Source organism: Carassius auratus, chromosome 3 (assembly GCF_003368295.1).
Source record: "Carassius auratus strain Wakin chromosome 3, ASM336829v1, whole genome shotgun sequence".
NCBI lineage: Eukaryota > Metazoa > Chordata > Actinopteri > Cypriniformes > Cyprinidae > Carassius > Carassius auratus.
In genome coordinates, this window is record NC_039245.1 from 29460729 (window position 1) to 29578299 (window position 117571).

The 117571-nt window shown below is 38.7% G+C and overlaps 4 protein-coding genes across 7 annotated transcripts in view; 1 reads left to right on the top strand and 3 right to left on the bottom strand.

Annotated features, from left to right (window-relative positions):
* LOC113053594 (low affinity immunoglobulin gamma Fc region receptor III-like) overlaps positions 1 to 16611 on the bottom strand; it is an 18855-nt gene extending 2244 nt beyond the window's left edge. The window contains exons 1-4 of the mRNA XM_026218731.1: positions 16561 to 16611; positions 15472 to 15507; positions 2180 to 2314; positions 1640 to 1810 (exon numbers count right to left, since the gene is read on the bottom strand). Of these exons, the coding sequence (XP_026074516.1) occupies positions 1640 to 1810; positions 2180 to 2314; positions 15472 to 15507; positions 16561 to 16591 (373 nt within the window). The 5' untranslated portion in view covers positions 16592 to 16611. The remainder of the gene's footprint in view (positions 1 to 1639; positions 1811 to 2179; positions 2315 to 15471; positions 15508 to 16560) is intronic.
* A 12029-nt stretch (positions 16612 to 28640) lies between these two features.
* On the bottom strand, positions 28641 to 44687 carry LOC113053571 (sialoadhesin-like). Of its 4 annotated transcripts, XM_026218708.1 has the most exons (11): positions 44445 to 44687; positions 43736 to 43771; positions 40763 to 41023; positions 39596 to 39868; positions 39394 to 39525; positions 38820 to 38993; positions 38441 to 38740; positions 31229 to 31498; positions 31042 to 31155; positions 30604 to 30648; positions 28641 to 30503 (listed from the first exon to the last, which is right to left on the bottom strand). In XM_026218708.1, the coding sequence occupies exons 1-10, from the start codon at positions 44473 to 44475 to the stop codon at positions 30638 to 30640; spliced, it is 1602 nt and encodes a 533-aa protein (XP_026074493.1). In that variant the 5' UTR covers positions 44476 to 44687; the 3' UTR covers positions 28641 to 30503; positions 30604 to 30637. The 4 variants fall into 4 exon arrangements, with proteins under 4 accessions (XP_026074493.1, XP_026074500.1, XP_026074484.1 ...); XM_026218715.1 differs by lacking the exons at positions 28641 to 30503; positions 30604 to 30648 and having other exon boundaries at positions 31010 to 31155; positions 38441 to 38722; XM_026218699.1 differs by lacking the exons at positions 28641 to 30503; positions 30604 to 30648 and having other exon boundaries at positions 31010 to 31155.
* Positions 44688 to 56123: 11436 nt separating this feature from the next.
* On the top strand, positions 56124 to 62908 carry LOC113054557 (uncharacterized). The gene is made up of 4 exons (XM_026220189.1): positions 56124 to 56423; positions 56688 to 57135; positions 57225 to 62243; positions 62396 to 62908. Exons 1-3 carry the CDS (start codon positions 56124 to 56126, stop codon positions 61637 to 61639), a joined length of 5163 nt encoding a protein of 1720 aa, XP_026075974.1. The 3' UTR covers positions 61640 to 62243; positions 62396 to 62908.
* A 5631-nt stretch (positions 62909 to 68539) lies between these two features.
* Positions 68540 to 97632, bottom strand: LOC113054565 (Fc receptor-like protein 5). The gene is made up of 20 exons (XM_026220201.1): positions 97335 to 97632; positions 96016 to 96288; positions 95799 to 95933; positions 93230 to 93400; positions 92860 to 93141; positions 92414 to 92656; positions 91573 to 91843; positions 91072 to 91340; positions 90855 to 90989; positions 89669 to 89839; positions 80339 to 80620; positions 79890 to 80132; positions 74953 to 75087; positions 71524 to 71694; positions 71153 to 71434; positions 70721 to 70963; positions 70517 to 70642; positions 69986 to 70090; positions 69240 to 69326; positions 68540 to 68792 (listed from the first exon to the last, which is right to left on the bottom strand). The coding sequence occupies exons 1-20, from the start codon at positions 97630 to 97632 to the stop codon at positions 68716 to 68718; spliced, it is 3999 nt and encodes a 1332-aa protein (XP_026075986.1). The 3' UTR covers positions 68540 to 68715.
* Between the last annotated feature and the right edge of the window lie 19939 nt (positions 97633 to 117571).

The following is a 117571-nucleotide window of genomic DNA, read 5'->3' on the forward strand; positions in this document are numbered from 1 at the left end:
ACTTCAGGATTATGTTAAGATATGGCTTCTTTTTTTACCTAGATTTAGCCGGCAACAGAGAATATGGATTGTATTTACCGACATTGTTTTCTGGAAGTATTTCTCAGCCCATGTTGTGATTTCCATTACAGTAGTATTCCTGTATGTGATGCAGTGCCGTCTAAGGGCCCAAAGATCACGTGCATCCAGTATGGTTTTCTGACCTTGTCCCTTACGCACATTGTTCCAGATTCTATGAATCTTTGGATGATAATATGCACTGTAGATGATGATAACTTCAAACTCTTTGCAATTTTTCTCTGAGAAACTACTTTCTGATATTGCTCCACTATTTTTTGCGCATCATTGGGGGAATTGGTGATCCTCTTTCCATCTTGACTTCTGAGAGAAACTGCCACTCTGAGAATATACCCAATCATGTTGCCAATTGACCTAATGGTCTCTATAATACACTAGTTTGCTAGTTTCAGTCTGGCGCTGTACGCATTTTCCCATCCTGCACCACATTGTTTAATTAGCAAATGCATTTGAGCTCATTTTTGTGCCCATGGTCTAAAAAAGAGGTGTGTTCAGGTGCATTGAAGGCACAATTCTAAGGAGCTGAAAATAGACTGCGGCATAGACCAATTCAAACCTGGTCTTAAGTCTGGCACAATGTTAGAGCGTACACGCTGCTTATTAAACACAGGGATGCGCAACAGCACACAAACATGTCAAATATTAAAAATTAAAAGGATTGCAATGCATAAGAATTTTTTGTAGGCTAATTAAATATAAATAAATAAATATGTCACAATGGATAGTCATTGCATGTATCATAATTAAGCTATCTATTTGCTGGCACATGAGCAGCTACGTTTCATCTCGGAGACGCGTTTTGTCTTCGCGCTTGCCAAATTCCGCAGTGTAAATAGAAAATCTGTCATAGCACGAGTGCAACTGGCTCTTAAAGGGAATGGATGATGAGACTCTGATTGGTTTATTGCACATTACGTAAAAAAAAAAAAAAAACACAAAATCGGGGCCAATAGGGACCAATAAGTTGCAAATTGGTCCCCAAGCTGTTCCTTATATGTACATGTAACTTTTCCAGCCTCTTATTGCTACCTGTCCCAACTTTTTTGGAATGTGTAGCTCTCATGAAATCCATGTCCATATTTCCAAATTTCTAAATGTCTCACTTTCAACATTTGATAAGTCATCTATATTCTACAGTGAATAAAATATAAGTTTATGAGATTTGTAAATTATTCCATTCCTTTTTTTTACTCACAATTTGAATCGGGTTTGTATCTTAAATTGTATTCAGAAAACGAAAACAAAACTTTTACAGGTTTGAAATGACACGGGAAATTTTGGGGTGGAGTAACCCTTTAATGATAATAGCAGTAACATTTGTGTTCCATACAGAGTCATGCTTCAGTTTTGATTGACTATTTCCTCTATTACGAACTGGAGAGGAATTTTGAAATTTTGAAACTGTGTGATTTCATCATACATCATAGTCTTCAAAATACCAAGAAAATGCTGATTTCTCTTTATATGACTCTAGATGCAACATTCATTGTATCATACAACACACTCTCATACATTCTTGTGTCAGTTCTGTCTCATTCAAACTGATCCTGTTCAAACTCACCAGTGACCCATACTGGCTGTGTGTTGCTGTAAGTTGTGTTATATGCTGGTTTTCTTCTCTCTGCTCTGCACACATAAACTCCTGTGTGTTTTAGAGCAGCAGAACTGACAGTGTAGTTTCCTCCAGCTCCTCTGCTGCTGTCTGAGAGCAGCTGAAAATTATATCTGTTGTCTACAAAACATGAGAATTCATGTAGATTTCACATTAAGGAGCTTTTGCTTTTTGCTTTTACAATTATACATTGTGCTTTTTGGGGTAATTCAGTGTATTCAGTTTAACTGTAACAAGGCCAGATCAAAGCTCAGGAATTAATGGTCACTAGTACATGCACAACAAACCAATTAATAAAACCAATTAATCAAAATCAAAACGAGCTTTATTGCCAGGTATTCACATACAAGGAATTTATTATCATTATAGAATCTTCCGCAGTGGAGTAAAATAACAGCTACAGAACAAAAACACAGATAATAAAAGAATAATAATTATACCACATTAATTTAGTTGTTTCCACATGAAGCACATTATACTGTATCTTACCTGATGAAACATTTAGAGTGTACCAGCTGAATGTCCAGCCTGTAGAGTTGCCGTAAACTTCACAGATCAGAGTCACTGGATCTCCTTCAGCCAACCACTTCTGTGGAGAAACACCTAAAACTGTCTGGACTCTATCTGAAATAGAGAAATCAAACATTTAATAACGTAAAGAGTGTGTCAGTGAACAATGAACTCTGTGGCATCACATGTTGGTTTAGGAATATCTGTCAGTATAAAATCATGATAGTAGCATAAGTTGTGAAAATATTTCAGCAGAAGGTTTTATTCTCTCATTTGTAAACATGGTGTACGAGCCGTTTAATTTGTTAATGTCTATATACTGTAGTGATACTTGCTGGCTAAAGAATGTTAGTCATATGAAATATTGTTTAAATATGGCGTCCTTAGTGAATGAAGTAATGGACTCATTGAACTTTGGTAGACGCCAGCAGATTTAAATCATTGTTTACAATAAGTTTGTTTTGGCTAACGGTATTATACTAATTGTTTCTTTTTAGTTATTAACTCTTTTAATGCGAATAATCTAAACCATCCTATCATACCAACTCATCATTGGAGCATTATTGAATTCACTGTAACGTGTCTAGACGAAGTGAAATATGGAAATCACATTTGGGCAAGGCTCCAGACTGTGACCAAATGGTCACCTTTTGCAGCAATTTATTCTACAAGTGCGACAAATTCTTTTGAGCAGTTGCACTGGCGTGACCATCGCGTTGCACAACTCATGAGCTCTGCCATTTCTGTTGCATTTGAGAACGGCAAACTAAATGAAAACGATTAAGCGAAACTAAACCGCACTATGTTTCAGCAGCTGGACCGTTTATCAGTTCGGACCGCAACGTCCACAAACTTGTCCGAGCTCAGAACAGCTTTACTCGGGAGCCAACGTTGATTTCGAGACAGTGTTACTGCAAAATGCAATGGGGCTGCGAGATTCAATGATAAGGTTACTGCGAGATTCAGTGAGAATCATTGAAATTCTACACAGAAATCTCTGTTATAAACAGCACTGACATACTGTACGTCAGGAATCCAGAAGTGGTAACGCTGACTGGAACCATGGTGTTGTGGTAGAAATGGTCAAATGCATTATATCATTCATTTCAGGGTTAGTACAACCTTTTGAGAGATAAATTCAAGCACTTTTCAATGACTTCCAAGCATTTCACACTATTTCCAGCACTTTTAAACTCTAAGATGATCCAGTTTTAATGTTATTTTTAATGGGATGAACAAAATATACTTTGTGAAAAACACACACATTTGTGTAAAATTGTAAAAATACATCAAACCACAACTATAAACAGTGGACAGCAGCAGAGGAACACTTATTGGCTTATTAATCATTAATTTCTATTTTTTCTCTATAGGCTATTTTGAAATTATAAAATCCCTATTATTTTACACTTTTTTGTGTATGAAGTAAGAAAAGTAACCAACTTTTCTTCAATTTGCTTCTAAATCACACATAATCACTCAAGTTGGTCAGTTCCAAATGCTAGAAAAATAATGGTAAATTTAATAAGAGTGGAATATGGTAACAGTACATATATTTTCTGTATATAAAAGTTACATTTTGCACCTGTTAATGTTGTTAATAAAAGTACATTTTGTATGCATCTTAACTGAGGCTTAGTGCTTTAAATCTGTATAAAAAAGAAAAAAAAAAGAAAATGAAAAAAATGAAAAATGAAATACTATTAGTAGTTGGACTTATTAATGCAAAACAATAGCAATTTTTTGATTAAATTATCTTTATTTTGAATACCCCCACACCACCCACAGGCAAGTCAAGTCAAGTAACCTTTATTTATATTGCGCTTTAAACAAAATACATTGTGTCAAAGCAACCGATACTCCATCGGTGACAGAATGGAGAAAAAAACCTTGGGAGAAACGAGGCTCAGTTGGGGGGCCAGTTCTCCTCTGACCAGACGAAACCAGTAGTTAAATTCCAGGCTGCAGCAAAGTCAGAGTCAGAAAGTGTTTCCAGTTCCAGTTTACCTAATTAATGCAGCCTAAAAATCCTTCAACGGATTTGGACAGCGCTACCAAATCTGCTCCTGGCGCCACCATCTGTGGAACTTAGTGGTGCTGGTACAACTGCTCTCAAATTATGAAAATGTATTTAACACTTAAAATCAATTAAAGAAAAGCTAATAAATAAATACATAAATAAAATAAAAAATAAAATCAAGATTATGAATTTTTTTCCCACAAAAAAAAAGAAAAAAAAACTGATGTTGTTCCTTATTTTTGGCCTGTTTTCTAAAGCAATAATTTACATCAATCTACATCAATAATTGTAGTCAAGAACACCAAAACTGAGACCAGAACTAGAGACCAACTAGTTAATACTGCGCAATTATAAACAGGCACCAGGAAAACACGTCATTCACTTCTTCGTCTGAAGCTTGCGTCTGAAGCATGGCAGGGAGTTAAAGGACGCAGTGTCTCATTCCCTACTCAGGGAACCATGGTTACATTTGTAATCGGAGGCGTTCCCGTTCAATGGAATGATACACTGCATCCTCTAGGGGGCGCTATGGGGAACCTTATAGCCACGCTGCCATGCTGAGGCGAGTGCAGGCCAGAATCATGGTGAACACTAAGTACCAACTCTACCATTTCCATGGGAGTTGCCCCTGGGACGTTTAGATGGCTGTCTGTGACAGTACCCTTTACGGCCAAAGGCCTAAGCTACACACCCAACTTAATTGTTAATTGTAGAGCTGAAGGCTTGGAATCAAGAAAGATTCCTTTAAAAGGGATATAGCTAAGAACCTAGCATTTTATACAAAGTCTTGCCTGTCACACAGGGACTTACCGCTAGCTTTTGCATAAGCTTGCTGAAAGAGCTGTCTCAACAGATCTCTAGTAGCAATACCCTGTTTAGATAGGTATCCAAGGATACATAGGTGGAGTGGCGCCCAAGATAAACAGGGCTTTTAACAACTCAAGACGTTATGTTTGAGAGTCATCAAATCGATCTGTGGAAATAATACTGGAGCCCTCTGGGGAAAAAAACAGAGAACTCATTCTCATATGAGAGGAGAACTCTGAGCTCAGAGTAGGGCACTCATAGGCGACCCTTCTTGGACAAAGGGAGCGCTGCTAAACTACAATGAGAATCACCCAAATAGCCTCTACAACCTTCCCTATTGAAGGAAGCGATGCTAGAAGTGTATAAACAAATACACACTGGCTGAATGGAGCCCAAGGAACCAAGGTCTAACCAGAGTTACGAAGCAGAGCGCGTAACCCTTACCATACAGGATTTCAGAAAGTGTGCAGAGTCTTACGTGCACACTGAACACTTAGGTGGATTTTAGAAAGTGCACAGAGCTTAGCTTGTGTGCCTAAAGCTTCCGAAAGCATTGCAGAGGTGCTGAACCTCACGGGAGAGGCAACCTCAAATTTTACAAACCTCTGGGGACGGGAGCATCACCTGAGGCAGCATATACAAGAAGACTTCTGTAACTGCCACCTCCACTTCCCGCTGGATGGGACAGCACAACTAAGCAGCCAGGACATCCATGAAATTCCCTGCAGTACTGTGCCAGGCCTGATGATCAAAGAGGCTCCCGCAAAAGCCTGTGATCTCAGCTACCGGAACATGAAGCCAGATGGCTGGTGCTGGCGAGTGTTTAGTAAACACTGTAGGTAAAAGCAGAAGTTAAAAATCACTAAAGGGAATGCGTAGTTACCTCAGTATTGCTTTGATTCAGAAGAGAACACTGCCTCGTCTGGATAACATCCCTTAGGTTTTGCTTACCTCCCCATGACCCACGATTCCTCTTACCCCTGCCCACAGGTGGGGGAGAAGTGCGAGTCACTACACTAGTCTTTTGTGCCTGTCTTTGATCCTCAGATCGAGACAGGCAAGGACCCCTATGTTGTTTGGGCTCAGACCTGCACCTTCGTGGAACGAAGGATCTGAAAGCAGCGTAATGAGCCTTCGTCTCCCTGAACCTCTCGATCACTGACTCAACGGAAATACAGAAAAGTTCAGAAGGCGAAAACTGAGCATCGAGAAGATAGGCTTTTCTTTCCTTGCCAGGTTCATCCACAGATGTCTCTCTGCCACCACCATGTGCCACCATAGTCCTGCCCATGGTTGAGGCAGCCTGCTTGGTAGCATGGTAGAGATCTGTGGTGCGGCGGCGCTGAACCTCGGGAAGCAGATGGCTGCCTTTTTTCCTTTTTTTCCTCGGAAAGAGAGACGAACAAGAACAGATCTTTTTAATTGGAAAAAAAAAAAAACGTTCACAATGCACGCAGATTGCCTCCTCAAAGACATCGCATTCATGCTCTTCACCCAAACAAATGACGCAAAGATTGTGTGTCACCGGGTTTCAAATAACGCCAACATGGATGCACACATTGTCTAAACGCTTGCTAGTAGTCGCCATGATATACAGAGAAAGATCGCTCTTACTGGTTCAGATGCACGCTTCAAACAGAACAGTCAGTCAAGACGAAGAAGAGATTGACGTGTTATCCTGGTGCCTGTTTATAGTTGCGCAGGTACTAACGCAGAGGCTCTCGCCTGCCAACAAGTTTGTGTTTTTTTCAATTTACTGTATGCTTCAGTTACGAGTCACAACAAGGTGTTCCCCATAGCGCCCCCTTTGAGGACGCAGTTTGAAGTTCCCTTGAAAGGGAACTAATTTTGAATCAAGAAATACAGTAATAATAAGACTATTCTGAACTGTTACCAGTCAAATTAGATCACAAGAAACAGAATTCATTGTTGCACTGCAGGGGTGGCACAGAAGCTGAAAAAATATAATGGAAAAATAAAATGAATATGAATTTCTAACTAAAACCACTAGTAGGCTATAGGTGGTGGCAAATCATTTAATGAGTAAGTCACAGAATAATTTATTCAACCAATATGTTCAAACCAGCTGATACATTCAGTAATAAATCCCTACTGTGTGTTGCTTAGAAACATACAGCAATTCTGAAATGGATTTGTTTGGAATTTATTTATTTTATTAAATTGTGTCTGAAATGTTATTCACTTATTATTAACTTGTTTGTTGAAGGTTTGTATAAAGTTGCAGTCATGCTCATATTCACAAAAAAGCTTGTGATTTTGCTTAATTTTATGTTATAATATTACAAATTATTATTATTTTTAGATTATTTTATTTAGTTTCTCAGAAAAGAAGAATTCATATATTTATTTTATATGTTAAAGTAAATATATATTAATGATGTGTAGATAACTGTATTGGCAAACCAGATATTTAGTTTTTTTGTATTATTTATTAATTAGTCTTATTTAAGTCCCACAAAAACCCTGATAAATCTTATAAGTGCATTTTAATTTCATAGACAATTAGATAAATGCAGCTGCAAGCAATTACAGGAACAAGTGAGGTCAAAATTTGTTCAGCATAATGCAAAGAGTAAAGGGAGATCAAAGTCTTTTGCAACTAAACCATGCTAGGAATAGTTCAAAACCACATCCTTTAGGTCAGCAGCACAGAGCTCAACCCACCATGACACATCAGGAATGGCAGCAGTCAGACAGAGACATCATTCAACAAAGTGTTTTGCAGGTACAACAGTTTGATAAAATTCTAAATGTCTAAGTAGAGATAAAAAAATAAAAAAATAAAAAAATAATAATTATAAAAAATTCTGACCAAGAGGTAGTGAAACTAAAATATATTTTACAATGCCTCATAATCAATATTACAGAAATTGAAAATATCTTAATTTTGAGATGAAGAGAAGGATCTTGTTTTTAGTCCAGGTTCAAAGTTATCAGCAAACACATGTTTGGTGCTTAACCCCTAAATATCTGAACACTTTTTAACCACTTTGAGGAGAAGCACTTAAAACTGCTCTTTGGGATCTTAAATTAAACCCCTTATGTGGTGTTCATTTGGAGGATACGCTCGTGCTATTTGGCATCTCCAGAGACCCCAGACAACAAATGGGACGATAATAATTTTTTAAAACAAAAATGTAATTTTACTCAGTTTATTGATGTTTTTTTATATACATTTGTGCATTTTTGGAAATTTTGCAATAAATAAAAATATGTGAAACAAGTGTTCACAAGTGTTGAAATTTTGTTCTCTGTAGCTGATGGGGGGTGTGGTCACTTGTATCTTATGAAATCATTTGGACATTGTGCAAGGAATAGTACTTGCTACACTCAAATAACACATAAACATAATACACATAAACAAATGTACACGATGGTACAAATAATGTTTCTCAAAGAACAGTTTTGTACCTTATCAATAACTGTAACTTTGAAAGTACAGTAAAGACCTCTGATGATATTGTTTGGTACCTTTCAAGGTACAACTGAAATTAAGGTGTATAAAAGATCTTAATTTCAAAGTTAAAATTTAGGTGAAAAATAAGTTTTCATGCATGACTGGTATGGAAGCATATGGGTAGCAATATTCAATTTGGGATGTAATATGCAAAATGACAATGCAAAATGTAAAATGACAATGCATTTCTGTATTTACATTTACATTTTCCAATACATTCGTGCAACGTTTGGAGCAAAATGAATTTGCCATTTCATACACCAGTTTTAACATGTAAAATGGATACTAATTTTAATGCTTTATAAGTTGCAAAATGAAAATGAAAATGTATTACAGAATTGATTAGATATGTCTAACATGGGGGGGGGGGTGCCCCTGGCCACCACGTAGACCCGCCCCTGTCAACAAGTTGAAAATGTTTCAGCTACTCAAAGAAAAATGAATAGCTTAAATTAGTTCATGGAGCTATGCGCAAAATAGATTTAGCCATTTGTATAATGTTACATTTTTTTAAAAATGCAATGAATTTATTTCGTGTTAAATGATCACAACTACATGTACAATATGGTGTTTGCTCAAAACTGCCCAATGTAACTCTTAAATATCTATTAGGCATCGCAACACAAGACTTGGCGGGCTGAAGTCATAGCAGCCGTTAACATAATTTTCAAACAGTGGAGAGCAGGAAGCACAGTGCCCCTTCTAAGTAGTGCTGAAAAATAATCTCTAGCTAAACTGCAACTGCTGCACCCGTGGTACGCCAGCAAAGTTTCTTGATTATTACGCCAGAATGAGAGTATAGTTCCCGAGCCACATCGGCCTACAAAATCACAAGTTTTCATTTTCCGTCAGTCTTAGTACACGATGTAAATACAGAAGAGTCGAGTTTTAAATAGGAAATATACTGTATCAAAACTCTTTGGTCATTTTTAAGGGAAATGATAACAGTCTAATCTGATTCAATAGTCTATGATAAAATACAGCTAAAGTGCTACCGCCAGACCCAGAAATTGTGTAAATTGATAAAAAATTAGTAAAACTCAACTGTTAACTCTAGGGGATTTGGAAAATTAAAACAATTTTTTTCAAAATTAGTGGCATGTTCCTTTAAGAGAGGCTCAACTCGAATTATCAGAAAAAGAGAGGAGGAAATTCAAAGGTGTGTTTTATGCCTTCATTTAACCGAATCAAAAATGTATAACACCATGTTTACATCGGACTTGATAGTTATCGCGCCACAGCAGCTAAAGTCGGTCTATGCTTGACGCGACAAAGCGACCATTAAAAATCATTTGAACTTTGTGTCAGTACATCATAAGTACAACAAATATTGTAAATAATATAATAAATTGGGGGTTATATTTCAGTAATGTACATTATATACATATCCCAAGGCTTGAAGGTTTCAAAGAATGCAAAAATTACTTTTCTAAGGTGTATGAACACAGTTGTGTGGCCGCAGTGTGTGAAAAAAACAAACAGAAAAACAACAGCCTATAATTGTAAAAATCCAATCACTCATTGTTTTGTTATCCCAGAAATCATAAACACTCTCTACAAAAGCAGTTCCAGACTATGTTGTAGCTGCTGGAGGTACGTCAGCTTCAAAGAGCCATTAAAAGTGTTGTGTGTGGGGATGCACCAACAAACACAGGAGTCTCCATAGACTGCTGAGGACATGGTTGTTAAATTTCATTTTCGAATAAATTATCCTGAAAAAATAAATAAATAAATAAATATTGGAAAAGTCCTATACTTTGTGCTAAGATTTTATAGTAGACTGGCCCACAAACGAGGGTCAGTTCATTGCTGGAGTAATGCAATGATTGCTTCTGAAAGAGGGATTGATACCAATGCTTTGTGCGAAAACTGTCCAGACTCCAGACAAAGTAAGCATCATACAGTCCATCACAATTTGTTTTCCAAAAGAGCTTTTTGACTCTCCGTAAGGCAAATGTTGCTAAAGCTTCCATTGTCACTGCCTGTTTTCACTAATGCAGCCTTCACGTGCTACCAGAATGATCGTGAAGGAATGTGGTAGTAAAAAACTGCGTAAAAATTGAGTGAGGTCAGTAACATGGTCACCACCAGTTAAACCATAACAACGGTATGCTTGCGAGCATGAGCTCTTGAAGCTCCACACTCGTCTGAGAAAGGAGCAGGGTTGACATGTTTTCTCAACAAAACCCTCCCAATCTTTGCTAAAAACTAACCCATAACTAGCCCAATCGCATTTTGAGATGGGCTTCCCGGTAAAAATTGCATGCCGGGGGTAAATTTCACGTTATTGGGGTCGATTTAACCTGCAGACAACCTACAGCAACAGTGTTAAAGTAGCCCAACACTGGATGGGAATTGGGAGCATCAGCTCATTTTAATTTAAAGGACACACACACACACACATGCACAAAAAAAGGGTTTATTATTATTGAGCTGCTGCACAACTGTCAAATATGTCTAGTCTAATGTTCACAAAAATATCGCAATAGAGACAAATTGAATTGCATGTTCTGTGTGATATGCCTATTGTTCGGTCTCTGTTTTTAAAATAAGTGATTACCTGATTCTGCTCTATCTCCAAGTCATTTACAGGTTGTTCATTTTATAGAGAACTCTGAAACTCAGCAAATGTGTCTTTAACTTTCAGATCACAGAGGTGATGCAAAACCTGTCAGTGCTGGTCTCAGAGAAAGCTCATATTTTCTGAGAAATCGTGTAATAGTAACATTTACACTTATAATACAACAACCCTGCGTCCTAAGCTGTGAGGCAAGTGTTAGTACAAAATGAATAAAATTTAAATTTCCTACTAAAATTTAAATGAATAGATACTAACATAGTCTTCTATGCTCTGCAACAGAATACATCTGAGATTTAACTTACTGAATGTTTCATGAGCTTTATACTAAAGAAACAAGTCATTCACATTATATATTATAGAATCACATAGTGTAATATTGTCATTACATATGCGAATTTTGCATTTATACACAGGTGAATATTGTGTCTACTGTTGGGGAGGATGCTATTTCATGCCCATGAGAAGACTTTGCAGGACCAGAAGAAGACAACCAGTAAGTATCTTTAACTGATGTCTATACAATTGCAGATAACTGTTAAAGGGTTAGTTCATCACAAAATCAAAATTGTCATCATCACCCATATTCCATCCCAAACCCCTAAGACTTCCATTTATCTTCAAAACACAAATGAAGATGTTTTATTGAAAATTAGAGATTTATATTCCTCCATTGACAGTCCACACAACTACTACTTTGATTCTTCAAAAATGTCATGAAAATATTGTAAAACAAATCCATGTGAACTGAAAAGTTTAGTCCAGATTTTCTGAAGAACTATAATTTTATATGATGAACAGATTGAATTTATGCTTTTATTCACATGTAAACATGAATCAGTACACACATTAGATACGATAAACAAAATACTTGGGAAAAATTAAAGAGGTTCATTTTTGTGTTAAACATCAATTTTGAGCTTCCACAAGAACAAATGAAGTTTGTTCTCATGTGTCAAGTAAGGCTGAGCGTCTGTTTGTTCAGTGTTTATATGTGAATAAAAGACTAAGTTCACTTTGTTCATCATATAATGTTTCCAGGTTTCCTTAAAGGGTAAGTTCACCCTAAAATGAAAATTTCATTAATTACTCACCCTCATGTTGTTTCACACTCATAAGACCTTAGTTTGTCTTCATAAAGATATTTTTGATTAAATCCAAAAACTTTCTGTCCTTCCACTGGTAGCAACGCAACTTACACATTTCAAGGTCGAGGACTGTAACAAATGCATCAGAGTGATAAATTTCACTCACTTCTGTGGTTTAACCTCAGTTTTATGAAGCGATGTCAGAGCTTTGTTTATGTATCATTATTTACCTTTCAAAATAATTTATCCAAAGTGCATTCATGTGACAGCATAATTTCTTGTGTAAACACAACATGAATCTATTGTGGTGCTTTTGTGAAGGTACTTGCAGATCACTGTTTCTTTGTCAGTTTGTTTTGTTTTGTCTTGTTTTGACTTGTTTTGTTTTGTGCAAACGTAGCATTCACATAACTTCATAAATCTGAGGTTCAACCACCTCTGGATTCACATGGATTACTTTAATAAAGGTCTTTATGGTTCTGGGCCTTGAATATGTAAGTTGCATGGCTGTTTATGGAGGGACAGAAAGCTCTCAGATTTCATCAAAAATATCTTGCAGTGAATCTTTGTGGTATGCATGTTTTATCTTGAGACTTTGCTTGTTCTGAAAGGTTGGAATGGATAATGTATGTCTTTATAGTTGCTAAATGTCTTTTTAGATGTAGATTTTTTATGTTGCTTTGGTTTTACATCTGTGATATTCAGGGAGAAGGTTAACAACTGTCACATTCGAACAGGTGTTACATGCTAAGAATATTTATACTCTGATACTCTGTTAATTTTTCAAGTATTTAGTGTAATCTGGAAAAATGCATTTCGCAAGGAAATATTTTACTGTTCAATCACTTATGTGTATTTGATATGTACAGTACAGACCAAAAGTTTGGACACACCTTCTCATTCAAAGAGTTTTCTTAATTTTCATGACTATGAAAATTGTAGATTCACACTGAAGGTATCAAAACTATGAATGTACACATGTGGAATTATATATGGAATTATATAAATAACAAAAAAGTGTGAAATAACTGAAAATATGTCATATTCTAGGTTCTTCAAAGTAGACACCTTTTGCTTTGATTACTGCTGTGCACACTCATGGCATTCTCTTGATGAGCTTCAAGAGGTAGTCACCTGAAATGGTCTTCAAACAGTCTTGAAGGAGTCCACCGAGAGATGCTTAGCACTTGTTGGCCCTTTTGCCTTCTGTCTGCGGTCCAGCTCACCCCTAAACCATCTCGATTGGGTTCAGGTCCAGTGACTGTGGAGGCCAGGTCATCTGGCGCAGCACCCCATCACTCTCCTTCTTGGTCAAATAGCCCTTGATGCCTTCAGTGTGACTCTACAATTTTCATAGTCATGAAAATAAAGAAAACTCTTTGATTGAGAAGGTGTGTCCAAACTTGTGGTCTGTACTGTATTTTCAGTTACTGATATTAAAATATTTTGGTTTCAGTTGTTGAATGTGCATGTTATTCATAAGGAAAATGGCCTTTAATAGTTTTGAAGGAACGTGTTTGCCACATGCAGTTTAGGTGATGAAGGTACATTATTGTACCAACAAGTTTAAAAAATGAAAAGGTATATTTTGGTTCCCCATGGTACAAATCAAATTGTAATGGTATACATTTGTTACTTTATATTAAGGTACAATTCCAACATGATCTCATGAGAATACGTGTGTATTTTTACGTTAAATTTGGTTCTTCCACACGTACATTTACTTACATTTTCATGCACATAAAAATGTACAACTTATTTGTAACTTATTTGTGACGTATTTATAGCAGTAAAACGTACAAATACTTACATGTTAGCAGCTAAAAAAACTTTTATATGAATTCCCATGTATTAATATTAAAATCGTGGCTTTAATGATTTAAATCTGTTGTATTTAATTGTCATATCAATAAATGTTTTTATTGAATTTATTGAAAGCAGTTTACTCATCTACTTAATAGGAAATACAATTTCTGTGCATGCTGCAAACCATAGATACAAAAAATCACAGCATAAAATTACAAATAATATCCATTTTATTTGTTTGCTGTACTCCATATCTTTAGAATCCAGATGTTTGCAAGGAACATATTCATATCAATCGATTAATCTTCATTCTCAGCAACAGCGTCCGTCACAGTCAAAGCCCGCACTCGTTATGATTCGAATTTGAAAATAGAGCCAGTGCGCCACATGAACGTTACGACATGGTTTACGTACTGACATCGAACTCTCATTGGTTCTCACATGTTTTGTCACAGATTGGGACATGTCGTGTTTCAGTTGATAGACATTTGAAATCAGTACTGCGCCAAGTGCGCCTTCACGGAGAGAAGACAGATTCATAATTTCACGGATTAATAAATTAAATTCTGCTCTGTACCCTATAAAAACTATTACCTCCAGAGAGGACTGCGACTGGAACTCATTATCATTTGAACAACTTTTGGTACCACTTTTGATATTTTTTCGCAAAAAATAAATGATTAACATGATGTTTGTTTGTCTGTTAACAGTAACGTTATGTAGTTTTAAGAAATGGTTATGGGTAGGTTTAGGGGTAGGTGTAAGATTAACGTTAGTGGCTCAAAATAACGCTTTAATGTTATATTTTTACTAAAATTGTGTTTTATTATGTTTTATTCTTTTAACATTCTGTATAAAATGGGTAGGTTTAGGTTCGGGTGAGGTAACGTTATAGGGATCTTACATTTATCAAAAAAAAATTATAAAAAGGGAAAATATACATAAATATATATATATATATATATATATATATATATATATATATATATATATATATATATATATATATATAAATGAATCAGATAAGCATTGAAAAGCAGCTTCATGAGCAAATTTCTATGGATAACTGACCGGCCAGAGAACACGTTCTATCTGTACATATTTGAGGTTGTTTTTACGTAAATTTAGATACGTATCGAACCTGTAATTACGTCCAGATAATATGTAAATGACACTGTAAATACGTAAAGGCACATACGTATTGGACAGTTTTAATTTAAGTCTAAATATCTACGTTTTGATTGTGAGATCAGGCTGACAATTCTGTACCCTTAAAATATATTGCCCCAGTTACAAAGGTTTGTAACTTTTTTGGTACAAAATTGTACCTTTTTTTTCTGAGAGTGTATGCATTTTCTCACTGCTAATGGTCATTTATAAAACTCGTTTAATAAGGTGTGTAAATATTCAAAATGTTTATTTTCTCATCTGGTTTGTAACTGTTAGTGAGACCTTACCCATTTGTTATGAAATGTATAAGTCAAATTCACTCACCTTCAGTGTGTCCAGAGTGAATGTGTGAAATCAACACTAAAACAGAAAGAGAAAAAATAAAACTCATTACAGTTTGAAAATGGAGCTAACCAATTTTCCTTTATGCTTTACACATAAAAGTTTAAAGGAATACCATAATTTTAATCTCAAATGTTTCTCAGTTTGTTTTTCTAGATGTATTGGCATCTGAATTTAGTATTTCTTCAAAAATTGTATTGGCATCTGAATTTTGAAGTATTTCTTCAAAAACCTTCCAGAGTCTGAAAACAGTGACCGTTATGAGTAGTAACTCATATTAAGATGTTGTGGGACTACATGCGTGTTTGTTCAGATAAACACTGAAACATTTGTTTGATGTCTTATAGATTTCATCATCAGCAGAGAGAACTTGAACTTGTTTAGGGAACTTGAAGCAAACAGTCAGATAAAGATATACTTTTACTAACTGTGTACTAGTGAAAATCTACTACGGCACCAGGGACAGAGAACTGTAAAACAAACTAACAGAACTGATTCAGCAAACACCATTAAACAGCACAAACCTGAATGACTGAACAAACACACATCACAACAGATAACATTTCTCTTTCACAAACAGCACTAACTTTCTCTTCCTATCTAAAACTCATCTTTCACTCATAACATGGAGCTGGATTTGAAACTCAGAGCAACAAGAAAAGACATAAATCAAGGAATACTAAAACACTTGATCATGTAGTTGTGATGTGACATACGGTATGGATGTGACATATGGTGACCCATACTCAGAATTCATGCTCTGCATGTAACCCATCCAAAGTGCACACACACACACCATGAACACACACCCGGAGCAGTGGGCAGACATTTACGCTGCAGCGCCCAGTGCCTTGCTCAAGGTCACCTCAATAACTGCATTGAAGGTGGATAGAGAGCTGCACATTCCTTCCCTAACCTACAATTCCTGCCGGCCCAAGTTTCGAACTCACAACCTTTGGATTACGAGTCCAAATCTCTAACCATTAGGCCACAATTTCCCTTGTATTATATTTACATAATATAATAGCAATTACCATCCACTAAAATACACAGAAATAAAATAATACTCACAGAGCACGAGAGGAAGTTTACTGAGCTTCATACTGACTGAATTATGACAGACGGTTAAAGACACAGAAAGTGTTAAAGCCTCAAGACTTCCTGAAACCTGCAGTCAGATCTTTAGAAACATCATGACAGATTAAAGACATACAAATGTAACTCATGTGTTACAGAAAATATTTTGATAATCTTGTAACATGTTTACAGAAAATTTCACACTAATATACAGGTTTTCTAGACAAATGTTATCATGAATATTTTTTTTATCAAGCTTATATTACATTATGAATTTGTCTCCTTGACTTCTTTAGTTGCAGTCTGCTGGATTGCAGTCCTATTATTAATTCCCTCAAGGTCATAAGTGTTTAATTGTCATCTTCACAGATCACATATGGTAAAAAAAAACAAAAAAAAAAACAAAAAAAAAACACATGGAAATCTGTGAGGACCTGTAGGCTCTAAACAACAGCAGCAGCAGCACAGAAAAAGCAAACACAGAAATTGCAATACAACATAATAACAGTACTATTCTAATATCTTAATGATTTTTGTCATAAAATAAATATTGATAATTTTGACCCATACAATGCATTGTTGGCTATTGCTACAAATATACACATGCAACTTATGACTGATTTTGTGGTCCAGGGTTACATATTTTTCAACACTCATGATGAATGTCATTATCTGAACCACACAGTTGTCAGCATTTTCTGCTCATCATTTGCACAAAGTTGAGCTTTTTTCAACTTTGTGCTCTCTCTCAACACTTTCTCTGTTCTATTGTCACTATTGTTAACTATGGAATGATGTTCTGGACATTATTCAAAAGGAATTGCAAATTGTATTTGCTATTGCGTTTTCAATTTGTGGACATAAAATGTGATATAATCCAAATATAAATTCAAATCGCACATTACCGTTTGCATTTTCGTTTAAGCGAATCCACAGTGTCTGCCAACTTTAAAATGGAATTGCAAAGTCCATTTGCAATTGTGTTTTCCATATCTTATGAGCTATGAGCCTCTCATATTTAAATAGCAATATTAATTACCACATTTGCCTTTCCCTCTCTCTGCACTGTGCATGTAAACTGCCAAAACTCAAATGGAATCGCAATTCCTCTTGCATTTGAATTTCCGACGTCTGCACGGAAACCTGTCAATCAAGTGACAGGGGTGGGGCCATTTTATTGGGTGTGTTTGCATTGGGAAGTGATGTCACTCAAAGTCGACGGTAATAAACAATTATTAATAGACGATTTCGCAGAATGTTTTGAAAAATGGAAGTAACTTGTGAAATTGTGGAGGACATTTTCACACTCGCACAGCAACTTGACGACAGTTCATAAGGTACAGATTTCCTTTTACTCAGAAGCCATTTGGTTTTGGACAGGTTAAATGTGTTTGTGGCCTTGACTAACAAAATCATTAGTAATTTGCATTTGCGTTTGGATTATGTCACATTGTATGCGTCCACAAATTGAAAACGCAATTGCAAATACAATGTATACTTTTGTATACAATGTATACAATTGCAAATACAATTTGCAATTCCTTTTGAATAATGTCCGGAATATCATTCCATGGTTAACACTGTAAACACTATGTAAACACTGTCTAATCTATGTTTTTTTAGGACAGTGTCAATATTCCAATAAAGGTAGGAGAAAATTATTTTGATTTCCTTGGAAGAAAAAGTATACATTCTTATTGCCATTCAGTGTTGGCTGTAGATTGCTGTAATCTCTTACAATCATAATGCATACTCAAGATATGTGTCCATTTAAGGTGCCCAAATATGTCCACTGATTTGAATTTAGCAGCTGATGCTGTGCCGCCCTGAATATGTTGATAATGAAAAAGATGCATTGGGATCAGCATTCATAGACATTTTTAATTCTACGAGCTAAAACTGTAAATACTACTCCTTGTTACAAGTACAGTAGAACCATCACTTCTACCACAAAAGACTGCTTTGTAAGTAATCTTCCAGATTTATCTCAATTCTTTAGCACATCCAAAAAATCTCAGAACAACTTGATGTTTTAACAGAAACTATGGACTCTCTCCTTCCTATCATTTAAGATACGGTTGCTCTTTTAAACTTAAGGATGATTAGGGAAAGCGGTCTGATACTGTGGTATAATGAGCATACTCACACCTTTAAGAAAGCAGGCCGGAAAATTGCCTTTATTGTTGTTTGTTTATTGTAACGTGTCCTTGAGCTCTGGAAAGGCGCTATATAAATAAAACTTTTTATTATTATTATTATTATTAAAATGGAGCGCAGCTGGAGGAAAACATAACTAGAGGTATTTTGTATTGCTTGGTGGGAAAGAACCCTATCCTACAGAAAGGCACTAAAAACTGCTAGATCTGATTACTTTTCTTCTCTTTTAAAAGAAAACAAACTATAGATCCCCAAATGAAAAGTTCCACTCATTCTCTACTTTAGGACAGGAAGAATTGTATAAACTTGTTAAACATTTTGGAATGGACAGTCACTGTGTTTTCAGGCCTCAGAAAGGCATTTTATTTTAAATAAACCAAAAACTTGAATATTAAAGAAGTCATATGATGTTGGTAAAAAAACAAAAAAAACAAAAAAAACATTATTTTCCACATACTGTACATTATTGTTTCTCCTCATAGGGGATCAACTCCCAGGGAGGCACCATCCCAGTTGCTCAAAAAAAAAAAAAAAAAAAAAAAAAAAAACATGCACCACTATTCCCCCACCCATGCTCGCGACTGCTCGCTCCTCATGTTTTCATTGAATGCTCATAATTGATGTATGGACATCTATGGCTACAAGACATCTGTCACAGTGTCTGGTCTGTGTTTTCCTGGGTGTCCACTAGTGGTCTCACTTCCCCATAGAGTCACCCCACTGCAGGCACTACATTTCCCACAAGCCTTTGTCTGATTCATCACTGTTAATTGCACACCTGTTAATTGCACTCAGCTGTCCCCACTTTCATCATTTTCACCTGTCCATATATACCTGAGGCGTTTCTCAATGTCAAGGATACTTCCTTGGCAGGACTGATCCTTCCAAGTCACTTCCTTCAGAGGCTAGGCGAGACTCCTCTTTAGCATTCGGAGAACACGTAAATGGAACCACCTAGCAAGTGCACATAATTGCGTCATTACGTCAGTGAAAAGGTCTGTTTAAATGGTATCGTTAAATTACTTTGGACAACTTAACTAATTATTTATAAAAGAAATGCAGATGAAGCAACCAAGTTAATATTTGTTAAATGACAGGTCCGGTTCAGTTAACCATTTGTATTTCTATAATTTAAAATTTCAATATGGTAGTAATTTGTACTAGCATTTAAACATTAAACTTTACTTATATTTACTACAGTTATAACAAGTGTTTGGCAATGTAAATAAAAACTTTTAACACTCCGACTCCGCTAACTTTTGACATTTTTGAATTTTAGAACAAGATAGCAAAGCTGTGCGAGTGCGCGCATGGGATTGTGGGTGATTTGAGAGCGCGAAGAGCGCGAAGGATACACATGCATCCTTTCCTGTGTATGGGATATTTTTCGAACGAAGGACTCAGTCCTTGGTTGAAATTCCGAGGATCCTCGACATTGGAACAGTCCTTCAACAGATGTCGATGACATAGCATCCTCGAAATAATGGCTTCCGAGGATCCTTCCTTGACATTGAGAAACACCTACGGTCTGTTTCTATCTGTTTCTATGGAGTCCTTGGTTTATGTCACCCTGCTTTCTTGTGTTCCCTAGTGTTTTTCGTGTTTCTTGTTTTTGGACTGCTTTTGTTAATATTACCCTTACAAAAATAAACCATGGTTTTCTCATAGTAAAACTGCTTGATTTTATTTTGCATGATTTCAGAATACTTAAGACTACAACATAAATTAGACAACTGTATTAATAAAGTCATAACCATAGGTAACTGTCAAGAGGAACAAATGCCATTTTTAAATAATATTATTTATTTATTTACTTTTATATTTTATTAAAGTTCTATTTTGACCCCTATTGTGGGTGTTTTATATATATACATATATATATATATATATAGGAAGGGGGCACAACAATTCAGTCCTGCTTAGGGCACCTATTTAGCCAGCAGTGGCCCCGCAGAAGATGATCACATTGAAGTTTCTTCCTCTTCGACAGAAGTAACTGTTAAATAAACACACACACACACACAAAATCTTCTCAGTATTTACTTAATGGGTATGCATGTTTTTGTTGGGTCATTTAAATATGACTTCTAATAAATCAGTCAGATGTTTCACCTCTCATCCTGCAGCATTTGAAAATCAGCACGACTGTCACTAGCAGATATGGACAAACTGCCAGAACAGAACTGAGTGTGTGGAGGACCGAGATCTGAGATTCTGAATGAAACACTGAAAAACAGACACACAAGCACTTTATCATGTACTATATCTGAAAGAGAGCATAAGAAGAAATAAATCAGCTCACAGTTTCTATTGACTCTCACCTCTGACTGAGATCCAGCTCTTGTGTTTGCAGTAGTAGAAACCCTCATGTGACTTTGAGACAGTAGAGATGATCATCTGTGTAGTTTTATTCTGGATGAGTGATCCATCTTTATAGAAATCAGCTCTGAGGTTTGGTGGAGTTGAATGTTGATATAAACAGCGTAGAGTCAGAGTATCTCCTTCAGTTACAGGATGAACAGGACTCTCCAGCATCACACCAGCTACAGAAACAGAAGAAATGTGTGCTGATTGCAAATAGTAAGAATAATTCAACAGTGCTGTGACTACAATAAAAATAAGTTAATTATTTTCTCCTGACAGAACTACATTTTTATACACTGCCCATTGGTGTCCAGATGGAATTTAGGTGTGTTGTTATATGGTTGTTATGGTATTATGGGTGTTTCCTAGGGGATAACAAGGTAGTTGCTTACCGGCCCAAGTCAAATACAGACCAATTCTTTATCTTGGTCCCTAAATATGGGGGATCCTCCTTTTATGTAGAACAATCCCCTAGCACTCAGTAAAAGTGTGATCTAGTTAATTTAATTGAATTGTATTTAACACTTCCCTTGATATGTAAACTGCCAGTGAAATGATTAAATACATATGCACAGACTCACAGTGTACAGTGATATTAACAGGATGATATTTCTCTCCAGATTCAGACTGACACCAGTACACTCCAGTGTCTGATGTGTTGGTGGAGTTGATTGTACAGGTAGATCCTGTTTGTGATCCCCACACTGATGATGAACAATCTTCCATCTGTTTACTGTATCTTCTCACTCTCCATCTATCAGAGTTACTCTGGGTGTGTTAAGGCCAGTTGGAGCTAAACTTTTCTGGACATTGGCCCTTCCAGGATCTAGTTTGGAGTTTTTACTTTGCACATGCTTTTTGATCATTACAAATAATCATGTAAAATTATTTTCTTAGAATAGGAGATACAGTATGCTGTCTCTCGCATTACATACATTATGCGTAGTTATGTATGTAGTCTTGAAGAGGACCCTTTTTTCTCTCATTTGGACTCGGCCTTGACTTGGACTCGAACCTCTTTGGACTCGGTCTTGACTAGTCCTGGACTTGGACTTGACAAAGCTGGACTTGACTACAGCTCTACCACTGCCTCCTTTCATTTTTAATTTAAACATAATGATAGCCGCATAAATATACTTAGTTCAGGGAAATGTGTATATATACAACCATTACAATGAAACAAAATTTTATATCAATTGCCTCTATTTATTTTCATTTTAACATATAAATATATTGAATAAAGTCCAAAGATTACCGGTTACCCAAAATGAATTATATTTTATGTTTAACCACTAAAGAGACATCAGAGCCAGTGAAAAAAATCAGAAGGACTAGTCAAGGTGAGACTGCTCTCGGTGGATATGTGATCACTGAGCTCCCGCTGACCGTGTGGAGCTGATCACGGCATGTCACCATATTCTAATTTGTTGAAATCGTAAAGTGGTGGGTTTTTGTTTAATGTGAGCAATATTCATCACAATTAAAAGAACCGTAGACGTAATCTGTCTATGTGCACTGAATTTATTTAACAGACAAGTTTCACAATTTGAATTGAATTACTGAAATAAATTAACTTTAATTTAATTTAATTTACAGGCACTAATTTATTGTGATGATGCACCTGTTTATTCATATTCAAAATATGTCAGTAGGTTAGTTGTGTATCGATACAGTATTTATGTGAAGCATTCATATAGTCTGTATTTTTTAGCTTATGAATAGGTAAACATTTATATATAGTATTTAGTATAATATAGTATATTTATAGTCAAAACCTATCATTAGGTTTGTTGTGTATAGGTTGATACTGTTTTACTTCATTGTTATGTGTTATGTCTGTATTTATGTAGCACTGTGGTCCTGAGGCACGACATTTCGTTCCACTGTATGTCCCCACATGTAGCAGAACGACAATAAAGCTCAACTTGAACTTGATCATTATAGCGTGGCTGTGTACACACACTGCCAACACACATTTCAGTTCAAACTACTTTTAAAAGTGCATGTATCACCTGATGACCCCTTTCATTTTAATTACTTTGAATAATTTAATTATATTTGTGCACACATACCAGACATTAGGAGTGTGACGAGATCTCTTGGCGAGAACATGGCGCAGACTTTTCAGATATATTTGCATTACACTGGCTCCTTCACCAGAAGTGGTATGTAAGATATTTTATGTTCACATGTGCAAGTAGCCGCATGATAACAAGAAAAATTACAGTAGACTTTATCCAGTCAGAAAAATACAGAACATGGAATGTCACAGAATTTGTCAAATTCTGAATGAATTAATCAAAAGTAGGTCATTAGACTTAAATAAAACCACGATACAGACTAGTATCTGTTAATATGAAGCAATAAAAGTCAATTTAAATATGATTTCTGCATGTTCTTCTATCTTCCTGTCTCTATTAATAAATGGTGCAGACATGCGGTTTCAGCATCTGCTGTCTCACTAAAGGAGGACATAAACACATGATCATCTCCAGAACTGCTCTGAGTCACTTCATGAGCATTTTACCATTTGATTGAGTAAAACTAGCATCATATCTCAAAACCAGAACTGTAAAGGTATTCACGGTAACCCAACAAAAAAGTCTGGTTTGATTTGAGGACATTGTACATCCTAATGAAAAATAGTTATAGGCACATAGCTGCTTTAATTACTGCTACTAATACTAAAATAAAAAAAAAAACACTATTTTTAAGGAATAATCACACAACATTTCTTCCATGTTTGAATATTAATAGTAAATCCACTTTGTTTGCAAAAAAATAAAGTTTGCTTAATTTTCAATAATTAAAAGATAAATGAAAAAATAATAATAATGTTTTATAGCTTCACTGTATAACCTGAAATTTTTAAGTACACAAAAATTTTTGAGGAAAACAAATCTGTATTTTGATAAGTTAGGCTACTATATTTTAATGTATTATCTTAAATATGAACACACTGATGTAGCATCTGCTTAGAATAATCATTTGGGCTTTATGTTTTAGGGATTCCTTTAGCCTTTTGACATTTGCATATAAATTACAGACTATGGCCCCATATTATACATTTATATGAGTGCTTAATGGCAAGGTTTACCCCCATTATCTAGAAGAGCTTGAGCAGACCTTCTTTTGGGTCTGTCCCCATCCAACTTCAAACACATTCTGAGATAACTAGATGTCCCTCGATGCCAGACACCAAAAATCACATTTTCACAAAACACAACACACACACACACACATACACACACACACACTTATTCATTTAGACTATATATATATATATATATATATATATATATATATATATATATATATATATATATATTTATATATATATATTAATCTCTTTCCTATCTTCAGAAGGACCACATGAAAATATCCAGCTTCCTTCTAATAAGAATTCATCAAGAATGTCCATTGCAAGTACTGTTTACAACTATTAAGATGCGTGTTTAAGTCTGAGCCCCTTTTTAAGGTGAATTTTGATTCTTGAATGATTCTCATTAGGTTGTGGTTAATTTATGTTAAATACTGCCATTATTTTGCTCTTCCATCCATTTTCTTTACTTTCCTTCATTCTGTATATATAAATTGGTGTTTTGCTTGGTTTAGTTATATGCTAGCTATAGGTTCATTTATTAAATCTCTTATATTCACAATCGATTTGTCTCTGTGTGCTGCCGACAAACCCAAAGTCACTGAATGTTTGCTATCTTGTTACATGCTAACCTTCTACTAGTTAGTACACAAGTAGAGCAGTTATTCTTCCTTGGCCATGCAGGAAAATAACCTTTTCTAAAATTTATTAATGGTTTTGTTATTCTGCTCGGTGGACGGACAGATCAAATAATTGTAATATCCATTCTGCTACAGTTAATTCTAAAATCTTATCTAAATATTCATCATTATAATTAATCATAAATATTCACTTTTGGAGCTAATTTGCTACACTGGTTTGTAGTTCAAACAGTTTAACTGTTTTACTGCACGTTCTTATTTTTCTTGTTCTTTCCCTACAGAGGCTAATGAACTGGAAGTCTTGCACATTGACAGAAAATGGCTTACTTCCACGCTGAAAAAATAATATATATTCTTTTTTTTTTTTTTTTTATTAAATGGCTGATCGTTTTGTTAGTTAACACTCTTATTCCTTCCTCGTCTGGTACCATATAGAGGCCTTTGAAGCTGCTTTGACACTGCAACTGTTTGGTAACTGTTGAAATCCATTATATGGACAAAAATCATAATTTCTTTTTGACTGAAGAAATAAAGAGATGAACATACTGGATGACGGGGATGAGTAACTTTTTAGGACATTTTAATTTTAAAGTGAACTACAGTACTCCTAGGTTTGAAATGTTGCATAAATTACAGTTTGCCTGAAATGTTTGTATTGAATCATTTTGCATTCTACCTATGAAACAAATGCACTAGATGTAAGGTTTTTTGAAGGCGGGCCACTGGAAACTTTTTAGCTGTTTAGGATCAATTTTCATAACAATGAATTTTATATATGGTAATGAAATATTTAGAGTTTTGATATTTCGAATTTGGTCATTGCGCTACTTTGGTCACTGCAGTACTTTTACCACCAACCAACCACACCCAGACACATCATGATAACTCACATCGGGTAATAGAGTCATTACTAGTGAGTATCCATGATCTTCTTTAGAATACTGATCCAAATAAAGGATTTATTAACACTTGAGTCATTACTAGGGGGTTTACCCTAATCTTCTCTTTTGAATTAGTCATATATTATTCATAATCCACATTAATTATACAGTAGTTCTCCGGAATATATGAAAAATGAGCTACCACTTTCAACTGAGCGCTATACTTTTCTTGTTAGTTAATAATAGTTTCTAGAATGTTAATTGTACTTTAGTTATTTGTTCCTGTGTAGTTATTCATTAACGATGGAACAGTATTCTAAAGTGTTACCACTAATGTTAATGTCTAAATATAGCAACAGAGACAATAAATATAAACAAATCTTTGTAACCAATTCAACACCATTTCAAAACACAAAACTGAATGACTCTACAATCATCTACAACACAACAGAGTGCATTACACAAAGTACTAACTGCACACTTCTCTCAAACTCATCTTTCACTCATATATGACAAACTAGAGCTGGACTTTAAATTCTGACATCAGTAAGAAAAAAAAGGAAAATAAAATTAAGGAACACTTATTCACATGATCCTATTCAGAAAATAATAGCAATTATCATCCAGTGAAATACACAAAAATAAAATAACACTCACAAAGCACGAGAGGAAGTTGACTGAGCTCCATACTGACTGAATGATGACAGACGGTTAAAGACACAGAAAGTGTTAAAGCCTCAAGACTTCCTGAAACCTGCAGTCAGATCTTTAGGAACATCAAGACAGATTAAATACATGCAAATGTACCTCATGTGTTACAGAAATTCTTTTGATAATGTTGATAATCATGTGAACTTTGAAACCCCCATCCCCCCAAAAAAAGTCACACTAACATGTAGGTTTTATACAGAAATGTTGCAAGGAAAACCCACCATTTTGTGTCTGTTTTGCTCCTCATGTGCCTTCCATGCATATATTTGGTCCTTCCTGATCCCATTGTGTTAAGTGCATTCCAGGTGTTTCCTATATTGTTTCATTGATCCCAGGTGTGTAAATAGTGTTCCCTGTTTTCAGTTCTTGGTCAGCTGTTGTACATGTCATTTGTGTCTCTGAGAATTCCACATGTATGAGTTAAATTCTATGTCAAAGAATGTTCCTGTGTATATGTTCCTGTGTATATGTCTATGTTCCTGTGTATATTGTGACAGTTATACGTTTTTTATTATCATTTTCACCGATCTCATGATGTGAAAAAAAAAAAAAACATTGAAATCTGAAGGCTAACAGCTGAAAAACAGCAGCAGCAGCACAGCAAAGACAAACACAAACACAAAATGGTAACAACAAAACAATAGTACATGTGCAGTTCTGTACACAACATGTTGTGCAGTGTATTTCTTTTTTATTTTTTGTCCAATTTAAGAACCATTTAATTGACTTTTTATTAAAAAAAAATTGTAATGACTTTTAGAGCCATATATATATATATATATATATATATATATATATATATATATATATATATATATATATATATATATATATATATATGCTATTTAAAAGTAATATATTTGAAATATATGTCACGTTTGAAAGCAAGATTTTTTGCATTTAATACTATCCCCAACTGGGAGAGGTCGCTGGTTTCCAGCCGCTCCCCAAATTAATTCCAGTGTTTTTGTACAGTCTAACAGTAGGACGGTGCACTCTAATGTAAACATTCACTAACATTAGCAAATCATACATGAAAAACTCTCCATGAAAAACGCAATACATGAAATTGCATAGACATGAACAGCCATAAATCACTTAAAGGGGGGGTGAAATGCTATTTCATGCATACTGAGTTTTTTACACTGTTAAAGAGTTGGATTCCCATGCTAAACATGGACAAAGTTTCAAAAATTAAGTTGTATGTTTGAAGGAGTATTTCTGTTCCAAAAATACTCCTTCTGGTTTGTCACAAGTTTCGGAAAGTTTTTTTCGAGTATGGCTCTGTGTGACGTTAGATGGAGTGGAATTTCCTTATATGGGTGCTAAGGGCGCGTCTGCTGGAAGAGCCATAGAGCGCGCGCTCCCGTATAGCAGAGCAGAGAGAGGCTGTGCACAGACAATCACTCATCACAGCGAGAGCGTCGCGAAATGTCACAAAAGGAGTGTGTTTTTGGTTGCCAGGGCAAGACAACCCTGCACAGATTACCAAAAGAGAAACAGCATTAAGGGACCAGTGGATGGAGTTTATTTTTTACAGAGCATCAACGGAGTTGTGCAAGTGTTTGTGTTTGTTCCCCTGCATTTCGAAGATGCTTGTTTTACAAACAAGGCCCAGGTTGACGCTGGATTTGCACATCGTTTATTTCTTAAGGATAATGCAATCCCAACAAAAAAGGGTCACGATCGTGTGTTGGAACCGCAGGCGGTGAGTAAAACTGCTTCAAATATCTCTGTGTTATTAACTTAGCTATTGGCGCGTAAGCACATCAAGTAAACAACATGCGATGTTGTCATCAAACTGCACTTTCCACATGTACAGCTTGAAAAAAAAAAAAAAAAAAAGACGACAAAGTGGAACTTAGTCATTTTCCAAAACCGCTAAGCAAATATATACAGTTTCAGTACATACCACATAGAAAAGGCTTTGCTGATGCTGCTCTTGCTAAATTTCAGCCTCTGGATCTGTGTCACAGCTTCCAGACGCGCTCAACACAAAATCCTACTGGCGCTCGTGATTCTTTAGCTCCGCCCACACGTCACGCCTCTAGGCGCTCGTGTTTTTCCGGGAAAAATTGGTACAGACTATCTTTCTCTTATGAATATAATAAAACTAAAGACTTTTTGGAGTTATGAAGGATGCAGTACTACTCTATAGGTACTCAAGATTAACAAGATATTGAGTGAAAACGAGCATTTCACCCCCCCCCCCCTTTAATTAGGTGGAGGTGTTACTTGTATCTCCTGTGAAAAGGGGGTTCCGTTTGATGTCATTGAAAGGGAGTTTCCCGATGTTGCTGATTGGCTGGAAGTTCAGTAGTCGCTGAAGTGACGTCTTGGGAAGCCCGTGGTTGGGTGTTGGCTGACGATGTGGAGTTGTGCGGGCTGGTTGAATTTGAATGAGCACTCAAGGTCACACTCATTAGAACATAACTCAGAACACAAAACTCTCAACGAAAAAAAAAAAGAAACTAAAGTAAAAGAACAGAAGTAAAACTTGATGAGTTGCACAGTTGCTTTTAAAACTAAGGGAGTGGGATCTCATAATTCTACCCAAAAACACTGCCATAAATAAAGAATGGTATCAAAACTTTCTACAAGAGCGATGACTTCTAATGATCCAAAAGCAGTTTGGTGATGATTTGTACATTTTCCAGCTTAAAGGAGCTCCATGTCAAAAAACAAGAGTGATAAAGAAGTGGCTCAAAGATAACTACATTGAAATTTTAGATCCGTTGCCAGGCAACTCCCCTGATCTCAATCCCATAAAGAACCTGTGGTCAGTCCTCAAAAGGCGGGTGGACAAGCAGAAGCCAACAAATTGTGATCGATTCAGAGAACTTTATGGCCATCAGTCAGGATTTGGCCTAGAAACTAATTTCCAGCTTGCCATGGTGAATTACAGAGGTTATGAAGATTGACTGAAGCAAACAAATTTCAAAATTTGTCACTGCCAAAACATTTGGCCATGACTAGACATTTTGACAGTAAATCCCGATTCATTATAGTGAGAAGTAATTATTCTTTGGCTCTTACGGTGACACTGCAAGTTTTAACAAAGTATCAGCTCCAGATATGTTTTTTTTTAAGAAAAGGCGACTTTTCTTTATTAAAAACAAATACAATAAAAATACATTTGCTTACAAATCATGTTATGTTTATGTGGTTATAATGTGTTTTAATATTACAGTAGAACACTATCATCAGCTACTTTTCTCCACATGTTTTGGGAATGTCCAATTGTTGTCAAACTGTGGACACATTAATTCTGTTTTATCCTTTTAACTACAAACTGATTACACGTCTAATCCATGTTTATGTCTTTTTTATGCCATGTTCATGGTTTTCCAGTGGCAAAGAAGACAATAATACAAAAATGGTTTACTCCACAGTACTCACGTCTGCGCAAAAACATTTTAGATCCACAGCCTCCTTGTGAAGGTACAACAGCACAAGTGAAAAAAAGGCTAAACCTAATATTATCAATGCATGGCAATATATTTCTTACAAAAAAATTTGACTATATAAAGGAATGAACAGAAGCTTTTTTTATTATTATTGATATTTCTGTTGCTCCCACTTCCCTGTTTGAATTGTTTGAATGGATGTTGTTGTTTTAATTAAAGACAATAAAAAAGTTGAGTACTGTACTTGTGATGCTAAAGCTCAGTGTAGTTCAGGAATGGGAAGAGGGGTTTTATCCATATTACCAATATTGTATTGGTCAAAAATAACAAAAACCAAATGGGTTAAACCCAGTGTAAATCTGTTAATCTTTGATGAAACTTGCCAGACATTATAACTTTCTAATAATCCTGAAGACCTTGATTAGTTTGTTCAGGTGGGTTTGTTAAACAGTTTAACATGCATGTTTCTGGTTAAAGTCAGTATTAAATTAAAAAAAAAGACCCTTGTTCTTAGCCTTTTCTAAAGTTTAACCACATAAAACAGTCAGTTCATCATGGATAAAATCCAGTGAGAAGGAAATCAATGGAGGTCAAGTGGGATGGTAATTCTGGTTCATGTTGACTTTGACAACCATGAGATGCCAAAAAGTTATTCATCATGAATCAGGAGTGACTTCTGTATTTGACACACACACACACACATGGAGCGATCAGAAAGGGAGTTCATTTCTGCATTTAAATGCAGTAATTATCAAAACTGAAGATGATTTTCTCACCGTCACAACTGATTACACTAAAGCTTCTTCATCTTCAAGATGTACCTGTTAAATACACAAAACACACACACACACACACACACACACACACACACAAAACGACATTTTCAGTATTTGCTTATTGCCAAGCATGTTTTGTCTGTCTTCATTAATTGTTTTCATGGACTATTATCGTATTTCAACTAGATTTACTGAAAAAAAAAAAAAAAAAAATATGTGTCAGTGAGAGAAGTTGTGTATTTTAGGAATAAGATAGACATGAAGAGATAGAGCCAATGCAATATTAATAACACATTGTTCCTGAAGCAACTTTACAAAGAACAAACCCTCAGTAAGTAAGCCACATAATATTATATGATAATACTGACTCATTTGTTTAAATATAATGATTATTGAAATATAATAATTATCTTCTAATAAATCAGTCAGATGTTTCACCTCTCATTCTGTAGCATTTGAAAATCAGCACAACTGTTACTAGCAGATATGGACAAACTGCCAGAACAGAACTGAGTGTGTGGAGGACCGAGATCTGAGATTCTGAAGGAGACACTGAAACACAGACACACAAGCACTTTATCATGTACTATACCTGAACGAGAGCATAAAAAATAAATCAGCTCACATATACAGCAGCATTCATTTGAGACTCCTCTAACTGAGATCCAGCTCTTGGGTGACTCTCCTCTCTCTGAGTGTTTGCAGTAGTAGAAACCCTCATGTGACTTTGAGACAGTAGAGATGATCATCTCTGTAGTTTGATTCTGGATGAGTGATCCATCTTTATAGAAATCAGCTCTGAGGTTTTGTAGAGTTGAATGTTGATATAAACAGCGTAGAGTCAGAGTATCTCCTTCAGTCAAAGGATGAACAGGACTCTCCAGAATCACAAAAACTAGAAAAGAAAACAAACAAACACACATACATATACATATACATATACATATACATATACATATATAACAAACACACACACAGGTGCATCTGAAATTAGAATGTCATGGAAGATATCAATATTTCAGTAATTCAACTCAAATTATGAAATGTGTGTAATAAATAAATTCAATGAATACAGACTGAAGTAGTTTAAGTCTTAAGGTTCTTTAAATTGTCACTTCCTGTTTGTTGTTGGCACCTGTACTGTGTTTGAGCTCCATCACTATATTCTTTTTATCGACTATTTTTATCTTAAAAAAAAAATTTTATACACCATCATTTCCGTTTATATAACGTGTGAATATATCCTCTATTTTATTGTACAACAAAAACAATCAGAGCGCCTCGTTATCACTAGTTTTATTTTGAGCTCCTGGGTCCGCTATTAGCTTATAGACCGTTAGCATCAGCGGCGTGGTTGCTGCTAACTGCGCTTACATTGCTAATACTCTATTCACACACATTACCACTGCTGTACTCACTGTTACTTGCTTTAATGGCAGATGAATGTCTACCTTTCTTTGCAGGCAAGGACATGTTCGAGCTGCATTGGGTGCGACCTGGAGGTGAGGCAGGCCCAGCTGAGAGAGCCGAGAGTCACGCTGGAATCATCCCAGGCTGACGCTCACAAGTCCGGGGTAAGTATACAGCGTTCTGTTAACAGTCCCACTTCGTCTACTACATGTGTTTCTCTGCACAGGCCCGATGCACCCAGGACGCGATCTTCCCAGATGTCCTTCACTCTCGGCGCTGGGACACCATGGACCCTGGGTGCATCCACAGCGGAGGACGTGAGCCAGGCCCTGGGTGACGACTTCTCCCCCTCCGTTCTTCGAGATCTCCACACGGAACCACTTCGCTGCCCTCCGCGAGACAGGACGCGACGCTGTGATCATCGGAGACTCCATCGTCCGACACGTCCGTGCTACGTTAGCTGAAGGTAAAGCGCACACTCATTGTTTCCCTGGTGCTCATGTTCTTGATGTTTTTGCGCAGATACCCACGATCCTGAAGGCCGACGAGAGCCCCAGAGCGGTCGTGCTTCACGCTGGGGTTAACGAAAACATGCTGCAGCAGACAGAGACGCTGAAGAGGGACTTCAGCAGCCTGATCGAGACGGTTCACAGCACGACTCCCGCGGAGACGATCATCGTGTCAGGACCACTGCCCACGTATCGACGAGGACACGAAAAGTTCAGTAGACTTTTTGCTTTAAATGAATGGTTGTTGTCACGGTGTAAAGAACAGAAACTGCTATTTGTTAATAACTGGAATCTTTTCTGGGAGCATCCTAGGCTGTTTCGCGCTGATGGCTTGCACCCCAGCAGAGTCGGAGTGGAGCTGCTCTCTGACAACATCTCCAGGACACTTCGCTCCATGTGACTAGTAAGACAATTCTCAAATAACTATTATAATGAATTTTGTTCCACCCGCTTAAATGATAAAAGTACTTGTGCTGTACAATCTATTAAGACGGTGTCTGTTCCCCGAATAGTGAGGTCAAAATATAAATTGAATGTAGGATCTAGAAAAAATCTTATCGTGATTAAACCAGAAACATGTAAAGTAAATGAACAAAAACAATCTTTAAAGTTTGGGCTCATAAATATTAGATCACTCACACCCAAAACAGTTATTGTAAATGAAATGATCACAGATAATAGTTTTGATGTACTCGGCTTCACTGAAACCTGGCTAAAACCAAATGATTATTTTGGTCTAAATGAGTAAACTCCAACAAACTACTGTTATAAGTATGAGCCCCGTCAGACTGGTCGTGGCAGAGGTGTTGCAACAATATACAGTGATATTCTCAATGTTACCCAGAAAATGGGATACAAGTTTAACTCATTCGAAATACTTCTGCTCAATGTTACTCTGTCAAACATGCAAAATAAATCTAATGTATCTCTTGCTCTGGCTACTGTGTACAGTATATATCAGGGTGCGTACTGGACAGAGGACTCAGATGCAGAGTAAAGAAAAGGAGAATCTTTGTTCTCACCACAAAACACAAAATAACATAAACAATAATGAAATGCTCTGGCGCACACAGAGATCTCCGAGCTGGCCAGCACAGTGCGGACCACTCGCGCTGCCGGATCTCTGAATTACGGATCCTTTGACAAAAGAACAGAAGATGAGACTGATACTGAGAATCATGCAAAAGATGGGCAAAGACAAAACAATCTACTCACGACCACAGACAAAAAAGCAGAGACATATAAGGGAGTGGGGGAACGAGTGACAGGTGGGGAAGAATCAGCTCTTGATCTGCACAACCCCGCCACGATCAGCGCTGATTGCCCAGACCACCAGACGCTAATCATGGGAGATTTTAATATTCACATTGATAATACAAATGATGCATTAGGACTTGTGTTTACTGACCTAATAAACTCTTTTGGAGTCAAGCAAAATGTCACCGGGCCCACTCATCGTTTTAATCATTCACTTGATTTAATTATATTGCATGGAATCGATCTTACTGCTATAGATATCGTACCTCAATGTGATGATATTACAGACAATTTCCTTGTATCGTGCATGCTGCATATCACTGATATTAACTATATGTCTCAGCATTACCGTCTGGGCAGAACTATTGTTCCAGTCACCAAAGACAGATTCGCAAATAACCTGCCTGATCTATCTCAACTGCTATTTGTACCCAAAAATATACATGAATTATACAAAATGACTGACAACATGGGCACTATTTTTTCTAATACATTAGAAGCTGTTGCACCCATCAAATTGAAAAAGGTTAGAGAAAAACGTACTGTGCCATGGTATAACAGTAATACTCGCTCTCTCAAGAAAGTAACTCGTAGTCTTGAATGCGAATGGAGAAAAACTAACTCGGAAGTTTTTAGAATTGCATGGAAAAACAGTATGTCCAGCTATAGACAGGCTCTAAAAACTGCTATGGCAGAGCATATCCACAAACTCATAGAAAATAACCAAAACAATCCAAGGTTTTTATTTAGCACAATGGCTAAATTAACTAATTTCCAGACGCCAGCTGATTTAAATATTCCACCAACGTTAAATAGTAATGACTTTATGAATTTCTTCACTGATAAAATAGATAACATTAGAAATACAATGCGAATGTAGATTCTACAGCGTCTAACACTTCAGTTTCATCCATCGCACCCAAAAATAAACTGCAGTGCTTTACAAATATAGGACAGGAAGAGCTAAATAAACTTTTCACTGTATCTAAACCAACAACATGTTTATTAGATCCTGTACCCACTAAATTACTGAAAGAGTTGTTACCTGTAGCCGAAGAACCACTTCTCAATATTATTAACTCATCGTTATCTTTAGGTCACGTCTTAAAACCATTCAAGCTGGTGGTTATTAAAGGGTGCCATCTGTAATGTTTGGCAAAAAAAAAACAAGTCATAGTCCACATTCCATACCAGATGGGGGCAGTATGCCTCAATAAAGTGAATTGGTCTACTCTAGAGTAACAAACGAGAAACGGCATAGTCTCTATGCTCCGCCCCTACTTTCACAACAACACTACAGCCATAGCCGAAGCCTAACTGTGCGTTCACACCGCCGGCATCTAGAGCATCAAAAATCGCTCTTGTCGCTCTGCTCACGACGCTGCAGAAAGATTTGTGAACGCTCAGACGCTCTAACGTAGATCAAATACTTATTTTGTATTTAAAGCGGCCGCAAAGCAAACAAGCTTGTTGATCTCGTGCAGACTAACCACAAGGAGTTATAAGTTAACCTCATTAAATATTGTTGTGGACGAAATATTAGGATCCTTTACTTAAAAAGAACAATCTCAGACACCTTGGTCCACGTATCACTTATTAATTTATTTTTTATGTCCCTGTACGCAAACAGGGACACTTCATAGATTAATACAAACGCTAAACAGCAATAATCAACCTGTCCTTTATTCTGCTTGGGAACTAATGTGCCAACTCTCAAGCATTCACCGTGAGACACACGCAATTGACTCTTTTCACACGCTTTCATGCCACACATCAATTTTTTCACGCACAGAAAAACCACGAAGCAAAGAGGACACGGAGACCAACAGACTAGACAGAGCAGGTTAGTTATGATATAATAAAATGGGTAACGTTAAGTTATAGCTAGCTAATTATCAAACGCAGCTACGGTTAGCCATCGCTAACATTAATACGTTTATCGAACAGCCTTCGATACATTTCTATGTTATAACTTCCTGAAAACAAATACACAAACATATAAAACAAACTTCTAGCGAAATACTAACAGCATCTAACTTACCAATCCAAAAGAAATGTTGCAAGTTCGGAGTCGAACCTCATTTCTTTCCGGTCCATCAGTTGTCTCCAGCGATTAAAAGCAGTGCCGATGTTTACTCTGGTTCGGCTCCTTTTCTTATCGGATTTGATTTGTGATTCCGAGCGCGGTTGTTTCCCTGTAGCGGGTGGCGCTCTCTTCCCTGAACTGAAATGAAGTACTGGGCTGTACTTTTCACATGATTGACATCAGGTTCAGGCACGCCCAGAAGCCGTGCAAGCTATTTGTGTATTGCAGGTTGGCTGGTGGTTATGCTGCCCGCATACCGCCTTCCATGGCCGAAACTGGTAGTACGACACCTGTCGGGCCGGGGCTAGTAATGCTAATGAAGGTTGATATCTCCGCAGCACTATAACTTGACATTTTTTTTATGACATCATCGCCCTTATTTCTTCTCATTCTTTTGATGCGTGTAGGACATGTTATGGATATTTTTACCTCAATTTTTGTATATGGCACCTTTAAGCCTCTTATTAAGAAACCAAAACTAGATCCTAGTGAACTGGAAAATTATAGGCCTATTTCAAATCTTCCATTTATGTCAAAATTTTTTGAAAAAGTTGTGTCTGCTCAATTGAGCACCTTCCTGCACAAAAATGATCTGTATGAAGAATTTCAGTCAGGTTTCAGGCCCGACCATAGCACAGAAACTGCACTTAAAATTTAAAATGACCTGCTTCTTGCGTCAGATAAAGGTTGATTCTCATTTCTAGTTTTACTTTATCTTAGTGCTGCGTTTGACACCATAGATCATAACATACTCATAGATCGATTACAAAACTATACAGGTATTCGAGGGCAGGCACTAAGATGGTTTAGATCCTACCTGTCCGATCACTATCATTTTGTTTACTTAAATGGGGAGTCATCGCATTTATCATCAGTAAAATATGGAGTGCCACAATGATCCGTCCTAGGTCCCCTTATATTTTCAATAAACATGTTGCCCCTTGGTAATATTATTAGAAAATACGTAATTAGCTTCCACTGTTACGCTGATGATTCTCAGCTCTATATTTCAACGAGACCCGATGAAACCTCTAAATGATCAAAGCTAACAGAGTGTGTTAAAAATGTAAAAGATTGGATGAGCAATAATTTTCTCCAATTAAATTCGGATAAGACAGAGATATTAATTATTGGACCAAAAAACACTCCACAGAATCTTGTAGATTACAATCTGCAACTAGACGGATGTACTGTTACTTCTTCTAGAGTCAAAATCTGGGTGTTATATTAGACAGTAACTTTTCTTTTGAAAATCATATTTCCCATGTTACAAAAGCTGCATTCTTCCATCTTAGAAACATTGCCAAGCTACGAAACATGTTGTCTGTTTCTGATGCAGAAAAGCTAGTTCATGCATTCATGACCTCTAGACTGGACTATTGAAATGCACTTCTAGGTCATCATCTGGCTGACTACGACTTGTAAAAAATTTACTACAAATCCTGTCATACGTGCACAAACTGACAATCACCACTTATAAGCTATAACTAAATATTGTAGAAACATAAATTTCTGTAAAGTTGCTTTGTAACGATTTGAATTGTAAAAAGCACTAAACAAATAAACTTGAATTGAATTGAATTGATGATTTTGGCTCATAATTAACAAAAACCCACCATCTCAACAAATTAGAATAATGGTGACATGCCAATCAGCTAATCAACTCAAAACACCTGCAAAAATTCCTGAGCCTTCAAAAGTCTCTCAGTTTGGTTCACTAGGCTACAAAATCATGGGGAAGACTGCTGATCGGACAATTGTCAAGAATACAATCATTGACACCATTCACAATGAGGATAAGCCACAAATATTATTTGCCAAATAAGCTGGCTGTTCACAGAGTGCTGTATCCAAGCATGTTAACAGAAAGTTGAGTGGAAGGAAAAAGTGTGGAAGGAAAAAATGCACAACCAAATGAGTGAACCACAGCCTTATGAAGGATTGTCAAGCAAAATTGATTCAAGAATTTGAGTGAACTTCACAAGGAATGGACTGAGGCTGGTGTCAAGGCATCAAGAGCTACCACACACAGACATGTTGAGGAATTTGTAACTCGTGTAAAGACGCTCCTCAACCACAGACAACGTCAGAGGCGTCTTACCTGGGCTAAGGAGAATAAGAACTGGACTGTTGCCCTTAAGTGGTCCAAAGTCCTCTTTTCAGATGAGAGCAAGTTTTGTATTTCATTTGGAAACCAAGGTCCTAGAGTCTGGAGGATGGGTGGAGAAGCTCACAGCCCAAGTTTCTTGAAGTCCAGTGTAAAGTTTCCACAGTCTGTGAATATTTGGGGTGGAATTTCATCTGCTGGTGTTGGTCCATTGTGTTTTTTGAAAACCAAATTCACTGCACCTATTCACCAGGTAGTTTTGGAGCAATTAATAAATGAACTTCCATGGCATTCTAATTTATTGAGATGAACATGTATGGACCTGATGGACCTGTAGCGGTGGGTCCTTGGATTCAAAATGGTTGAAGAATCCTGATCTAATATTTCTTGATTGTGTTTTATCAACTTGCTTTATGAATTGATTGTAAACTGCCAGTAAAGTGAATAAATACAGAAACAGAGACTCACAGTGTACAGTGATATTAACAGGATGACTGTTCTCTCCAGATTCAGACTGACACCAGTACAATCCAGTGTCTGATGTGATGGTGGATCTGATTGTACAGGTAGATCCTGACTGTGATCCCCACACTGATGATGAACAATCTTGCAGCCCCCAACTCTCTGTGTATCTTCTCACTCTCCATCTTTCAGAATTACTCTGGTCCTCACAGCTCAGAGAGAGAGAGACAGATGTGAAGTGTTGAGTTCTGCTGGGACTGATGATCAGAGAGACTCGAGGAGAACAACCTGAGGAAGAAGTTACAGCTACAATGTTTCAGATTTGTGCATGAAATTTCTCTTTACTTAATCTGATCCAAGATTTTAAGATTCTGTTTGAACTCACCAGTGACCCATACTGGCTGTGTGTTGCTGTAGGTTGTATAATAAGCTGGTTTTATTCTCTCTGCTCTGCACACATAAACTCCTGTGTGTTTTAGAGCAGCAGAACTGACTGTGTAGTTTCCTCCAGCTCCTCTGCTGCTGTCTGAGAGCATCTGATAATTATGACTGCTGTAGTCTGCATGAAGTGAGAATATCACCATAAACACATCTTCCTGATCCCTTTAAATATAAGCTTAAAATATGGTCTCCTAACCCAGTGTAATATGCAGAGATGACTATATGCAAGCCATTAATAGGTCAATTTTTCAGAAAAATAAATTATACTGATTCTATCAAAATATTGCTCCATTTGTGCAGACCAGTGAGACACAGTATTGTTGGCTAACTATTCGTTTAGGATGGGAAACTTGTTTGATAATTTCCCCCTTGACCTTTTGTTTGTTTGCTTTTAAAGACTTGTGGCACTTAAATGACACTTCATGAACCCAACGTAATACTGTTGACTGAGTCACATTAAATAACATTTTTGACATTAAGTATTAATAATATTAACAAATAAAGCACATTCGTCTCACCAGATGAAATGGTTACAGTGTACCAGGTAAATGTCCAGTCTGCAGAAAAGTTGTTAACCTCACAGATCAGAGTTACTGGATCTCCTTCAGTCAACCACTTTTGTGGAGAAACACTTAAAACTGCTCTGAGTTCTGGAATTGTGAAATAGCTTATTAATAACATGTCAAATGAGTGTGTATATTAAGATATGTTCAAACTCACCTGATACTGTCAGCGTAACAGCATCACTGTATTGTGATCTGCGTGATCCTCCTCTCTCTGCTCCATAACAGAAGTATTGACCAGCATCAGACTCAGTAACAGGACTGAATGTGTGTTCCTGTAGTTCACTGAAAACACTGACTGAACCGTTTTTATACCAGCTGTACTGCCAGCTAGTGATTCCTTCCGAATATGTGTCACATCTGAGAGTCACCGTTTCTCTTCTGAATACATGTTGAGCAGGTTCAATGGTCAATTTGGCTTTTGGTCTTTCTGTATAATGACAAAAAATTAACAACAATATGATAGGAGAACATTTAAAAAATGTAAAATAAATATACATAGCATTCACATTCTTCTCGGATGATCTCATTTCCGGAGCTGTACTTCCCTTACTCTAAGGCTAATACATTTATTTCACGATCTTGGTGATTATGTACAAGCATTTTTTATATGCCAATATTATATCAGCCAATTTTTACTTTTACTCCACTACATTTTCAAATTAAAATTTATACTTTTAAAATGTATACTTTATACTTTTACTCATTTATACATTTCCCCAAAGCATATTCGTTACTAACTATGAAATAGTCAGAAGAACACTAACTGCAAGCAAACAGGTTTGATAAATCAGTGGTCTGGAATCTGCAAGTTAGACTCTTTAAAACACCTTTGCTCACGTGCAAACAAGTGCGCACACAAATGTGGGTTATTTCATTTTCAACTCAATTTGAGGCTGGGGTGCGCGATATACAGTATACTGTATATGTGATAATATGGTAAGTGTTGTAATGATGTGCAATCTGACATGATCAAATAGGCTTTATCACTAAATTACACACATATTGCATTTAAGTGGCACTGAAATTAGGCACCGAAATCTGCATTCTGATTTTGTTACTGATGTTGACAAAATTTAGGCTAGTCAAATAGTTCCATGTATTTTGAATTTCAGCAATATCAACTGCTGGCATTAGGACTGTCATTCACCTTTATGATACTTTGTGTACGCGAGTGGAAGCCCACAGATGATGTAAGGCTGTACGGTGCTGTCTGCTTTAATGAATCATTAGCTAATGATTTGTAAAGATATCAGTATGTGATGATTTTACATGTTGAGGCAGATGACAAATGTTGAACTCAGAGAAAAGGAAAAATACTTGCCATATATAGTCACAGTTACTGGTTCACTGTAATTTGTGTATTGTCCCACTCTTCGTGCTCTGCACCTGTACTCTCCTCCATCAGAGACTTTCACTGAATCAATTTTTTTAGTTGAAGCTTCAGTCAATTCACTTCTTGTGTCTTTTATCCAGAGAAACTCCCAACCAACCAAAGTTTGACCCAGTTCACATCTCAGAGTAACCGAGTCTCCAGTGAACACTGAACTCTGTGGCTCAACAGTCACAGTTGGTTTGGAAAAATCTGTCAGTATAAAATCATTATCAGCATGAGTTGTTAAAGTTTTTCAAAAGGTCTCATCCTCTCACTATTGTTAGCGCATCTTGATTTCACAAACAATGTAAGAAATACAGCTGCTAGAAGCAATTACATAGACAAGTTAGGTCAATATTCATTCAGACTCAGGAGTATAATGCATGGAGTTAGAAAAGTTGCAAAGACCATCCTTGGTAGGGTTCAAACCTACAACCTTTTGTACCTGTGAGGCAATGGATCTTCGCAGGTCCAATGTCAGGGGAAAAATGAGTTCACAAACACACACACACACACACAAAATATCATTTGTGACCTAATGGTTCGATCCTCATGTCTGGTAAGAATTGTCAGAAGTGAATTACCAGTGCTCTTTTCCACCCTCAATGTTGAGGCCATTGAGCAAGGCACCGACCCCCTTATGAATATGCCATAAAAGTGAATTATACAATAAATGAATAAGATGAATAATTGTAAGCTTTATTCAGCTAAGCTAATGTAATGTTCTAGTTACACTTAATGTTGACATTTTCCAGGTTACAGGTTACATCATTTATAGTATATTGTAAAAAATAACCAATACAATTCTATTGTGCTTTTTCCTTCACATTAACAGTAGTTAATGTGAAGAATAGTTAACATTCTATTTATTAAAACCAAGTATACATCCCAGCAATCTCAACTATCAGCATTTTAAAGGCAAGGCAAGGTAAGTTTATTTATATAGCACATTTCGTACAAAATGGTAATTCAAAGTGCTTTACATTAAAGAAAGTAAAATAATAATGAAAAAAAAAAATAACAAGAATAAAACAAGAAATTTTAAAACTTTTATAATTATTAAAATATTTACTTATTTAAAATGAATTTAAAACAGTTAGAAAGGTATTTTACATAAAAAAAAAAACAGTGAAAATATAGTGCAATCAGTTCGGACATTGCACAGTGCTCATTCAATAAATGCACAGCTAAACAGATGGGTTTTGAGTCTAGATTTAAATCTGACTAGTGTTTTAGCACATCTGATCTCTTCTGGAAGCTGATTCCAACTGCGGGCAGCATAGTAACTACAGGCGGACTCCCCTTGTTTTGTGTGAACCCTTGGCATTTCTAACTGACTCGATCCTAATTATCTGAGTCCTCTGTTATGTTTATATTCAGTGAGCATATCTGCCATATATTTTGGTCCTAGGTCATTTAGTGACTTACATAAGAGTAAAAGTACTTTAAAATCAATCCTAAATGTAACTGGAAGCCAGTGTATAGGACCTGAGGACCAGTGTTGGGTATAGTTACTTTGGAAAGTAGTTAGTTAGGTTACAACGTTACCATCAATTAAAAGTAATCAGTTATGATACAGCGTTACCTATTCATAAAAGTAACGCGTTAGAGTACTCATGCGTTACCAAAAATTAAAAGCAGTTTGCAGCGGCTCACATATGACAGACACAGCCCCCGGCCCCTTTAAATGCACCTAGAAGTCGTGGCTTCCGACAATGAATAACGTCAGTCATCCGACTAAATTAACACTGCAGGATAACAATAACAGGAAAGACAGTCAGCAATCGGCTATTCCACATGGCGTTTTATTTATTTATTATCACAGAACATATTATTAATCAAAATTCGCACCTAACGTAACCAAGTATGCTTACTTGTAAACACAACCTTAAACAGGCTTTTAAAAATTAAAACCATTTAGAAATGATGAACAACCAGCCAGCCAATGATCTAACAGAAATTAACAGCTGCCTGTCAAACAAAAATGATAAACCGAATTAAATCCTTCACTGCCACACAGGCAAATGACAAATCGCTTAATAGGCGAACTAATTATTATTAAAGTGTCACTCACAGTCACAAGCCTAAATTCGCTTTAACACAGTCCTCTTACATTTACTCTTCAAAGTAGTGATTAAAACGTAGCGTTAAATTTGAGGTAGAATTTTTGGCGACAGAAGCTTTTCACCAAAGCAGAGTGTGCATTTTACCGTTATGTTCTTTTCTTTTTCGTTGACAAATTGAAAATAATGTGCGTACTTCCATAAACCAAACGCTGTCCTCTCTGCTATCTTGCCGGGAGTTCGAAAAAAAAAAAAACCCACACACGCGCACACAGGGTCAGGCGCAGGGCACAGACGCATCACAGCCATTGACTTCACGATCACAGAGCTTCGGCTCCGCTGATACTGTACATCCGCAGTTGGCACAGTAGACCTAGGACTACTGTCTGACAAAAAGCAGGCTGCAGTCGGGATTTTCCTTTCCTTAAAATAACGGATTACTTTTTTTAAAAAAATAACGAAGTTACTGATTACTTACACACGAAACTAACGCGTTAAGTTACACATTTCAGGAAAAAAGTAATTAGAGTACCCACAACACTGCTGAGGACTGGGGTGATATGCTCAGATTTTCTGGTTCTAGTCAGAATCCTGGCAGCAGCGTTTTTTTACAAATATTTAAAAATAATAAGGATGCAACAAAGATTAATTGCAAACGTGTTGTGAAACTTCATAGTTCAGTAAACTGCAGGTGTCATGATGTTCACAAACACAGTGATGTACCTTTATTTACACCATGCCCTTTACTCATCAAAAAAAATAGGCAATTTTTTTTTCAATATAATAATTCAATAAAAAAAGAAAAAATCCTCTCAGATTAGTGTACACTCATAATGTGAATATGATGAAATATACTCACCTTCAGTGTGTCCGAAATTAATGTTTGAAATCAGCACTAAAAAGTGAAGTGAAATAAACATTATACTGTTACCATGGAGCTGATAATGTGCATTTTAGATTAGCCATATTATAAAATATATTTATTACTATATAAAGATTATTATTTCTTTGTTTATCAAACAAACTTGAGCGCATGATCTGGTTTTGTTAAATATGATTGAGCTGATTATAAAGAATAATTCATATAATAATAATTCATAATAATTAATGTTATATTTTATGCATATATGCATGTCTCATTAAACTATTTTTAAGATTTTTATTTATTTATTTGAAGCTAACAGTCTGATCACACGCAGAAGAATAAAACCAAACTTAATGTCACTATGCTTAATGTCCAGATACTTGAAACTTAATGTCAAGTATCTGGTGAATATCTACTTAGATCAGACTCTATGCTAAACAAAACATTTTAACTGGTTCAAACACACACACACACACATACACACACTACAAAACACCAACCTGAACTAAAACACACTGATCTACAACTCAGACTACATTTCACAAACAGCACTAACTGCCCACTTATTCTTAAGCTCATCTTTGAAACTCTGAGCAGCATAAAAAAAAAATAAAAAAAAAATAAAAATCCACAAACAATAAATCACTTAAGATTCTTCTTAATATAATAACAATTACATACATATCCAGAGGAAAATACTCACAGAGCACAAGAGTAAGTTGACTGAGCTCCATACTGACTGAATAATGACAGACGGTTGAAGACACAGAGTTTTAAAGCCTCAAGACTTCCTGAAACCTATATAGACATACTAAAAACCCAAATAAACCATCAGTTTGAAATACCAAATTCTGGGGCAATTCTCTATTTCAATAACGGTATTAGTTATTATTTATTTTCTTTCAAGAAAGGTGAGCAGGGGATAAATATTGGCTGCAGAGTGTGAAAAAGAGGCAACACCCCTACTCAACATTATGCCTTCATAAAATCCGGATGCTTTGATCTCATCCAATCATAATGCATATTCAACATATATGTCCATTTAAGGAGCCTAATTATAACATTCAGGTGCGTTTCTAAGAAGCTAGGACATCTAAAAAGCTGTCATAATTTTATTTTATTTTTTTGTTTCTTTCAACACTTGTCTTGCACTTAGATATCCTGTTAGGTCTCATATATCTCATGACAAACTTATGCACATCAATTAGACATTCAATAAAGAAAGAAAACTCCTTAATAGAGTAAAGCAAATAAAACTTACTAATAATGAATAAAAAAAAAAATATATATATTTTTTTTTTCTCCTTCCTAGTATACTAACATATTACAATGTTTATAAAAGTGTTTTATTGTTTTATCAATGCCAAAGTGAACTTGTTGGCTGACTATCTGTGCTAGTGTTACAGAGTATAAAGTGTTTTGGTAGTCTTAGTACATTTTGAATGTGAAGTCTACTGTTGTGCAGAATTGAAAGTTGGTAAGGAAAACAGTGTAAAGAGTTCTGAAAAGTAACCCACGTATTGGTCTGTCTTTTATTGTCATTTGCAACATATACTTGTATACTAGGCACTGACATTTGTGAGGTAAGCTCTGAAGAACAAAGATACCAAATTAGCAAAAGCACAATGCAACACAACAGTGCAATGTGCAACATGATGTCTTTTTATGTCAGTACCTGCTGAACAGGGTTGAGGCTAGGGATACAGTTAAAAACGGAAGCGGACAATAAATATAATTTTCTACCTTTTATATTGTGTTTTATTAACCTTTACACCTACCCCAACCCTAAACCTACCCTTTACAATCATGCAAAATTATGCTATACTATAAAGAATAATGTAAACAGCCAGATATGACAAAATAAACCTAGATGGTTCAAAAGTCTTCTGCTAGGAAAAAAACTGTCCTAGCTTTCAACAATATTTAATCCTGTTAAGTCTTGTGAAACAATTTTCCTTACAATCAACAACCTAGACGTAAGATGGCATGTGTGTTTGTATAACTAGAAAAAGTGCAGTGTCATAGTGAGATATGAAAGTTAGCATTACGTCATTTGTTGATATTGGTTCAGTTTAATTCATTTAATTTAATATTAATTTAATTTGATATATTTTATGTAGTAAATCCATAAGTTGATAAACATTATTTTTTGAATATGTGAAGAACATACTGATTTGTTTTATATTTTTGGTATTCAATATGTAAAAAAAGATGAATAAAATAAATAAACAAAAAAAAAAATTCTGACATTTTCGAACCTCTGAAATTGTGCACAAGGGTTAATTTAGTGCAGTCAATATGTTTGTTGACTGCATACTCATTTCAAATTCCAATGTTCAGGGATTTTATGATTTTAATATACAATAAAATGTTACATTTATTCCCACTTTCTAATTTCTATTATTGCAACACACAAAACCATAACTAAATCTATCATTATTTTTCACAACTCTTTTCACACATATGCAGTATTTGACACCATACGTTCAACTTCAGTAGCATTCAAAAACCATTATTAAATAACCACAGCCCACAGTTCTTACCATGTGAACTCTAGTATGCAACATTATCACACAGCAGTCAGAAAAACAGGATGTGTAAAAATAAGCACGTGTGAACTGGCTGTACAAGAGATGCATGTCAAGAGTTGTTTAAACATTTTATCAGCACACTTACTGTAATCATTGTGTGAAGAGTAGAAAGTCTTTAAAAGCTGACCTGCAAAACCTGAATGACATAATAATAATTATAATAATACATTTTATTTGTAATGCGCCTTTCTTAATATTCAAAGTGCTACAACATGTGCAAATAAAAAACAAGTCAAACAAAATTACAATATCATAAATAAAATAATAGTAATAGTCATAAACTAAAAGCTTCAGTAAATAGGTACATATTAAGAAGTTTCTTAAAACAATCCAGGGAAACAGCTTTCCTAATAAACACAAGTAATGCATTTCAAAATTTAGGCGTGTTCTAGGAAAATGCAGATGTTTATATATGGTCCATAAAGCAAAAGAGTAAATAAACATTTTTAGGCCTAGTCCACATGTACATTTTTATAATCCAAATCTTTCCTCCTTCTTTAAGAAAGAAAGAAAGAAAGAAAGAAAGAAAGAAAAACACATGAAAATGCAAAAACAAGCTATGAAGCACTGTCAAGAGTCAAACCAACAAGTGTCGATATAACCCTAACCATAAAGCCATGTTGTCCAATCATAGACTCGCTTCGTGTAAACAAAGGAGATAGAAGCGCACAATCTGACATCAAACAAAGGAGATAATAGCACACACTCCGCCGTCACAAGACAAAATCTCCAGTTTCATCAGCTACACGACAACACTGCAACCAAAATTTCTGAAAATCTTCGCCCTGCCAGAAGTTTTCAAAAAGGTTTGGTTTCAGTGACCTAGGGCCTGTTCCATGAAGCCAGATTGGCTGGATAGCCAGCACATATATATATATATATATATATATATATATATATATATATATTTTTTTTTTTTTTTTTTTTTTTTTACATATATACACTCTACAAACTTAGGATCAAAGCCTGAATTGACAAAGAAAGCTGATGATTAGCATCATGGTACAAACAAAGCTGGATTGGAGTTGGGAATTGAGTTGACAAAAAGTTTGGTTTTGTCAACTCAAAACTAATCCTGGAACTCTGGATTTGTTCAGCTACCATCATGGTATAGGTCCCTGGGGCCCGTTCTTCATATGTTGCTAGTTTGCTAGATTTGATTATTGACAATTTGGCATGCTCTTGGATTATTTTGTTTTCTAAGATTATCCTGGATTTATTGTCATAGCAACAGGTCCATAAACTTAACCCTGGTCAGGAACAGGCTTTTTTTAATGTAAACAGGATTATATTGCATCTTTTAAAGTATAATTTATATTTAAAATCTATCCCAGCCACTGGTATTTTATGCTTCCTCCATCGCTGTCATGTGGCAGCCCCTCTGCTTACCCTCAACCCACCATCACTGCGGTGCGAGCTCCGCGGGACTGCCATCCTCCAATGCCGCTGTAGTTGGAGTCTCCCTCACCTAGGCCTCTTGCCTCTGAGGCCTGGACTCCGCCTTGGGCTGTTGACCCGTCGGCTCCACCATGGCTCCCAGCTCCATCCTCTCCACAGTGGCCCGGTAGTCCACAAGCTCTGCCTGGCTCCCTCCTCCCTCCGGCTCCGCCTTCGTCTGGCGTTGACTATCCTACACCTCAGGACTCTACTCCTCTGGCTTTGCCTCATCCCTCCATCCTTCTGGCTTTGTGAGGCTCCTTCATCCCCTCAGCTCCACCTCAGTCCTCTGTCACTCTGCCTCCACCGTGGCCTTCCAGATCCTCCGTGTCGTTCCCCAGAGCAATCAGTTCTGCCTAGGACCTCCATATTCTCTTCGTCACCCTGGCTCTTAGGCTTTCCCCCTATGCCTTGGGCTCCTCCTCCACCTGCTCCGCTGCTGTAGTTCTGCCCCCTGGAGTTGGTGGCCATTCTTCTTCCATGTCTCCTCACAATGTTGGCTCCATCTTGGGTCGTTATGGCTGTGGCCTGGGTCCTGCTGGACTCCTCCTGCTCCAGATCCCTCCTGTCTCCTCCCTGGCTCCTCCCTCCATCGTCTCCTCCCTGCCTCCTTCCTCCGTGGTTGCTGTCTGCTGGCCCACTCCCGGGAATCCGTCTTCTATCGGAACCTTCTCCAAAGTTTCCACCCATTCTACCTCCCCTCTGTTGTTTTTACGGTGCGAGGACGCACCTACCGGGAGGGGGGAGTAATGTCACACTCCTGGACTCTTTATGTGTGATTTTGCCCCTGTGACCCAGTTTCTATCTCCCGTGTTGGGTTTAATAAGTTCCCAGGTGTGTCTAATTTTCCCTCCTCATGTGTTTCATGTCCCTGTTAGATTAGTTATTCCATGCACCTGTGTTTCCCCAATTATGCTGTCTTTTATAAGCCTTGTCCTTTTAGTTCAGTTTGGTTGGGTCTACAAACCACATACATGTGTCTTCCTCAGTGTTCCATGTTGGATATACCCTGTGTTGGATTAATAAAGTCTTATTTCAGTTATCCTAGGCTCTGTGTTCCTTTACGGCAGCTTAATGTAACAAATGCAGCATAAACTCTACAGGCAGTGGGCTTTCAGGAGCAGGATTGGACACTAAACTGTCCAATGTCCCTCATATTCCTTTCTATTACAGCATTTTCTGCTAATTTGAATCTTTTCCAACAGTGACTATATGTTTTTGAGATCCATATTTACACACTGAGGATAATTCAGGGACATACAAACTATTACAAAGACTGTAAATATTCACGGGTGCTCAAGAAGGAAACACACTTGATGTAATGTACTTTTTTTGTTTGTTTGTTTTTAATACAAGGAACTTCACATCAAAGGGAATCTTGGAGACAAAAGCCCTATTTGCATGGAATTAGTATTACCTGGTGAGCTCTAGTCATTTTTAATAATTGCAAAGGTTGTGTGTGATATTAACTCAAAACACCTGCAAAGGCCTTTAAATGGTCTCTCAGTCCAGTTCTGTAGGCTACACAATCATGGGGAAGACTGCTGACTTGACAGTTTTCCAAAAGACGACCACTGACACCTTCCACAAGGAGGGCAAGACACATAAGGTAATTGAATGAATATAATATAAAAGTTCCACTTTTTGAATGGAATTATTGAAATAAACTTTTTGATGATATTCTAATTATATGACCAGCACTTGTATAATCGTTTTGAGGTTTTTGTTTCTTGATCACCTTTTTATCCATCTTTTGTGAAAAATGGAGGCAAAGTGTTTTGATAGTATTTTGGATGCTGGGTCCTATCACTATACACCATACTACTATACAATTTCCACTTTCATAAAAAGAAAGCTGAAAACCATCAGAAAATTGAAAAACAAGAATAATTAGATGGAGATGGATGACATAGAGGATGTGTTAAAGAACAATCTTAATTCTGTTTATGATATATAATGTTACGCAAAGCCTTGACATCATATCCAGGAGTTAAGCCTGTAAATTCGAGTAAAATCACAGGCTTTGCTTATCCCTTGTGAATGCGCCACACAGAATTCGGTGGGGGTTGGGGGGGGGGGGGGGTTATAAATCACATGAGGGAACAGGGAACTAAAACTAAGATTTAACTACTGAGAGAGAATGAGGAACTGAACAAGGAACAGGTGGTACTTCACCTCTGAAAGAACTGGAATTCTAAGCAAAACTTGAAAAAGGAACTAAACAAAGCAAATACATGCTTGAAGTGAGAATCTATCTTGTGCACCTCTGACATATGCAAATTCTAATTTTATCTACATTTTCTACAATGAAAAAAAATAAAAATAAAAAAATAAATTGAACATATTACTAGTACAACAAAAATTTCATTTCAAAAGAAACAATTTTCTCAAACAACTAGTCTGATACTAATCTGACCAGCTCTCCCTTCAATACTACTGGCTAATATCAGTCTCTTGATAACAAAATGTACCATCTCAGACTCCGAATGACCTCCAGGATAAAAAAAAAAAAAAAAAAAAAAAAAAAACCTGCTGTGTGCTTATCTTTAAGGAAACATGGCTACAGAGCAACATGCCCAACACAGCCATTCAGCTACAGGTGTGAACATTGTTCTGTTCGGACAGGATCACTGAGACCTCTGGTTAAGGGTGAGGTGGTGGTCTCTGTTTATATAAACAATGACTGGTGTGTTAATACTGAGGCAATCGCTATCCTCTATCCTGCTCTCCACAGATAGAGTTTTTGATGGTGATATTCCTGCAATTATAGCATAATAGCAGTGTATATCCCTCCCAGCACTTACGCTAGTACCAATGCTAACGAGCCATTGCACTAGCTTCACAACACCATCAGTGAGCAACAAATGGACCACCCAGATGGCCTTTTCATTATTGCCAGGGATTTCAACCATGTGAACTTGAAAACTGTTGTAGCAAAGTTTTACCAACATGCCAACTTTGACACAAGAGGAGACAATATGCTGGATTTATTTTACACAAATGTCCGTGACTCACACAAAGCCATCTCCCGGCCCCACCTGGGACTATTTGACCACTTCTGCGTGCTGCTCATCCCAGCATAAAGGCCACTTCTAAAATGCTCCAGGCTAGTAAACAGGACCATCAAAGTCTGGACAGAATTAGCAACTTCAGCCCTACATGACTGTTTTGAGATCACAGACTGGAACATGTTCATGAAAGCTTCCACCTATGACCTGCACATCTGTTTGGATTAATATACAATCTCTGTGACTAAATACATAGAGAAGTGCATTGAGGATGTCACTGTTGAAAATCCATAATTTTCCGTGCCAACCAGAAGCCTAACAGCTGAGGTCTATGCCCTGCTCAGACAGAGGGATGCTGCCTTCAAACTGGGAGAGGAAGAGGTCAGCAAGAGCTTTACAAAGCCATCAGGAAAGCAAAACTCCAGTATGCACTGAAAGTGAACAACTACTTCTCTGATACTAAGACTTCCAGATGCATAGTCCCTAACAGACTATAAAATCAAACCACATGTCAACAACAGTGACACCCACCTCACTGACTTGTTAAATTATGTATATGCATGGTTTGAAGCTCTGAATTACACACAGGCACTTAAATCCATGCCCACTCCCGAGGAGCAGGTGCTCAGCCTGGCTTCAGTTGACATAAGGACACTATCTAGAGTGAAGCCATGGAAAGCTGCAAGCCCAGACAACATTCCAGGAAGAGTACTCAAGGACTGTGCTGACCTGCTGGCAAATGTCTTCACTGAGATCTTCAACATCTCCCTGACTCAGGCTGTCTTCCCTGTATGCTTCAAAGAGACCAACATCTTCCCATTGCCTAAGAAGTAAACGGTGACATGTCTCACTGATTATCGCCCTGTACCAATGATGAAGTAAAAAAAAACACTCCTCTTTGCCTTCTTCACTAGAGCCTGTACAATTTGCATATTGCCTCAACTGCTCTACAGATGATGCCTACACTTCAATTCAATTCAATTCAAGTTTATTTGTATAGCGCTTTTTACAAAACAAATCGTTACAAAGCAACTTTACAGAAAATTATGTTTCTACAATATTTAGTAGTAGCTAGTAGTTTGTGCACATTTGACAGGATTTTAGAAAAACTAAAAAATAATAATAATACAAGACGTAGTCAGCTAGACGATGAACTATCAATATTATTAATTAAGTTATTATATGATTAAGTCACACATTTAGGAATAATTGTTAGTTCTGTTTGTTGATTCAGGGTTAGCATCATCTGAGGTCCTCTGAGGGTCAGCATCATCTCTTCTCAGGTGTTCTGGATCCAGACTGGAGCTTGTGTAAATCCTAGTTACCACGGGATGTAAATCCCGTGGCGAAACATAGAAACAAAATACAGACATCATTAGCATAGCTGCTGATCCAACAAAGTAAAATTAGTTTAACCCAAGCTAATGAATAAAAATGCACCTTTGATCAGATGCAACTACACTCACAATTAAAAAGATACATTATTTGAATGCTTGGCGAAAGAGATGTGTTTTTAATCTAGATTTAAACAGAGAGAGTGTGTCTGAACCCCGAACATTATCAGGAAGGCTATTCCAGAGTTTGGGAGCCAAATGTGAGAAGGCTCTACCTCCTTTAGTGGACTTTGCTATCCTAGGAACTACCAAAAGTCCAGCGTTTTGTGACCTTAGGGTGCGTGATGGGTTGTAACGTGGTAGAAGGCTAGTTAGGTACGCAGGAGCTAAACCATTTAGGGCCTTATAGGTAAGTAATGATAATTTGTAACTGATACGGAACTTAATAGGTAGCCAGTGCAGAGACTGTAAAATTGGGGTAATATGATCATATTTTCTTGACCTCGTAACAGGGCCGCGGGAAGTAATTTTGAACAGGGGGTGCTGTGATTTTTTTTTTTTTTTTTTTTTTTTTTTTTTTGACAAAAAACCTATGAGCCTATAGGCCTATTTAAAATACATTTTAAAAATAAATACATTGAGATTTACTACTTTATTGTCATATACACTTCAGTGCACAGCCAGCCAGGGTCTGAAACACACAGACATCAGTTCTCAGATGTGCGCAATGCGTTATTAATCTGAAGCAGAATGAGAAATAATAGTTTAATAATCGAAAGAAAACGAAATAATTACTTTCATTACAATTTCAGATAGCCTATACATACATGCAACTTATTTAGATACAACAAATAATATTACAACAAAATATAATATTAATCAAACTTCACAATAACGCTAAAACAATGCAATCGATTTGGTCAGCTGGCTTGAGTCACTGCACGTTTATGTCACACGCAACTCTATTAACTCCAAAATCTTTTTACGCACACCACAAGGAAATAATCTCTGACTATTTAAGCAATTTGTTTATTGAACAGTTCTCCACATCCATTACGCAAAGAACACACGCACAGTATAAAGCTTTTTGTCTCCATCTCCAACCTTTTTACACAAACAAAAAGGAAATAATCTCAGACTATTTAAACGTTATTTAACAGTTCTCCACAACCATTACGCAAAGAACACACGAACGAAATAATACTCTCCATCTCCATCCCCACCACCTTACAAAAATACTATAGTGTACTACTTACAATTGCTTCGCTAGTCAAAGCTGATCCCACACTTGTTGCCAAAAAAATAAATGTTACAAGCACGGCAGCACCATGCTCTTACCTGAGCTACATGCAGGCGGGGTGCCCTGGTTACAGGTGTACAAATGTCGAGGTGCGCTGTATTATATAAAGATGGATGTATTCTGCATGGAACGAGCGGGAAACCTCGTTACTCGGCGACCAAACCTGCCTGCCTGACGTTGACAACGTAACTTCCGAACCCGTGTTGATTAGGCCTCAAAATATGAAATTAAAATCCAAAATATATACGTAATAGCCTACGTGTGTCAAAATCATTTTCTAAAATATTCATAAGGAATTTATAAATTGTGCAAAATATTTTAATAGGCCTACATTTTTTTTTCTCCCTCTCGTCACTAGGGGGTGCTGCAGCACCCCCAGCACCCCCACTTCCCGCGGCCATGCCTCGTAAGGACTCTCGCTGCTGCATTTTGGACGACCTGTAGCTTGTTTATTGAAGAAGCAGGACAACCACCTAGAAGTGCATTACAATAGTCCAGTCTAGAGGTCATGAATGCATGAACTAGCTTTTCTGCATCAGAAACAGATAACATGTTTCGTAGCTTGGCAATGTTTCTAAGATGGAAGAATGCAATTTTTGTAACATTGGAAATATGATTTTCAAAAGACAAATTGCTGTCTAATATAACACCCAGATTTCTGACTGTAGAGGAAGTTACAGTACATCCGTCTAGTTGCAGATTGTAATCTACAAGATTCTGTGTAGTGTTTTTTGGTCCAATAATTAATATCTCCGTCTTATCCGAATTTAATTGGAGAAAATTCTTTGTCATCCAATCTTTTACATTTTTAACACAATCTGTTAGCTTAGATAATTGGGAAGTTTCATCTGGTCTCGTTGATATATATAGCTGAGTATCATCAGCATAACAGTGGAAGCTAATTCCGTATTTTCTAATAATATTACCAAGGGGCAACATGTATATTGAAAATAGAAGGGGACCTAGGACGGATCCTTGTGGCACTCCATATTTTACTGATGATAAATGAGATGACTCCCCATTTAAGTAAACAAAATGGTAGCGATCGGACAGGTAGGATCTAAACCATCTTAGAGCCTGCCCTTGAATACCTGTATAGTTTTGTAATCGATCTATGAGTATGTGTAACCAGGTCAAAAGTTACAAAAGTTATCACTGGACTGATTAGTAAAAGCTTGATGTTAAGGGACTCAGCATGTATCACACTGTAGCATGTTCCATCCAATACACTAGCCCTTTAAGAAATGTGAATGTGTGACGTTCTGGAAGTGTCGCGAGATTCGCCTGTAAACAGCGCGTTTTCATAACGTGTTTTGAATGGTGCTCATGCGGTGGAGCGTCGAAGCCATAAAACTCTGTGTTATTATCAATATAATGAGAGAGATGCACATATAGTGACTGGAAAGCCTTCTTTAATATTTTGTTCATGCGGATGGCTGTGTATTGTGCTGAGTGACCGCGATTTCTGTCGAGACACGTACCCATGTGACGAAATCAGATCGACAATAGATCTCGAAGCGTAAGTGTTGAACTATCATCAATGCCAGTTTATTATTGAGATAATTTTGTTGTGCATGATGTGATTTGAACATTAAGTGATTAGTGGTCATCCTTGGTCGATTATAGAGGGGAGAAGAGAGCTCTGTAGGCCTTCTGTTTCCTCAGGTTGAGTGTGAAGCAACAGAGTGAGTGTTATTAATTAATCCATTCTAAAAATTGTTTAATACTCATGCATATGTGTGTTTTTTTGTAACCAGTAGATTGTTACAGTTGTTCTGGTGTCGTGTTTTCCAAATGTTAAGAACCAGTGTTGTATTGTGTCTATTACTGTCCACAGAGGGGAAATTTAGTTCATCATTGGCTGTGAAAGCGTGTACAATGCTATGGTGATGCTATGATGATGAACAGTAAGTCTGAATTATTTGACGTTTAAAGTGTACAAGTGTTAATTTACTGTGATTTGAGATTGAGTGAATATTAGCCAGTGTAATGTATTAATGTTACTGGGAAATGTGGCTTCTAATTTCATTTTTATGCATGTTATGTTACATAAGCAGCCTTATTTGATCTTCTATGCATGCTGACAAATCTTGTAACACTCTGTGTATTTGTTTTTCAGTATAAGAGTCCACTATCGTTGTCTATGTTGGTTATATTCATGTAATTGACCTGTTAATGTGGTGACTGAGAACAAAGAGACAAGAGAGTTTGATGTAAAGAAAAAAATAACATCTTTATTGATTTCAACCACTGTAACAAGCCTTACTGTGTAACACCCTTAAGATTTGCATAATTAACGCTGCACTGTTAAGTGCAGTCTGGAATAAACGATCCTCTTAAAAAAAATTAATTCCTGTGTCCGGTGTAGTCACTAACACACCGGGCCACAGAGAATTTTGGTACCAGGAGTGGGGTTCCATTGCTAATTTTGGGGTGACAGTCAGGTGGATAAGGAGACACATAGACAACGGTAGTGGTGAAGAGGGGTCGAGTTAGCGGTGCCAAGGAGGTTGACGACGTGAAGTGGGACGTGCCTGGAGAGCCTGCGGTGAAGCACGGGACCAGCTTTCAGGAACGCAGGAGGGTGTTCACTTCGACGCTGAGATCGTTGACGAAGGCGACCGCAGAAAATAGCCCCTTCAGGTTAATCCGCTGTGACTGTGACTGTGTTTTGTGACTGTGTGCCATTCGAGGTAGAGACATTGTAAGAGCATGGACCAGGACGATGATGTGCCAGCGGCTCAGGCTGGAGCCAGCCGTGATTTGGACAATGCTGAGGCTGTGGGTCATGATGATCTAGGTAATCCAGTGGCAGAATTGCAGTCACAAATTTTGGAGCTAGGTCGAAGACACGACCAAGTCATGTCAACCCTTGCTAATATGAGTAATGTTGCCACTAGATCTTATGTTTACATTCCAAGGGAACGTCAACTTATGCCATTCAGTGGTGATCATGTTAAAGATGGTCAGTCTGTAGATGAGTTCATTGATGAGGTTGAACGTGTAATTCGGGTAAGGGGTTTGAACGTTGATGACCAAGTTGATTTCATACTTTCACATTTAAGAGGTTCAGCCTTAGATGAAGTTAAGCTGTGTATGGGTGGGGAGACCAAGCAACCCAGTGATCTGTTTTCATATTTGCGGGGGGCATTTAGAGAGAAACGTACTACACCACAGTTGTTACATGCTTTTTATGCACGCAGACAGCTAGAGGGAGAAGACTTCCGTGACTTTTCCCATGCTCTCTCTCAGCTTCTTAATTCTGCTCTCCAACAGTCCCATTACGCTGTGTCTGATTCCCAGCTGGCTTTAAGAGATCAGTTCATCGAAGGCATAAGAGATGCGACTCTGCGTAGAGAGCTGCGCAAGCTGGTCAGAGAAAAGCCTCAGTCCACCCTGTTTGATGTCCGTGAAGAGGCCATGATGTGGGTTGTGGAGGACAGACCCCGTGGTGCTAATGTGGCCAGGAGTCGAAATATCGTGAGTACATGTTCTGGGGAGATGTCAGAACATTTAAATCCCGCCAGTGCTGCACAAAGTGACATGGCTTCAGCTTTGCAAGAGGTAGTAAAAGTTATCACGCAGCAGGGTAAAGCTATTGGAGAACTCACTAATGCAGTTCGTGAACTTGCTGTACAAAAGGGTGGTCCCAGTGGTAGCCAGAGTGGAAAGCCAAAGTTCAAGCCCAAGTATACAGATGACGGCCAACCCATCTGTTTAAGATGTGAAGGGGTGGGACATGTAGCTAGGCAGTGTCCTGTACCACGTAGTTCCAAAGACCAGTCCACTGCCACCACAAGTTCTGCGTTACAGGGAAACGGGGTCCCTCCGTTGCTGTGAGCCGAGCAATGCGGGGAAAACCAGAAGGCTCGAGATGTAGCAAGTTAACAAAAGAACGGTTCTTAGAGCGTGCAGTTGGCAAGTGCCCTGAAGTTGATATTCACATTGATGGTGTTTCAGTTAGATGTCTTCTGGACACGGGAAGTAATGTGAGTACCCTAACAGAAAGCTTCTTCAGAGAAAACCTCCACGGAGAAGACAAGGACCTTCACTGCACCTCTAAGTGGCTAAGAATAACTGCAGCGAACAAGCTACCCCTGCCGTACCTGGGGTATGTTGAATTGGACATCCAAGTGATGGGGCTTACTATACCTGAGTGTGGGTTTCTGATAGTCCGTGATGGGGATTCTTCAGAGCCAGATTTAACTCCCCCTGGTATCATTGGCATGAATATCACCCAGAGATGCAGAGAGTTAGCACTGACTGAGTTTGACACCACTTTAGGAGGAAAGCTGGAGTCCGTGTGGAGGGAAGCCTTCACTCGCGTACAGGAAGTTGAACTAGGAAAAACTATGTCAACAGCCAGAGTTGGTGGTAAGGGCAAAGTCCATGTACCAGCATCCTCTGTAGCCACAGTTTATGCCAGAGTAAACAAGAAAGCCACTGACACCAATGCTTGGCTGTTGCTGGAACCAGGAACCACCCCATTACCAGGTGGCTTGATCCCTATGCCCACCTTAGTGTCATCCAGAAGTCGAGTGTTTCCAGTTCAAGTGGTCAACTTCTCCCAAGAAGATGTTTGGCTGCCCCCTAAAGTTCGGCTTGGGATACTTACCCTCTGTCAGTGTATTGAGAGTGACGCCTGTGAGGCGAGATTCCAGCGCATCTCTGCCGAACATAGAGAAGTGGGAATTGATCAGAAAGATAAAGCAGAGTCTGATGCTGACCTGAGTAACCTGTTAAGTAGACTGCATATGGGAGGTAATCCAGAAGAGCAAGCAATGCTCGGTGCATTAATTTTGAAGTATGCAGATGTGTTTGCTGTCCATGATGAGGACCTGGGATATACAGACCGAGTGAAGCATGAAATCCACTTGACAGATGATACTCCAGTAGCTCAGCCATATCGCAGGATACCACCGACCCAGTTTGAAGAGGTCAAAGAGCATATCTCAGGTTTACTCCGGAAGGGTGTCATCCAGGAAAGCTCGAGTTCCTATGCTTCACCCATTGTTCTGGTGCGCAAGGCTGATGGAAGTCTCAGGCTGTGCGTGGATTATAGGAAACTAAACTCCAAAACCAACCGTGATGCTTTTCCATTGCCGCGCATCGATGAGAGCTTGGATGCACTGGGCGGAGCACAAGTTTTCTCGACAATAGACCTTGCTAGCGGTTACCATCAAGTTGCAGTCCATGAAAAGGACAGACATAAGACAGCCTTCACCACGCCGTTTGGCCTCTATGAATACCATCGGATGCCTTTCGGGCTATGCAATGCGCCCGCCACGTTCCAGCGGCTCATGCAGGCCGTAATGAGTGACTTTGTGTTCCAAATTGTGCTTATCTACTTGGATGACTTGTTGGTGTACTCGTCCACCTTTCACGAACATCTTGTGCGACTTGAAACTGTGTTTAGAAGGTTGAAGGAAACTGGGCTGAAGATTAAAATAGAGAAGTGTCATTTCCTGCAGCCGGAAGTGAGATTCCTGGGCCATCAAGTTTCATCCCAAGGCGTGAGTACAGACCCTGATAAGATAAGTGCAGTTCGGGAGTGGCCAGTCCCCGGCACTCTCAAGGAACTCAGATCGTTCTTGGGGTTTTGTAGCTATTACAGGAGATTCATCGAAAGTTTCTCCCAGATAGCCGGGCCGTTGCATGATGTAGTGAATGCGTGCCTTAGGGAGACAAGTCACGTCAAGGCAGCTCAACTGTATAAGAGTTCCTGGACTTCTCAGTGTCAGACGGCATTCGAACGTCTCAAAGACAAGCTTACCAGTGCACCAACGCTGGGGTATGCTGATTTCACTCTTCCCTTTGTGATTGAGACTGATGCGAGCAACCTTGGGTTAGGAGCAGTCTTGTACCAGCATCAAAAGGGTAAGAAGACAGTCATCGCTTATGCCAGTAGGAGGTTGAGAGGGGCTGAGAGAAATGATAAAAACTACAGCAGCATGAAGCTGGAACTGTTAGCTCTTAAGTGGTCGGTCACTGAAAAGTTCCGAAGTTATCTGCTGGGGTCCAAATTCACCATCATAACGGACAACAACCCCCTCTGCCACCTCGGGACTGCCAAGTTGGGAGCCATTGAACAACGCTGGGCTGCTCAACTCGCTGTGTTTGATTTCGATGTCAAGTACCGCCCTGGACGATGCAACACTGCTGCTGACGCCCTTTCCAGGATACCAGGATCCGATGAACCAGACTTTGAAAGTGAAGATGCAGAGTATGATGGCTGTGTGGCAATCTGTAACTCCCTCAGGACAGGAACAGCTCTGGGACCAGACCTCGTAGCAGTAGGAGTTGAGGGTGGCAAAGTCTGGCAGTTAAAGGCATCTTTGGCAGGAGAAGAGGATGTTGGGTGTGAGAATACCCCCACTTTGCCAGGATATTCAAAGTCAGAACTTCGTCAGTTTCAGGAGTCTGATCCAACTCTCAGTGTGTTCAAGAAGTTCTGGAGCCGTCAAAGGAAACCTACCAAGCAAGAGAAGTTAGGTTTGTCCAGGTCTGTGCGTTCTTTGCTGAAACAATGGCCAAAGATCAGAGAGAAGGATGGTCTCTTATACCGTGTTATCGATGACGTCCACACTGGAGAATGTCACCAGATGTTGTTACCCACCTGTCTGATAGAACAAGTCCTGAAGAACGTTCACGATCAGATGGGCCATCAGGGTATAGAGAGGACATTAGCCCTGGTGAGACAGAGATGTTTCTGGGGAGGAATGTATGAGGAGGTGGAAAGGTGGGTGAAGCGATGTCAGCGCTGCGTGTTAGCAAAGATGCCGCAACCCAAGATCAAGGCGCCTTGGGCTTCATTCTTGGCTTCCCGGCCACTGGAGGTTGTAGCAGTCGACTTTACAATCCTGGAACCAGCCACGGATGGGCGAGAAAATGTTCTAGTGGTGACTGATGTGTTCACAAAGTTCAGTCAAGCATTTCCCACACGGGACCAAAAGGCTGAGACCACTGCCAAAATGCTCCTCAGAGAATGGTTCCTGAAATATGGAGTGCCGCAGCGTCTGCATTCTGATCAGGGCAGAAATTTTGAAAGCGCTGTGATTGCGGAACTCTGCAAGTTGTACGGAGTTAAGAAAACTCGGACGACACCACATCACCCCCAGGGCAATCCTCAATGTGAGAGGTTCAATAGAACCCTTCATGACCTTCTGAAGTCTCTCCCACCCGAAAAGAAGCGCAAGTGGCCAGAACATTTATCAGAGCTGGTCTATGCATATAATGTGACACCACACTCATCCACAGGGTACTCACCGTACTATCTGTTATTTGGGGTTCAGCCGCATCTGCCAGTTGATGCTCTGTTGGGCCAAGAGCCTATAATGGATGACAAACTTGACTGGTTAAAAGTACACCAGGAACGTCTCCGAGATGCCCATGTTCGAGCAAAGGAATATGCAGAAAGGAAGGCTGTGGAAAGAGCAATTCAGCATGAGGAGAAAGTATATTGCCCCACGGTAGAGATTGGACAACATGTGTACCTGCGACACCGACCACCAGGAAGAAACAAAATTCAGGATGCATGGTCTTCCACCGTTTACAGAGTGGTAGAGGTTCAGGGGACCACATACACTGTGGAGTCTGTCGAAGGGGATATGGTAAAAAGAGTGCACAGATCCAACCTCAGGCCCTGCAATAGTCCAGTCCCAGTGCCCATTCCAAGGCGTCGGAAGTCCCCTGTGCTGGAGGTACCTACCTCACCTGCAGAGTCAGAAATCCCCTCATTGGAGACAGAGTGCGTTCTGGTGGAGGAAGTTCTGTGTCCTGGGGAGAAACTGACGTTAGTCTCAACTTCGGAGTCTGCAAAACAGCCCGTTCCTCAGCTCGGGGACTATCTCAATGATCAGGAAGAGGAATCTGGTATGAGCGGTGACTGGTCAGGACCAGCGAGTCATGAGACACATGATGATAACCTGGAAGTGACGCCAGTATTTCGGGAGCCAGAAACCGAAAGTGTCCGCTTACCTGCTGAGAAGCCAGCGATGAGACCGGTGCCTACCCCTAGAAAGAAAAGAGAAGAGTGTGTTAAGCCAGAAGTGCCTTATCCTGCTGTGCGTAAAACACCTAGAACAACTGCAGGAGTGCATAGTAACCCAAACCGATTACCCAAGTCTACATGTAATGCAGTGTCTTTTAGTCCTGATGTGCTCTCCCAGGTGCTAGCTGGCATGGTCCTCTATACCACAGGGAAGCTTCAAGGGGGACAAGATGATTAGGGTTGGTAGTCACCGGGGACGTCGACTATCAGCAGGGGAGAGTGTAACCAGGTCAAAAGTTACAAAAGTTATCACTGGACTGATTAGTAAAAGCTTGATGTTAAGGGACTCAGCATGTATCACACTGTAGCATGTTCCATCCAATACACTAGCCCTTTAAGAAATGTGAATGTGTGACGTTCTGGAAGTGTCGCGAGATTCGCCTGTAAACAGCGCGTTTTCATAACGTGTTTTGAATGGTGCTCATGCGGTGGAGCGTCGAAGCCATAAAACTCTGTGTTATTATCAATATAATGAGAGAGATGCACATATAGTGACTGGAAAGCCTTCTTTAATATTTTGTTCATGCGGATGGCTGTGTATTGTGCTGAGTGACCGCGATTTCTGTCGAGACACGTACCCATGTGACGAAATCAGATCGACAATAGATCTCGAAGCGTAAGTGTTGAACTATCATCAATGCCAGTTTATTATTGAGATAATTTTGTTGTGCATGATGTGATTTGAACATTAAGTGATTAGTGGTCATCCTTGGTCGATTATAGAGGGGAGAAGAGAGCTCTGTAGGCCTTCTGTTTCCTCAGGTTGAGTGTGAAGCAACAGAGTGAGTGTTATTAATTAATCCATTCTAAAAATTGTTTAATACTCATGCATATGTGTGTTTTTTTGTAACCAGTAGATTGTTACAGTTGTTCTGGTGTCGTGTTTTCCAAATGTTAAGAACCAGTGTTGTATTGTGTCTATTACTGTCCACAGAGGGGAAATTTAGTTCATCATTGGCTGTGAAAGCGTGTACAATGCTATGGTGATGCTATGATGATGAACAGTAAGTCTGAATTATTTGACGTTTAAAGTGTACAAGTGTTAATTTACTGTGATTTGAGATTGAGTGAATATTAGCCAGTGTAATGTATTAATGTTACTGGGAAATGTGGCTTCTAATTTCATTTTTATGCATGTTATGTTACATAAGCAGCCTTATTTGATCTTCTATGCATGCTGACAAATCTTGTAACACTCTGTGTATTTGTTTTTCAGTATAAGAGTCCACTATCGTTGTCTATGTTGGTTATATTCATGTAATTGACCTGTTAATGTGGTGACTGAGAACAAAGAGACAAGAGAGTTTGATGTAAAGAAAAAAATAACATCTTTATTGATTTCAACCACTGTAACAAGCCTTACTGTGTAACACCCTTAAGATTTGCATAATTAACGCTGCACTGTTAAGTGCAGTCTGGAATAAACGATCCCCTTAAAAAAAATTAATTCCTGTGTCCGGTGTAGTCACTAACACACCGGGCCACATATGTCATGATCTATGGTGTCGAACGCAGCACTAAGATCAAGTAAAACTAGAAATGAGATGCAGCCTTGGTCTGACGCAAGGAGCAGGTCATTTGTAATTTTAACAAGTGCAGTTTCTGTGCTATGGTGGGGCCTAAAACCTGACTGAAATTCTTCATACAGATCATTTTTATGCAGGAAGGTGCTCAATTGAGCAGACACAACTTTTTCTAAAATTTTAGACATAAATGGAAGATTTGAAATAGGCCTATAATTTGCCAGTACACTAGGATCTAGTTTTGGTTTCTTAATAAGAGGCTTGATAACCGCCAGCTTGAATGGTTTTGGGACGTGTCCTAAAGATAACGACGAGTTAATGATATTGAGAAGCGGTTCTTCGGCTACAGGTAACAACTCTTTCAGTAATTTAGTGGGTACAGGATCTAATAAACATGTTGTTGGTTTAGATACAGTGATAAGTTTATTTAGCTCCTCCTGTCCTATGGTTGTAAAGCACTGCAGTTTATGTTTGGGTGCGATGGATGAAACTGAAGTGTTAGATGCTGTAGAATCTACATTCGCTATTGTATTTCTAATGTTATCTATTTTATCAGTGAAGAAATTCATAAAGTCATTACTATTTAACGTTGGTGGAATATTTGAATCAGGTGGCATCTGGTAATTTGTTAACTTAGCCACTGTGTTAAATAAAAACCTTGGATTGTTTTGGTTATTTTCAATGAGTTTGTGTATATGCTCTGCCCTAGCAGTTTTTAGAGCCTGTCTATAGCTGGACATACTGTTTTTCCATGCAATTCTAAAAACTTCTAAGTTAGTTTTTCTCCATTTGCGTTCAAGACTACGAGTTACTTTCTTGAGAGAGTGAGTATTACTGTTATACCATGGTACAGTACGTTTTTCTCTAACTTTTTTCAATTTGATTGGGGCAACAGCTTCTAATGTATTAGAGAAAATAGTGCCCATGTTGTCAGTAATTTTGTCTAATTCATGTGTATTTTTGGGTACAAATAGCAGTTGAGATAGATCAGGCAGGTTATTTGCGAATCTGTCTTTGGTGGCTGGAACAATAGTTCTGCCCAGACGGTATCGCTGCGACATATAGTTAATATCAGTTATACGCAGCATGCACGATACAAGGAAATGGTCTGTAATATCATCACTTTGAGGTACAATATCTATAGCAGTAAGATCGATTCCATGCGATATAATTAAATCTAGTGTATGATTAAAACGATGAGTGGGCCCGGTGACATTTTGCTTGACTCCAAAGGAGTTTATTAGGTCAGTAAACGCAAGTCCTAATGTATCATTTGTATTATCAACGTGAATATTAAAATCTCCCATGATTAGCGCCTTATCAACTGTAACTAGAAGGTCTGAGAGGAAATCTGCAAATTCTTTTAGGAATTCTGTATACGGCCCTGGTGGTCTATACACAGTAGCCAGAGCAAGAGATACATTAGATTTCTTTTGCATGTCTGACAGAGTAACATTTAGCATTAGTATTTCAAAAGAGTTAAACCTGTATCCTGTTTTCTGGGTAACATTGAGAATATCACTATATATTGTTGCAACACCCCCGCCACGACCAGTCTGACGGGGCTCATGCTTATAACAGTAGTTTGGTGGAGTAGACTCATTTAGACCAAAATAATCATTTGGTTTTAGCCAGGTTTCAGTCAAGCAGAGTAAATCAAAACTATTATCTGTGATCATTTCATTTACAATAACTGCTTTTGGTGTGAGTGATCTAATATTTATGAGCCCAAACTTTAAAAATTGTTTTTGTTCATTTACTTTACATTTTTCTGGTTTAATTACGATAAGATTTTTTCTAGATCCTACATTATATTTATATTTATATTTTGACCTCACTATTCTGGGAACAGACACAGTCTTAATAGGTTTTACAGCACAAGTACTTTTATCATTTAAGCGGGTGGAACAAAACTCATCATAATGGTTATCTGAGAATTGACTTACTAGTCACATGGAGCGAAGTGTCCTGGAGATGTTGTCAGAGAGAAGCTCCGCGCACTGTATGAGAGTGTCCTGGTCAGCTGCATCACTGTATGGTTTGGAAACTGCAGCAGCAAACCCTGAAGCACATAGTGAGGACAGCTGAGAGGATCATAGGGGTCTCCCTCCCCTCGATCCAGGACATCTTTCAGGCAAGCTGTATACGCAGAAACTGATTATCCTTTTTGACTGTCTTCTTTCAGCATGCCTGTTGCACCACGCTGGAGCTCCTCCTTTCTCCTTTATTCAAGAGCTGCTGATGTACACAAGTCCTCACTCATCATTTTAAACAAACAGCGCCCATGCATACAGTACATACAAGGAAGTTCACACTCCAGACAGCCCTGAACATGCTGAGAACCATTTGCCAGGTAATAGTAAATTATATAATGTTAATTTTCTTGCACACAAATACTTCAGCTTAATAAGACCTCAGTACACTGTCAGGAGTCAAAGCTATTGATTTGGTCTCATCTGTATTTATTTTATTTATTTTTTTACTCTCAAGAACTTGCAACCACAGATGTGCAGTAAATGAATTGACAAGGACAATAGTTAGTAAAAAAAAAAGTCACCTATATCTTGGATGGACTGAGGGTTGGAATACAGTACATTTTCATTCTTGTGTGGACTATGAGCTAAATATACTGTCCCTTTCAGTTTTCAGATGAAAAGATGCTGCCATTCCTTGGACCAACTACAATGTTTAGAAAACAGAAAATTAATTTGTAATTTACTGTCAGGAGATCGTAGTTATGTTTAGTTTCAATTCAGTTCATTTTAATTTAACCCTGAAACACAACACAATGTAATGTGCAATTCAAAAAACAGGAAAAACACCAATGAAACAGTACATTTCATTGGTCTCTATTTGTATGGACTTTATTTGTTATTATTTTTTTTTATTTTTTGGGAGTGTGTGTATTTTTTATATATATATATATATATATATATATATATATATATATATATATATATATATATATATATATATATATATATATATATATATATATATATATATATATACAATCAGATTCAGATCAGCATCCCTAATATCAAGTACTGATAAATCTGTTGCCATCAAATGCTCAGTATTACAAAGATATTAAAGCATTGATGATCCTGGTCATTTCCCAGCCCTTCTCAACCTAAACTCATCAGCACCCTTAGATTGAAAGTTTATCTTCCAGGCATTTATATAACCTGAGTATTTGCCACATCACTAGATCAAGCACCTGAAAATACATAAATTAATAAAAAAAAACATATTTAAATGTTTAATATACAGTATTTGATTTAATTCTTAGATCCTTTATCTTGTATATTTATCAAATCTCCTCAAAACTAAATTATGTGGAGAGAATAAAATTAATGAGACACTTTTTAAATTCCTCTTAACCCTCGGTTATCGTCATTTGCCAAACATGACCGATCGCAGGCTGCGCAGAACAAATAACTTATGACATTAAAGTATGGGAAATGCTATTCAAAAGCTTAAAGAGTCGTCTGCTCTCTGATCACTCTCATGGTACTTATACACAATCAGTCTATACATATCGGATAAGCCTAGCGTAATGGTCAACTTGACGTCATTCGCCATAATAATCAATGAATATTCGAAGATGCCACAATCCTGCCCAATCCTTTGGGATTTAAATTCCCAGAGAAATGGGATAACCTTTCACAGGTAAGATTTATATATATATATATATATATATATATATATATATATATATATATATGTAATGATGTGTTCGGTTTATTCTGACACCTTCAGTTCCACTAAAGCCTAGTTCACACTACATGACTTAAAACGTCGGCAGATCACTGAGCTGTTCACTTTAAATGACTTGATGTATGTCCTGAAGTCAGTGTTGTGGTGTTCACACAATGCAACATCATGTGAATGATCCACAACATGAGGTCACACACTACCATATTTTGATCTTGAAATTACATGCATAAACGAGAGTGATGCAAAACAACAAGTGAATCAGGAGTTGTTTATTTGAAAATGGACATCAGGAAGAAATTAGTACTACAAGCTGATGGTTCTGAAAAATGTTGCCCTATTTCTTGTCTAAACTTTTCTTAAAGCCGTTTTCCTACCATAACCACTTTCTTCAATGCCGTCACCAGTAGTCTGAATGGCAGAAGTGGAGGAATGAACAAGTAGGGGGATCCTCATTCTGATAAGTTTGTCGTGAACTTCCGAGAAGAACTGGCCAGCTTTTGGCAGGATAATTATTGACGGCATCCTGTTTGCAGATATCACTTGTCTAAGCAGCTGTGGGCAGGCTATTCAGGAACCAGTCCAAGCCAAGACCATCCATGGTTTTTGTGAGGATGCGAATCAGCTCGTCAAGCTATCAGTGACATGGAGTCATCGGCAACAGCTTCCTCCTCAGATCTGCCGATAGAAATCACTTTCTTCTCCAATGTAAGACCTTTTAAGGGCTTAATTTAAGAATTAAGACTTAAGACCTGCAGAAACCCTGTGTTTGGGGAACTTTAACAGTCTGAACAGAAGCAGAGGAATAACGACACACTTATTAAACGTACTAGTGTATATCTTCTTAAGGCAACAGAGATGATAACTAAACAAAAGACTTCTTGAAACCTACAGTCATATCTTTAGGAACATCATGACAGATTAAAGACATGTACCTTCATGTCTTAAAGAACATGTTTTGTATTGCTGATAATCTTGTAACAAATTTTCAGGAAAGAGGAAGAGTACTTTAAAAATAAATAAAAAAACAGCATTGAGGCATTACTGGTGTCATGATGCAATATAAACCTCAGAATGACGATAAAAGCAGCTCATACAAGTAGTCTTTAGATCTTGTTTTATTCATGTTTCATGCTAAATTAGAATGTTACTAACACTAAACACAAGAGTAAATATTACTGTTGCTCAAAAAAAAAAGGTTTTTCATAAATCTCAGACCTTATTATATTTTTTCTTTATTGCTTACACTCTAAAATCCATTATATTAGCCAAATGTCACCAACATTAAGATTTCTCAAGATTTCTCTCTGGATCAAAACTATAAACATACGAAAAAGCCACTGTGCACTGCAGAAATAAAAGTCAGCAAACGTTAACTTCTCTGCATTTATCGCTTTTGTGAACTACAAACATGTTTTAACTAAAGCCTTTAATTTATGCAATTTTCTGCAAAGAGATTTTCCATTACATTTACGGAAATATCCTTTAACCCTAAAGGAAAGAGCTAACAGTACACTGGCAGAAATCAGGAACGGCATCAGGTATGTTAGGGATATACAGAATCATTAACGGAAACAAGCAGAGATCAGGACAGGCAGCAGAGAATCAGAGTCGGTTTAAACAATCCAAGTGAATACACGGGAAGAACAGACACTGGGAAAACCGCTTGAAATGTCAGACAGGCTAAACAAGATTTTGCAATGAGTGAGAGTGATTGTGGTGCTTATATGTGTGTGTAAATGAGTTGCAGGTGTGGCAAGGTGATTGTGATGCAGTGGCTCATGGGAGAAGTAGTTCGGGTGTGGTGCAACAGTAAGAGAGGTGCTAGTGTCCAAGTGATGATATGGTGACATCTGGTGGTTGATGGGTGGAATGGTCCTGAGTGGAGTGCCCTCTACTGAAGTTCATGGGCACTCCAGCTAATGATCGTGACACCACCAAGTGCTTAGTATCACAAAGATGATAAAGCATTGATGATCCTGGTCATTCTCCAACCCTTCTCAACCAAAACCCATCAGTGACATGAGATTTGAAGTTTCTTCTCTTGATATGTATTTATTTGAGCATATGTCACATCATTAGATCCAGAACCTGAAAATATAGAAATGGATCATATTTTATTTTAAGGTTAAATTCTTTCTTTTAACAAACCATTGAGTACATTTTCCTCATACTCCTAAGTTGCTGCTTATTAACAGTAGTTGTTAAATTTAGGTATTGCATATAATTAGGGATGTATAATATGGTAATGTAAAATATGTGTTTTAAGTAATTATAAACAGACAATATTTTAATTACAGGCATGTTAATAAGCAACTAGTTATTAGTGAGAACTGATCCCCATCCTAAAGTGTTAACTATAAATTATGAAATTTCTAAACATATCATATTGTAATTTCACAGTTCACAGCTTCAAACTAGTGATTACTGTTGTTGTTGTTGTTGTTGTTTTTATTGCTGTTTAGATTTATGGTATAAATCAAAATCAAAGGAGCTACTATTCTGATCTTAAACGGACAAACTTTTGTTTCTGCATACCTTTGTTTTTTTTCTTTTGCCTCGGTTTCTTTGTAGATTTGAGTTCAATTTCAGCATAGGTGAGTTCAGTAGGTCCACTTACGCTGTCTATGATGAAAAAGAGAGAAAAGAATAAGATATGGGTTTTTAGACAGCAGCAGAGCTATGTAGATATGTTGTTTGCTGCGCTCATCCGGTCAATTACACTGACACAGCAAATATGCAAATAAGAACAATAACCCAATTAACCCAGCAGTGTGTTTTAAAAGAGTGCTGCAGCCATGAAGTCAAAACCTGAAAAAAAAATATTCAACAAGGGGTTCCCTCAAGATTTTCCTGTGGATTTTTATAATGGGCTGTTTCAATTGAAACAGACGCCACCCAGTGTTCTGAAAGAATATTAAGCAGCAGAACTGTTTCCAACTTTGAAAATGAATCGTCATATTAGAATGATTTCTAAAGGATCAAAATTCTAAAGGATAAAAATTCAGCTTTGCATCACAGAAATAAATGATAACATAAAGTATAATAAATTTAAAAACAATTATTTTAAATTGTAATAATATATCACAATATACATTTTTTTCTGTATTTTGATCAAATAAATGCAGGTTTTATGAGCGGAAGAAACTTCTTTCAATAACATAAAAAATAGTAATGTTTCCAAACTTTTGCTCTGTACTGTTATTATATTATACAATATATTATACACACATACATATACATTTATCATACATATATACTTCATTTCATATTTCTTGACTGACCAGACTGACCAGACAGCGGTGTGTTGTTTCCCGGGTCACTCTGGTTCTGCTCTGATGTCTTACTTCTATTCTGCTGTTGACTGACACTAGAGGGAAATCTTACACCTAGTGGAACATAAAATGGTTATGTAGCTAAATGTTTTTTATGGAAAGGGGGTCAAAAATAAAATGCAGACTGCTGATCTCCTTTATACACACATGGACGATTAACTTAAGAACCTACAGTATATGCCTCATACAAATAGTGAACATGATGGATTGCTTGACTCACAGTTGTTTTCAGTTACAGTACAGATAATCTGTGATTATTTTGCATTATTTTTATCAATACTTTTCAGTAATTAATGAATTATACTCCAAAGCTTCCTTAGAATGGTCTCCCATCCTGACCACCAAAAATATACTCCAAACTCAGGTTGGGAGAAAAGAAAAACCAGCATAGGCCGGTTTAAGATGCTTCTTTTCAGCAGGACAGACATGCCAAAAGGTTTGGGAACAGAGTTTTGAATTTTAATATCACAAGAGATGAACCTTTGTTGTTTCTGTAGCACCACGGCAGGACTAAGAAGGCAATAATCAAAAATATGACGGTCAGTCCTGCAGTCGCTGCAACTATCATGAAACAGAGACCATCAGATCTTGATGTTCTGGGGGAAGCTGAGATACATATATTTTATTTTAGTGCTGTAATTAACACAGGGATATTTTGAAAGTGTTTATAGTTCTCAATCTCACCTCTGACTGAGATCCAGCTCTTGGGGGACTCTCCTCTCTCTGAGTGTTTGCAGTAGTAGAAACCCTCATGTGACTTTGAGACAGTAGAGATGATCATCTCTGTAGTTTGATTCTGGATGAGTGATCCATCTTTATGGAAATCAGCTCTGAGGTTTGGTGGAGTTGAATGTTGATATAAACAGCGTAGAGTCAGAGTATCTCCTTCAGTCAAAGGATGAACAGGATTCTCCAGAATCACACCAGCTACAGAAATAGGAAACATGCAATGCTGGCAAATAGTAAAATTAAATGAGAAATATAGTAATCATTTTTTTATTTATATTTAAAAAAAAATATTCTGCTCCACTGGTGTGTCCTGCATGTGTATAATCAAATTGCTTTATGCTTTGATTGTAAACTACCAGTGAAATTAATAAATTCACACAGACTCACAGTGTACAGTGATATTAACAGGATGATATTTCTCTCCAGATTCAGACTGACACCAGTACACTCCAGTGTCTGATGGGATGGTGGAGTTGATTGTACATGTAGATCCTGTTTGTGATCCCCACACTGATGATGAACAATCTTCCAGCTGTTTACTCTCTGTGTATCTTCTCACTCTCCATCTATCAGAGTTACTCTGGTCCTCACAGCTCAGAGAGAGAGAGACAGATGTGAAGTGTTGAGTTCTGCTGGGACTGATGATCAGAGAGACTCGAAGAGAAATACCTGAGAAGACAATTAGAGTTAAGTATTTAGAGATGTTTGAGATTTTTTAAAGATAAATATGAACCAATAATTTAAGTGTCTGAACTCACCAGTGACCCATACTGGATGTTTGTTGCTGTAGATTGTTTTATATGCTGGTTCTCCTCTCTCTGCTCTGCACACATAAACTCCTGTGTGTTTTAGAGCCGCAGAACTGAAAGTGTAGATTCCTCCAGCTCCTCTGCTGCTGTCTGAGAGCATCTGATAATGATTGCTGCTTTCTGTTTAAAGTGAGAATGTGAAGATGTTCACTAAGGGAATTAATTTCTGTATGATCCTTATGAATGACGTTCACTGTAACCTGATGTATTCAGATTGTTTCAATACTTTTAATCACAGTTATGTTTTTTTTGAGAAACCCATATGATAAATATTCAGATATAAAGATATTTTTTTAAATTTGGTGATATGTCTGCTTTGTCTGCAGCTCAGCAATTTTAGCAAATAGTTTGCTTTGTACATTCAGATCAACAGCATTAAGGTAGAGATGGTAGACTTATTCACTCATACACGTATGAACTCATATTCTTGATCCTTCCAATCAGTAAATGATCATCTTTGAAGGAGCATTATAGTGTATTTATTTCAAAGTCAGTCTGACCCATTTCAGGGGCTGCCAAAATTAAATCAGAGCTAAAGAAATACATCTTCATATTTACAAGAACAGTTTCATTTTATGCATAGGCTTCTTATGGTTTTGATGTCCATTGGCCTTCAAGCCTTCTTTAGTGGGATTGGTAAGCCATTCATACTACAGTCTGACTTTCCAGGGATTTGTGAACACTGTAGCGATATCAGAGCAATGCTGCTTTAGTTTGAGCATCGCATTCAACTTTACAGTAACACTGGTCCACGTAAACAAGTTTGGGTTTGGGATGTAGCTAGATAAGCTTGACTAAGTCATATTAAATAATCATTTTGACTTGAATAAAATCTGTTAAAGGGATAGTTCTGTCATTATTTAGTCACCCTCAAGTTCTGCCCAAACCCACATGGAAAAAAATATAGGTTTTGATATAGGTTTTTAATATATGTGACATATATAAAATTGGCCGGTTTACTATATAATATGTACATATATGTACATATATGCACACATATATATATATATATATGTACACATACAGGTCCTTCTCAAAAAATTAGCATATTGTGATAAAGTTCATTATTTTCCATAATGTAATGATAAAAATTTAACTTGAATATATTTTAGATTCATTGCACACCAACTGAAATATTTCAGCTCTTTGTTGTTTTAATACTGATGATTTTGGCATACAGCTCATGAAAACCCAAGATTCCTATCTCAAAAAATTAGCATATTTCATCTGACCAATAAAAGAAAAGTGTTTTTAATACAAAAAAAGTCAACCTTCAAATAATTATGTTCAGTTATGCACTCAATACTTGGTGGGGAATCCTTTTGCAGAAAAGACTGCTTCAATGCGGCGTGGCATGGAATCAATCAGCCTGTGGCACTGCTGACGTGTTATGGAGGCCCAGGATGCTTCGATAGCTGCCTTAAGCTCATCCAGAGTGTTGGGTCTTGCGTCTCTCAACTTTCTCTTCACAATATCCCACGGATTCTCTATGGGGTTCAGGTCAGGAGAGTTGGCAGTCCAATTGAGCACAGTAATACCATGGTCAGTAAACCATTTACAAGTGGTTTTGGCACTGTGAGCAGGTGCCAGGTAGTGCTGAAAAACTAAATCTTCATCTCCATAAAGCTTTTCAGCAGATGGAAGCATGAAGTGCTCCAAAATCTTCTGATAGCTAGCTGCATTGACCCTGCCCTTGATAAAACACAGTGGACCAACACCAGCAGCTGACATGTCACCCCAGACCATCACTGACTGTGGGTACTTGACACTGGACTTCAGACATTTTGGCATTTCCTTCTCCCCAGTCTTCCTCCAGACTCTGGCACCTTGATTTCCGAATGACATGCAAAATTAGCTTTCATCCAAAAAAAGTACTTTGGACCACTGAGCAACAGTCCAGTGCTGCTTCTCTGTAGACCATTTCCTGCACATGCCTGTGCACGGTGGCTCTATATGTTTCTACTCCAGACTCAGTCCACTGCTTCCGCAGATCCCCCAAGGTCTGGAATCGGTCCTTCTCCACAATCTTCCTCAGGGTCCGGTCACCTCTTCTCGTTGTGCAGCGTTTTTTGCCACACTTTTTCCTTCCCACAGACTTCCCACTGAGGTGCCTTGATACAGCACTCTGGGAACAGCCTATTCGTTCAGAAATTTCTTTCTGTGTCTTACCCTCTTACTTGAGAGTGTCAATGATGGCCTTCTGGACAGCAGTCAGGTCGGCAGTCTTACCCATGATTGTGGTTTTGAGTAATGAACCCGGATGGGAGTTTTTAAAAGCCTCAGGAATCTTTTGCAGGTGTTTAGAGTCAATTAGTTGATTTAGATGATTAGGTTAATAGCTTGTTTAGAGAACCTTTTCATGATATGCAAATTTTTGAGATAGGAATTTTGGGTTTTCATGAGCTGTATGCCAAAATCATCAGTATTAAAACAATAAAAGACCTGAAATATTTCAGTTGGTGTGCAATGAATCTAAAATATATGAAAGTTTAAATTTTATCAATGACTTTATCACAATATGCTAATTTTTTGAGAAGGACCTGTATATGTGCATACATATACCTATTTACGTAGGTACACATATGCACGTATATATGCACCTATATGTTCACCTATAATAGTAAAATTATACTATTAGCCAGGGTCAAAACCAGAAACAATCCAAATAAACAAACAAGGAAGGGACAGGAAGGGAACAGGAACGGAAAGAGGAACAGGAACTCGGAATGCGAGGAACTCGGAAGACGAGAAGACTGGGCATGGCAGGAAACGGAAGGAAAGGACTCCATGCAGGCAACAGGAAAAGACTGGTTAATATAGGGAGTCAAGTGACTAATAAGTTAAGGCACCTGGTGCAATTAACAGGAGTTCAATTACTGTGATGAAGGGACAAGGCTTGTGGGAATTGTAGTGCCTACGGTGAGGTGCCTAAGGGGAAGTGAGACCACTAGTGGACACCCAGGGAAACAGAGACCAGATAGCCTGACACATAGCTGCTAGGCAACATAAATAAAAGTCCAAAATGTAGAAATGTACATTATGTATTTACTCAAGATCAATCAAATAGTACAAAACAAAAAATATAGTACAAGAACAAAAATAAGACAAAAAAAAACTGAACAGATTTTTTTTTATCTTGTTGCTCTTCTCAGCTCCATTAGCTATATAGATGACATATCTTGTATGTATAGGGCTAACATGTGGATATGGAGAAGCAATAAAGGAGACCAAAATTTCCTGTATATACACATATATGAACCTCAATTTTGCCTATATGTGGCATATATGGAACAACATGAGGGTGATTAAATGTAAAAAAAAAAAAAGTAAACTATTTCTTTAATTCAAATTTACCGCATGAAGCACATTATATCTTACCTGATGAAGCAGTTAGAGTGAACCAGCTGAATGTCCAGCCTGTAGAGGAGCCATAAACCTCACAGATCAGAGTCACTGGATCTCCTTCAGTCAACCACTTCTGTGGAGAAACACTTAAAACTGCATGGAGTCTGTCTGAAATAGAGAAATCATTAATTGATTACAAGTGAACATTAATAACTTGTGTGTGTGTGTGTGTGTGTGTATGTTTATAGGAAGAGATGATCAAACTCACCTGATACTGTCAGTGTAACTTCATCACTGAAGTTTGATGTTCGTGATCCTCCTCTCTCTGTTCCATTACAGGAGTATTTACCTGCATCAGACTCAGTAACAGGACTGAATGTGTGTTCCTGTAGTTCACTGAAAACACTGTTTGAATCATCTTTATACCAGCTGTACTGCCAGCTAGTGACTCCTTCACCATCAATGTCACATCTGAGAGTGACTATCTCTCCTCTGAATACATGTTGAGCAGGTTTAATGCTCACTTTTGGTTTTGGTCTTTCTGTTAAATGATAACAATTCACAAAGAAAAATTACCTGATAATATAATTAATATATAAATAAAATAATACATGCTAGTTTTAGTCTATGAACAGTTACTATATTGAAAATCACACATGCTAAATCAGGTTAGACTGAAGTGTTGTTCTCTGTAGCTGTTATGGTCATTGATTCAGTGTCTTTTGAATCATTTTCATTGTGTTCTCAGAGCAGATCATTAATCAAAAATACTTGCCATATATTGTAACTGTTACTGGTTCACTGTAATTTGTATAATTTCTTCCTCTTCGTGCTCTGCACCTGTACTCTCCTCCATCAGAGACTTTCACTGAATATATTTTTTTATTTGAAACTTCAGTAGATTCAGTGTTTGAGTTTTTACTCCATAGAAACTCCCATCCATCCCATGACTGATCCACCTCACATCTCAGAGTAACTGAGTCTCCAGTGAACAATGAACTCTGTGGCAGCACAGTCAGAGTTGGTGCGGTAAAATCTGTAAATATAAAATCATTGGTAGCATGTACTGTAGGTAGATTTCATCCTCAAAGATAAATCATTAGGGCATTTTAGATTCACAGAGAATGTTGTCAAACACCATTTTCATGCTAAAGTGTTTCATGCTCTATTTTGTTTTGTGTAGCGCTGCATATATAAATAAATGTATAAACATAAACATTATGATATTTTATAGATTTTGACAAAGCAGATAACTTTTTTAAGGGAATTTAAAGTTAACCATCTAAAGGCAAGAAATGGATGCACGGGATGCACCGAATCCAGGATTTGGATTCGGCCGAATAATGGGTTTTGTTTTTACGTGGTTTGGTTTCGGCCGAACCTTAGATTTTTTTTCCACCAAACCGAACCCTAGGCTTGCGCTACGCTGGTCTATGGCACGCGGCCATTGATTACGTGATGGTGTTTACATGAGGACCATTCTGTAGCAATATAGAGCCAGTCACAGTGAGCACTGACGTGGAGATAAGCGTTTTTCTCGGTGAGCCTTTGATTCCTCTTAGAGAGAATCCTCTTCAGTGGGGGAAGACAAACCAGCAGTGATTTCCACTGCTAGCAAAAACAGCAAAGATCAACCTCTGTGTGCCACCAACATCTGTGCCCAGTGAAAGACTTTTCAGTACTGCTGGGGACATTCGTTCCCACACTCGCAACCGGCTGTCACTTCTTAATGCAGAGCATCTTGGTTTTTTTTTTAAAGGAAACTCTAATTTCATGTGAAAGGTGTGACGAGCACTCCCAGAGGAATCAGCATTACCCTGGCAACCAACAGAAAACACCTGCACGTCCTCGTCACCGGCTGATCGGTCACAGCTACTCCCCATCAGCCTGCACACTCTTAAGGAGCACACACTGCACTCAAATGACGGAAATGACGGTCTCGAACCGAATGCAATGCTAGTCTAATCCCTGTCTCATTTCTTCACAGAAAGCAGCGAGTGACCGACAGCCCACCCAATTTGGAGCACGTCAGGACACCCACTTTCACCTTTACTGGCACCGAAGAGCACGGAGAGCACACGGGAAGCACCGGCCACCAGAAAGCGGAGCAGCACATTTCACCAGGCACCCCACAATATTCAATAAATCCACCCTCCGAGGCTTTTGATTTCACACACCCCTTGTCGAGTGATTCTTCACCCCTTGACAGTGGTGGAGAATGCAGGCAGAACAGTGAAGAATTACCGACAAGATCACCGCCCCAACTCCTAATTTTTTTCCCCTCTTTCCCTGTTTGTGTCACCAGCACCAAGGAAGGCGGCGTGCGCGCGTCCCCGCGATGGAGGTCGTCTTACAACACCTCGCTGAAGTGAGCATCCGCCAGCAGCAAATAGCGGAACACCTCGCCACTTGCCTGGGCAGGACGGAGGATGAACTCGCCACCGTCCGGGCCGCCACAGCCCAGGGCGTTCCGCTACCTGAGCCTCGGGCACAAGCCAACCGCCTGTTACCCAAGATGACAGCCGATGACGATGTGGAGACCTTCCTTCAAGTATTCGAAAACACCGCCCACCAGGAGGGATGGCCCGAGGACGAGTGGGCACGTGCGCTGGCACCCCTCCTCACCAGTGAAGCACAGAGGGCTTACTTCTTGCTCCCCTTGACGACTGCCGACAGTTATGCTGAAGTTAAGCGAGAGATCCTGGCGAGACTTGGCCTCTCCCCTGTATGCGCCACCCAGCAGTTCCACGAATGGGAATACAAGCCCCGGGTGCCAGCCCGTGCCCTGGCGGCGGAACTCAGCCGCATCGTCCAGCACTGGTTGTTGGATGGAGACCCCACCCCAACACAGGTAGTGGAACGAGTGGTGGTCGATCGCCTCCTGCACGCACTACATCGCGCCCCCGGTAAGGCCGTCGGCATGAGGAACCCAAGTAATGTCCGGGAACTAGTGGAGGTGATTGAGCTGGCGGATGCTGTCCATCACAGCGGGGCAGGGGACCGGCTGCCGTCATTCCCCCAGAGGGTTGTCCAGGAGCGACGCCCGCTCGAAGGCACCACGTGACCAGTCAACAGGCCGATGGTTCCCACCTAGAGATGAGCCCATGCCAAGCGCAGATCCACCATCGCCTCCGCGAGCCTTGCTGGCAGGCTTCATCATCCACCAGCGAGTACCGGTGGGAGCCCCCGAAGCAGAGGTGAAGGTGGATGGAAGACGGTTCCGGGCCCTGTTGGACTCAGGCAGTGCGGTCACTCTCATCCAGTCGCGGCTGTGCGCCCCTCGAGGCGGCCGGAGAAACTTCCTACCGATTACCTGTGTGCAGTGCACAGAGACACTCGCCAAGTACTGGCCCATGAGATGGTCATTTCGTCCCCCCAAGGCACCTGGCCGGTGGAGGTAGGCCTGGTGAAGGACCTGTCGGTGGCCGTACTGCTTGGAAGGGATTGGCCTGTCTTCGAGAAGCTGCCTTCCACCACTACTCAGCCTGCAAGCCCCAAGGGGAACCATCGAAGACCGAGGTGGCCGCCTGGACCCCGCCGCGGACCGGCCCTGCTCGCCTCCGACAGTGGGAGAGAAGGTGAGGCCCCCTCCCAATCTACTAATCTGTTCTATGATGTGTACCAACAGACCGCTGGAGGGGGCTCTTTTGCCAAGGAACAGAGGGAGGACAACCGACTCAAGCACAGTTGGAGTCAGGTGCGAGTCATAGATGGAGAGGACGTCCTCCCCCGGCCCCACCCTCTCCCACATTTTGTTGTAGAGAATGGCCTGCTGTATTGTGTCACCCAGCGGAGGGGGGAGGAGAAAAAGTTACTAGTCGTGCCTCGAGCCAAGACCGAGACCATCCTAGAACTGGCACATTCCCACCCCATGGCAGGACACCTCGCCACAGCCAACACTGCTCAACGCATCAGCGACCGCTTCCACTGGCCGGGCCTGGAGGGCGAAGTAAAGCGGTTCTGCCAAGCCTGCCCGACCTGTCAGGCCACATCGCCCAGGACTCCTCCCTCCAGCCCGCTCATCCCGCTGCCTATCATCGAGGTGCCCTTCGAGCAGATTGGAATGGACATAGTGGGGCCGTTGCCTAAGTCTGCCCGAGGGCATGAGCACATCCTGGTCATCGTCGACAATGCCACCCGGTACCCAGAAGCAGTCCCCCTGCGGAAGACCATCGCAAACTCCCCCTCGGAGATCCTGACTGACCAGGGAACCCCCTTCATGTCCCGGCTAATGGCGGACCTCTGCCGGCTGCTGCAGGTGAAGCAGTTGAGGACCACCGTCTCCCCCAAACCGATGGGCTCATAGAGAGATTTAACCAGACCCTCAAGCAAATGCTCAGACGTGTAGCGGCGGAGGACAAGCGGGATTGGGACCTCATGATCCCCTACGTGCTCTTTGGGATCCGCAAAGTTCCTCAGGCCTCAACTGGCTTCAGCCCCTTCAAGCTCCTGTTTGGCCGTCAACCTCGGGGCCTCTTGGACGTGGCCCGGGAAGCGTGGGAGCAGCAGCCGGCCCCTCATCGTACCATCATTGAGCACGTCCGACAAATGAGGGAACGGAATGACCGAGGACGACGGGAGGCAGAGCAACTCTACCACATCAACCTCCTGAAGAAATGGGTGGGGACCCGGGACCAAGTAGCTGACCTGAGCCTCACCGAGGACGTTGGACGTTGTTTACTTCATTAATGTGTTTTACTGTGTTAATGGAAAAAGGATGCGATAAGGATTCAGTTTCTGATTCTTCTGAATCTTAAACAATGGATTCGGTATTCGGCCGAACCCCAAAAAATCTGGATTCGGTGCATCGCTACTAAAAATACATTCTTAATACTGTATATATATATATTCAGTACACAGAGTTAATTTTTTACGTATACAATTTATTATGGATTTAATCTCTAAGAGCAGAGAGTAAAAATTTAAGGAAGATTAGTTCACTTGATCATTTACATAATACGATATTTCACCTCTGACTGACATCCAGCTCTTGGGTGACTCTCCTCTCTCTGAGTGTTTGCAGTAGTAGAAACCCTCATGTGACTTTGAGACAGTAGAGATGATCATCTCTGTAGTTTGATTCTGGATGAGTGATCCATCTTTATAGAAATCAGCTCTGGGGTTTGATGGAGTTGAATGTTGATATAAACAGCGTAGAGTCAGAGTATCTCCTTCAATCACAGGATGAACAGGACTCTCCAGAATCACACCAGCTACAGAAACAGAGGAAACATGCAATGTTGGCAAAATATTAAAATTATATGAAAAATATAGTAACAAAAAATAGTTTATTTATTTTATGACAAAACTATTCTTTGTGCTGCCTGCCCCACTGATGCATCCTACATGTGTTTAATCAACCTGCTTTATGATTTGATTGGAAATTACCAGTGAAATTAATAAATTCACACAGACTCACAGTGTACAGTGATATTAACAGGATGATATTTCTCTCCAGATTGAGACTGACACCAGTACACTCCAATGTCTGATGTGCTGGTGGAACTGATTGTACAGGTAGATCCTGTTTGTGCAGCCTGGTGTAATGATGAACAATCTTCCAGCTGTCCACTCTCTGTGTATCTTCTCACTCTCCATCTATCAGAGTTACTCTGGTCCTCACAGCTCAGAGAGAGACAGAGAGATGTGAAGTGTTGAGTTCTGCCGGGACTGATGATCAGAGAGACTCGAGGAGAAACACCTGAGAAGACAATTAGAGTTAAGCATTTAGAAATTTTTGATATTTTTTTTTAATAAATATGAACCAATAATTTAAGTGTCTGAACTCACCAGTGACCCATACTGGCTGTGTGTTGCTGTAGGTTGTTTTATATGCTGGTTTTCCTCTCTCGGCTCTGCACACATAAACTCCTGTGTGTTTTAGAGCAGCAGAACTGACAGTGTAGTTTCCTCCAGCTCCTCTGCTGCTGTCTGAGAGCATCTGATAATGATTGCTGCTTTCTGTTTAAAGTGAGAATGTGAAGATGTTCACTAAGGGAATTAATTTCTGTATGCTCCTTATGAATGACTTTCACTGTAAAATGATGGATTCAGATGGTTTCAATTCTTTTAATTTCAGTAATGTTTTTTTATTTTTTATTTTTTTATTTATTTTCTTATAAACAATACAATAAATTTTCGGATATATAGAAATTTGTAAACTTTGTCCATTGACCTTCAAGCCTTCTTTAGTTGAATTGGTAAGCCATTCATACTACAGTCTGACCTCCCAGGGATTTGGGAACACTGTAGCAATATCAGAGCAATGCTGCTTTTGTTTGATCATCGAATTCAGCTTGACAGTAACACTGGTCCACGTAAACAAGTTTGGGTTCGGGATGTAGTTAGATCAGCTTGACTTAGACATATTAAATAATAATTTTGACTTGAATAAAATCTGTTAAAGGGATAGTTCTGTCATCATTTACTCACCCTCAAGTTCTGCCCAAACTGTTGCTGGTAGCCACTGACTTCCATAGTATGGGGTGGGGGGGGGGGGGGGGGATACTATGGAAGTCAGTGTCTACAACTGTTTGGTTGTACAACATTCTTCTAATTATTTTAGTTTGTATTCAACAGAGGGAGAAAAATATATATCTAGATTTGGAACAATAAGATGGTGAATTATTGTAAAAAAAATAAAAAAAAATAATATATATATAATTGAACTATTTCTTTCATTCAAAGTTACCACCTGAAGCACATTATATCTTACCTGATGAAGCAGTTAGAGTGAACCAGCTGAATGTCCAGTCTGTAGAGGAGCCATAAACCTCACAGATCAGAGTCACTGGATCTCCTTCAGTCAACCACTTCTGTGGAGAAACACTTAAAACTGCATGGAGTCTGTCTGAAATAGAGAAATCACTAGTTAATAACATGTTAACAATTATAACTTGTGTGTGTTAATAGGAGGAGATTATCAAACTCACCTAATACTGTCAGTGTAACTGTATCACTGATGTTTGATGTTCGTGATCCTCCTCTCTCTGCTCCATTACAGGAGTATTTACCTGTGTCAGACTCAGTAACAGGACTGAATGTGTGTTCCTGTAGTTCACTGAAAGCATTAGCTGAACCATCTTTATACCAGCTGTACTGCCAGCTAGTGACTCCTTCACCATCAATGTCACATCTAAGTGTAACTATCTCTCCTCTGAATACATGTTGAGCAGGTTTAATGCTCACGTTTGGTTTTGGTCTTTCTGTTAAATAATAACAATTCACAAAGAAAAATTACCTGATAATATAATACATATGCAAATAAAATAATATATGCTGATTTTAGTCTATTGTAACAGACACCCCAGGTTCCATCACCAACCAATCACAGCACACTCCCTCACTTCAGTACTAATCACTCCCACCTGTTCCTCATCCACCTGCAATCACCAGCTCTCATAAATACCACACACAAGCTCCCAGTCGGCGTCCGGTCTCGTTTGCAACAACGTATAACCTCCATGCTTACTCTAAGGACTAATGATCTCTCTACTTACCTTATTTATAATATAAAACAAGGGGAAATGTCTGTCAGTGAATGGGAGTGGTCCTGTCCCAGCAGCAGGGGAGTTCTAGCTGCCATCCTCCAAACTCAACCCGGCGGAGGTCAATTACGATATTGGCAACCGAGAGCTACTGGCCATCAAGTTGGCTCTGGAAGAGTGGAGGCACTGGCTAGAGGGAGCCAAACACCCTTTCCAAGTTCTCACAGACCATAAGAACCTTGAGTATCTACGCATGGACAAAAGGCTTAATCCAAGGCAGGCCCGCTGGGCGCTATTCTTCACCCGCTTCAACTTCTCCATCTCGTACCGCCCAGGGGCCAAAAACGTCAAGGCTGAAGCCCTGTCCCACTCTGAAACTATACTTCCTGAGAAGGTAATCATCAGTCCTTTCATCTGGTCAACCGAGACCCTACCCTCCTCCGATCCCTCCACCAACACTCCGCCGGGTTGTCCACCAGGATGGCAATACATCCCCAGGACACCGCGCACTGCTCACCCGGTGGTCAATGAAACCCTCTTGCTGCTAAGAGAATGCTTCTGGTGGCCCAACATGGCATCGGAGATCAGAAGGTACATGCACGGATGTAAAGACTGCGCCATCTCCAAGAGTCCACGCCACTTACCATCAGGCAAGCTCCACCCTCTGCCCGTCCCGAACCATCCATGGTCACACCTAGGGGTGGACTTCATCACAGATCTGCCTCCCTCTGACAACAACACTTGTGTCCTTGTTATAGTTGACCGGTTCTCTAAATTATGTCATCTTCTCCCCTTGAAAGGTCTACCCACGGTCATGGAAATGGCCGAGATAATGTTCAACCACATCTTCAGATACTTTGGCATTCCCGAAGACATCGTCTCCGACAGAGATCCCCAGTTCATCTCCCGGTTCACTAACTCCTAGGTGTGGCCATCAGTCTGTCCTCTGGTTACCATCCCTAGTCTAACCGCAGACAGAGAGGAAGAATCAGGAGATCGTCCGATTCCTCCATACCTTCTGCCATGGCCAACAGGACTCTTGGAACCAGTTCCTAGGGTGGGCCAAGTACGCACAGAACTCCCTACGACAACCTACCACCGGACTCACTCCAGTGTGTGCTCTGCTACCAACCACCGCTCTTCCCATGGTCAGGTGAGCCCTCGGATGTCCCATCGAACGACTACTGGTTCCAAGAGACCTAGAGGGTCTGGGATGCGGCCCACCACCAACTGCAATGGATCCTACATAGGCACAGGATGACAGCCGACCTTCACCGCTCTGACGCCCCGGAATACCAACCTGGACAAACATCTGGCTGTCAACCCCGAGACATCTGCCTGTGCCTACTATGCCGCAAGCTTAGTCACAGATTCTTTGGCCTGTTCACCATCACCAAGCAGATCAATCGGGTCACCTTCAAATACCACCTGCCACCTGAGTACCATATTCACCCCAATTTCCATGTCTCACTCCTCAAACCTTACCATCCTTCTGTTTCTCCCTCCACAGAGCCTGGTGTAGCCGAAGCCCCCCTTCCTCTCCTCCTTGATGACGGAGCTGCCTACGAAGTTCATGACACCTTGGACTCCCGGCGGCGTGGCGGACAACTTGAGTACCTAGTGGACTGGGAAGGATACGGTCCAGAGGAATGCTCCTGGGTGTCATGCAACGACATCCTGGATCCGAACCTACTACACATTCCACTCCAATCACCCCAAAAGACCGGCTCCATGAGGAAGAGGACATCCACCACGTCACCGGGGTCCTCTACACTAGGGGTACTGTATTAGACATGCCAAGTTCCATCACCAACCAATCACAGTGGCCTCCCTCACCTGAGTACTAATCACACCCACCTGCTCCTCATCCACCTGCAATCACCAGCTCACATAAATTCCACACACACGCACCCAGTCAGCGTCCAGACTAATTTGCAACAAAGTCTAACCTGCATGCTTACTCTAAGGTCTAACGATCTCTCTACTTACCTCTCTCCAGTGATCTCTAGTGTCTCCAGGTCTCCATCGTGTGTGTGTGTGTCCACTATCTCCAGCATCTAGAACTCTTCTCCAACGGATCTAATCTACTTCACCTCCATCAACTATACCTCACCCTGCACTACCTGCTCCTCTGCTTGTGCCTCATTAAACTGTGTTATCTGTTATTTCAGCCTCCTGTCCCGGTTTACTGTAACATCTATGAACAGTTTATCTATGGAATAACACACATACTAAATCAGGATAGACTGAAGTGTTGTTCTCTGTAGCTGTTATGGTCATAGATTCAGTGTTTTTTTATCATTTTCATTGTGTTCTCAAAGCAGATTATGTGATCAAAAATACTTGCCGTGTATTGTCACTGTTACTGGTTTACTGTAATCTGTATAATATTTTCCTCTTCGTGCTCTGCACCTGTACTCTCCTCCATCAGAGACTTTCACTGAATCGACTGTTTTAGTTGAAGCTTCAGTAGATTCAGTGTTTGAGTTTTTACTCCAGAGAAACTCCCATCCATCCCATGAATGATCCACCTCACATCTCAGAGTAACTGAGTCTCCAGTGAACAATGAACTCTGTGGCAGCACAATCAGAGTTGGCGTGGTAAAATCTGTAATTATAAAATAATTGGTAGCATTAGTTGTGAAAGTTTTTCCGCAGAAGATTTCACCCTCAAAGATAAATCGTTAATGCATTTTAGATTCACAGAGAATAGTGTCAAACACCATTTTAATGCTAAAGTGTTTCATGCTCTAGTGTGTTTTGTGAAGTGCTGAATATATAAATATACAGTATTGTTCAAAATAATAGCAGTACAATGTGACTAACCAGAATAATCAAGGTTTTTAGTATATTTTTTATGGCTACGTGGCAAACAAGTTACCAGTAGGTTCAGTAGATTGTCAGAAAACAAACAAGACCCAGCATTCATGATATGCACGCTCTTAAGGCTGTGCAATTGGGCAATTAGTTGAAAGGGGTGTGTTCAAAAAAATAGCAGTGTCTACCTTTGACTGTACAAACTCAAAACTATTTTGTACAAACATTTTTTTTTCTGGGATTTAGCAATCCTGTGAATCACTAAACTAATATTTAGTTGTATGACCACAGTTTTTTAAAACTGCTTGACATCTGTGTGGCATGGAGTCAACCAACTTGTGGCACCTCTCAGCTGTTATTCCACTCCATGATTCTTTAACAACATTCCACAATTCATTCACATTTCTTGGTTTTGCTTCAGAAACAGCATTTTTGATATCACCCCACAAGTTCTCAATTGGATTAAGGTCTGGAGATTGGGCTGGCCACTCCATAACATTAATTTTGTTGGTTTGGAACCAAGACTTTGCCCGTTTACTAGTGTGTTTTGGGTCATTGTCTTGTTGAAACAACCATTTCAAGGGCATGTCCTCTTCAGCATAGGGCAACATGACCTCTTCAAGTATTTTAACATATGCAAACTGATCCATGATCCCTGGTATGCGATAAATAGGCCCAACACCATAGTAGGAGAAACATGCCCATATCATGATGCTTGCACCTCCATGCTTCACTGTCTTCACTGTGTACTGTGGCTTGAATTCGGAGTTTGGGGGTCGTCTCACAAACTGCCTGTGGCCCTTGGACCCAAAAAGAACAATTTTACTCTCATCAGTCCACAAAATGTTCCTCCATTTCTCTTTAGGCCAGTTGATGTGTTCTTTGGCAAATTGTAACCTCTTCTGCACATGCCTTTTTTTTAACAGAGGGACTTTGCGGGGGATTCTTGAAAATAGATTAGCTTCACACAGACGTCTTCTAACTGTCACAGTACTTACAGGTAACTCCAGACTGTCTTTGATCATCCTGGAGGTGATCATTGGCTGAGCCTTTGCCATTCTGGTTATTCTTCTATCCATTTTGATGGTTGTCTTCCGTTTTCTTCCACGTCTCTCTGGTTTTGCTCTCCATTTTAAGGCATTGGAGATCATTTTAGCTTAACAGCCTATCATTTTTTGCACTTCTTTATAGGTTTTCCCCTCTCTAATCAACTTTTTAATCAAAGTACGCTGTTCTTCTGAACAATGTCTTGAACGACCCATTTTCCTCAGCTTTCAAATGCATGTTCAACAAGTGTTGGCTTCATCCTTAAATAGGGGCCACCTGATTCACACCTGTTTCTTCACAAAATTGATGACCTCAGTGATTGAATGCCACACTGCTATTTTTTTGAACACACCCCTTTCAACTAATTCAACTAATTGCCCAATTGCACAGCCTTAAGAGCGTGCATATCATGAATGCTGGGTCTCATTTGTTTTCTGAGAATCTACTGAACCTACTGGTAACTTGTTTGCCACGTAGCAATAAAAAAATATACGAAAAACCTTGATTATTCTGGTTAGTCACATTGTACTGCTATTATTTTGAACAATACTGTATGTATAATCAAACATTATGATATTTTATAGATTTTGACAAAGCAGATAACTTTTTTAAGGGAAGTCAAGTCACCTTTATTTATATAGCGCTTTAAACAAAATACATTGCGTCAAAGCAACTGAAAAACATTCATTAGGAAAACTGTGTCAATAATGCAAAATGACAGTTAAAGGCAGTTCATCATTGAATTCAGTGATGTCATCTCTTTAAATAGTTTCTGTGCATTTGTTTGCAATCAAGTCAACAATATCGCTGTAGATGAAGTGACCCCAACTAAGCAAGCCAGAGGTGATGGCGACAAGGAACCGAAACTCCATTGGTGACAGAATGGACAAAAAAACCTTGGGAGAAACCAGGCTCAGTTGGGGGGGGGGGGGAGTTCTCCTCTGACCAGACGAAACCAGCAGTTAAATTCCAGGCTGCAGCAAAGTCAGATTGTGCAGAAGAATCTGTTTCCTGTGTTCTTGTCCTGGTGGTCATCTGAGACAAGGTCTTTACAGGGGATCTGTATCTGGGGCTCTAGTTGTCCTTGTCTCCGCTGTCTTTCAGAGATGTAGAGGTCCTTTCTAGGTGCTGATCCACCATCTGGTCTGGATATATACTGGATCCGGGTGACTGCAGTGACCCATTGATCTGGATACAGACTCCATCTGGTGGGAAGTGTTCCCGGTTCCGGTTTACCTAATTAATGCAGTCTAAAAATCCTTTAATGGATTTGGATATTAAAAGCATATTAGTATGTTATGTGTAAGCCAGGTTAAAGATATAGGTCTTTAATCTAGATTTAAACTGCAAGAGTGTGTCTGCCTCCCGAACAATGTTAGGTAGGTTATTCCAGAGTTTAGGCACCAAATCGGAAAAGGATCTGCAGCCCGCAGTTGATTTTGATATTCTAGGTATTATAAAATTACATTTGCCAAGATGTCAGGCGCTCTGGCTCCCGGTAAACATTTGACTATGGTGGCTGGGGTCTATATTCACGTTCCGTACAATAGAATCGCCAATAACTAGAGCACTTTCATCAGGTTTCTCAGTGGGTCCGTCACTAAGTGGTGAGAACCTGTTTAATGTTTTGATCGGAACAGAAGATTGGTGTTTTGACCCACGACTGTGCTGCCTCACTGTCACCCAGTTGCCCTGCTGCAGGGGCTCTGTTGTTGGAACCGAACAAGGTACAGGAATCCCTGAGCTAGACACATCCAAAGCCGTATCTAAAGCCCTAACATTCTTACTGTCCTCAATTAAAGTTTGGATATGTGTCTCCTATTCTGAAATCTTCTCTGTCAACCCAACTATTTCCCTGCATTTATCACATGTGAATCCCTCATCTGCGACAGAGATCGATAAACTGTACATGTGGCAAGAGGTGCAAATAACAATAGCAGGAGAAGCCATTACTCACCTTGCTTGATGAAATATTCTTACCACAGTTGTTTAAAGAACTTGTGAAAAACTGGAGCGAAAGAGAGGAGAGGATAAAAGAAAACAGCAATAGGTTCGAATGAAAACACTAATGACAAGCTAACGAGTGGTAACGCAACGCAGGTGCACTGCACTCATGGATATAAAATAAAAGTAAACGATCAAAATCTGATGAGATTGATTGATAATATCAGAAATATGGTGTGAATTAAGTTATATTTTATCATTTTAAACAAGAGAGAGTGATAGTAAGATACAGATTTTAGAGAGAAAACAGCTACACAGAGCTATGATCAGCTGCAGCAAGGCCAGAACTAAAAGTTAACCATCTAAAGAGATGTCAACAGGCAACGTGGAAAACAAAACTCCAGAACTGATTCAGCAAAAACCATTACAAAGCTCAAAACCGAATGATGGGAAAACAGACTGACCTACAGTTAACGCAACAGAACATTTCTTTCACAAACATCACTGCACACTTGCTCTCTAAAGTTCATTGTTTACTCATACAATTTATTGTGGATTAGAATCTCTAAGAGCAGAAAGTAAAAAGTTAAGGAAGATTAGTTCACTTGGTCATTTACATAATATAATATTTATTTCACCTCTGACTGAGATCCAGCTCTTGGGTGACTCTCCTCTCTCTGAGTGTTTGCAGTAGTAGAAACCCTCATGTGACTTTGAGACAGTAGAGATGATCATCTCTGTAGTTTTATTCTGGATGAGTGATGCATCTTTATAGAAATCAGCTCTGAGGTTTGTTGGAGTTGAATGTTGATATAAACAGCGTAGAGTCAGAGTATCTCCTTCACTCACAGGATGAACAGGATTCTCCAGAATCACACCAGCTACAGAAACAGAGGAAACATGCAATGTTGGCAATATAGTAAAATTACATGAAAGATGTAGTAATAAAAAATAGTTTATATATTTTGACAAAATTTTATTTGTGCCGCCTGCCCCACTGATGCATCCTACATGTGTTTAATTAACCTGCTTTATGCTTTGATTGTAAACTACCAGTGAAATTAATACATTCACACAGACTCACAGTGTACAGTGATATTAACAGGATGATATTTCTCTTCAGATTCAGACTGACACCAATACACTCCAGTGTCTGATGTGATAGAGGAGTTGATTGTACAGGTAGATCCTGTTTGTGATCCCCACACTGATGATGAACAATCTTCCAGCCCCCAACTCTCTGTGTATCTTCTCACTCTCCATCTATCAGAGTTACTCTGGTCCTCACAGCTCAGAGAGAGAGAGACAGATGTGAAGTGCTGAGTTCTGCTGGGACTGATGATCAGAAAGACTGGAGGAGAAACACCTGAGAAGACAATTTTAAAAAAGAATTTAGAAATGTTTGAGATTTTTTAAAATAAATATGAACCAATAATTTAAGTGTCTGAACTCACCAGTGACCCATACTGGCTGTGTGTTGCTGTAGGTTGTGTTATATGCTGGTTCTCCTCTCTCTGCTCTGCACACATAAACTCCTGTGTGTTTTAGAGCAGCAGAACTGAAAGTGTAGTTTCCTCCAGCTCCTCTGCTGCTGTCTGAGAGCATCTGATAATGATTGCTGCTTTCTGTATAAAGTGAGAATGTGAACATGTTCACTAAGGGACTTAATTTCTGTATGCTCCTTTTGAATCACTTTCACTGCAAACTGATGTTTTCAGATTGTTTCAATTCTTTCAGAGATTTTTAAACTTTAGTGTTATGTCTACTTTGTCTGCAGTTCATTAATTTTAGCAAATTGCTTGCTTTGTACATTCAGATCAACAGCATTAAGGTATAGATGGTAGACTTATTCACTTGTATGAACTCATTTTAGACACTTAGGTGTTCTTGCTCCTTCCAAGCAGTAAATGATCATCTTTGAATGAGCACTATAGTGTATTAACTTCAAATGCTTAGTAATGTCAGTCTGACCCATTTCAGGGGCTGCAAATCTTATAAATTTTTTTAAATCAAAGCTACAGTAATGCATTTTAATATTTACAAGAACAGTTTCCTTTTATGCATAGGCTACTTATGGTTTTGATGTCCACTGGATTTCCCTTCAAGCCTTCTTTAGTGGTATTGGTAAGCCATTCATACTACAGTCTGACTTCCCAGGGATTTGTGAACACTGTAGCAATATCAGAGCAATGCTGCTTTTGTTTGAGCATCGCATTTAACTTTACAGTATCACTGGTCCACGTAAACAAGTTTGGGTTTGGGATGTAGCTAGATAAGCTTGACTTAGTCATATTAAATAATCATTTTGACTTGAATAAAATCTTTTAAAGGGATAGTTCTGTCATCATCTAGTCACCCTCAAGTTCTGCCCAAACAGTTGCTGGTAGCCACTGAGTTCCATAGTATTGGGGGGAAAAATACTATGGAATTCAGTGTCTACAACTATTTGGTTACCGACATTCCTCTAATTATTTCAGTTTGTGTTCAACAGAGGGGGAAAACAATTCTAATGGTTTGGAACAACATGAGGGTGAATAAATGTAAAAAAATAAAATAAATAATAATAATAAAAAAAAAAAAAATAATAAAATATATATATATTTAATTGAAAGTTATCCCATTAAGCACATTATATCTTACCTGATGAAGCAGTTAGAGTGAACCAGCTGAATGTCCAGCCTGTAGAGGAGCCATAAACCTCACAGATCAGAGTCACTGGATCTCCTTCAGTCAACCACTTCTGTGGAGAAACACTTAAAACTGCCTGGAGTCTGTCTGAAATAGAGAAATCACTAGTTAATAACATGTTAACAATTATAACTTGTGTGTGTTTATAGGAAGAGATAATCAAACTCACCTGATACTGTCAGTGTAACTTCATCACTGATGTTTGATGTTCGTGATCCTCCTCTCTCTGCTCCATAACAGGAATATTTACCTGTGTCAGACTCAGTAACAGAACTGAATGTGTGTTCCTGTAGTTCACTGAAAACACTGTTTGAATCATCTTTATACCAGCTGTACTGCCAGCTAGTGACTCCTTCACCATCAATGTCACATCTGAGAGTGACTATCTCTCCTCTGAATACATGATGATCAGGTTTAATGCTCAATTTTGGTTTTGGTCTTTCTGTTAAATGATAACAATTCACAAAGAAAAATTACCTGATAATATAATAAATATGTAAATAAAACAATATATGCTGGTTTCAGTCTATTAACAGTTATTCTATGGAATAACACACATGCTAAATCAGGTTAGACTGAAGTGTTGTTCTCTGTAGCTGTTATGGTCATTGATTCAATGTCTTTTGAATCATTTTCATTGTGTTCTCAGAGCAGCTCATTATGTGATCAAAAATACTTGCCGTATATTGTCACTGTTACTGGTTCACTGTAATGTGTGTAATATCCTCCTCTTCGTGCTCTGCACCTGTACTCTCCTCCATCAGAGACTTTCACTGAATCGACTGTTTTAGTTGAAGCTTCAGTAGATTCAGTGTTTGAGTTTTTACTCCAGAGAAACTCCCATCCATCCCATGACTGATCCACCTCACATCTCAGAGTAACTGAGTCTCCAGTGAACAATGAACTCTGTGGCAGCACAGTCAGAGTTGGTGTGGTAACATCTGTAAATATAAAATCATTAGTAGCATTAGTTGTGAAAGTGTTTCAGCAGAAGATTTGATCCTCAAAGATAAATCGTTAGTGTATTTTAGATTCACAGAGAATGGTGTCAAACACCATTTTCATGCTAAAGTGTTTCATTCTCTAGTTCGTTTTGTGGAGTACTGCATTTATAAATATATGTATAAACATAAACATTATGCTATTTTATAGATTTTGACAAAGCAGATAACTTTTTAACCATCTAAAGACAAGAAATGAACTAAAAATACATTCTTACTAAATGTAAAATACTGAATATATATGTAAGTCAACAGGCAATGTGCAAACAAAACTCCAGAACTGATTCAGCAAATAACATTACAAAGCTCAAAACTGAATGATAGGAAAACAGACTGACCTACAGTTAACGCAACAGAACATTTCTCTTTTACAACCATCACTGCACACTTGCTCTCTAAAGTTTATTGTTTACTCATACAATTTATTGTGGATTAGAATCTCTAAGAGCAGAAAGTAAAAAGTTAAGGAAGATTAGTTCACTTGGTCATTTACATAATATAATATTTCACCTCTGACTGAGATCCAGCTCTTGGGTGACTTTCCTCTCTCTGAGTGTTTGCAGTAGTAGAAACCCTCATGTGACTTTGAGACAGTAGAGATGATCATCTCTGTAGTTTGATTCTGGATGAGTGATCCATCTTTATAGAAATCAGCTCTGAGGTTTGATGGAGTTGAATGTTGATATAAACAGCGTAGAGTCAGAGTATCTCCTTCAGTCACAGGATGAACAGGACTCTCCAGAATCACACCAGCTACAGAAACAGAGGAAACATGCAATGTTGGCAAAATAGTAAAATTATATGAAAAATATAGTAAAAAATGTGTTTACATATTTTGAAAAAAACTATTCTTTGTGCCGTCTGCCCCACTGATGCGTCCTGCTTGTGTTTAATCAACCTGTTTTATGCTTTGATTGTAAACTGCCAGTGAAATTAATAAATTCACACAGACTCACAGTGTACAGTGATATTAACAGGATGATATTTCTCTCCAGATTCAGACTGACACCAGTACACTCCAGTGTCTGATGTGATGGTGGAGTTGATTGTACATGTAGATCCTGTTTGTGATGCCCGGTGTAATGATGAACAATCTTCCAGCCCCCCACTCTCTGTGTATCTTCTCACTCTCCATCTATCAGAGTTACTCTGGTCCTCACAGCTCAGAGAGAGAGAGACAGATTTGAAGTGTTGAGTTCTGCTGGGACTGATGATCAGAGAGACTCGAGGAGAAACACCTGAGAAGACAACTCGATTTAAGCATTTAGAAATGTTTGAGATTTTTTAAAATAAATATGAACCAATAATTTAAGTGTCTGAACTCACCAGTGACCCATACTGGCTGTGTGTTGCTATAGGTTGTTTTATATGCTGGTTTTCCTCTCTCGGCTCTGCACACATAAACTCCTGTGTGTTTTAGAGCAGCAGAACTGACAGTGTAGTTTCCTCCAGCTCCTCTGCTGCTGTCTGAGAGCATCTGATAATGATTGCTGCTTTCTGTATAAAGTGAGAATGTGAAGATGTTCTTCAAGGGAATTAATTTCTGTATGATCCTTTTGAATGACTTTCACTGCAAACTGATGTTTTCAGATTGTTTTAATACTTTTAATCTCAGTAATCTAATATATATATATACCATACAAAAAAATATTTGGATACATAGACATTTTTAAACTTTAGTGTTATGTCTATACTTTGTCTGCAGCTCAGCAATTTTAGCAAATAATTTGCTTTGTACATTCAGATCGACAGCATTAAGGTAGAGATGGTAGACTTATTCACTCGTATGAACTCATTTTAGACACTTAGGTGTTCTTGCTCCTTCCAAGCTGTAAATGATCATCTTTGAATGAGCATTATAGTGTATTTATTCAAAAGCTTAGGTAATGTCAATCTGACCCATTTCAGGGGCTGCCAAAATGTACATTTAAAATCAGAGCTACAGGAATGCATCTTCATATTTACAAGAACAGTTTCATTTTATGCATAGGCTACTTATGGTTTTGATGTCCGTTGGCCTTCAAGTCTTCTTTAGTGGGATTTGTAAGCCATTCATACTACAGTCTGACTTCCCAGGGATTTGTGAACACTGTAGCAATATCAGAGCAATGCTGCTTTTGTTTGAGCATCGCATTCAACTTTACAGTAACACTGGTCCACGTAAACAAGATTGGGTTTGGGATGTAGCTAGATAAGCTTGACTTAGTCATATTAAATAATCATTTTGACTTGAATAAAATCTGTTAAAGTTAAAGTAGTTCTGGCATCATTTAATCACCCTCAAGTTCTGCCCTAACAGTTTCTGTTAGCCACTGACTATGGAGCGCCGTTTGTAAAGCGGCTCATGCTGAAAATAACAGCAACATTTTTGTCACATTTAGTTTCAAACAATGTTAAAAATACAGTATGAATTTTTGACTGTCACTTTTTAGCACATTTACAACAACTTTGAAAGATATCTTAAATAGTTAAATATAAATATTAAATGTTAAACCTAAATGTTAAATGTTAAATCTAAATGCTAAATCTAATTTTTAAATCTAAGTCTAAATGTTAAATCTAAATGTTAAATCTACATCAAAATGTTAAATCTAAATCTAAATGTTAAATCTAAATCTAAATATAAAATATAAATGTTAAATCTAACATTTATATCACACTAGCCTACTCTTCAAATGCAGTTTCTCCGAACATGTTTATTATTTTAGGTAGTCATTATCACGATAATCCATGTCCAAGAGTCAATTTCTTCGGGTGAGATGGTTTTTATTCGTTACTTATTTGACACGATGGACACATACTGACCTCATCGAGCTTTTATTTTGGCACTTCCGGCATTTTGAATTAGCATATAAGAAAAATATTTAGTTTCACCCGAAACATTTAGATTCATATTTATATTTATATTTAACATTCATATTTAACATTTATATTTATATTTAACATTTAGATTCGACATTTAGATTTAGATTAATATTTAACATTTACATTTACATTTACATTTACATTTACATTGATTCATTTAGCAAACGCTTTTATCCAAAGCGACATACAGATGAGGACAGAGGAAGCAATCAAAAACAACAAAAATAGCAATGATATATAAGTGCTATAACAAGTCTCAGTTAGGTTAACACAGTACACATAGCATGGGATTTTAAATACTATAATATAAAGAAAACAGATAGAATAATAAAGAATAGAGCAAGCTAGTGTTAGAGGTCTTTGCCCCCCCCCCCACACACACACACACACTTGCATAATAAATGAAAAGGAAATAGAATACAAAAAGATTAGAAAGTTATTTAGATTTTTTTTTAAAGAACAGAATTAGAATAGTGAGTGTTAAAGTTAGAGGGTCAAATAAAGGTGGAAGAGATGTGTTTTAAGCTTTAAGCTTTTTTATGTTTGATTTAACATTTAAATTTAACATTTAACATTTAGGTGTAAGATTTAATATTTAGATTTAACATTTAGATTTTACATTTAGATTTAACATTTAGGTGTAACATTTAATATTTATATTTAACTATTTAAAATATCTCTAAGTTTACAAATATTGTTGTAAATGTGCTAGAAAGTCACTGTCAAAAATTCATACCAGTTTTTTATACATTGTTTGAAGCTAAATGTTACAAAATGTTGCTGTTACAAATGGCGCCAACATAACTGACTTCCATGGTATGGGGGAAAAAAAATTACAATGGAAGTCAGTGTCTACAACTGTTTGGTTACCGACATTCTTCTAATTATTTTTGGTAGTGTTCAACAGAGGGAGAAAAAAAATTATAAAGTTTTGGAACAATATGAGGGTGAATAAATGTAAAAAAAAAAAAAAAATGTTTTACCTATTTATTTAATTCAAAGTTACCGCCTGAAGCACATTATATCTTACCTGATGAAGCAATTAGCGTGAACCAGCTGAATGTCCAGTCTGTAGAGAAGCCATAAACCTCACAGATCAGAGTCACTGAATTTCCTTCAGTCAACCACTTCTGTGGAGAAACACTTAAAACTGCCTCGAGTCTATCTGAAATAGAGAAATCACTAGTTAATAACATGTTAACAATTATAACTTGTGTGTGTTTATAGGAAGAGATGATCAAACTCACCTGATACTGTCAGTGTAACTTCATCACTGATGTTTGATTTTCGTGATCCTCCTCTCTCTGCTCCATTACAGGAGTATTTACCTGCGTCAGACTCAGTAACAGGACTGAATGTGTGTTCCTGTAGTCCACTGAAAACACTGTTTGAATAATCTTTATACCAGCTGTACTGCCAGCTAGTGACTCCTTCACCATCAATGTCACATCTGAGAGTTACTGTCTCTCCTCTGAATACATGATGATCAGGTTTAATGCTCACTTTTGGTTTTGGTCTTTCTGTTAAATGATTACAATTCACAAAGAAAAATTACCTGATAATATAATAAATATGTAAATAAAACAATATATGCTGGTTTCAGTCTATTAACAGTTATTCTATGGAATAACACACATGCTAAATCAGGTTAGACTGAAGTGTTGTTCTCTGTAGCTGTTATGGTCATTGATTCAGTGTCTTTTGAATCATTTTCATTGTGTTCTTAAGAGCAGCTCATTATGTGATCAAAAATACTTGCCGTATATTGTAACTGTTACTGGTTCACTGTAATGTGTATAATATCCTCCTCTTCGTGCTCTGCACCTGTACTCTCCTCCATCAGAGACTTTCACTGAATATATTTTTTTATTTGAAGCTTCAGTGGATTCTGTGTTTGAGTTTTTACTCCAGATAAACTCCCATCCATCCCATGAATTATCCACCTCACAGCTCAGAGTAGCTGAGTCTCCAGGGAACAATGAACTCTGTGGCAGCACAATCAGAGTTGGTGTGGTAACATCTGTAAATATAAAATCATTGGTAGCATTAGTTGTGAAAGTATTCCAGCAGAAGATCTGATCCTCAAAGATAAATCGTTTGTGTATTTTAGATTCACAGAGAATGGTGTCAAACACCATTTTCATGCTAAAGTGTTTCATGCTATAGTTTGTTTTGTGGAGTGCTGCATATATAAATATATGTATAAACATAAACATTATGATATTTTATAGATTTTGACAAAGCAGATTGCCTTTTTTTAAGGGAATTGAAAGTTAACCATCTAAAGACAAGAAATGGACTAAAAATACATTCTTACTAAATGTAAAATACTGAATATATAAGTCAACAGGCAATGTGTAAAACAAAACTCCAGGACTGATTCAGCAAATACCATTACAAATCTCAAAACCGAATGATAGGAAAACAGACTGCAAACTACAGTTAACGCAACAGAAAATGTATCTTTCACAAACATCACTGCACACTTGCTCTCTAAAGTTCATTGTTTACTCATACAATTTATTATGGATTTGAATCTCTGAGAGCAGAAAGTAAAAAGTTTCACCTCTGACTGAGATCCAGCTCTTGGGGGACTCTCCTCTCTCTGAGTGTTTGCAGTAGTAGAAACCCTCATGTGACTTTGAGACAGTAGAGATGATCATCTCTGTAGTTTGATTCTGGATGAGTGATCCATCTTTATAGAAATCAGCTCTGAGGTTTGGTGGAGTTGAATGTTGATATAAACAGTGTAGAGTCAGAGTATCTCCTTCAGTCAAAGGATGAACAGGACTCTCCAGAATCACACCAGCTACAGAAACAGAGGAAACGTGCAATTTTGGTGTAGCAGTATGAGTGTAACCCATAATTACTTAATTACTATCCTATCCTTAGAGCTACCTCCTTCAGGATTGACACACACGCTGCTTGATTGGTATGTAGGCTACATAGTGTGGGATTTAATGGGCTTAAATACTTCGCTTTTTCATAAATAACAGGAAATGGGCTGGTTTAACTGGAGAATGTCTTCAGCCGCAGAGCATTCGTTTACTAGCTGCTGTTTTGCCTGGACTGCTGTTTTGTCTAACGTGCATGTTTTGAACATTGTATCAGTAACTTTATTCGATCTCTGCACGCCCGTTTTTGCCTTCACAGCCACTTGGATAACCACGGCCATACGGTCAAATGTGTGAGCCTCCTGTTTTGTGTGGGCCAGTATTTTAATCGGTTTGAATGTAATTTAGTAGAAGGGGGTTGGCTCTTTGCAGTTATAATTTGGCTGATTTTTCCTTTTTGTTAATTAGCTTTCAGTTTAGCTAAAATTTGCATTTATGGTTTGTTGTTTTTCATCAATGACTTGTTTATTTAACCAGGTTTTCTTTTGTTAACATAGTTAAAGATGTATTAATATTTTGTTTAATTATTTATTTTTACTGAATTCATTTTCTTTGTGTCATTCTTCATTCTTCTTTAGGTCTTATTGTACTTTAATCATATTTAATATTTTGTTGTTTTTCTTGGTGTTACATGCTTTGGTTGTTCCCTCCCTTTTGTTATTGGTTGCATTTCTCTCCTTCTTATTGGTTTCTTCCTGTTTCCCGCTCTCTGCTGTTTCTGTGTTTAGGTGCTGTGATTGGCCTGGTAATGTGCTCATCATGATTACCCTCAGCTTGTGAAAGATCCAATCATTAATTGGCACAAGATAAAAGACACCCATGAAGAACAGAGGAGGAGGAGCTTGGAGTGTTTGTTGGCAGGGCCAGTTTGTCTGAAGCTGCTGAATTAGTGGTGGTTTGCTTGTTGTGTTTGACAAAATAGCTTGTCTGACAAACTTCACCAGCCCAGAGATAAATGAAAGGGAAGTATGTCACGTGACTTACATTGAGTAAACACGTAGTATGACCCTTTGTTAGACACAGTAGGGAAGGACCGTGTGCAACCTTGTGTAAGTTTTGTTAGTTAGCGAAGCTTTAGGTATGAGGCGTGTTGAATGCCGAAGACTTTATTTTTATTTTTATTTTTTTTGTTAGAGGGTGGAGATTTAGTCAGGGAATTTTTTTGTTGTTTTTGTTTATTTTGCACCGCTCATTTTCTTATCTCTGAAGCTGTTCAAATTAGTGTTATCTTTCTTTGTATATAGTTGTAAATAAGGTGTTGGTTGGTGTTTTCATATAAGTATATCTATTTTTGTAATTAAAGCGAACCACTTATTGTCATGTCAGTTGTCCTTGTGTCATTCTTTCCCAGTACTCCCCAGAGACCAAAATTATAGAGTTGTTTATATTTTATTATGTACGTCTTCCTCATATCGCTATATCAGGATACGTAACACTTGGATTGACAAAGTGCATCTTACAATTAAGGTGTGTGTATACATTTGCTCTCTTCATTCAATTATTAGGGCCCGAGCACCGAGGTGCGAGGACCCTCTTGTATCTGCTTTGTTTATTATTATTATTATTATTATTATTATTATTATTATTAGGGCCCGAGCACCGAAGGTGTGAGGACCCTATTGTATCTGCTCCGTTTCTTATTATTATTATTATTATTACGGTACCAAATGAATCGCCTTTTTGAAGGCCTAAACATACTCAAAAAGTCAGGAATATTTGCACACACCTCCGAATTGGCGAAAATTTACGTCTGATATGGGTTTCAGAAATGGGTGTGGGAAAATGGCTCGACAGCGCCACCTATACACGTTCAGCGGTGTGCGCCTCGAGCTACGTTTCACGCACATGTATGAAAATCGGTACACACATGTAACACACCAAGACCTACAAAAAAGACTCTTGGAGCTAAATTCTAAACCCAACAGGAAGTCGGTTATTTTTTTATTTTATGAGGAAATTTTTTGTCATTTTTTCCATTTCCATGCGTTGAATATAAACGAACTCCTCCTAGAGATTTCTTCAAATCAACACCAAATTTGGTATGCCTAATCTAAAGGCCTTTGCGATGTTAAATTGCTAAGATCTTGAGTTTTCTTATGTTTTATTTATTTATTTAAAGTTTATTTAACAGGGACCATACAAGCTAACTTGTAAGCATTACTAAAGCTTTCAAAGCTTAATATTTTATATTTCTCCAGTATGTAACAGTGATGATAGCGGATTGGCTTTTTATCCATAATTTTTATTGCTCGATTGTAAAGTGAACCAATGTGTTTTGTTGCAGACGGAGCTGCTTGCCCCCAAACTGTCATGCAGTATGAAATATGTGAAAACACCATAGCATGCATGTACAGTAAGGCTGCCTGATTTGGTATATAGTGTCTGATTAATTTAAAACAGTTGAGATTTCTTTGTATTGTTTTAGAGATTTTCTTGATATGTTTAGTAAAATTGAGGATCTATAACCAACCCAAGGTATGTGAATTCTGTTACAGATTGAATTTTTTCATTTTGCAAGTTAATTTTAAATCTTTTATTTAGATCAAGTTTCTTAATAGAAAAACACATAGAGACTGTCTTTGTAAAATTTAGCACCAACTGATTTTGATTGAGCCACTGTCCGACATCAGCCATACATGCAGAGAGAACATCAGCAGCCAACTCTGGTGACTTAGCGGGTGCATAAAGAACTGCATCATCTGCATAGAGCTGGAAGCTGGCCCCTGAACAGTGTAATGGTAGGTCATTAATAAAAAGACTGAACAACAAAGGACCAAGTACGGAGCCCTGTGGTATGCCCCTTTTGATGTTCAAGAGTGAGAATTTTTCCTGGTCAACTTTAACACACTGTACTCTAGCCGGAAGATAAGATGCAAACCACTGTACTGCCTTAGTAGAAAAATTAAAAGATGACATTTTAGTTAAAAGTAAACTATGGTTGATTGTATCAAATGCCTTTTTAAGGTCAAGGAAAACAGCTCCCACCACATCACCCCTATCCAGTGATTTCTTTACATTTTCAATAAAACAGCAGTTTGCAATTTCAGTGGAATAACCTGATCTAAAACCAAACTGCTGTGGGTGGAGGAACTGATTGGCTTCTAAGTGATCAACCATTTGTGCTGTTACAACTTTCTCAATAACTTTTGATAAAATAGGTAAAATAGATATGTTACGATAGTTACACATAGAGTCCTGACTTCCTGATTTAAATACTGGCACAATTACTGCTTTTTTCCATCCTAAAGGAAATCTACAGGTTCTTATAGAAAGATAGACAAGGTATGTAAGAGGTTTAACTAACACGGTTACATATTTTTTAAAAAAAAAACAACTATTCATCATATATAAGTCATTTGTTTTGGAATTTATCAATAATTTCTAAGATGTTTGTCTCCGGAACCTCTGTAATATGAAATGAATCTACAGAAGTCACTCCAGTTGTATAGTTGAAGTCTTTCGACTCAAAATCTTTTATTAATTAATTCATCTACTGAATGCACAAAATATGAATTTAATTCATTAGCCATAACGGCATTATTATTTATGTTCTTTCCATTTATGTTGAGTTCCTTGATCCCCTGTTTATTTGGTTTATTAGTCAGATTGTTTAAGTGTCTCCAAATGGAATTAGTATTGCCTTTAGCATTACCTATAAGTTGAGTATAATATGAAACATTTGCTTTATGTAGTTCTAACACCACTTTATTTCTTAGACTTTTGTAGGTTAACAAATCAGTATTCATTTTTGAGCATAATGATTTTTTCAGAGCCAGATCTCTCTTCTTCATAAGCTTTCTGATTTCATTACTTATCCATGGTACAATGTCTTTCTTACTACATCTTTTTTTTTATGAGAAATTTGTCTATTAATCCTGAAATAGCTGTAGTCATAGAATTACAGCACTCATCTACATCATCCACAGCCATGATCTGCTCCTAATTTAAGTTATTAAGTTCTCTTTCGAACTGCACAGTTTTAGCTTCAGGAATGATAAATGATAATTTATCACAACTAGATTTGCCAAAATACTGTAGCCGCTTTCTGGTCAGTTTTCTCACTGTCAGAATCATGTTGTGGTCTGAGAGACCTGTTATCAGATTGTACGTCCTTGTTATATGTTCTGGTTTATTGGTAAACGCCATATCAATCAGGGTCTTGGTCTGCCTTGTTATCCTAGTGGGCCCTTTAATCATTTGTAGATAATTAAATTTTGTCATAATTGTTTTTAATTTTTGTTTACCACTTTTTCCCGACCAATTAATATTAAAATCACCATACCATACAGTTTCTCTATAGGAATCAAGTTGTTTAGCAACAAGACTTAATTCATCATAAAAAGCAGTGTTATATTAAGGTGGGTTATAAATAACAACAATATTAAAATTCATTGTAGGTGATAAAATAACATTCAAAGCTAGACATTCCAGAGTTGTTTTCAATTCAACTATGTGACATTTAAATTTATCTTTTATGTATATCAAAACTCCTCCCCCCTTGCCTGTATTTCTGTCCTTTCTGAAACATTGATATCCAGCAATGTCTATCATATTATTTGGTATATTACTGTGAAGCCAGGATTCTGTTAAACAAAGATAATCCAAATTCGAGTCCAAGAGGAGTACAGAGATCTGATCCCTTTTGGAAATTAGGCTGCAAATGTTTAAATGTCCGCCTAATATTCCTTTCGGTTTACACTTAACGTCCCAGAGTACTCTAGCATGATTCACAGTTTGGAAAAATAGATATTGTTTTTGTTTTTGTACAGCACTAAAGCCAGAGCCATTCAAGTGCATTCCCGGTTCAATCCCCGAACATGGATCCATCAGACGGGGTGACTCACCGGACTTGTTGCGGTCGGTTGTACACAGGCAGCTAAGACTAGGTGAACTCCGTTTTTCGGCTTGCCGCTGATCCAGTGGTTCCTGGCTCTGAGCCAACAGCTCCCGCAGCTCCGCTCCATAGGATTCTGGTGTAGTTGACGTCACCCCTGTACTGAGCCCAACCTACAGCTCAGTACTAGCCATTTGCTCAAATGTAGTCGGACCAGGATTAAGGTGTATATCCCCAGCCAGAAGAATGAGCACCAGTATAACTTTAAATGCATAAAATCTGCGCTGCCGTGAAGTTAATCTGCTGGTATTATTTCTGTCACTCAGGCCTCTTGATGTCCAGATAAAATACAATGTGCAATGTCCGTGTCCAAACATATGCAACTTGATTTGTTCACAACTGGTTAAGCTTTAAAGGGCGTGTCCGTGGCGGCCTGGCGAATTTCGATGATTCGCCATGAAAAATGAAGTTGCTATAACTCAGACATACAATGTCCAATCTGCCCCAAATCCGAACCTGAACAGATTGACATGCCAATATTCTGTGATAGTCATAGCGCCACCTATTGGAAACAAGAAGTGACATATTCCAAACATATGCAACTTGATTTGTTCACAACTGGTTAAGCTTTAAAGGGCGTGTCCGTGGCGGCCTGGCGAATTTCGATGATTCGCCATGAAAAATGAAGTTGCTATAACTCAGACATACAATGTCCAATCTGCCCCAAATCCGAACCTGAACAGATTGACATGCCAATATTCTGTGATAGTCATAGCGCCACCTATTGGAAACAAGAAGTGACATATTTTGCACTACGACAAACTACTCCTAGAAATTTTTGACATCAATGTCTTTTTATTATAAAGGCCTAATATAAAGGCCTGTGCGATGTTAAATTGTGAATATCTTGAGTTTTCGTTAAAGGGCGTGTCCATGACGCCGTGACAAAGTTTGATGTCTCGCCATGGGAATAAAATATGTTATAACTCAGACATAAAATATCCAATCTTCCCCAAACTTCACATGTGTGCTAAGAGTCCTGGCCTGAACACATCTGAAGGCCATTATTCCATCGGGTGTGGCAAAATGCCTCAATAGCGCCACCTATACACATTCAACGGAGTGTGCCTCAAGCTATGTTCCACGTACATGTACAAAAATCGGTACACATATGTAACACACCAATACCTACAAACGAAATACCTAGGTACGAAATCCGAATCCCAACAGGAAGTTTGTTATTTAGAATTTTCTCTGCAAAATTGGCATTGTTTTTGCCATTTTCAGGGGTTGTACTTTAACAAACTACTCCTAGAGATATATTCAGATCAACACCAAACTTGGTCAGTTAAATCTAAAGGTGTTTGCGATGTTAAATGCGAAGATTTTGAGGTTTCGTTAAAGGGCGTGTCCATGGCGGCCTGACAAAATTCGATGTTTCGCCATGAAAAAGGAAGTTGCTGTTACTCAGACTTACAATGTCCAATCTGCCCCAAACTTCACATGTTAGATAAGACTTCTGCCCTTAACAGATCTACATGCCCATATTCAGTTATATTCAAAGCGCCACCTGCTGGCAACAGGAAGTGACATGTTGTATGCTGTGACAAACTACTCCTAGAATCTTTTTGAGATTAATGTATTTTTTGGGAAGTCGTTGCCTAATGGTTAGAGTGTCGGACTCCCAATCGAAGGGTTGTGAGTTTGAGTCTCGGACCGGACGGAATTGTGGGTGGCGGTAGTGCATGAACAGCTCTCTCTCCACCTTCAATACCATGACTTAGGTGCCCTTGAGCAAGGCATCGAACCCCCAACTGCTCCCCGGGCGCCGCAGCATAAATGGCTGCCCACTGCTCCGGGTGTGTGCTCACAGTGTGTGTGTGTGTGTTCACTGCTCTGTGTATGTGCATTTCGGATGGGTTAAATGCAGAGCACAAATTCTGAGTATGGGTCAACATACTTGGCCGAATGTCACTTTCACTTCACTTCACTTTTGTAGTCAGTCTAATCTAAAGGCCTGTGCAATGTTAACTTGTGGAGATCTTGAGTTTTTGTTAAAGGGCATGTCCATGGCGTAATGACAAATTTTGATGTCTCGTCACAGCAAGAGAAGTTGTTGTAACTCAGGCATAATTTGTTCGATCTTCCCCAAACTTCACATGTTCGATAAGAGTCCTGCCCTGAACACATCTGAAGGCCAATAGTCCATTATAGTGAGAGCACCATCTGCTGGCAACACAAAGATTGGCACAAATATGGAGTAAACTTTGATATATTCCACTTATATTTATGAGTTTAAATGCATGTTTCTCACCGTTCACCTATTTATTAAAGCCACTCGCTGCCGGTGAGCCCGTGTGCGAGGGCCCGTTCATCGCATTAATTGTGTTTTTGTGTCCCTGTTTTAGTTACTGAGAGCCGAAGGTGTTGGTGTCCGGGTGGTGGGGTTCCCCTCTTGTCTACCCCGTTTTCTTGCTGAGTTCACTGGTGTGTGTTTGTTTTTTAGTGTTTGTGTGTTCACACAGGTGACCTTTTCCTGGGATTCCTCTTTGCCTCTGTGGCTCCCTTATCCTCCACTGGTAAGCCTCTGCAGCAATTACAATTTGTTCCCCGCCCTAAATGTGTGATGTGTTCTAGAATTTGTTTTAAAACTTATTGAAATAAAGTTTGTTTCTTTTTAAAAATTGAACCTCGTCTCTGGCGGAATTGTATACGTACCTGTGTGTCCTTAAGTGATTAGTAACATTGCAATTAGGAAATAAAGTCATTCTCTGGGTGAGAGTCCCAGGGTGGTGTAGTTGGTGTTTTTGGGGCAGGATCCACCTATATAACCTTCTGTCTTGTCAGCTCTCTGCCACAATTTGGTGTAGTTGGCAGGGTGTTTACAATTTAAAGCCAAGATGTGTTCAATTTTTTTTTTTTTTTTTTTTTTTCTCCTTTGTTGTCCTGGAGTGTTTACAATTTTCTTTTATACTGTTCATAGGCAAAACAGCAGCTGGTGTACTTTCTCTGCGTTCCTGTCTCTTAACATTAGAGTTTCCCTTTATTGGGCAGGATAAGTATGGAAGGGCGACTTACAGGAGTTGAGGGACTTGGTCGAGCAGTTGAGGGCAGAAAATCAGAACTGGAACATGCAGGAACAAGCAGGGGCCGTGCCTGGACCTAGTTCTGCACCTCCTAATGCATTACCTACTGCACTACCTGCAGCTAGAGTCCCAACTACTGAGAGACTTGTGTTTTTGCCCTGTGATAAAAAATGTCCTATGTTTAAGGGAAGATCAGGGATAGGGTTAACAGAATGAATTGAGGAAGTGCAAGCTTGCATATGGGCGTGCCATTTGTCAACATCTGATCAGGCTTCTTTTTTTATTTTTTGCTGGATCACCTGGAAGGGGAAGCCGGCGATTAAATTGTTTCATCCAAGTGCAGAACGTGAGGACCCAGCTAAGATAATTGCTGTTTTACAGGAGCTTTACGGTTGTTGTGAGTCCTACGTAGCCTTACAGGAGGCATTTTTCTCCCGTCGGCGACAGGAGGGGGAAACCTTGCGAGAGTTCTCCCTTGCGCTAATGAGCCTTATGGCATTGATAAAGCAGCATGCTCCTAGTGACATATCAAATACGAAATCAATTTGTTGAACATGTACTTGATGGTGCCCTCCATCGTGAGTTGAAGAAGTGTGTGCGCAGACAGCCAGTCGCTACTTTGCTGGAGGTGAGGGCAGTAGCGATCCTGTGGGAGCGAGAGGGTTTGCCAGGGGGTGCTACGGGCCAGAGTCACTCTGTCCCATCGGCCCTTGGTTTTCAGTTTGGCATTCAGGGTGATCCTTGGTCGGTTGTTAACTAACCCCAAGTGTCTGAGCTGAGTGAGATGCGAGAGATGCTAAAGCTGCAACAAGGGCAGCTCAATGAGCTTACTCAAAGCATTGCCCGCTTGCAGAGTTCTAGACAGCGCGGTCGTTCATCTCATAATGGCCCCATAAAATGTAGGCGGTGCCAGCAGCCTGGCCATATTGCCAGGAAGAGCTAAGGGAAACGTGTTTCTGCTCATGCACCTTTTCATTCATATGCCTCTCCACCTCTTAACAGACCCTCTCGTCCTGCTTTGGCGTCGGACAACTAGCACCCGCAGAATTTCAGAGCCACAGTTAAGAGGGGGTAGATAATGGTTCATTTGCTTTTAATTATTTTTAATAATAAAAGCTGAAAGCTCACAGGGGCTCGCTGGTTTTCCACCTTGGACCTGGCCAGTGGGTATAACCAGGTCCCAGTTACTGAGGTAGATCGGCCCAAGACTGCGTTTTGCACACCCTTCGTGCTCTTCAAATGAAATTGCATGCCTTTTGGACTTTGTAATGCCCCCAGAACCTTTCAGAGGTTGATGCAACGGCTGTTTGGAGATCAACAAAACCAGTGCTTGTTGCTTTACCTGGACGACATTGTGGTTTTCTCCTCCACAATCCAAATCTAAGAAAATCTAAAAGCAAAGCTCAATAAATTTGCCTTTTTCCAGCAAGAGGTGCGTTATTTGAGGCATGTGATTTCAAGTAAGGGGGTTGCCACAGATCCAAGCAAGGTAGAGCTGGTAGCCAACTGGCAGTCTCCTGCTACTGCTTCAGAGCTCCGGTCATTTCTTGGGTTCACCAGCTACTACCGCCGCTTTGTGGAGAGTTTTTTTTTTTTAAGTTGGCAGCCCCTCTACATAGGCTGGTGTTACATCTGGGGGCCATCAAGTCTAAGAGAAAGGCTGAGCAAGCTGTCATTGAAAACTGGACAGAGGAGTGCAATAGCAGCTTTGAAGCACTAAAAGCCAGGCTCACAAGTACCCCAGTGCTTGCGTATGCTGATTTTTCTCTCCCTTTCATTTTGGACGCAAGTCATGGTGGCCTGGGTGCCATGTTATCACAAGAGCTACATGGTAAGGTTAGGCCCATAGCCTATGCTGGCAGGGTTTGAGGCCCACTGAGCACAACATGGTGAACTAAAATTCTATGAAACTGGAGTTTGTGGCACTTAAGTGGGCCATGACGGAGAAATTTCGGGAGTATCTGCTGGGCCATAAATGTGTGGTTTTTACTGATAATAATCACTTGTCATCAGCTAAACTTGGTGCAACTGAGCAATGCTGGGCAGCCCAGCTTGTATCATTTGATTTTGAGGTAAAGTATCGTGCAGGTAGAAGTAACAAGAATGCAGATGCTCTATCCTGTCAGTACCCCCCTGTCCGAGGAAATATGGAAGCTATGCTTCCTGGTACAGCACTCCCCAAACCTTTGCAGCAGGTCCTGCACGGACCTGAAGCAGTTCAGAATGCTGTCTTGGCTCTGCCTCATCTCACAACTGTTGATATTCTTTTACCTAGATATCACACCATAGAGACTCTGTCTGTTCCCCAAACTAGAAAATACAAAAAAAAAAAAAAAAAAACGTCCAAACCAAAAAAAACGTCCAAACCAAGTTAAGATTAACAATTTAATTAATAATAATAATAATAAGTTTATTTTATATAGCGCCTTTCTCAGACCCATGGTCGCTTTACATAGAAATAGAATAACAGACATAATAACAGAATAAACAGATTAACATTACATAGGAAACATAAGAATTAGTGATACAAACAGTAATACAGCAAAACATACAGTAGATGATTTATGAATTGTATGAGGAAAAGTGATCATTAAATAGAAATGTCTTGAGATGCGTTTTGAAGAAAGGAAGAGATGAACAGTCACGAAGAGGTTGTGGGAGGGAGTTCCAGAGTTTTGGGGCCAGGGCACTGAAATACCTACCACCCACGGTAGAAAGTCTAGTGCGGGGAATAACAAGAAGGTTTTGGTCGGAGGATCTGAGTGAACGGGAGGGGGTGTATGTAATCAGGAGGTCACAGATGTATGGAGGAGCGAGGTTATGGAGAGCTTTGAAGGTGAGTAGTAGTACTTTGTATTTAATCCAGGACGGGACTGGTAGCTAGTGGAGTTGATGGAGAATGGGGGTGATGTGAGCAGATCGTTTTGTATGGGTAAGGAGCCTGGCTGCCGAGTTTTGAATGTATTGTAATCTTTGAAGGGATTTGGTGGGTAGACCAAGGAAAAGTGAGTTACAATAATCTAAGTGGGACATGATGAAGGAGTTAACCAAAGTCTCTGCATCACTAATAGAAAGGAAAGGTCGGAGGCGGGCAATGTTACGGAGGTGAAAGAAGGCAGTTTTAGTGAGTGATTTGATATGATGATCAAAACTGAGAGTGGAGTCGAATGTAATGCCAAGGTTTTTGACAACCGGGGTGGGGCGGACGGGTGAATCATCAATATTAAGAGTAAAAGTGCACGTTTTGGAGAGCATGCTTTTGGGGCCAATCAGCAGAATTTCAGTTTTATCCGTGTTGAGTTTGAGAAAATTGTTTTCCATCCATGTTTTTAAGTCAGAAAGGCAGTCAGTGAGTGAGTGTGTGTGTGTGTGTGTGTGTGTGTGTGTGTTGGGGGGGGGGGGGGTTAGAGGAGGAAGTAGTGGTAAGATAGAGTTGAATGTCATCAGCATAGCAGTGGAAATTTAGACCATGGCTGCGAATAATCTGACCAAGAGGGAGGATGTATATGAGCAAGAGGAGTGGCCCGAGAACCGAACCCTGAGGGACACCACGAGTGACTGGGGACATAGAAGACTTATGTGAGCCAAGTGTGACAAACTGCTTTCTGTTTGTGAGGTAAGATTGAAACCAACTTAGGGCTGTGCCTGAAACACCAATGGTAGACAGACGGGAGATTAAGACATTGTGATTTATTGTATCAAAAGCAGCACTAAGATCGAGAAGGATGAGAATGTTGAGTGAGCCAGAGTCCACAGACAGAAGGAGGTCGTTAACTATGCGTAATAGGGCAGTCTCTGTACTGTGACACGGGCGGAAGCCAGATTGAAAAGGCTTGTACAGGTTGTGATGGTGTAGAAAAGTGTTTAGTTGTGAGGCCACCACTTTTTCTAATACCTTAGCCAGAAGGTGATTGGACGGTAGTTAGACAGTGATGTAGGGTCAGAATTAGGTTTTTCGAGAATGGGTGTAATTACAGCAGTTTTGAATGCAGCAGGCAGATCACCAGAGTTGAGACAGGCATTTACAATCAGTGTAATGGGTTCAGCTAAAGATATGACACAGGCCTTGAGTAAAGAGGTGGGGACAGGATCAAGCTGACATGAGGAAGAGTTAGACTTAATAATGATGTCAGTGATTGTGGTAGAGTCAATAGCAGTAAACTGGGAGAGCTGTGGGCCCATGGGAGTAGTAGATTGAGAGCTAACATGGGTGTTAAAGGTGTTGTAAATTTGGGTAATTTTGTCTTCAATGAATTCTAAGAAGGCATGGCACTGTTCAGGGGTCTTAGGACAGGCAATGAGAGGGGGTTTGAGAAGTTTGTCTACAGCCCTAAATAAGGTTTTTGGCCTGGACATGGAGGAGGTGATGAGTGATGAGTAGTAGTTTGAGCGGGCAGCGTTAAGGGCGTCTCTATATGTCTGGGTATGTTCAGTGTAGAGCAAAGAGTGAATTGTAAGGCCAGTTTTTTTATAAAGCCGTTCAAGATGGCGGCCAGCAGCCTTTAGTTGCCTGAGCTCAGGGGTAAACCAGGGACATCTACGGTTTGCTGGTACAAGCCTAGACCTGACAGGGGCTAAGCTATCAAGCAGGTTGTTCAGGGAGTCATTTTACATATCAACCAGGTTATCTGGGGATGAATTCTCGTCCAACTCAGATTACGGTGAGGCCTGTATAGAGACAGCAAGCATGCTGTGGTCAATTGATCTGGTATTACGACCTGTGATGGTTATCTTCTCAGAGGAGGTAGGAGTTGTGACTGTATGAAAACAGTATTCAATTAACTTATGGTCAGATACACCAGAAATGGAACCAGATGCAGTACGGATAAATTTTGTAAATAATATGATCACTGATCATAATCTAGATGTGCTCTGTTTGACAGAAACCTGGCTAAAACCTGATGATTACATTATTTTAAACGAGTCCACCCCCCAAGATTACTGTTAATAGTTGGTGATTTTATTATCCATGTTGATAATGAAAGATGCATTGGGATGAGCATTTATAGACATTCTTAACTCTATTGGGGTTAGACAACATGTTTCAGGACCTACTGATTGTCGAAATCATAGTCTAGATTTAATACTGTCACATAGAATTGATGTCAATAGTGTTGAAATTATGCAGCCAAGTGATGATATCTCAGATCATTGTTTAGTTTTGTGCAAACTTCATATAGCCATAATTATAAATCCTACTTCTTATTACAAGTATGGGAGAACCATCACTTCTACCACAAAATACTGCTTTTTAAGTTATCTTACTGATGTATCCAAATTACAAATTACAAATTACAGGGGAAGTCGTGGCCTAATGGTTAGAGGGTTGGACTCCCAATTGAAGGGTTGTGAGTTCTAGTCTCGGGCCGGGCGGAATTGTGGGTGGGGGGAGTGCATGAACAGCTCTCTCTCCACCTTCAATACCACGACTTAGGTGCCCTTGAGCAAGGCATCGAACCCCCAACTGCTCCCCGGGCGCCGCAGCATAAATGGCTGCCCACTGCTCCGGGTGTGTGCTCACAGTGTGTGTGTGTGTTCACTGCTCTGTGTGTGTGCATTTCGGATGGGTTAAATGCAGAGCACAAATTCTGAGTATGGGTCACCATACTTGGCTGAATGTCACTTCACTTCATTCCTTAGCATTTCCAAAACCTCAGTTGCTCCTTTACGCTTAAGGAAGGTTAAGGAAACCAGTATGACACCATGAAACTAATGAAAAATAAAGCCTCAACAAGTATTGACATTTCCCAACATCACAGCAGTAATGACTTTATGAACTACTTTACTTCTAAAATCGATACTATTAGAGATAAAAATTTAACCATTCAGCCGTCAGCTACAGTATCACATCAGCCAGTGCACTATAGATCCCCTGAGGAATAGTTCCACTCATTCTCTACTATAGGAGAGGAAGAATTGTATAAACTTTTAAAATCATCTAAACCAACAACATGTGTGTTAGACCCTATACCATATAAGCTCCTAAAAGAGGTGCTTCCAGAAGTCATAGATCCTCTTCTGTCTTCAAACTGGCTGTTATTAAGCCTTTCATTAAAAAAAAAAAAAAAAACTTGACCCCAAAGAACTACTTAATTATAGACCAATCTCGAATCTCCCTTTTCTGTCCAAGATACTAGAAAAGGTGGTATCCTTACAATTATATTCCTTCTTAGAGAAAAATGGTATATGTGAGGATTTCCCGTCAGGATTTAGACTGTAGCATAGTATTGAGACTGCTCTCCTTAGATTTACAAATGACCTGCTCTTATCATATGATCGTGGTTGTATCTCTCTATTTGTTTTATTGGATCTTAGTGCTGTGTTTGACACAATTAACCACAACATTCTTTTGCATAGACTTGAACACTTTGTTGCCATTAATGGAAGTGCATTAGCATGGTTTAAATCGTACTTATATGACCGCCATCAGTTCGTAGCAGTGAATGAAGATGTATCATATCGATCACAAGTGCAGTGTGGAGTACCTCAAGGCTCAGTACTAGGGCGCTACTCTTCACGCTTTATATGTCTTATATTATATATTATATTTATATTAATCTCACCCCTGGCCTTTACTATGGCCATGGAGGTTATCATCAGGGCCTCAAGACGGGTCGTGGGAAGGAAGCGAACTAAGAACGGGATCCGCCTTCCACCTATCCGAACATATATGGATGACATGACCACCCTGACCACTACCGCAGCATGTACCAGACGACTACTCAGTAAACTACAGGAGACCATAAAGTGGGCCCGGATGAAAATGAAACCGAACAAGTCACGAAGCATCTCAATAGTTAAGGGACAGCTTAAAGATGTGAAGTTCTGCATTGGTGATGACCCAATACCAACAGTGTCTGAGCAACCTGTCAAAAGCCTGGGTAGATGGTACAACACAAGCCTAAGGGATAAAGACCAAGTGCTGCAAGTAAGAAAGGACATTACAGACAGTCTGGAAAACATCAATAACACCCTCCAGAGCACAATCATCCATGAGAAGCACAAACAGGGTAAAAAATCAGTTTGACTCAGAGAAGAGGACGTTGCCTGCCTTGCATAGTCCTGTGGGTTGTGTAAACAACTAGGCAACTTTCTGTCAGGGTTAATGAGGGAGAGGACCCAGATGCAGAATGAACAAGGAACGTTTATTGACAACAAGACAAAGCACGACAGGAGGGAGTGGCTTGAACAGTCCAGACAGTAAGATTGGGTAGATGGGTAGACAGTGGAGCAGGCAAATGATAACCGAGTGCAGGACTGTAGAGGAGGCTGTGCAAAGGACCAGACCACAACACCAGGAACCAAGGGCACTTGACTATAGAGGTAAGCCACACACGTCAGACCTCCAGGTGGGGAGACCCAGTAGCCAGGGAGAAAGCAGCAGGCAAGACAGGAACAGACAGAACTCACAAAACACTAGACAAGACTTAAGACGACATGAGAACAACAACAATAATAATAATAATAATACAAGGGCAAAAATCAGACCGGGGAGCTATGACCTAGAAACAAGATAACTAGGGAAATAACCAAAGCTAACTAACCAAAGTAAACTAAAAAGGTAAAGAAATAAATACAGAATAAAGTTCTAGAAATAACTGGAAAGACTAACCAAGAGAATAACTCAAAGGGGAAAATAAATACTTTAAAGAACGAGTCAAACTATAGTCAAATTAAAAGTGAGATCCAAACAAAAAGAAACACTTAAACTAGACTAGAATAAACAGTGACGAGATAAACTTAAACTAACAAATATCAGACTTAAACTGACAAGGGAAAAACTCTATTAGTATGGAACAGCTAGCACGCTAAGCAGACACTAACTCACACACAAAACGAACCGGCAACCACATGAGGGAATAGATCACAATAAATAGGAAGGAAAGCACACAGCGACATGAGGGACAGGTGACAACACTCTGACTAATGAGGACTAAACAAGGGGGCGTGACCAGGGAAAACAAGGAGGTGGGACAAGAGGAGCACGTGGCAGACACAAGAGACACAACCATGTACTCAGGCACAAAATAAACAAAGACACATTGAACAAAGACATGACAGACAAGACTGTCAGGGCAGGATCCTGACACTTTCATAATTGGGCATGGGACACAAGCTCAGGTTTGATCACCCTGTAGCTGGCCACTTTTGATGAGGGTGTGTAGTGTTGAAAGGCCCAAAACACCCCCTGATTCAAAGGTACACTACTGACGATGTGTCCCGAAATTTATATCTTTCCTAATACTGAAGTATAGCTACCACTCTCAACATCAAGGCAATCTCAGGTGCATAACATCTATCAGCACAATGGACAGTTTACCATCATGTCCTGTGTTTATGATATTATTGTTACCGTTGGGAGATATTATCAGGAAACATGGTGTTAGCTTTCACTGTTATGCTGATGATACTCCGCTCTATATTTCTTCGCGACCCGGTGAAACAGACAAATTTGAAAAACTAATGGAATGCATAGTCAATATAAAAAACTGGATGACGAGTAATTTCTTAGTGTTAATTCTGAAAAAACAGAGGTTCTAATTATAGGACCTAAAAACTCTGTATGTAATAACCTAGAACACTGTCTAAGACTTGATGGGTTGCCGCAGAGTGTCGTAAGAATAATCATGATTGGCAGGTGAGAGCACTGCCCCTTAAATTGTGCCAGCTACTGTGGGTTTCTGATTTTACTGCACGGGGGCGTCATAAGCTCCGTGACCTTTACGGTCCTGTACAGTATAGAGTCCTCAAAGTGTCCAGAGAAGGAGGGTCCATGTATACAGTTGCACCAGTGGACGAACCGACTAAAGCCAGGCAGGTCAACCATGCACGTGTTAAAGATTGTAGTTAGAGCTCATCCTTTAAGAGAGGCTGCCTTCCCTTGTGCACCTCTTGCTGACCCACCGCAGTCGGAGGACGAGTTGTCAGGGGATGATCTGTTGGTGTTGAGGCAGGAGTCTCCTTTGGTAACCCCCTCTCAAGTGTCTGTTACCCAAACCCCCCCTCGGTTGCAGCTCCTGCCTACTGGGCAAGCCCCGGTTGTGCTTCTTTCTACCAGGGCAGCAGAAGGACCCTCTCCCTTTTCACCTCTTTGCCTACGTTTGTCCCTGTTGTTAGTTACCGATCGCTATCTGTGCTGTTTGTATCCTTTGAGCGGCCTCCTTTTTTTTGAAAGACACGCTGCTTGATTGGTTTGTAGGCTATGTGGTGTGGGATTGATTTGTTTAATTTGGGGTTAACCACTTCGTTTTTTTATAAATAACAGGAACTGGGCTGGTTTGACTGGAGATTGTCTTCAGCCGCAGAGCATTCATTTACAAGCTGCTGTTTTTCCTGGACTGCTGTTTTGTCTAACGTGCATGTTTTGAACATTTTATCAGTAACTTTATTCGATCTCTGCACGCCCGTTTTTGCCTTCATGGCCACTGGATAACCACTGCCATACGGTCAAATGTGTGAGCCTCCTGTTTTGTGTGGGCCAGTATTTTAAATTGTTTGAATGTAATTTAGTAGAAGGGGGTTGGCTCTTTGCAGTTATAATTTGGCTGATTTTAGTTGTTTCTTTTCCTTTTTGTTAGTTAGCTTTCAGTTTAGCTAAAATTTGCATTTATGGTTGTTTTTCATCAGTGACTTGTTTATTTAATCAGGTTTTCCTTTTGTTAACATAGTTAAAGGTGTATTTATATTTTGTGTAATTATTTTTCAGAATTTTCTTTGGTTTAGGTCTTATTGTACTTTAATCATATTTAGTATTTTGTTGTTTTTCTTGGATTGACAAAGTGCATCTTACAATTTAGGTGTGTGTCTATACATATTTGCTCAATTTATATAGCTTTTCTTTTTGTTGAGTGAATACCCATTGATTGTGTGTTTGTGTCCCTGTTTTAGTTGCTGAGAGCCGAAGGTGGTGTTGGTCCCTTACGAAAGGAAAATATATTTACCAATATATTTCTTAAAATATATTCTGATATATTGTAATATATTATTTTCCCTTTTTATTTTCTAATATATTATTTATTTCAATACAGTTAATAATATATTGATTATACATATATTATACAATATTTAGCAAAATATACAAATGAGTGCCGCTTTCAATATCTTGCAATATATTGGAAAAAAATAAATATATATAAGAATATATGCCTAGTATATTTCATGATATGTTCCAATATACTGCAATTATATTTTTGTTTCATAAGGGCGTGTCCTGGTGGTGGGGTCCCCTTCGTACGTGCCGTGTTGTCTACCCGTTTTTTTGCTGTTTTCACTGGTGTGTGTTTGTTTTTTTAGTGTTTGTGTGTTCACACAGGTGACCTTTTCCTGGGATTCCTCTTTGCCTTTGTGGCTTCCTTCTCCTCCACTGGCAGTAATTACAATTTGTTCCCGGCCCTAAAGTATGAATGTGTTCTAGAATTTGTTTTAAAACTTATTGAAATAAAGTTTGTTTCTTTTTAAAAATTAAACCTAGTACCTGGCTGAATTGTATTGTATTGTAAGTGATTTGTAACATTGCAATTAGGAAATAAATAAAATCATTCTCTGCGTGAGAGTCCCAGGGTGGCGTAGTTGGTGTTTTTGGGGGCAGGTTCCACCTAGACTATAACCTTCTGTTTTGTCCGCTCTCCGCTTTGCCACATTGGCAAAATTGTAAAATTATATGAAATAAATATGAATAAAAAAAGTTTATATATTTTGACAAAACTATCCTTTTTGCCGCTTGCCTCACTGATGCGTCCTGCATACGTTTAATTAACCTGCTTTATGCTTTGATTGTAAACTACCAGTGAAATTAATAAAATCACAGACTCACAGTGTGCAGTGATATTAACAGGATCATATTTCTCTCCAGATTGAGACTGACACCAGTACACTCCAGTGTCTGATGTGATAGTGGATTTGATTGTACATGTTTGTGATCCCCACACTGATGGTGAACAATCTTCCAGCTGACCACTATCTGTGTATCTTCTCACTCTCCATCTATCAGAGTTACTCTGGTCCTCACAGATCAGAGAGAGAGAGACAGATGTGAAGTGTTGAGTTCTGTTGGGACTGATGATCAGAGAGACTCGAGGAGAAACACCTGAGAAGACAATTCGATTTAAGCATTTAGAAATGTTTGAGATTTTTTAAAATAAATATGAACCAATCATTTAAGTGTCTGAACTCACCAGTGACCCATACTGGCTGTGTGTTGCTGTAGGTTGTATAATAAGCTGGTTTTCCTCTCTCTGCTCTGCACACATAAACTCCTGTGTGTTTTAGAGCAGCAGAACTGACAGTGTAGTTTCCTCCAGCTCCTCTGCTGCTGTCTGAGAGCAGCTGATAATGATTGCTGCTTTCTGTATAAAGTGAGAATGTGAAGATGTTCACTAAGGGTCTTAATTTCTGTATGCTCCTTATGAATGACTTTCACTGTAAACTGATGTATTCAGGTTGTTTTAATACTTTTAATCTCAGTAATGTTTTTTTTCTTTCTTTTTTTTTTTTTTGTATATAAACCATACAATAAACATTCGGATATATAGACATTTTTAAACTTTAGTGTTATGTCTATACTTTGTCTGCAGTTCAGCAATTTTAGCAAAAAGTTTGCTTTGTACATTCAAAACGACAGCATTAAGGTAGAGATGGTAGACTTATTCGCTCATTTTAGACACTTAGGTGTTCTTGCTCCTTCCAAGCAGTAAATGATCATCTTTGAATGAGCACAAGAACAGATTCATTTTATGCATAGGCTTCTTATGGTTTTCATGTCCATTGGCCTTCAAGCCTTCTTTAGTGGGATTGGTAAACCATTCATACTACAGTCTGACCCACGGATTTGTGAACACTGTAGCAATATCAGAGCAATGCTGCAATAAATAATCATTTTGACTTGAATAAAATTTGTTAAAGGGATAGTTCTGTCATTATTTAGTCACCCTCAATTTCTGTCCAAACAGTTCCTGGTAGCCACTGACTTATAGTATGGGAAAAAATACTA

Bases quoted from the DNA above. Each gene is read 5' to 3' on its own strand.
- LOC113054557 (XM_026220189.1), top strand. From the start codon at position 56,124: ATGGACCAGGACGATGATGTGCCAGCGGCTCAGGCTGGAGCCAGCCGT. The intron at 56,424-56,687 runs GTAAGGGGTTTG...GCTCTCCAACAG, and splicing joins AGGTTGAACGTGTAATTCGG to TCCCATTACGCTGTGTCTGA. The intron at 57,136-57,224 runs GTGAAGGGGTGG...TCTGCGTTACAG, and splicing joins CCAACCCATCTGTTTAAGAT to GGAAACGGGGTCCCTCCGTT.
- LOC113053571 (XM_026218699.1), bottom strand. From the start codon at position 44,475: ATGGAGCTCAGTCAACTTACTCTTGTGCTCT. The intron at 38,994-39,393 runs GTGAGACGAATG...CACTTCATGCAG, and splicing joins CACTGTAACCATTTCATCTG to ACTACAGCAGTCATAATTAT. The intron at 38,741-38,819 runs GTGAGTTCAAAC...GAAACATTGTAG, and splicing joins ACAGCCAGTATGGGTCACTG to CTGTAACTTCTTCCTCAGGT.
- LOC113054565 (XM_026220201.1), bottom strand. From the start codon at position 97,632: ATGGGTTACACTCATACTGCTACACCAAAATTGCACGTTTCCTCTGTT. The intron at 90,990-91,071 runs GTGAGTTTGATT...TCTCTATTTCAG, and splicing joins AGTTACACTGACAGTATCAG to ACAGACTCCAGGCAGTTTTA. The intron at 70,091-70,516 runs GTTCATCTCTTG...ATGTTCCACTAG, and splicing joins GTGCTACAGAAACAACAAAG to GTGTAAGATTTCCCTCTAGT.